The sequence below is a fragment of the Festucalex cinctus genome, chromosome 4, assembly GCF_051991245.1.
Source record: "Festucalex cinctus isolate MCC-2025b chromosome 4, RoL_Fcin_1.0, whole genome shotgun sequence".
Classification (NCBI taxonomy): Eukaryota; Metazoa; Chordata; class Actinopteri; order Syngnathiformes; family Syngnathidae; genus Festucalex; species Festucalex cinctus.
This window is the reverse complement of record NC_135414.1, coordinates 10,457,989-10,602,167: the sequence shown is the minus strand read 5'-3', so window position 1 is coordinate 10,602,167 and position 144,179 is coordinate 10,457,989. Positions and strand designations below refer to the sequence as shown.

The 144,179-nt window shown below is 39.8% G+C and overlaps 1 protein-coding gene and 1 long non-coding RNA gene across 2 annotated transcripts; one reads left to right on the top strand and one right to left on the bottom strand.

Annotated features, from left to right (window-relative positions):
- Window positions 1-94,874: 94,874 nt before the first annotated feature.
- Window positions 94,875-99,622, bottom strand: LOC144017488 (uncharacterized). The gene is made up of 8 exons (XR_013283194.1): window positions 98,714-99,622; window positions 97,962-98,103; window positions 97,759-97,836; window positions 97,614-97,684; window positions 97,448-97,499; window positions 97,271-97,333; window positions 96,655-96,834; window positions 94,875-95,177 (listed from the first exon to the last, which is right to left on the bottom strand). It is a non-coding gene; the product is annotated as an uncharacterized LOC144017488 (long non-coding RNA).
- A 5,787-nt stretch (window positions 99,623-105,409) lies between these two features.
- On the top strand, window positions 105,410-113,231 carry chst1 (carbohydrate (keratan sulfate Gal-6) sulfotransferase 1). The gene is made up of 2 exons (XM_077519398.1): window positions 105,410-105,702; window positions 108,010-113,231. The coding sequence occupies exon 2, from the start codon at window positions 108,056-108,058 to the stop codon at window positions 109,331-109,333; it is 1,278 nt and encodes a 425-aa protein (XP_077375524.1). The 5' UTR covers window positions 105,410-105,702; window positions 108,010-108,055; the 3' UTR covers window positions 109,334-113,231.
- Window positions 113,232-144,179: the final 30,948 nt, after the last annotated feature.

The window sequence follows — 144,179 nt, the reverse complement described above, 5'->3', positions numbered from 1 at the left end:
GTGCACTTCCTTATGACACAATTTTGTCACCCCACGTTTTTGTTGACCACGTTCCCGAGTTTGATTTTGATTCTGACTTAGAGGATGAATGTGAAGTGAGTGAGCACACCAAGTTTGGTTTGAGTGCGAGTGAAAGCTTTTATAGTTTTTTGTTTGCACGTTCCCTGTCAAAGTCACTTACACCCCTTCCTAGTCTTGTTTCGTCTGTTGATGCACCCCTTAACTTAGTCCCTGGTGTGTCTCGAGCTCCCCGGTCCCTTGGTCAACAGGCTGGTGTGACTACAGCCCCAGCTTCCCGCAGACAGAGGAGGAGGCAGAGGCGACCCAAGCCGCAGCCTGTGCCGCTGCCGCCGCAGCCCCTGGCCGCTTCGCCCGTGCCGCTGCCGCCGCAGCCCCTGGCCGCTTCGCCCGTGCCGCTGCCGCCGCAGCCCCTGGCCGCTTCGCCCGTGCCGCTGCCGCCGCAGCCCCTGGCCGCTTCGCCTGTGCCGCTGCCGCCGCAGCCCCTGGCCGCTTCGCCTGTGCCGCTGCCGCCGCAGCCCCTGGCCGCTTCGCCTGTGCCGCTGCCGCCGCAGCCCCTGGCCGCTTCGCCTGTGCCGCTGCCGCCGCAGCCCCTGGCCGCTTCGCCTGTGCCGCTGCCGCCGCAGCCCCTGGCCGCTTCGCCTGGGCCGCCGCCTCCTGTTCCTCGTCAGGCGGCGCATGGATTGCGGCCGCCACCTCCTGTTCCTCGTCAGGCGGCGCATGGATTGCGGCCGCCACCTCCTGTTCCTCGTCAGGCGGCGCATGGATTGCGGCCGCCACCTCCTGTTCCTCGTCAGGCGGCGCATGGATTGCGGCCGCCGCCTCCTGTTCCTCGTCAGGCGGCGCATGGATTGCGGCCGCCGCCTCCTGTTCCTCGTCCGGCGGCGCATGGATTGCGGCCGCCGCCTCCTGTTCCTCGTCCGGCGGCGCATGGATTGCGGCCGCCGCCTCCTGTTCCTCGTCCGGCGGCGCATGGATTGCGGCCGCCGCCTCCTGTTCCTCGTCCGGCGGCGCATGGATTGCGGCCGCCGCCTCCTGTTCCTCGTCCGGCGGCGCATGGATTGCGGCCGCCGCCTCCTGCTCCTCGACCGGCGGCGCCTGGCCAGCGGCCGCCTTCGCTTGCACTAGTTCCGGCGGCGCCCGGCCAGCGGCCGCCATCGCCTGCACCAGTTCCGGCGGCGCCCGGCCAGCGGCCGCCATCGCCTGCACCAGTTCCGGCGGCGCCCGGCCAGCGGCCGCCATCGCCTGCACCAGTTCCGGCGGCGCCCGGCCAGCGGCCGCCATCGCCTGCACCAGTTCCGGCGGCGCCCGGCCAGCGGCCGCCATCGCCTGCACCAGTTCCGGCGGCGCCCGGTCAGCGGCCGCCATCGCCTGCACCAGTTCTGGCCGCGCCCGGCCAGCGGCCGCCATCGCCTGCACCAGTTCCGGCGGCGCCCGGCCAGCGGCCGCCATCGCCTGCACCAGTTCAGGCGGCGCCCGGCCAGCGGCCGCCATCGCCTGCACCAGTTCCGGCGGCGCCCGGCCAGCGGCCGCCTTCGCATGCACCAGTTCCGGCGGCGCCCGGCCAGCGGCCGCCTCCGCCAGCGTCAACCCTGGCGGCGCACGACTTGAGGCCGTCGCCTCCAGCTCCTCGTCTGGCGGCGACCATCCCGCCGCCACCTCTGCTACTCGTTGGGCGTCAGGGACGCCCTCCTGACCGGCCCCGCCGGGCCCTCCTCGTCGGGCGTCGAGGACGCCCTCCTGACCGGCCCCGCCGGGCCCTCCACGTCGGGCGTCGAGGACGCCCTCCTGACCGGCCCCGCCGGGCCCTCCTCGTCGGGCGTCGGGGACGCCCTCCTGACCGGCCCCGCCGGGCCCTCCTCGTCTGGCGTCGGGGACGCCCTCCTGACCGGCCCCGCCGGGCCCTCCTCGTCGGGCGTCGAGGACGCCCTCCTGACCGGCCCCGCCGGGCCCTCCTCGTCGGGCGTCGGGGACGCCCTCCTGACCGGCCCCGACGGGCACTCCTCGTCTGGCGTCGGGGACGCCCTCCTGACCGGCCCCGCCGGGCACTCCTCGTCTGGCGTCCGGGACGCCCACCGGACCGGCCCCGCCGGGCACTCCCCGTCTGGCGTCCGGGACGCCCACCGGACCGGCCCCGCCGGGCACTCCCCGTCTGGCGTCCGGGACGCCCACCGGACCGGCCCCGCCGGGCACTCCCCGTCTGGCGTCCGGGACGCCCACCTGACTGGCCCCTCTGGGCACTCCTCGTCTGGCGTCCGGGACGCCCACCTGACTGGCCCTCTGGGCACTCCTCGTCTGGCCACCTCTAGGCTTTTGGCATTTTGTTTGTTTTTTTTTGGACTGCCCTTGATAGTGGGCCATGCACCCTCCCGCCTGTTTTGTTGTTTTTGGACCTTATGGGACATCTGGGAGCTGTCCCTTGAAGGGGGGGTACTGTCATGTTTTGGTTCTGTTTAGGGTGGGTTTTTGCTTTGTTTTTTGTTGGGTTTTGAGTTTGTCATGTTTATGTTCTGTTTTTCTTGTCTTCCATAGTCTCGTTAAGCCTCACTGATGTCCACCTGTGTTTGCCTGCCCTTCCTCATGTGTCAACCAATCAGCATCCCCTTCCACTTGTGTCTTGCCCAGCTGTGTCTCATCGTGCTCAATTAGTGTGTGTACTTAGTTTTCGGTTTTCGCTTCAGTTCTTGTCGGTTCATTGTTCTTGTTGCCCCACGTCCGTGCTCCCAGAGTTAAGTCTGCTCGTGCATTGTTTTTCCCTTCGGTGTTTTGTTATTCTTTGTTACCAAGCCCTGTTTGCAACTTTAGTTTTGTTTGATTAAATTTACTCCGTTTTCGCACCTCTGCCTCCCTGACTTGTCCGCTTCCTGAATTTGGGTCCACCACCACACTTTTGAGCCCTGACATAGAGTGATTAGAGTGATCAGAGGCAGGGGGGCGGTGGGCAGAGGCAGGGGGTGTGAACGTTGAGCTCGTGTGGGTTGAGCCATGGGAGGCGCCCATTTTGAATTGTTTGTTTACAAACAGGAACGGTTCGTTTACTAACCCCGGGTTTACACCGGTTGCGTGTGCGGTGCGGCTGCGGTGCGGTGCGTCTTGACTGCGTGCTCCGGACGCGTCAATTTTTTGGCCAATCCACACCGGCTTCGCACAGCTGTGGTCCGGCAGCTCCGTCGCCGACCACTTCCCGCCGTGTCTTGCGTGACCGCGCGCGATCATGTGGCATTAAAAACAACGGCAAACACACAGAAAGTCTGTGCTCAACAGAGAAGCAGATAGAGAGGTGGACTTTTATTATTTTGTGGCTTTCTACCTCCAATATAAACCTCTCCTCGTCCATGTTCGCTGGTGTCTAAACCGTGAATGAGCACCTCGCACGTTAACTCCAGGCCCGTCTACGCCCACATCACGTTTTGCTAGCATGATTGCGAAATAGGAGCTGGCGAGTGTTTTATCTTGAAAGGTAACCGGAAATTTATTTTGAAACTGCGTCGGTCTTCCTGTCTCGCTTGATGTGTTTTGTGCTAGCTTGCCATTTGCCGGAGGCCTACCGCTGCGGCGTCCGGCAAAAATAGAAAATAGGTCTATCCTTGCGGAAGGGCTGCTGCACGCCGCAGCTGAGACGCAGTCGACACGCAACGCACCCGCAAGCGGTGTGAACTGCACCATTCGAATGAATGGAATCTAATTGCTTGCATCGCCGGAACGCACCGCAACCGCACCGCAACCGCATCCGGTGTAAACCCGGGGTAACAGAAACTGTCAAACCTACTGACAGGCCCTTTAACAATACACTTGTTAAGCGGTTGTCAGCAAAAATGAAAACATGGTCAGAGAAAGGACATGAACTGTATTTGTGAAAGTATGTATAGTGTCTCACAGTGTCTAACTAATGGTCTCTTGAAAGAGTGTTCAAAACCTGTAAAACGGTTATTTAAAACACGATACATCTTGAGATCTTCAAGTTTCACCTCTGTGTCAGGTAAGTCACAGCGAGTAAGTAAATGAATGCAGAGCTGCAGAGTCAAGCAAAACAACAAAATGAAAGGGTGAAAGAGGGCTTCCTCAACAGAGGGCAGGAGTGCTGAGGGTGAGGGATGGTCACACTTGGCTTGAAACACGAGGGATGACACATGCTTCTTGTGGCTGTCCAATAAACAAACTGTAAACTAAGGAGTTATGATTGGATTGAAGTTAGATTGTGGATTTGTGTAGTCGAAGGTGATATCTACAAGCACCATATTAAAAATGAAGACATGCAAACAAAAACACCCATCCACAGCCATGAGTAGACACAAATCACAGTAAAAATATGGCTTGTGCCCAATGCTAATTAAAGTTCCTGGAGAAATTCCAGAATGTCAAAACCATTTTCCAGCCACAATTGATTTATGGCTCAAATCCGGGGGGTAATATTTTTTTCTTTTTTTTTTTTTTTCTTTTTTGAAGGTGGAACAAATACTGTTATGTAACCTCAACCCATGATAAGATGGAATCTAAAAAGAGCCGACATTTCCAAAGCAGGTGGGTTAATTTGTTGCAAACAATGATCATCCCCTCGTGGCATTCATCCTGCAATATCGTTTGTTTACTACTATAAACTAGCTTCGGATCGGGGTGAGAAAGAATACACAAACAGGATTTTCTTCTTTTATATTTAAAGACAGTAAAAACGCCTCCGAGGTGCAGCTAGGATAGCCAGGTCACACAATGTTGTTCTGGCCACTGGAGCTCTAAATTAAAGCGCATGGTGGAACACTGGGGGAGAAGCTTATTTCATGGGCTAGAAGCACACACTTGCCGGACTTCCTGCAGACTGGGATTCCTGGTGTGTGTGTGTGCGTGTGTGTGTGTGTGGGAAGGGGGGTGGGGTGTTCATTCTTATTTGGAGTCAGCCCAATGAATTTTGTGATTTCTTTTTTCAAGACTTATTTTATTTCCAATAGTGGTTGGTGTGTGTGTCACAGGCATTGTGCATAAAGTCTTGAGTAGGACAGTTAACCTAATGTTGTTTGGGCTGAGTTTGGGTATCATCAAATAATAAATATATCTAAAAAAAAAAATCTAAAAAAAAATCTAAAATATATATACAGTATATATATATATATAAAATAACCCCCTCACGTCTTTATGTACGTGTGCGTGCGTGTTGGCATTTGACTGATGTAGATAAAATGCATGCTTCTAAACAGTGATTTGTTTCATTTCATTTGTTGTAATCTGTTAATGTCACAGCATCACCAATTTGGCCACAGAAAGTAAACTGCATTATAGAATGCCTAAAAGGAGGTCTATTTTGCAACGCAGTTGATGGAGGTGCAGGCAGGCACGTTGGCACCTGTGTGGTGGACGTTATCGTATTCCATTCATAAATTTAACAACACTGTGGGACAATCCTTCTGAATCTTTTTAGAAATTGTCCTAATTTTAATGCAGCATACCCTTGCGGTGCAATAGAATTGTAAGGAGTGTATGTGGGGGATTTCCCTACCACATCATAGGTGCAAGGTGGTTTTGGAATTGCCCATTTCATATCATCCACAAGGGGAAAACTAGAAGTGTATCTGCTGATGTCATGCACGGAGCCCAGCGATTCTGTTTCTGTAATGTCAAGCTTGGTAGTGGTGTGCAATACTGCAAATGTTGGTACCGATCCATTACCAAGTAAATACAAGGTCAGTATTGCCGATATTGATATTGATATTTTTTGAAAATTATGGTATATAATTATTTTTTATTGAATTGCTGATTCACAATCAAATTTCAACGTTTGAGTGTTTTTGTGTTTTTTCCTTTTTAAACAAAGAACAAAATTAGAACAAAGTTTATTGATCAATAGAAAATACTTTATCCATGTTTCCTCCCCTGGACAATAAATCAAATTGATTCGATACATCGTCATTTTAAAAACGGAATCGTTGAAAATTTGCTAAATCGCGAAACCAAGTTTTGTCTTCTTGATTATTAAAAGCTGTGGTTCTTATATTCTCTTACATGTAAATGTTTTTGTGAGTTGTAATTTTGCACAAGTGGCAGAATGCTGGATGGATAGTTTACAAGTAGTGTTTACAATAGCAATGCCAACTATTTAATTGCGTCATGTAAGGACAAACTATGAATTTTAAGTTGATGTTAAAACTGACTTAGAATCAGTATACATTATTCTTGTCTGACCATTATGCACAGGAATTATTTATGAATAAATGAAACTTTTAGAAAATGTTTTTCTGGGTTTATTAAATTTAAATCAATTAAAATTGGAATTGTCCTGAATATCTGTGAAAAAAACATAATCAAGATTTTATTTTATTTTTTGTCCATATCCCCTAGCCCTAATTCCAGCCATCACATTTTTTTTTTAATGTTCTTACACAAAGTGCACAAAGTGATCATAGGACAATAAATTTAAACAAATACTTTGTCTTAATACTGTTCATAAACGACAAATCCAAAAATAACTAAAAATTATGCCTTCATCACTACTTTTTCAATCTAAATAAAGACCTTAAAGATTATCAAGCAACAACAAATATAAAACATAAAACAACATACCACAACAAATATTTTTCAAGTACAATATTGTGTGTGTTCAGGCGATCTACTACAAAAATCTTTCACTTTGCATCACTATCCTACAGTACATTTTGACCAACCCTGAAAGGCCGACAAAGCAGACATTGTGTACATGTTCTAACGTAGCTATATTATTCAGTCATCCTTTCCATGGAAACAATCTATTGTCCATGATGCAGTGAATAAATACATAGTGTATCAAGATGGAATTGAAATCTTATAACCTAATACAAAATAAAACCTCTGTGTATCTATTACAAAAACTCTTGAATAAAACATGACAAGAAGTGTGTAGGTTGGAAAACCAGGAGACTTGCACATCAAATGTCTTCAGCAATCCCTTGACATCAATACGTTACGCATCTTTTAATTTCATAGAAACAATTACGGAAAGTTTGTTTTGAAAGATAAATACACCTGAGTAAACACCAAACAAATTTCGATTTGCATGACTGTTTATTCAAATGTAATAGTAATACATTATGCATGAAGGTGTGCAAACAATAACCATCACTGGGAAGTGGGCTGTACTAAATAAGCTACCCTTTGATCATTCCATGAAGGAATCAAGTTTACAAGGAAATCAAGAAAGAATAATGGAACAAACAGCTGTGTTATTAAAAACAATCCCTCTCTGATGGTTTTCAAAATTAATTCGGTATTGTAAACAAGCAATTAAACAGTGTTGATAGTACAAATTACAAAATACAACTTTAAATGTTATTACACCACGGCGGAAATAATAACCATGATGACATTGTGTGCAGAATTAACTCTTTTTCAGTTTTCAAATTGCTCTGCTTGGTTTTCAGTGCATCTTTCTTCCTTATATCTCGAGAACATTTCCATACAGATTTGTTCTCCTCCAACAGCTTATGTGGGTAATGTAGATAATGATGTAAGATTGGAGCTTATTCATGTGAATTAAAAAAAACAAAAAACTGTCTTCACAGTAGAGCTCTGTCTTTTTTTGCTGTTCACTGTCGTTGTGCCATTGTGATTGATGCATACACATTGTAATAAACTAACTAAAAATATCTGTGATCCCAGCAGAATTAAAAAAACACTTCATAACTTCTTGACTATCTTTAATAATTTGCTGTTTCAATTTATATTCATGAATTTCTCCTGTTCTGTCATGTGTCTTGCATCTTGTTCATCCTTAGTTTCATCTGTTTGTCATTGACCTTCATCTCCCTGAATCAATTCATCTGTGGCTTTGGCTGGTTGTGTCATTACAGCAGACTCAATGCGTTGGAACCCAGCTTTGGTTCAGGAAGGGCAACTAAGTGCCACCTTGATTAATTTTCAAAGAATAAAAACTAAAAAAAATAAATACAAATTACAAACCCAAAATATTATTCAAAGAAGGCTGATAAACATTTGTTTTATGTTTTTCAAAAATGGAAAATCCCCAAAATATTAAAAAAATTACTGAAATAAAATCCCCAAATCCTTAGGTTCACATTGTAATCGTCAATCCATCGTCATTTCTCAGCAAAATGGCCGTCCAACAATGTTTCCGTCATTCGTCAGCAAAATGGACCCACTTCCGGCAATGCTTAGTCCGTCAATTTCTCTAAGTTTCTTGTCATTCATTCACTGCCTTTGACAAGTATACTTGTCAATTGTATTTTTTAGAGCGGTGCTAAATGGGGGCGAATCTGATTATGCTCCACTATAAATATCAAACTTGGAAACAACTTTACTGATGCCCAACGACCGGTAGATGACATCATTGCCCCATTTTATACGAAATAAAAACTGTCACGCCGCCACCGGCGTGACGGCCCATGCTTTTATTTTGTTATCCATGTTTCCTGTCATGCTTTGAAAATCCTAACTCTCCTCTCACCCCAGGTCACTTACCCTTCCTGCCGCTCCATAATTACCGGTCCCCGCCCATGATTACAAACACCTGCCACCAATCAAGACTCTCAATAAAAGCCATCTGCATTCTACCCTCAGTGCCGAAGTGTCAAAGTCAGTGCATGGAAGCGTCCCACAGTCCTCATGACCTCGTTCACGTTGCCTTGTATTTTTGCCTTGTTTTTGTGCCTTTTCCTCCCCAGTGGAGCGCCTTTAATTATCCCTTTTGCCTTGTGCCCTTTTTCCTCCCTAGCGGAGCGCTTTCTGTTGTCCCCAGTACCTTTTGCCTGTTTTTTCCTCCCTAGTGGAGCGCTTTTTGTTCTCCACTTTTTTGATTCCCCGTTCTCCTCTCAGTTTGAGAGGAGACAGCTGTTGGCCGGTAATAAACCTGTTGCCTTGGTGGCCCACCTTACTCCTGCGTCTGAGTCCTACCTTACCTCGTCTTGTCAAACACAGTTTCAGAGTCCATGGGAGAAATGGCGGTATTTTGGGAAACCTACATTTTTCTACTGTCAATTATAAAAGAACGGGACGGGGCAAAAAGTAGGGAGTCTATTCTGTCATTTGGTAGATTCGGTTTATATATAATTATTGAACGTAATATCACGTGAGTATTGAAAATTTTGAAATTTTCTAAAATGGCTGGCAGTGAATGAGTTAATCGTCAACAATACAGGTGTCCCTCATTGACAGATTGACGGACCTTCCGTCAATATCGATGGAATTGCCACCTCTGGCAATATCACCATTCACCACTAGATGGCAGACTTGGTTTACACCGGGCAGAGCCGTATCTCGAGAGTCATACGTAACACATAATATATGTAAATAAGAGATCTGATGACATGTATTTGTGGAGAATCCCAGAGTATTTTGACGTAGTGGAGACGTTGAAATCGCACTTTGTCATACATCAGGTTAGGAAATGGTGTCCCTATCTCATTCCCCAGTAACACTGATGAAAAATTGTGGCCCCCTCCAGCATTTAAGTTGCCCAGCCCTGCTTTAGTTCAATCTCTGCAGACTTTGTTGTGTGCGTTTTTCTCTTGCTCTAGCTTCCCCCCTCCATCTCCATCGCATTAGTGCAGCAAGCCTGCTACACATGCTGACAAATTCAATCAGCTGGTTTTATAGGTGCAGCCATGCAAAGCACATGCACACAGTGAGATCAAAATTGATATGCCTGATTTTTTTTGATATAGTCATCAGTAGCGAATGGTCAATAGAGGGTGCAAGGACACCGCCCCACCGCTGCTAAGTCAACTTGAAAAGGACAAAAATGAAAATAAAATAGAATACATGTATTCCAGATTATATGTATATATCTGTTTTTAGATCAGTATGATAAATAGTACAGTTATTGATGAGTAATATTGTCTCTGGTTGTCTCATTTTATTATGTAATTTCCAGTTTATGATGCAGAGACATCGATGTAGACTTCTGATAAAAAGTGCACTATTATTTTTTGCTGTGGTGTGTTGCTTTAAATTTTATGCAAATTCAATCTGTCAGAGCTGTCACTGTTGTAATGACCGATCAGTTTCAAACTTCTAAACTTCAAACTTCTATTGAAGTCTAATAATGGCTTTCTGTACATAGATATAATAGATTCACAGATCTCACCTGCATCATCTAATGTCAATTAAAACTCAGCATTTTCAACAGCTCTTTAACTTTTCAATCATCTACTTAAAAAAATTCCAGTTTTGACAACTCTCCATCCAATTAAAAATGTAAAAAATATATGTAAATATATCAAGCTATTTGAAATTGTATTAATATTAGTCCTGTTGGTTGAGCCTGCTATCAATCTAAAAGGCTTTTGTGATTTACATCACAATGTAAACCCTTTCATCATAAACTATATTTGCCAATATTCTTTTGGCACCCTTAGGACTGTCTTTGAATCACATGGAATTTCAAATGCATCTGCTGTAGCTACTGGAGGCATTCCATGTGAAGAAGTGAGATTCTTGGATTTGCAAGTGGATTGGATAGTGTCAACATGTATTAGAGTGAGGGTAATTGGGATTGAGTGCTAATAGACTCTTGGACAAATTGGAAAAATACACTCCAGCTGTTAAGGCATAGAGAAGTCCTTCAGAGATAAGACATACCCTGTGCATACCCATACACGTAGACGATGAGAAATCTACCGCTGATTAAGGTTACCTCAATTTAAAATACTCAATAAATCAACAATCAATTAATAGAGTCAGATCTGACCTTTAGTCTGTGACTTTTGTGGTGCTCGGTTTTATCAAGCTCATTAAATGATACAAGCAACTTAAGAGGCCTAATTAAAAAAAACAAACAAAAAAAAAAAAAACATCGTGTTGATATTTTTTTAAATATAATTAAAGATGTATCTCTTTACTGGCACCATGGCCTAGCCAATGTGTCTTGTCTCCGAATACCACTGCATGTTGCATATTGCTGGCGTGGAGTCAAAACCTCCTATGCCACAATTTGGTAAATGTATTATTATTCTATATTTTTTTTTCACATTGATCTGTCCGCACGTGTGGGTGTTATTTATTCATTTATTTATTTATTTTCCAATTACTGACTAATCTAAACTGTTGAAAATAATCTTACTGATTATGCAGTGTTAATATTTAAATTAGAACAATTAATTATGATCTGTAATTAAATCTACTTTGTAATCTCACCTAAAAACTTTGACACTTTGACTTTTAAACCCCATGTTGAGAACCTCGTGAAGAAACCCAAACTAAAACTGGGTTTCTTATTTCGGAATAAATGTTGTTTTTCTTTTGAGGTCAAAAAGCGTCTTGTCACTGCAACTTTTTTATCTGTTTTAGATTATGGGGATGTGTTGTATATGAATGCTTCAGCTCAGTGTTTGAGTAAGATTGACTCTGTATATCATGCTGCTTTGAGGTTTGTTACAAATTGTAGAGCCTTGACCCATCACTGTGAACTGTACTCTCGAGTGGGATGGCCTCCTTTGTCCACCAGGAGGTTGACTCACTGGTACATTTTTATTTACAAGGCTATGCTTGGACTGCTGCCCTCTTATATTTGTAATTTAATCACATTGAAAAGTGTTGATTCTTATGCTTTGCGTTCCAATGATCTTTTGTTGCTCTCTGTTCCATTTGCCCGCACTGAGCTGGGGAAAAAGGCTTTTGTTTTCTCTGCCCCTTCTGCATGGAACATGTTGCAAAAGGACTGGAAACTAACGGAACTTGTTTCATTGAACGATTTTAGATCCAGATTAAGAGCACTTGAGACGGCCTCATTGATTTGTAACTGTTTTATATAATTTTTATGTGATTGTAAGTGAAACTTTTATTTGTAACTGTAATGAAAACTGTTTTGCTGCCTCTTGGCCAGGACTCCCTTGAAAAAGAGGTTCTTAATCTCAACGGGACTATCCTGGTTAAATAAAGGTTAAATAAAAAAATAAAAAATAAAAAATGCTGATATATATATATATATATATATATATATATATATATATATATATATATATATATATATATATATATATATATATATATATATATATATATATATATATATATATATCAGCATTTTTTTTTTTACCAAAAAATGCTGATATATATATATATATATATATATATATATATATCAGCATTTTTTTTTTTTTACCAAAAAATGCTGATATATATATATATATATATATATATATATATATATCAGCATTTTTTTTTCGGTGAGATTAAAAAGTAGATTTAATTACAGATCATAATTAATTGTTCTAATTTAAATATTAACACTGCATAATCAGTAAGATTATTTTCAACAGTTTAGATTAGTCAGTAATTGGAAAATAAATAAATAAATGAATAAATAACACCCACACGTGCGGACAGATCAATGTGAAAAAAAAATATATAATAATAATGTGTGTGTGTGTGTGTGTATACTTTGTTGTCCTAATGTAAGAGGAGACTAAACTTTCTTTCTTTTGGTAGGTTCCATGTTTTTATAGCAATAGAAGAACACAATATTCTGTGGGTCTTGCAAAATCAGTCACAATCCAGTAAAACAGCCAGGAGCGAAGGGATTGCTTCAGTGAAAATGGCTGGGAGTAAATGTTAATGGTGCTGTTTGAATGGTTGAACAAACATGCCATTTTTAGGGTTTTCTGAAAAATGTTGATGTTAGAGGCATGAGTATTCCAATCCGGGTTGGGTGTGGGAAGAGTACCTAAGAGCAGCCACAGGTAAAAGGCAGGTTAGTATGAGAAAACATTGAAAAGGAGAGTGTTGTTTCGAGGTAAGGTAAGGTAAGGTAAATGCTGCAAAATTACATTCATATAGCCAAAAATAAACAGTAAATTACATTTGTACATTAATTTCTCAAGTACCGTTAACAAAATCCCAAAGGGAAGAACTTATCAATACTCTCGCCTTTAATAATTTAGCCCCGAGGCTGGTTTAATATCAGGGCTCAGTACCCAACCCTATCTGTAGCTGCTGATCTTACTGTGAAGGAAGAAAAATAAATCAATAAAACAGTCTATAATAATTAGTGATGGGATAGAAAATCTTTTTCACAGTTGAATGAAGATGATTTTTATTGAGTGCATTTCAGGCAGAGGTATTTTTACATTCGGCGAATGGGTTATGTATTTAGTGCTCTCTGTCTCTCAGAAGGCTTATGCTAAATTATTCCAGTGAATACCTGGTGGAAATGTGTTGCATGACCCATGAAAAGAACCCATTACATTTATGGTTGGATCTGTTTAACAATGAATACTATTCAACGCTTACAAGGAGCTCAGTGCTTGTCTGGCCACATTGTTCTTGAAATAATTCATTTTTGATTACGGTCTCTTGCTAAATATACTCTATGCACCATGGTAACCCCCTTTCTTCCCATTTACACAGTTCATTTTACTCATTTCAATAACCTACACACATTTGTAATAAATCTGTAAATGAATCTATTCAGAGGGAACCGACAATGTGAATATATATATCATGAATTTTGAAAACAGTCAAACGTGCCAGTAGGGCTGTGGGCAGCGTGTGATTCACCTTAGTTGTCATGTGAATGATCTGGGGGTGGGGGGGCAAAGTAAAGTACCTTTCCAGGGTCATAAATTGGCCTCATTGCATGTGTGAATTTATTTAAAGGTTCATTGTGGAGTTTAAAATGATAATGTTAAAGATTTTTCTTCATCATGCATGCGCCACCAATGCTCAGATGAGTACAAAGAGTTCTGACTTTTTAACTGAGACTGCGTCTTTCAGCTTGTATCTTCCCCTCAAACCAGGGGCGTGCAGTGACCTTTGGAGGGGCAGGTGCTCAAAGTAAAAAATGATGCACATGATAATGTGCATGCACTGTCCACTCACTTGGGGTTCAAACTTCGAACCCATGACAGCCATCCCATGCATGTGAAAAGTACAAAAAAAAACATGAAACTATAGTGTTTACATGATTAGCAGATAGCATCAATTCGATATCTGCCTTGTTGAGTTGTAGATCTGACTTTAGGAAGAGGGTTGATTAGAATTGTGACTCGGCGGTACAAATTCCGACATTTTCTGTGTACCTTAAATGCATCAGTAGTTGTAGCAGATGCAAAAGGAATGTTCGTTTTACCAGAGATTTTTACTGTGGCGAAAGTGGATGGGAAGAATCGTGGTCTGTATGAAACTGAGGGGAACGTGTCCTCAGTGCCAACTGCACCCAAATGTCAAAGATGTCATTGTACTTGCTAGGCTGATAACTTACTATCACGACTAGTACGTTTCAATTTAAGCTAGGCTAGCACGATGTGATCATATCTACAAAATCTATCAACTAAATGTTTTGCGTGAATTTTATGCACTCTATGACCTTGGCTTTAGTTTACTGTGAGTGAGACTAAAACAAAAACGGAGTGACCAACTTACCGACGGCAGGTGGTCGCGAGCGACCTGGGTTCGAATGAGAGTATGACGTAGTAGAAGCACATCATGTTCGAGGATCTTGTGACCAAAGATATCATAATAATCATTTCATTTATGTAAATCATGTTGTTGACTTTGAGTTTTAAAAGGCAACAAAAATAGTTAACACACCAAAAAAAAAGAATAATAATAATATTTGTGATAAATATAATGTATGGGTTTAAAACAAAACATCCAAGAAACAGGCGCTTTAAACTGTTTAGTTGTTAGATCCAGACACCTGAGCACTGATGCAAGGAAATGCAATTTAATTAATACTATGACTCTCCACAACAATTTAATCATTCTATCAAACAAAATGGAAAAGCAATCAGGAGCACTGATAACTGCCATTTATCAACTATATTATACAAAACATAATCAGCAAAACTCTAGTAATTGGATTTTAGCAGAGGTGATTTAATGGATTTGTCCAGCTAAGCAAAGCTAGATTGAAATGTAGGATGTGTGTGTTTTGTCACTGTGTGCACACAATGAACTGCTTAATGATAAATTTCTATTTCTCTGCTCATAATCGAAATTTAAACCCATTTGTTCATGACAGGAGGAGCACTTCATAGGCTAATGATGGGAATTTGGCAGTATTTTATTCGATTGGAAATCATTTCTTCCATTAAAATACTGCTCCATACATCACTTTATAAGCTTAACATTCTGCAACACAATAGCAAAATGTAATATATATATATATATATATATATATATATATATATATATATATATATATATATATATATATATATATATATATATAGGCAAATATAGTTTATGATGAAAGGGTTTACATTGTGATGTAAATCACATAAGCCTTTTAGATTGATGGCAGGCTCAACCAACAGGACTAATATTAATACAATTTCAAATAGCTTGATACATATATATACATATATACATATATATATATATATATATATATATATATATATATATATATATATATATATATATATATATTTTTTTTTTTTTTTTTTTTTTCTTTCAGTTCTGAATTCCCGACGGCTTCTAGGAAATTCTGGTCCACCATCCGGCATCTCAAAAGTAGGAAGCAGTGCCCCATTAACACTGTGTATAGTGGGCATGGAGTGCTGCTGACCTCGACTCGGAATATTGTGAGTCGGTGGGGAGGCTACTTGGAAGATCTCCTCAATTCCACCCACACGTCTTCCCTTGAGGAAGCAGAGGCTGGGGACTCTGAGGTGGACTCTGGGGTAAAAGTCCATTTTGTATGCTTTGCATACAAACCACATTTTACACCACAGTATCTACTGTTATCATTATACAGCAGTTGATCACGACCTGCTCACCTTATCTCTAATTGTGTCTTGCAATTCAAATTACACCAGCGGAGATTAAACACAGTATGTCCTGTTCAGTCATGTTTTATTCCAACAATACAGTGATAAAACAGTTTTTCTTTAAAGGAGTTCGGTTAGTTATTTGTCATTTATTGAGATCTTTGTTTTTGTTTAGGGAAGGTAGGGTTGAATCAGAGTGTTTTTCTTTTTATGTTGGCCTTTTCTCCCTGTGACGCAAATACAATAAAACTGCTCTTTATTAACTGGATTAATTGACATCGCTGGCCTTTCTGGGAGTGTGACGATTATGGGAGCACCTACACACGTTGTGTCCAAGGTTCCCAGAGACTGCGACATAACAAGGAAATGATGCAACAAGGGTATGGCACTATTTGACTGCCTCAGTATTTTCGTGATGTGATGAAGGTTGAACATGCAGAAAAGAAATTCTCAAAAAATGAATTACATTCACTGCCATTCATCCGTCCATTATCTGCTTGGTCAATTTAAGGGATCCACCAACTTTTAAGTCCAACCACAGTTACCACAGAGCAAAGATAAGGGGATGAAGTCAAATCTCAAGTCAAGGTTTTTAAAGGTTTATTTTTCTATGGCAGCATGACAGTTTCATTGAAAGAAACTCTTACACAAAATATGATATAGCCTCTCATCTTTCGATAGGCTGAGGGTGATGTATTGTGATCGACGAATACTATTGCTGTTCCCTCATGGAGCGTTTACTCATTTTTATAACTTCCTGTCCATAGCCCATGCCTGCTTAGGAAGTTGCTTCTGTGACCCACTGTAATTTATGAAGCCAAACCTTAAGGACACAGATATTTAATAGTCACTACAAATCCAGCAGAGCCCAAGGGTACCGGGCCGGACCAAAAAATAAGACAATGCTGTTGAGTAAAGGTGCAACACAAAGTGTCTGTACGCTTATTTCAGTTATTTTCCCATGGCATAATAAAATGGAACCAGCAATAATGTACTTCAGGAAACAACAAATGTAAGCTGTTGCCTTTGAAAGAGTCAGCAGCTTTTCAAACAAGATTTTGGTTCCTTCAAGCTTAAAAGGATCCCACACCCAGACTGTTACTGAAATTTATACATTTTAATAAATTAATAAAATACTTATCTTTAACAAGATGATCACTTGCAATGATTTATATACTGTCCTAGTGGTTAGAACCAGTGTAGTTGAGGGAAGGTGTCTTTGACCTGTTTCCTTTAATCAACATCCAACTTAATCCTATGCCCGCCCTTATGTTTATATCCCCCCCGTACAGCCGCCTCAATGCTCTACAATATTTAATTTGAGCTCCGTCCTATCCCCGTAATCCCCAAAGGAGTCATTCTGCTTCACTACCCTCCTGCTGGGATTCAGTGTTTTGTCAAGGACACTCCAGGCCATTAAATGTTTGCTTTCATTTGGATTATTTTTAGACCTTCCAATTGAAGGACAATCACTCTGCTTTGAACTACTGTATTGCTCTAATTCTATTCTACTGCAGTTTTGCGTCCCATTGGATTTGGCATGTAGTCTCTTGGATTATATACTCTCATTGTTATACAGAGGAGCGCCACAACCAGTCCTGTTGGATTACTGGTACCTTCTCCATCACCTCAAATGAGGGTGAAAAGCCACTGATTTATTCCAATCACTGTTACTGTAAATGTGTATATGCCCCTTTTCTCGTATTGGTCCTGAGAGAGGACAGTGCCATGCATGGTTAATGCTTCAATTCTGCGGATGCTTCTACTGTTTTTGAGAGAGGAATATAGGCCAAAGTCTGTTTTCATCTGTATTTTCTTTAAAAAGCATTTCCTTCTATTCTCCTCTAAAATTGGGATTAATTGCTCCTGTCATGCAACATTTAGAATGTTCCAGATAAATCCCAAGATGTTCACCCCGCACATTGCACAGCCAAGTGGAAATTTATTTTACGGTTCTCTTTTTGCACAGCTTGTCTTTTTTTCTGCTTCACTATATATGATACGGTATTATTATTATTATTATTATTATTATTATTATTATTATTATTATTATTATTATTATTATTATTATTGTTATTATTATTACTATCATCATCATCATCATTATTATTATTATTCAATTTTCCATCTTATTCCTGTTATTGTTATTATTATTATTATTATTATTATTATTATTGTTATAGGGGAAGTAAACCCCACTAAATTATTTACAGTACTATGTTTTATGCAGCTGTACTAGTTTAAACACGGCATTCTGAATAATATTGTGTTTGTGGAATATGAGATAAGCAGCAAGCCTATATCATTTTTATTATTATTATTATTATTATTATTATTACAGGGGGCAGCCATTTTGCCACTTCTTGTCTGCTGAAAAATCTCACAGTTGCTCAGGTAGCGATTAATCACAGCTCACCCCTTTTCTGATGATGATGAGCGGTGATTGGTAAAAACGTTTGGATTTTGTTGCTTTATTCATATTCCACAAACACAATATTAATCAGAATGGTGTGTTTAGATTAGTGAGGGCCCATACAACATATTATTGTAAAGAAAATGTTTCAGTTTACTTCCCCTTTAAAGAGTAGTGAAAATAAATACATTTAATGTAAATACAGGTTTTATAAATCAGAACCACAGTATACAATCCCAATAAAGTTCTACAGTGTGGTAATTGGGTTATTGTGCCACACTTCTTTCCAACATGTAATGTGGCACAAAATGACTGGCTTTGCACATTAATTAAGGCAAAGCCATTAAAGATTTATGCTGTTCCTTGTAAGAATGTAATTTATTGCTGTTGTTTTCGGGAGATGGTCTGAATGGGAACGTTATTGATGACAGAGCAAGGGGCTCTCTGAGGAAATGAATTCCGTGTTATTAGACGTGTCCTGCTGCAAAAACAAGTGGGTAAAAAACGAAAATTACTCTGAGGAAAGAATAGACCAATGTCAGACAATTCTACCAAATAGTGGCTGATTACGTGTCACGTGAGAAGCAGAACAAGGACCCAAAAACGTCAGTCTGCAGTCTGCCATAAAACCCGAAGTAGCCCACTGAGGAAATTAGTCTTACCACACATCAATCTCAGAACAGGCCTAACATAGACCATTTCCAAGACCAGTCACGAGGTGTGTATGTCCCAAGTTCTTGTGTGTGTTTGCCACTATGCCTCCGTGTACATTTGAAAGTGACAGTGCGGTAATGAGTGAGGATGTTGGTGAAGGGGTGAACTCTGATGCTCTGTCACTGTGAATCTTTTCAAAGTCTGATGAGCCTCCTCAGCCTCATGCCTCATCAGGCGAGTTGTCCACACCCCAAAGAACAAAAGGGAAGAGACATGTTGCAGAGTTGCATTACATAAAATGGACCGATGCACACACACACACACACACACACACACACCCACACACACACCCACACACACACATAAAAATAATAATAATAAAAATAATAATAATAATAATAATAATAATAATAATAATAATAATAATAATAATAATAATAATAATAATAATAATAATAATACACACTTTACAATCAAGGTCACATGACAACAACTGGAGCAGAGTAAATGTACTTTTCTTGTCCATACATCCTTTATTATCTCTCCCGTTCTGCCTTGGTGTGATCCTGCACCAGAAACTCATTTATATGTTACACCATCAAAAGTAAGATTGAACTTATTTGTTTTGCTTATACAAAATGAGATATCAAAGCAGAAACCAGGCACGCCAACCTCCAGAAATGGCATCATTTTGCAAAATCTACTGGTCACAGATGAGAACAAAGGACAAAAACATGCGCTTAAATGAAAGCAGACCTGCTGTTGTGAGTTATGAAAAATTTAGTTATTAGTTACTTGCTGCTGCCTGTTGTATATGTAACAGGGAGCAACATAAAATATCTTAGCCAACATGGCTAAACAGTATAAAAATCTCCTAGACGTTACACTGTAGATATATTCTATATATTCACTGTAGATATACACACGCACAAACATCAGCTGTTTGATAAAACGGATGACAGTAAATAATCTCGCAATCACACAGAGACACATATATTTTAGAATAGGCAGCTCCTCCTGGGAAGGAGGACTGGCTCTGATTTATAATTTGTTATATCAAATACTCACAGACGAGTTTACTGGATCATAATTTCATTTGGCTACAACAGGGGTGTCCAAACTTTTTCATTTGAGGACCACATACAGAAAATCAGAAGGAAGCAAGGGCCACATAATGTTATGAAGAGAAATTGTGTTTAGTCCTAAAAATTGTACTAATAATTTTTTTGTGCTTTTGCATATTTAGAAAAATGCTACAGTATATAAACCAATTTATTTGTAATATGGCAGTAGGGTTATTATAGTTTTGGAATTTTTCATTTTAGTTTTTATTTTGTTTTGAGGGGCGGCACGGTAGTCGAGTGGTTAGCATGTCTGCTTCCCAGTTCTGAGGTCTCCGGTTCGAGTCCAGGCTCGGACCTTCCTGGGTGGAGTTTGCATGTTCTCCCCGTGCCTGCGTGGGTCTTCTCCGGGTACTCCGGTCTCCTCCCACATTCCAAAGACATGCATGGCAGGTTAATTGGGCGCTCCGAATTGTCCCTAGGTGTGCGTGTGAGTGTGGATGGTTGTTCGTCTCTGTGTGCCCTGCGATTGGTTGGCAACCAGTCCAGAGTGTCCCCCGCCTACTGCCCAGAGCCAGCTGAGATAGGTGCCAGCAGCCCCCGCGACCCTTGTGAGGAATAAGCGGTCAAGAAAATGGATGGATGGATGGATTTTGTTTTGAGCTTTGTTTTTTTTAATTCAGTTAGTTTTAATTAGTTTTCAGGCTGGTTCTGTTAGTTTTCGTATTAGTTTTAGTTCTTGAATAAATGCGTAGTTTTAGTTTAGTTAGTTTCAGTATTAGTTTTAGTTTTTTTTATATGTATTAATTGTGCGCAATATTTAAAAAACACCATTGGTGTGACGTCATTATTCCAGTTTATATCAAAATAAATCTACTAAAAATCACATTTAAAATCATCGCCAAAGGTTCATGCATTAAATTAATTACCAAAGACTAAAACGAAGGACATATTTGCTGTAACTATAGTTAGTTTTATTTTAGTTAGTTTTGTAAACATAAAAGGTAGTTTCAGTTTTCTTTTTTTTAAAAAGCATCTTTGTTTTTATTTTATTTCGTTAACGAAATTGTTTTTTGAATTTTTGTTTTTTCGTTAGTTTAGTTAACTAAAGTAAACTTTAATCACACCTTGTTTTTCGACACCTTCCTTTCTTACTTTGACAATCTCCAAACATTTTTTTTTTTTTTTTTTTTTAACTGAGTCAAATGCCATTTTTAGCATATATCGCGGGCCACTGAAAAAGGGACAGCGGGCCGCAAATGGCCCCCGGGCCGTAGTTTGGACACCACTGGGCTACAATATCACCTACCAACACAAAAACGTGGGGTGTAGGAATTTCATTGCTGTTCCACTGGACCTCGCCTCGGAAATCCTAAATCCACACTTTGGGGTCTTTAACATTGACGTCACATATTTATGATTTGCTGTTGTCTTGCTACGTACACCGTTCAGATGTCTCTGCAATGTGCCCGTGCAACTAACACAAAACAGTAACACATGTATCACTTCAGGGAAGATGTGTATTTTGATTTGTAGGATTAGCTTGATGGCTAACAGCAAATTAAAATGTTAAAAGGAAAACCAAGTGGATGCAGTGTAGTGAAAAGGGGACTCAAGTGTCTGTTTTTACATCAAATACAATTAATATCATTTTAGATTGTTAGGCCCTATAATGCTAAAGATTCAGAAAAAGCAGCAAAAGTTCTGTGACGAATTGATATACACTTAGTTGTCATTCATGCAGAAAAGATTTTATGCACCATTGCGTACATCTGTCCAACTCCTGGAAGTATTAAAGCGACTATAAGGGTAACACCAGAGACTCTGAGTACAGAATTGTGATTCAAAGCTAATAATTTCCAGAATTCACAAAGTGCATGTCTTCAGGCGTTTTGCCATTCCTACTCAATGCACCAGATGTGTTGGGAGCACAGAAGCTCTGCCACATTTCCCCTTCCAGTGCCGAAATAAGATGACACAGACTTTGTCTGAAGATTCTTCTGAGATTTTAGGCTTATTTTCACAGCACTCAATGCAAATAGTCCTAATCGCTCCCTCACTATTGGTGAAATGCCTCTTCTTTGTCTTCCAATGTAAGCATCTACATGGACACATCACAACAGCCTGTTGAGACAAAACCAAACCTTTTCGTATTTCATTCTCTTTTCTGACCACTAAGGAATGGAAGTAACACTGTCAATAGTGACTCCGATTTCTAGACTCGGTATACAGCAATAGTATCCTTGGAGGTTTTCATGTCTTGTCTTAAAAATGAGAAATGCAGCATTCATAATATAAGTAAATTGCTGGTGTACATCCTATCCCTTACATTTGTCTATTTGTGTGAATTTCAGACATACTGTATAATATACAGTTGCAAAAATAAACTGACTTCTGTTTAAATTGGTTATTTTATGATCTGATATGGTCTGTTCTTCATAAACTAATAGCAAACCATTATTATACTGTTTTCATGTTTCTATTTGACACACCATTTAAACATTCACAGTGCACGTTGGAAAACGAATGTGAACCTTATGCTGATTACTTTTCCAAGAACTAATCAGAAACATGCATCAGTCTACCTGGTGTCCAATCAATGTGATGAAATTGGAGGTCCTGCCCTATGTAAAACACACACCAGTTGAGCTAACCACTTAAAAAGCATTGCCTGAAATGAACCAAAAGAAGATCACAAATATACAAGGAGTATCGACTTGCCTAATGCTTGAAAGGGCCAGTCAGTTTGAATGATGACGATGTTTTTCGCTAATTTACATTAAACGTGTACTTCCAGCTAACACTCATCAATTATGAAATGGAATTTCCTGCATCCTTTCAGTTATAATCCCTGTTTATTTGTTGAATGTTTCTGTGAATCCATTGTGTAGTTTCCAAATTACATAGTATTTTCATTGAGCAGTTGTGTTTTTCTCTTTTTCTTATTGTTGTAAACATTTATAAAAGTGGGTCACGATTTGCAGACAATAGGGAAATTCAGGTGTCAGGATGACAATACTCAAAACCCACGTAGTGAAATCTCTTGTAATGTTGTTTACGATTTGTCAAATGTTAATACTGTTTTATTGTGATCTTGTCATGTTTTGGTTTGGTGGGGGTGGGTTTTTGTTGTCTTTTGGTCGTTTGTCATGTGTTCCTTGTGTCTTCCCTTCCCAGTGTATCCACCAATCAGCTTCCCTTGCCACTTGTGTCTTGCCCAGCTGTGTCTAGTCATTGTCATTAGCCTGTGTGTATTTAGTCCCCTGTTTTCCGTTCGGTTCTTGTGGAGTCATTGTATCTGTTGTGCTTGTAGTATCTGTGTCCCTGTGTTCCATGCCATGCCATGCCATGCCATGCCATGCCATGCCATGCCATGCCATGCCATGCCATGCCATGCCTTGTCTTTGTTTTTTGTTGCCTCCTGCATTTGGGTCCTGCCACCAACACCCCACTTTCGTGACAGAATGACTCCACCACAACTGGACCCATGGCGGAATGGGAGCCCTGGGCGAAGGAGGGGCTTGAGGCCTGCGACCGAGCCATTGCCGGGCTGAAGGAGGTACTGGCTATGTTCCGTGGCGTCGGGAGTGACGGGTCAGACAGGCCTCAAGTCCCTGAACCTCGTCTGCTGCAACCTCTCGCTCCTGAACCTTGTCTGCTGCAGCCTCTCGCCCCTGAACCTCGTCTGCTGCAGCCTCTCGCTCCGGAACCTCGTCTGCTGCAACCTCTCGCCCCTGAACCTCGTCTGCTGCACCCTCTCGCTCCGGAACCTTGTCTGCCGCCGCAGCCCCCGGCCGCTTCGCCTGTGCCGCTGCCGCCGCAGCCCCCGGCCGCTTCGCCTGTGCCGCTGCCGCCGCAGCCCCCGGCCGCTTCGCCTGTGCCGCTGCCGCCGCAGCCCCCGGCCGCTTCGCCTGTGCCGCTGCCGCCGCAGCCCCCGGCCGCTTCGCCTGTGCCGCTGCCGCCGCAGCCCCCGGCCGCTTCGCCTGTGCCGCTGCCGCCGCAGCCCCCGGCCGCTTCGCCTGTGCCGCTGCCGCCGCAGCCCCCGGCCGCTTCGCCTGTGCCGCTGCCGCCGCAGCCCCCGGCCGCTTCGCCGCTGCCGCCGCAGCCCCCGGCCGCTTCGCCGCTGCCGCCGCAGCCCCCGGCCGCTTCGCCTGTGCCGCTGCCGCCGCAGCCCCCGGCCGCTTCGCCTGTGCCGCTGCCGCCGCAGCCCCCGGCCGCTTCGCCTGTGCCGCTGCCGCCGCAGCCCCCGGCCGCTTCGCCTGTGCCGCTGCCGCCGCAGCCCCCTGCCGCTTCGCCTGTGCCGCTGCCGCCGCAGCCCCCTGCCGCTTCGCCTGTGCCGCTGCCGCCGCAGCCCCCGGCCGCTTCGCCTGTGCCGCTGCCGCCGCAGCCCCCGGCCGCTTCGCCTGTGCCGCTGCCGCCGCAGCCCCCGGCCGCTTCGCCTGTGCCGCTGCCGCCGCAGCCCCCGGCCGCTTCGCCTGTGCCGCTGCCGCCGCAGCCCCCGGCCGCTTCGCCTGGGCCGCTGCCGCCGCAGCCCCTGGCCGCTTCGCCTGGGCCGCTACCTCCTGTTCCTCGTCAGGCGGCGCATGGATTGCGGCCGCCACCTCGTGTTCCTCGTCCGGCGGCGCCCGGCCAGCGGCCGCCATCGCCTGCACCTGTTCCGGCGGCGCTCGGCCAGAGGCCGCCATCGCCTGCACCAGTTCCGGCGGCGCCCGGCCAGCGGCCGCCTCCTGCTCCTCATCTGGCGGCGAACACCCCGCCGCCACCTCTGCTCCTTGTCGGGCGTCGAGGACGCCCTCCTGACTGGCCCCGCTGGGACTCTCTTGTCGGGCGTCGAGGACGCCCTCCTGAACTGCTTTTTGTCTGGGACGGATGGGTGGGCCGTGTGCCCTCCTCCGTGCCCCCTTCCGCCCGCCCTTGTTTTTGGACTTTTTATGTTGGACGTCTGGGAGACGTCCCTTGAGGGGGGGGTTATGTCATGTTTTGGTTTGGTGGGGGTGGGTTTTTGTTGTCTTTTGGTCGTTTGTCATGTGTTCCTTGTGTCTTCCCTTCCCAGTGTATCCACCAATCAGCTTCCCTTGCCACTTGTGTCTTGCCCAGCTGTGTCTAGTCATTGTCATTAGCCTGTGTATTTAGTCCCCTGTTTTCCGTTCGGTTCTTGTGGAGTCATTGTATCTGTTGTGCTTGTAGTATCTGTGTCCCTGTGTTCCATGCCATGCCATGCCTTGTCTTTGTTTTTTGTTGCCTCCTGCATTTGGGTCCTGCCACCAACACCCCACTTTCGTGACAGATCTATTCCTTGTGTCAGTGATCTTATGTTATTCTTTAATTTATCTTCTAATCTCTCTATATATTTTTTGCCCTATGTTTGCATAATTATGCCTTTTGTAAGTTTTTAGTTAACCGAATATATGTTGAACATATTAAATTCAATTGTCTGATTGGACCATGTATGCTTGTCATTAAATGATTTGAATATTATTTAAAATATAACCAACATCAATATCTGAAATCTCTACGTCCAATTCTTTGGAAACCACCTTTCAGCTCTGTGACATGAAATCCTTTTTTTTTTTTTTTTTTTTTTTTTTTTAATTATGCTGGTGAATGTTATCAATGACACTATGACAGCTGTGATGTAATTTCAGTTGGTTCAATCAATGGTTGTAGGATAGGATCTATGCCCTAAATTCAGACAAAACAGAAATAATTAACTATGAGCAATAAACAAGATTTTTCTTTTTCACTCATTAAATCAAACCTTTATTTATATAGCACTTTTTACACTTAAAAAAACAACACAAAGTGCTTCCCAAAACAAATAGTAAAATATCCAAAACAAACACATCCCTCCCGCCCACCGGCAGTCTCTGAACCTCTGGAACACCCAATATGTGTAATGTGTAAAAGTAGTTGCAGTTTAAAAAGATGAAAATGGCTGCTGGGACACATGGCTGAGCACAGAGTTGCGTGAAGAAGCACCATCATGGAGGGCCCTCAGCAACAGGAGCTCCGAGCAGATCAGTGACAAAGCCGCACAAAGACCGTCTTGCCGCAGGGCGGAGGAGTCGGCACCACAGGCGAAAGACTGACACCAAGATCCCACCACCACCACAGTGCGGGCTGCATCCATGCGGGTGGCTCACGTTGACATCGGAGCCCATCACAGCTGCTTTAGCCAGCGGCTTGCCCACTGAGAAAACACTGGCACAAATAAGAAATTAAATAGTAACTAGGACTACTACATAAAAGACTGTAGAAGTGGTAGAGTAAATAAATGCATAAACAAATCCATATATGAGCATAGCACAATACTAAATAATATAAAATAAACAGTGTAAAATAATTTAGAGGTTCAAACTGGGGAAACGTGTGCAATTAAACCCAGATAACCTGAAAATAAATAAAATGTCAAATGAGTTAAACAGGAATGAAAAATAAATACGGACAATAATTAGTTATAAATCAAACCAATCACAATAAGTTAAAAATGAAACTAAAAAGATGTGTTTTGAGCTTCCTTTTTCAAAATGTTAGCAGCTGACATCCTCTGTCAAACTATTCCACGGATGAGTGTACCGGAGAACATAAAGGATTGTGAGGGTTGATATGATAAAGAAAGATCTGCTAGATAAGAGTGACCAATACCATGAAGCATTTCATAAATTAATAAAAGATCCTTAAAAATGATCTTGATAAACACAGGGAGATAATACATGGCCTCTAAACCAGTGTAATTTTCTCTCTCTTTCTGGTCTTTGTGAGCAGATGAGCTGTTGAATTTTGCTGTGGTTGTAAGGTACACATAGTTCTTTTAGAAAGACCAGAAAGGAGAACATTACTGCATTTAATGTGACTGGAGATAAGTGTACATTAGCACCTTTGTGTTTTCTTGAAAGAGAAATGGGCAGTCTGGCAATGTTTTCACCATGCTAACATGCGGGCAGAAATAGAGCAGATAGTTGCTGGGGGAAAAAAAAAAAAAAAGTTCTCTCTCTGACTTTTAGAACCAATAACTAAAACATTAGTTCGGCCTATGTCCTTGTTGAGCTGAAGGAAATTCTGTCATTCAAGACTTGATTTCAAAAATTAAATTAAAAAGTCTATCAGTCATGCTGTGGTCATCAGGAGAAAAGGTGTTATCAGCCACCTTGAGAGTCTCTCGCTCTAAAAATTAATAATCAAGCTAAAACCCGAGGGTAACATTGGACTCGGGACCTGAATCTTAACAGCCACATTAAATCAATAAAATAGCAACTTTTTTTTTAACCATCTAAAAACACGACTAAAATCAAATGAGTAGTGCCTAAACCTGACTTGGAGACTAATCCTAGGCTCTGTAACACAAGCAGCCATGGTACACATGCTGCTGCTTAAGTCCTCATTAGCCCAGTGCCCAGGTTTCTGCACAGACTTCCAGTTGCTCACAGAAAAGACTTCAAAACAGCTCTGCTTGTGTACTCTAGTGCAGGTGTGTCCAAATCCGATCCTCAAGGGGCAATATCCTGCATGTTTTAGATTTTTCGCTCCTCCAACACACCTGATTTAAATGATCAGCTCATCAGCAAGTGCTGTAGAAGACTGATCACGATCCTGGATCATCTGTACCATGTTGGCCATTACGCTAAGTGATATACATGCTTACCAAATGAATCACATCAGAAAATGCATTATAATTTCACTGAAATTATTAAATGCATGGCATGTGTTAGCTTTTAGCATTAGATGACAACTTTCAATATAAACACGCCATAAGCAACAGTAACATTATTATTATTATAATAAAGCATTCCAAATGCATTCAATTGTTAGCTTTCCGCATTCACACGCAATTTCTCCAGAAATCGCACTTTGTTTAGTTTAGTTTATATAGGTATTTTTAAATGTATAATTTCTTGCAGGACATGGGGCTCATGCATGTCTGACATTTGGAACATTTGCAAAACAACTCCCCACTTTAATATATTCTGTATTTAATATTCTGCATGTAATCATCTTTTATTCATATACTAATCATCCACAAGATCTCCAAAATATGCCATCACCTTGTTTTCTTCTTCTTCTGACATTCCTTGCAGACACAAATGACTCTGGGTGCTGAAAATGTGCCATCAGAGCATCACTCATCATCATTCAAAAAACATATGGCCAAGGGGAACCATTCAATCACGCCATTCAAGTGTCACCTTGTCCGTTTCAGAAGATAGATGACTACTGTCTCAGGAACGTTCATTTTACCTCGGCCTTCTGGACAGGAAGAAAGGCCAATTTTTGGTCATTTGTGTCACATTGTATATTCTGATGATTAGAGGACGTATGTCACGATTTAAATTTTTCCGCACCAACAATAATTAGTTTGTATGGATTAGAAATGACTGCCTTGGGTCCAATAACCGCTTCCATGAATATAGAGAATTCTGTAGTTTTCTCTGAGATATTTATAGACTGTTGTAGCACTACTCTTTTAAATATTTTTTACTGCATAGCTGAGTGACCTAATTAGGTTGAAAGCTTTTCATTTGTTCATATTAACAGACAACTGTGACACATCATACATGTGCCACTTTTTGCCTTTGCCTGTTGAGAGAGCACACTACTTATAAAGAACTGGGTCATATTGTTTGGTCTCCAGCTTGCATGTTGTCAAAAAAAAAAAAAAACTAACAAACTAACACACTGCAAGTTCGCAAGAATTGAGCCATAGTTTAGCTTAAAGTAAATCCATCGGGTACCAAAAAATTGTTGTTAACACATGAAATATGTCGCTACCTCAATGTCACTTCAAAACCTGGGAAAGTGTTTTCCGCCATAAAATCAGCGAGAGCCCTTATGACTGTACCCCCCTCTTTTTATCTCTCTCTCTCCCGCTTCAGAACAGTAAAGTGCCTGTAACCCATCGGTCCCACAACAGGGCTTGTGTGCTGTCATCTTCTCTAAATGCCTTTCATGGCCAGTGATGGGAACTCCCTCTGATCCATGTGCCGCCTAAATCATTAAGGGACTCGGTGGCTCAAGCTTCTGTCAGCGATCATTCCCAATTAGGGCTCCATTTGGTATGGCACCTACATTTAGTACTCAAGGGGACAGTAATATCGTGAAACTACTGAGGTCTGGAGAGATACGTACTAGGATAGGCCTTCACACAGTAACCACTTCATCATAAGAGATGGGTAGCAGATTTCAGGAATAAATGTCATGTTGTTTATAGGGTACTGTGGCCATTGGATGCAATAAGATGTACATGAAATGTTTATGTGGGATATCGTCCTTTTTAGGAGAATCTTGTTCTCCTTTTGAGCATGTGATTTAAATTTATACCTAATGTATGTGTTGCTGTATAAAAATGTTTTTTCCCCCCTTATATTCATTAAGTCAAGTCATCTTGATTTATATAGAACTTTTTCCCCAAAGGTAACATGGATATATTTGTAGCAAGCAACATCACAGTTTTCATGAGGTAAATGTCTCCATAGGAAATATTACTCATGATATGCAATATTAGAGCCACACTTAGTTAAATTCAGGGTCAGGATATGGACTCATTCATTCATATTTGCATAAAATTCTATTCCATATGTACCGTTGAGAACGTTTAGGGAAAACTAAGTATGAAGTATCATTTGGGGTGCCTGTGAGTTGACTTTAATGCACAATTAAAAGTTATGGTGCCCTGTGGTTGTAATACTTTTGTTTGTTCACTTGGTAAGATTAGCTCCATTGTTTCCTCATGGGGGAGCCTCCACACTGGGAGGGATGGCTGGTCTTCTCCTGCGGGCAGGCGGTTGTCCCGGGGGACCCTTGGCCCCGGGGAGATGTGGCTGTCTTCAGTCTGTATGGAGGGGGCTGCGGTTCGTGTGGGCTGGTGGTCTCTGGGATGGCATTCCTCCCTGTGGTGGTTGGCCATCATCCCTCTCAGTGTGGATGAACTCCTCCAGGGTGGCTTTCCTCACAGGGTTCTTCTGTGCCCCGCCATGCTGTGGTTTGCGTGTATGTCTGTGGGTACGATCATGGGGATATAGGGGGGAGGGATGGCTTTTTGTTTTTATTGTATTATGGATGTTTTAATTGTTCAGCACTTTGAGCTGCATTTGAATGTATGAAAGGTGCTATATAAATAAAGTTTGATTTGATTTGGTAAGAGTAGCGTTAAAGGCTATTTTCTAAGGCTGGGAATATTTGACTGTCTCACGATTCGATTAGATTACGATTTTTTGGTCGACGATTCGATTGCGAATCGATTTTTGATTCAAACGATTTTCGATTCAAAATTTATTGCTTGACAAATGATTTCTGCTTCAATTTACAGATATGCACAACATTGTCATGATCTACTCCAGTCTGCTTTGCAAGACAAAATGACAAATAGAGACTAAAGTGTCTTTTTTTTTTTTTTTTTTTTTTTTTTTTTTTTACATTTATTAATTTTGTATTGTAAGTGCCCTTTTCCACAAAAACAGCATGTGGGCTACAACTGCCTTTTCCCCTTCTTCTTCATTTCGAATTTAAATAAAATCGATTTTTGCATATTAATATCGATTTGATTCATAATCTTCTTTTATGAATCGATTTTTTTGGCACACCCCTACTATTTTCTATTAAGAATTAAAATGTTAATTTTTTTACTTTATTGGATTCTTTTCAATTGACAATTCGACTTAACAAACACATTAAAATGCAAAAAACAAGCTCCCTAATTAAACATAGTGGTTTAAGGCTGCGTTGAAGATAGGTTTTAAATGAAGGGATGTGGAAAAAAAATAACTGTAGATCGTTATTACCTAATCTGACAAAAGTGTCCCAGGAATTGCATCCAAATCAGGATTTTAACATTGCAATTACATTTAATCACAAATGTAATCTTCTGCTATGGTTTCTCTGAGATTAGAGTGGATTATATTGGATTAAGACCATTGACCTGATTTACTCACTGGCTTCCTGGTAAATCTGACCTTCAGGGGTTGGATTTGGAGGTTTAGAGAAACTGGCATGCAGTGAGAGCCAAGTACCTGTCAGTTGGATCACTTGTGAGAATGCAAACTAGTTCATGGTGATACATGTTGTCATATCTGATGACACTTAATCATGATCCAGTTGCCTTGTGAATGTATGTATACCATTTGATGGTTTTAAAGATTTGGGAGAGAATGAAAAGTGCCCAAAGTATTGAATTCAAGAGTTTAGTGCAATTCTGCAAAAATCTTGTATATTTGTAACATTTCATGTATAATTGACATTTAGTGGATGACATAATTTCTCCTGTGACCTCTATATCTCAACAGAACATTTATTATGAGTTTACAAGCAAACCTTATCATGATCAACTCCAAATTTTACTAAGGAAACATATATAATAGAGACCAAAACATAATCTCATACAGTTCAGATTTTCCTCACCACTTTGGACAGTTTACCCTTTCTGTAGAGCGTTTATGACCTCTAACAGCAGAATTTTAATTACGCTGCAGGTTTTTAATAATATGTATTTAGAGGTTACATTTAACAAGATGCCCAATTAATTTAGAATACTAATTGGGCAGTGATGAAGAACCACAGAGGAAGCACAAACAGATGGCTATGACAAGGAAAAAATTTGACACTGCCTAAAATTAGTTGCCTTGTGTAAATAGGTTGGACTTTTTTCATTCAGTTTCAAGCCTTTTCTCTGCAAATGAGTTCAGCTGTTGACAATGGGTTTCTTATTTTGATGCTTGGACCACACAATGTGTAAAGATGAGCTAAACAGTTCTATTGTGCATTACTAATTATAATAATAATTGGTCAACATTCACAAGGCTGAAGCTTATTAAAACACAATTTAACTGACAACATTGTTGTGCATAGTATAATGCAAAATAATTTTCTGTGTGAATAAATACACTTTCCTAAGGAGGTGAGGAGAGTGGTCCTCATATATAGCAAGAACATAAAGAACACACCACAGTATGCTATTCAGAAGTAAAGTCAAGTTATCCATATGAAGAATTGCAGTCCCAAACACATTAAGATCCTTGAATGAAATACTTTTGGCTGAATCTTGTTCAATCTTGACATTTGTGTCATCAAACTCTGCTTCCCTTCACGGAAATCGTGAGTTGGCTAGAAAAGATCATTGAAATATGTCTTTCGCCGACAAATTATTCCCCCAGTTTAGGTCAGCACGCTCAAACTCGCAACACATTTGCCTAAAACAAAATAATTTGAGTCATTTTTCTTTAATGGCAAAGAGACCCACACTCATCAATTTTCATGTTTGCCTCACAGGCAACAGGACTTCCCTGCATCGACTGTTGTCTCACTTCTTTTCCGGCATGGTATTTTATTAAGCGACTGAGAGAGGAGCCGCAGTGGTAGGAACAGAGAATGATGCATTATTCATACAGATTCGATGCAGCTCTTGTGTAAATGGTATCCTGCCGTAGGAAATTGGGAAAGACGGGAGATGGGGAGGGCACTGTCCACTTCTCCTGCGGGGCCTGAGCATCTGTCAATGTAAAGCCCACAGCCAGTTCACCAAACATGAAGCATGTGTGAGGTTTGATCTGTATGTCTCTGATGGGCTGCCAAGATTCCGGGCTAAAGGGACAGCAAGTCAGTCATGCATTATCGCCCTCCTCACTCTGCTCAGCCACAACATCTGCCCTTCTTTCAATTCTTAAAGTAATTATGGACTCATAGTAGATATGCATGTACATACAAATGCACATCCAGATATGTACATGCCGTTTAATAACCTGTAAGGCCGTTTTGGTTCCCTTGCCTGCGGCAATCAAGACAGGATTTTCCCAAGCTAAACCATTTTTTAGCTATAACACTGGATTATCATCATGCAAACACAGCTCCCTCATAATAAATGAATCCAATTTAAGTGCTTAACTGACCATCACTTAAATGTTCCGTTAGCATTGCCTCCCTTTTAGCTCAATTCCGTGCCAGTAGTTTTACTGTCAACGTCTGATGCAATTCCACCATGACGTGAGGAATTCGTTCATTCTCCGAACCGCTTATCCTCACTTGTGCTCTGCCATATGCTGGAGCCTATTCCTGCTATCTTTGGGCAAGAGGCAGAATACACCCTTAAATGTATTCTTGCAGTTAAGCAAAATTATTTTACTCTGTGTTATTTGTGCAATCAGGAAGCCATGGCATTTGCCTGAACACCAAAGTGGTCCATTAAGTTGATTGACACCTCTGATTTTAGTGTGCATTTCTCCAAATTATTCATACTTCAACAATAAAGAATTACTGCCAGGAGAATCAGTGTTGTCTCTGCAAGACACATTCATATTGCAGTGATAGAAAGAAGCATGATCTTCAAACTCAGTGTTCATTTAAAGCCCAATTTATGACTGTAAAATCTTAAAATGTATGCTCTTTCTGTGGCTGCACTCAGCTGAAGTAGCTTTGACGTAGTTAAGCAACATTGGTCGTTTTATTGCAGCCTAATGGACGCCAGACACCGGCGGAGACGTTGCCCACTCTCAATTCATTTCCTATCGAAGCAGGGCGACAAGGCGAAAATCGCCTTTCCCCCTCCCCTTGGGCGACGGGACATACGTGCATGTGAAATTTTGCGTTGGTACACGTAGACCTGAGACGCGATACAAGGAAGTTAAAAAATGTTCAACTTTTGTTGCTGTCGCCGGTGGCTACAACCAATCAGCGAAGGTTTCATTGATGAGCCAATGAACCAGGGCATGCTACATAGTGGGCTATCCTATCCAGAAAAAAATGAGCAGCTAATTCTAGCAGTGCCTGACTATTATTTTGTATGATACTTCACACAATGATTTCCGTGACGTCAACAAAAAGCCCCCTATGGGAGCTTGTTGGTACAGGGTTAATTTGTCCGGTAAGTTTTCTTTTCCATTTTTGTACCAGTTAATAATATTTAATGAGTTTGACCTGGGAGGCGATGAGTTACGTATTTTGCTGTCGTTTGTCGCCTCAAGAACCGTGTGTTTGGTGCCATCTTAAGGTTAAACACTGAGATAAACACAATTTGGCTCTTTTTACGCTCATTACACGAGAAGTTACAGACTATGTCACCTGTGAATTGTGACGTTGTCGCCCCAGCCACCCACCGGCTCCTTAAACTCCTTCTTAGCCAGTTGCTGCTGTCAAGCAAATCCAGACCACGCCCAACCCTCTTCCCATTCGCTGCCCAACAGTCCTCCAGGCAACACCTGCTTTGAGCTCCGATTTCAAATCTTAGTGAGGGGTGGAGCCAGAGTCTGATTTCCTGTTAGGTTACCCTGTACCTATATAATGTAGCTACATATTCCTGGTGGGTATCTTCGGGCTGGCATTGGCTGCTTGTGCTTGTGCTCCCCGCTTGAGGCACAATCTCCAATAAACTTCTTTTTTTTTTTTTTTTTTTAATTGGTAATTAATTTTATCTAAGTAGCTATTTTTTGTGTTAAGAAATACTTGAGTTGAGTTCTTATCATTAAGACAATAAGAATATTAAGAAAACAATGTTCAGACAGAGAACGGATAAATGGATTGTGTAATTTTGTTTAATATATGATCTGCAAATGTATGGAAGAGCAACAGCCCATTACTAATATATATATATATATATATATATATATATATATATATATATACATATATATATATATATATATTGTTAGTTGTGGAGGCCTGCGTGGTGAAACAGTATATAATATTGTCTATGCTAATGCGAGCCAGTGGGTCTTGCTCAGGCCACCATTCAAGAATAATGACTGAATGTGGCAATGTCGGATCATCAAAAATATGGAGCAAAGCAAAGTACTGTCTGTACGGCTGTACGGTAATAACAATAATTCTCCCCCACATTCTCATCCTTTTCATGTGCCCGCTCTCAAGACCGAGGTCTGGTTACAGGTCTGGATAAGCTACATTTAATGTAGAATACGTAGGCTTGTAACTTAGCTCTCTACATTTCCAACCAGCTTGCCTAACACTGCCTCTCCTACCCCCACCACCTTGACAACTTCAGCGAGCAATCAAGTATGTGCCGTTATCGTACCCGACCACACCTGTTGCACCAAATTGGAGATGTGCCTGTCGCTGCATGTCCGTCCATTGTGAATCACCATACGGCATCAGCTTGCACCAAAACACCCCCATCCTCTGCTCGACATTAACAATAAACTCAGACCCTGCCAACAAATTCCAGCAATAAAAGCTCCTTTTAATTCAACACCTGTTTCTGTGTCTGCTTGGGGTTTAGTTAGTTGGCTCATTACAAAGGCACTAAAACATGATAGCCATGGACTTGCATACTAAGAAACACAGAAGCAGCCCAATAAACCCAAAAACCACAAACCAACACAACCACTGGCAGATAACATTAAAGTCAGACAACGAAAATTAATGACTACCTGCAGAGATACGTGAGAGTTGGTGGGGTGAGGGTTTTATGTTCCAAAATCACAAATCATAAGCTTATGTTATGGAGATGTAGAGTTGGTATGGTTTTGACCACCTGTTTAAGATCTAATTCTAAAGGGAAAGGCATCATAAAAAGTTAGACTTTAATATAATGTAGATATTGTAACTGAATTTCATATTTAGGTCATATTTAAATTGCAAACAAATATGACAGTGGCTAATTAAGCTATTCAATGTTAAATTTGTTTTGAAGATGCCCTGTTATGTAATATTTTATTAAATAAAAACAATATGGTCTATTTTTAATTGATTTGCAAAAAATATCTACAAATTCAAACTTCACAACCAAAATACTATAATATTTATATTGTGTTTAACTGTGATGACTCAGCAGCCATTGTAATTGTAGTGTCATGAGTATTACATAAAACATTTTTGTTCCTGTCTGCACAAGTTTGACTATAAAATTGACATATTTATGATATACACAGTACAGTTACATGAATAAAAAAATTACATATTATTATAATTATTATTATTATTATTATTATTATTATTATTATTATTATTATTATTATTATTATTATTATTGTTATTGTTGTTGTTGTTGTTGTTGTTGTTGTTGTTGTTGTTATTCCAAAGACATTTCGTGAAGACATACTGTAATAAAATCTATTGTCCATCATTATATTAGATTTAGACAAGCTAGTTATGGCCCAATGAAACCAACAAAGGTTGATTTTTATTTTTTATTTTTATCCATAATTCTAAAAGGTATATTTCGTGCAAACACAACATTGCTCATCACAAAAGAAAACACCATACCAACGTTTACCAAGCATTGTGGTGGCAGCATCATGCTTCAGTGTTGTTGTTGTTTTTTTTCCTCAGTTGGAATTGGGGCCTTTGGCAAGGTGAAAGCTGTTACAAACAGAAATAACAATCGGTGTTGTTAGTCCACAACATTAAGGCTTCTGTTTAGAAAGAAATAATAAATGTCAGGAACATCTGAAATTTATTTGGGGTTAATCGGAGGTGCCTTAAATGGTGGTAGGTGAATGGTGGTCCCCATTTAATTAAAATGAGTTTGAATGTTGATAAGAGAGTGTATTTTTTGTACTTCATCTTTGGAAAATATTAAACTTGTTCTTCAATTGAGTTGAACAGGTCAGAAGCCACATTAATGGTTGAAAAAGTGTTGAAATGGTTTGTCTTGGTCATTTTTTTATATCACAAAAATGTGGCATTTGAATAGGGGTGTGTCAACATTTTATAACAGTTATATCATTCAACTGATGTTTTGTCACACAAATACATATACTTTAGCCATTTAGTCTTGATATTTGGTGTTTTAATATCTCAAGCTGAAATGAAGTGATCAGCCCACGGCTTAATTAACAGAAAGAAAAAAAAAGCCGTATACAGCAGACTGCATGAGCACAGTTGGTCACTGTATGAGTGTAGCTGTCAGGGGTGATAATAACACATCTAACGGGATTATCCTTCTAACTTTTCCGTGGGGAGCTGACCCTGTCCATGACAGCCATCTTTGATAAAAACTGCCACAGCAAGTTAAAGCTCAGCTTGGAATGCGATTACCCTGAGAGCAAATACCAGTCAGTAAACACATTCAGTGTGGCTGTAACACTTGTGCACTCATACTGTGTACGACAAATAAACAGCATATATGCACAGGATACTGTCACTACAAAATGTATATTATATTATATTATATTATATTATATTATATTATATTATATTATATTATATATATGTTATTTTATACACACATCTGTCCGCCCATCCGTCCATCCATCCATCCATCCATCCATCCATCCATCAATCCATCCATCCATCCATCCATCAATCCATCCAATCATTATATCCAATTCATTTGTATGTCCAAAGCAAATAGCAAGGTAATATAAACGTTGCTTTAGTGAAATTATGGCCAGCAGTAATAATTTTTGCTCTCATTAAAGAGTTTGTCGGTAGCTTGCCGCTTGGCCTGATTCATTCTGCAAGGCGACAGTACATTTGGTTACATCATCAAACCCACTCACTCCTTTATAACTTACAAATAACCTTCTGAGTAACATGCACATTAGCGAGTTAATGTTTTTCCAGAAAATTAGGAAGCAAAGAAAAAGAAAACAACAAAATGAGTGTGACAATGAGAGAAGAAATGTTTGATAAAATGGGAAGGAAAGGGACCATTTCAACTGGATAAAATATGTTGGGGTTTTTTTTCATTTACTGGTTGGATATTTCTATATAAGGATGACCGGAAATGGCAACAGGTTTGTTTCATGTTGTAAGTTCTGACAACCTCAAGTTTATTCTGTTTTCTATGTTTATATATTGTTGCATCCCAAGTTAAAACTGAATTTAAAGAGTGTGAAATGAAAACAACAACAACAAAAAGAAGGCTGTGTGCCACCAAATCTAAGAATAAAATGTGATTATGCTTTCCCGGAATTCTTTGAAGCCTGGTTTCCCATTGATTTCCTCCAGAGATTAGTTACCAGTAATAATTAAACCAGCTCACATTTGGCTCCAACATCAACTTGCAAGTGATTATTGTAAAGAACAAAAGCATTAGCACTACAAATGCACTACAAATCAGGACCATTATGGTCAATTATGGTTGCTGCTATTGATTGTATGACTCATCAATCTATAATTAATTGACTGAACTCAATATTATGACATCTGGCAATCAATTAGAGAGCACCTTTGAAGTAATGATTTCATAAAATAAATATGAGCTCATGAAGGGAGAATAACTTGAATATACAATAGTTCTCTTGGCGAGGCAGGTTTTGACAGCTGGGGTATTACCATATTACCAGACATTTTATTTATAGGGTAAATGACGGATAATTCCTTAATTCAAACATTAGCATTTCTTTCTTTATAAATACAGAGGGAGAGCGAGATACTGAACATTTCAGTTTAATTTGGTACCACTTTACAATAAGATTCAGGATTTGTAAGTAGTTTAATGTTAATAATTAGTTAATGACTTCTTCCTTCAACGCTGTCATGTGATATAGTAAGTACTGTATTTACTGAGTGTTTTACAGGGCTACTTTTGACTTTCACTTAAGTCATATTATTCTAAAGTAACAGTACTATTACTTGGGTGCCATTGCCATTGTAGTCTACCCACACTGCAAAAACACGTCTGCTTAATATGAGATAAAATACACTTGTTCTTAGTGTAAATTTACTAGAAATAAGTGAAATTGTCTGCCAGTGCAGTAAGATAATTTTACGTACTTAGATTTCTTGAAATAAGAAAAATGTGTAGCTCTATATTAACCTTAAAATGAGCTTAAAACACTTATTCTAAGCAACAAATCAAGGAAATTAAATCTAAAAATAAGCTGTATGCACTTTTTCTAAGTAACAAAACAAGCAATTAAATCTTAAAATAAACCATAAACACGTTATTTGTACTTTAAGTTGACTGTCAAGCAGAGAGATGGCACCATTTTTAACTCCATTTGGCTTGACTCAGCCTGGGATCGTACCCACAACCTTATCACAACCACAACCAATCATCTTAAAACAAGATTAATAATCTTATAAATTGTGCTCTTGTACAGTAAATAATTCTCATAACAATATCAATAAGACTTTATGGCTTGATGTATAAGTCTTTAAGTCTAGGTTAGAAAGCTTAGATTTGCAGTACACCTGTTGTGTATGCTATCCATTCCTTCATTGTATTCCGCAGCCTCAACACTGACAAGCAAAGTGGGTCTCTTTTATAACGGATAACAGTGCAAGGTCAAGTGTGCAAATTGGACAGGTATAAGATTTCAATCTCAAGACGAGCCTTTGAGTCTTCCCTCCTAACCTTTTGTCAACATTGTGCTCAAGCCTTCTTCATTTACTTCATTTGTATAGTGAAGCTCTGTGTTGACATGGCCCACAGGAAAACTCAGTGAGCTTGCATTAGTGTGGGGAAATGCTGAATTTAGAGGATATACTCAGACCATCGATGAAGTTTCAAGAAACTCACCCGTGGCAAACAAACTTGTCAAGGTACTCCACAGGGGAATATTCTCTGCCTGAGAAGCGAGTTTTACGTTTCCATCAGTACTTCTAAAGATTAAAATAACTTGACAGAACCAAATCCTTTTCTAACGTTGTCGTGACAGTTTAAGCATCCTGAAGGGAGAAAGGCTACCCTTCTATCTACTTCACTGCATTCGTGAAATTTGGGTGCATTCCACTTTGATTCAGACAGAACCCAAGCTTGTCTGGAGAGTTATTTAGTCCTTAGTGAAGAGGGTACATAAGGTCAAACTGTCATCATATTTGTATTCAATGTGTTAGTTTAAAGGTAATAATATGAATTGATATGTATTTTTCATGTGTTGTGATTTGATGGTGGTGGGAGGTTGAACATTAGTTCTCTGCTGATGATTGTGTTTACACCAAACATACCTTTTGGAATTATGGCTAAAAAGTTCATTTTGTGTTGAAGTATAATTAGTTTTTAAAAGCAAAATAAGAAAAACTTAATATTGAGTTGCAAACTTTTGAGGCAGTCACTGCAGTCATAATTTCTGCATCTTGGTATGCATCGACTGTATGTAGTGATTCATAGAAAAGAAAAACCAGGGTTACTTGGTACTCTTTCCTAATTCAGTATTTAATACCTTTTCACATTTTTCGGAATGCTGTGCAGCAATGTACATATCAGTATTTTTCAGTAAGGATTTTTTTAATTGTCAATTGACCTTTCAATTATTCTCTCTGTCACGGTATAGCTTCTACAAGGCTGAGCTATTGGCTACCCTGAGATGGGATTGAGTCACATGTGAAGGTCTCTTATCAGTCTCAACTCTTAACCATGAATTCTCAAGCAATAAAAGTAGTTTTTGTGTGAGTTTTGCAGTTCAGTGGTAATTAAATATTTTCATTATATTTTAAACCAAGTTTATTCAATGCACTGTATTTGAATGAAATAGAGCCCCTTAAAGAACATTTCTACCTCCTTAAATTGTTAACTCAACATTTAAAACCATGTTTAGCCTTATTTAGCATTCTTGTTAGTATCCTCTTATTGTGGCAATGAAAAAATGGATGAGTGACTTGAGACTTAATGCCTGAACTTCTGCAACCCTGCACTTTGTGTCAGACCAACTATTAAGTAAAGAACAGTCTGTCCATTATTGTTGATGAACAAATTTTGTGCATGTGTAGTTTTTATAGCCAGAAAGAATAACTTTCACCAATTCCAGGCCGACATGCCCATATCTAAATCAACCATAAAGGTGATATTTATTTATTTATTTATTTATTTATTTATTTATTTATTTATTTATTATTAGCATATGAATGTTTGTCAGTTTTACAACTTGTTCCCATTTATGAGTCAAAATTACTCCAGATGAGATTTCTAAAGTGTTTTAGATTTCATGAATTTTGTTGACATGAACATTATTCTTACATTTATTGTGCATGGCCTCTGACTGGATAAAGTAACACCCGACACATTACTGACCAGCTTTTTAATGATTGTTTATGCCATCACAGGAACTTGTCATGTCACACCATCATTTGGTCTTTCTCAAGTTTGCAGTAATAACTTAATCGTATTTACTCATTGCGTCATTTTTTTTTTAAATTTGTCCAAACATTTTCACTCCATTTTACGTTTCATATCTTGCTTACTTATCCTCTTAAGATTTTTCCTGCCTTGCCATAGAGAATATGTTAAAGGAAAAAGAACCCAAAACAAAACGGTGGCCCACTAGCCAACGTTTGAATATCAGTGTATTACATTTCCCAAAAAATAAAACATAGCCCCATTGTTATTAAGATGTAGGCACATTTGGAGGCCCTGAAAATTTAAACTGCTTCAATAGTTTTAATGTCTCACGTTCCTCAGTTTTCATGTCTGTCACAGCCAATTACATACAAGGAATTCTAATAAGAAGACTTTTTTTTTCTGTTGAATTTCTGTTAAAATATACATGGACCAAATGTAAGTAGGGTTAAAGAGAACCATAACAGGTCATTAAAAAATAATGAAGGCAGAAAAATGTGCCAGTTGAAAAGCTGACTGGTTGAGAAGTTACATCACCATATCTGAGCCACAATTCTTGTTCCACTGTAATAGCTCTACTAATATAAAGAAAAAGATAAAATAAGATCACAAAGGTCATTGAATAATGAATAAATGAATACGGAAAACCCGACTGAATTTATAATTAAAGAGAAATGACTGAGATCAACCTGTGAGAAGGAAGATCATCTTGAGGAAGGAGTAGCGATAACATTCAGCATTTAAGCATTCAACGTCAAGTTTCTGAGGTTCTCTGCATTTTGTTGTTTTTGCTTTCATACATATTGATCTGTTGATGGTGGGTCTGTATTTGAAAAACGGAATCCACAAAATGAACAAATGGACAGATGAAGACAAGAAAATCAAACTATACTTGTTTTCTCTGGACCCTTGTACTGTTAGTTTATTATTATTATTAATAATAATAATAATAATAATAATAATAATAATAATGTTCAAACAGGTGAATAAAATTGTTATGTTTGAAATATCAGTCTGGATAATTTAACTAAAATGATGTTCAAGAAGTATCATCACTACATGAAGAAGAGATGACTAAGTAAGAGAAAATAGTCTAAAAATATATCAAGTACATTGAAGCTGTGGGTATTAGTCATGGAGATGACTTGGTAATTGGAGCTCTCAGACACTTGAGGTAATTGCCCCAATCTGACTTTAGCAGAGCTAATTTGCCAGATAATTTGATGAGGGCAGAATGAATTGCATATACTCCCTCAGGTCAGCAGTTCAGTGGGTTAATGACTATGATGACTGTGACCTTGTGAACATACGAGTAAAGGGAGCAAATGTACACGGCTGCGGTAAGCCAGAGAGGAAAAGTAAAGTTAGCTTGACAAGAACTTTTGATCATGCATATGAAATGTGGAACAACAACCACATTCTTAATTTATCACTAAATGGAGATTATTTGTAACAAAAGGGAAATATCAAAATGAAAAAAAAAAAAAAAAAAAAAAAAAAAAGAGGTCAAACCACTGAACTCCTATGACACTCAGGTATATTATGTAACGTCTGCTTTTGGTGTTATGTGCCGTGAGGCAAAGCAAGGCCAGGACCCAGGATGCAGAGTGAGAGACAAAGTCCACAGTTTATTGTTCACAAAAGTATCAACAGAAAATCACCTTGCTCAGGGAAAAAGTTCTAGAAAACAAAGTAGCAACCAAAAATCACCTTGTTCAGGGATGAAGAAACACTAAAGCGCAAAGTAGCAACATAAAACACTAGGGACCAAAGTAGCAACAGAAAGAGCCGTCTTAATAGACCGGTAGAACGAGAAACAAAAAACCACTACAAGCCGGAGACCAGGGACTAGAACACAACAAGGGTGTGGCAGGAGGAGACAAGCAAACGTAGCAGGTATGGCAAGGGAATGTTCCGGCACAGAACCAAAGGAGGGGCTGGTTAAATAGGTTGTTGGCTCATCAGGCTGATGAGCCTCAGGTGTGGGAGCAGGCCTCTGCCTGCGAGGTTGGCGCCGCCTCCTGCCACACTCTGGAACTGCTAGAGAGACAACAGAACCATCACAGTACCCCCCCCCTAAGGAACGCCACCCGGCGTTCGACCAGGCTTATCAGGGTTACGGGCATAGAACTCACGCAGCAGTTGCGGGTCCAAAATGAGGGCACGTGAGATCCAGGAGCGGTCCTCCGGGCCGTACCCCTCCCAGTCGACGAGATACTGGAACCCCCTGCCCCGCCTGCGGACATCAAGGATGCGATTCACGGTGTATGCAGGGTGTCCATCAACGATCCGGGGAGGAGGTGGCGGTGGGGCGGGTGGCTGGAGGGGGCTATCCACGACCGGTTTCAGAAGAGACACGTGGAAAACGGGGTGGATCCTGAGGGATGACGGGAGCCGAAGTCGGACAGCATTCGGGTTGATGATCTTGTCAATGGGAAAAGGGCCAATGAAGCGTGGAGCCATTTTGCGGGAGTCCACTTGAAGGGGCAGGTCACGTGCGGAAAGCCAGACACGCTGTCCCACTTGGTAGTCGGGGGCTGGGGTTCTCCTCCGGTCAGCCAGGCGTCGGTTGCGCTCCGCTGTCCTGGACAGCGCTGCTCGAGCCTCCCTCCAGACTCGTCTGGCACGGCGGAAGTGGGCATGGATGGACGGGACGGCAACCTCGGACTCCTGGCTGGGAAACAGAGGGGGTTGGTAGCCCGAGGTCACCTTAAATGGGGACATGCCTGTGGCAGTGCTGATCAGTGTGTTATGCGCGTATTCCACCCATGGGAGGTGCACGGACCAGGAGGCAGGAAGGCGTGAGGCTACGCAGCGCAGAGCTGTTTCCAGGTCTTGGTTTGCACGCTCCGTCTGACCGTTGGTTTGGGGGTGGTAGCCGGAGGAGAGACTGGGAGAGATCCCCAGTGCCCGACAGAAAGCCTTCCAGACTTGAGAGGTGAATTGTGGACCCCTGTCCGACACGATGTCTGTGGGGATTCCGTGGAGCCTGAATACGTGTTGGACCAATAGGTTAGCAGTCTCCAAGGCGGTGGGGAGTTTTGGGAGGGGGACATAATGAACTGACTTGGAGAATCTGTCGACGATGGTAAGGATTGTGTCATTGCCCTCGGATGGGGGAAGTCCCGTGACGAAATCCACCGCGATATGCGACCATGGCCGAGAGGGGATGGGCAAGGGGCGTAATAGGCCTGCCGGGGCTTGATGAGAAGGTTTATTGCGGGCGCAAACTGAGCATGACGCAACAAAAGCTCGAACATCGGCAGCCATGGTTGGCCACCAGAAGCGCTGTTGGATCAGGGAGAGTGTCCGGTGGATCCCAGGGTGGCAAGCGATTCTTGAGGTATGCCCCCAGAGGAGCACAGGAGTCCTGGCGGCAGGTGGTACGAACAGTTTCCCTGGAGGACATTCATTTGGAACTGGTTGGTTGTCAAGTGCCTCCTGAACTTTCTTCTCCACTCGCCACCGCATCGCCCCGACCACACACTCAGGGGAGAGGATCGTGCTTGAGTCCCTCTCTTCCTCTCCAGAGGCGAACTGCCGGGAGAGGGCGTCAGGTTTCAGGTTTCGGGAGCCGGGGCGGTAGGTGAGGGTGAAGTTGAAGCGTCCGAGGAAGAGAGCCCAACGAGCTTGACGAGAGTTCAGTCGTTTGGCGGTGCGAAGATAGGACAAGTTCTTGTGGTCCGTCCAAACAATGAAGGGATGAGTTGCACCCTCCAGCCAATGCCGCCATTCTTGGAGGGCTAGGACCACTGCCAGGAGTTCGCGGTTGCCTACATCATAGTTGCGCTCCGCCGGGGAAAGCCGGCGGGAGAAGTAAGCACAGGGGTGTAGTTTTAGATCCGCAGGCAGGCGCTGAGAGAGGACGGCCCCCACTCCTGAATCTGACGCATCCACCTCTACCACAAACTGCTGCTCGGGATCTGGGTGGGCGAGAACAGGGGCATTAACAAAGAGTTCTTTCAGACGGTTAAAAGCACATTGAGCATCAGCAGACCACACGAAGCGAAGTTTGTTTGAGGTCAAACACGTGAGAGGAGCAGCTATACTACTATAGTTTCGGATAAATCTCCTATAGAAGTTAGCGAACCCAAGGAAACGTTGCAGCTGCTTCCGATTGGTAGGCAGAGGCCAATTTTTAACCGCTTCGATTTTAGAGGGATCGGCCCTGAGCCGCCCCTTTTCTATCACATAGCCCAGGAAATTAACAGTGGAAACATGAAATTCACATTTCTCAACTTTAACATACAGTTTGTTTTCTAGTAACCTCCGCAGGACATCTCTTACGTGCCCCACATGCTCTTCATGTGATCGAGAAAAGATGAGAATATCGTCTAGATATGCAAAAACATTCTTATCGAGCAGGTCTCTGAGTACATCATTCACAAATGACTGGAATGTTGCTGGAGCGTTTGTGAGCCCAAAGGGCATGACCAAATACTCAAAATGTCCCAAATGGGTATTGAAGGCAGTTTTCCACTCGTCGCCGTCGCGTATCCTTACCAGGTGGTAGGCGTTTCGGAGGTCCAATTTGGTGAACACCATTGCATTGTGGAGAGGGCTGAATGCAGCGTCCAGGAGCGGCAGAGGGTACTTGTTTTTAACTGTGATGGTGTTTAAGCCAGTGTAGTCAATGCAAGGACGCAGAGTTTTATCCTTCTTTTCCACAAAGAAAAACCCTGCGCCTAATGGAGATGAAGACGGTCTTATAAGTCCTGCAGCTAATGAGTCGGTGATGTATTTTTCCATTGCTTCCCGTTCGGGTTTGGTTAAGTTGTATAGTCTGTGTGTTGGGAGTGGAGCCCCAGGGAGCAGTTCTATAACACAGTCATAGGGTCTATGTGGGGGAAGGGAGCACGCCAAGTCCTTTCTGAAAACTGCCTTTAAATCGTGGTATTCACTGGGGACGTTACTTAGGTCAATATCTTTTGAGTAGTGGGGAGAGTTAGGACCCCTGGCAGGTAGGGCTGACTTTAGACAGTGGGCATGGCAATAGTTGCTCCAGTTCCGAATTGTGCCTGTGGACCAGTCTATGTGGGGGTTATGCAGCTTCAACCAGGGAATCCCTAGAATTGCGGTGTTGAGGGGGGAGGAAATCACATAGAACTCAATTACTTCATGATGGTTACTAGAGAGTGTCAGTTTAATGGGTGCGGTTCTGTGTGTAACCCTTTCTAGAAGCCTCCCGTCGACTGCAAGAACTTTCTTGGGGGAGGTCAGTGGAGTCAGGGAAAGATTGTTGTTTTTAACATAGTCAATGTCTATGAAGTTGTCATCGGCTCCGGAGTCTATCAGCACCTGGACAGGTAACGAGCAGAGTGTCGTGTGAATCATACCTGGTACCTGTATTTGGGAGGACGAGGGGGAAGATATTCGGCTCACCAGTGCCTCCCTTCCTACTGGTGAGCCCCAGCTTTTGGCAACTCGGGGCAGCTTGCCAAGAAGTGGCCCCCCTGGCCGCAGTACAGGCACAGTCGGCTCCTCATGCGTCGCTGTCGTTCGACAGGGGTGAGTCGAGCCCTGCCCAACTCCATGGGCTCGTCGCGAGGTGTCGTGCTGGAATGGAGTTCAGGAGCGGTGCTCGGAGATGAGGCGGTGGAGTTCCCCATGACGGTTGAGCTGGACGGTGAGAAAGTTGACGAGCGACGAGCCATGTCCATCTTCCTCTCCCGCCGTCTCTCCCTGAGCCGATTGTCCATCCGTGTTGCTAATGTAATAAGGTCATTTAGTGAGTTACATTCATCCCTTAAAGCCAACTCATCTTTTATCTCCCCAGCGAGCCCCTTTTGAAAAATTGTTTGTAGCTCAGAGTCCCCCCATCCGCTACTGGCTGCCAGAACCTGGAAAGTTAATGCATATTGAGAGACAGAGTGGCTACCTTGACGCAGATCCAGCAACTGGCCAACTGCTTCCTTGCCTCGCACCGGGTGATCAAAAATGCGTTTCATTTCTCCGGTAAACTGTTCATAATCATTTAGCACTGCCGATCCTTGTTCTGTGATTGCCAAGGCCCAAGCGGCCGCTTGTCCTGATAACAGACTCATAATGAAAGCGATTTTTGACTGGGCAGTAGCATAAGTACTGGGTTGCTGGTTAAACACTAATCTACATTGTAGCAAAAACTGAGCACATGTGCCTAAGTCTCCAGAATACCTAGCAGGAATCGGAATAAATGGCTCTCTGGGAGAAGACGGCTGGGAGGCTGGAGGGGTTGCCGCCGATGGAGAGGGCGAGCAACCAGAGGAGCTGGACGACGGCAGTTGGTGACTCATGGCTGCCATCTGCTTGTTCAGCTGGTCCACACTGGTGGTGAGTTGCTGTAGATGGTCCATCACTTGTTGCAGGGTTGATTGGTGTTGTCCAACAAGTGCTCCTTGTGCCGAAAGCGCACTCCTTAAGCGCTCTGACTCTGCTGGGTCCATTATGGCCGGAACATTCTGTTATGTGCCGTGAGGCAAAGCAAGGCCAGGACCCAGGATGCAGAGTGAGAGACAAAGTCCACAGTTTATTGTTCACAAAAGTATCAACAGAAAATCACCTTGCTCAGGGAAAAAGTTCTAGAAAACAAAGTAGCAACCAAAAATCACCTTGTTCAGGGATGAAGAAACACTAAAGCGCAAAGTAGCAACATAAAACACTAGGGACCAAAGTAGCAACAGAAAGAGCCGTCTTAATAGACCGGTAGAACGAGAAACAAAAAACCACTACAAGCCGGAGACCAGGGACTAGAACACAACAAGGGTGTGGCAGGAGGAGACAAGCAAACGTAGCAGGTATGGCAAGGGAATGTTCCGGCACAGAACCAAAGGAGGGGCTGGTTAAATAGGTTGTTGGCTCATCAGGCTGATGAGCCTCAGGTGTGGGAGCAGGCCTCTGCCTGCGAGGTTGGCGCCGCCTCCTGCCACACTCTGGAACTGCTAGAGAGACAACAGAACCATCACATTTGGCCTGACAGTTGTAGCTGCAAAATGTAATATTTGAAATGTTTTTTCAAACGTGTCCATGTTTTCTTTCCGAATGACCATTAACCACAATGAGATTCCCAAAAGTACGAAGCTTTCCCTCATTAGCGTGATGTCATCAGTAGGCGCCAATCTTCATCATTGGCAGTCATGGCAGCCAATATTTTGTGTTTACACTCAAACCAGGATAAACCTCCCATTGTTGTTTAAGTTTAATAAATACTGTTTATGTAGAATTAACTGCCCATGTGACTCATTTCAAATATCTTTTGATTGAAGGTGGGGGGAAAAAAAATTCTAAATGATTTGACAAAAAGCATTTTTTAAGTAGTGAAAAAGTTACTTTGCCTGTAATGTTACTTTCATTATGAAGTAATTACTAACTTAGTTACTTTTTAAAGCAAGTAATTAGTAAGTATAAATAATTATTTTATAAAGTAAAACTGGGCTATATTATGCTGCTTGAGTGTTGTTGCCTTGAGTTATTCATGAGAACCTGCATGGTGAAATACACTTTACCATGTAATGTATCCTTTATTTAAAAGATGACAAATTTGACTAGAATGTTGAACCACATGCATTAATTCTGTCTTTTGCATTACTACATTACAATTTTATTAATTGCATCATTATAACAGAAGGCCTATTAATTTCAAATCCATCATAAATTCTTTTTTTTTATATTTGTTTTACTTGTTTTAAATGTCATGACTGTTCATGCAATAATGTCAACAACAAACAATCCTGTTCGATTACGCACAGATCATTGGCATATTTCAATATGTGAAGCAAATATACATATATATGTGATTTCCTGCGCCAACGGTGGTGTTGGCTGGCTATCTCTGGCTGTGAGGAATATTGGCTCTCCCTCCCACTTTATCATTGTGAGGCAGCTCCGACAGAAACCCTGACACAGTGAGCTCTTCGAGAAGTGAAGTGTGGACAGCTTGTGCACAATTAGAATTAATGCAGGGCTGTTCAGTAAGGAAATGAGCCATCACAACACAGAACAGCTCTTCATTTCAATTTTATGCTTCACTCGTTGAATTTTAGGTAATAATGGATAGGCAAGGATGATGATCATTATTACTTGTGATGACAGATAAGTTGGGATTTCTTTATGTTCCTATTGGCAGAGCAATTGCTCATGTATTTGCAAGCAACACTGCATTTTTTTTTCTTTTTTTTTTATTTAACAGCTTCATATTTTTGGTAGATGATTAATTACTGTCATTGCCACGGTGACCTCAGCTTGTCTTCTTAGCAGCCTATGAGTGATAGTTAAAATATATTAACGTTATTTCTGCATTATATATGCAGGCTCACATTTTGTTTTTGTAACCTTGTACATGACACGCATAAATATTAGTATGTATTTTAGGGCACATCAGACTCTAACATGCTATAAGCGACCGTGGCTCTTTGCTTGTTGTAATTAATTTCCAGTGACCGCATGTCAACCAGCAGAAGGCCCAGGAGCGTTCATTTGTTGGCTGAAGTCCTTCACTGAGCATGGAGGCCGCTTCTCAAGGCTATCACAATCGACACAAGGAAATTGTGTCCAGATCTTGTGATAAACTGGTAGAGAAGCAGTGAAATGTTGCAGTGCCTCAATAGCCAGCAATTGCTGTCTTACATTATAATTAATCTGTAATTACCTATCTCAAGAATGCGTGACGTTTGTGTGCTAATTACAGTGTTAGATTTTAAAGAGGGGAAAATGGTATAAATATGTGCAATGGTCACCACCAAGTCCTATGAGATATGATTTGATTGTTATTGGGACTATTATTGTTCCTTTATTCCTCTTTAATGTACATTTTGTCAAATATGCTATTCTTTTTATTATTACTGTACTGACGCTTCTAACACAAGCCATTAAAGACAGATTGATTTGGATGACTTTCAATTTCCTAATACGTTTGGAATAAGCATATGGCGCCTGGCCGGTCACCAGCTAGCTAGCTAGTAACATAAAAGAGTGCGTCTTCTGTTAGTCCCTTTTCAGATTTCCCAGAAGGCTTCCAATGCATGACACCAATCACAGATGATCCTAATAAAAGTTGCCTTTTAGTGTGTTTTTTTTCCTCTTCCAATTTCACGTTCAACGGAAACATAGTAAGCAAGAAAGCCAAAATGCAGTTTCCTTAGTTGCTTTACCGACATGAAAAATGAACCTTATGTTATTTTGGTGAGCCATCACTATATTTTATGTTGATATGGTACCTTATGTTGAGGGCAAAAACAAGCAGGGATGAAAATGGTAAAAACACTTTTTACAATGGGACATGCCCTTCACTTCTCCGGGAGACAACTCAGGAAGAAATAAATGACTCGACTGCCACTAGACTTTATGATAAATCTGTGCTGGACTGAGGAGGAACAACAGGGCAATAAGAACAGTTTCGAATGAGACTTAAAACAATGGAATTGAGAGAGGCCTTTGAGATAAATGTCACAGTCCACCGTCTCTGGTCATGATATAGATTCAGTATGAGAATAGGAAGCTCAAGAAAACACACTGAGGGTCATCTACTTTTTCTTGCTGAGACAAGTCGAGTTTACCATATTGCACTATGATACAGTGGACTTTCAAGCAGACAAAGGGCGCTTTCGATTACAGACCAAATTTGGCTAGGGGGGGCTATGCCTTCGTCTTAAAAAGTGAAGTGGTAGCATTGAACTATTAACTCATTCACTGCCAATGACAACTATAGATGTCAAAAATCCAAGCAAACGGCCAGTGTTAATTTTGGAAAAAAAAAAAAAAAAAGAAAAGAGAAAATTTTAAATTAAAATTTTAATTAAAAAAAAAAAGAAATTTAGTTTTAGTTATAGTCTTCTGACTAAATTTAATTAAAGCCTTAGTCATAACTTAGTCACCTAATTGTATTTGAGTTTTAATACAACTTTAGTTGACAAAAATAAGGAGCAATTGACTTCTGGAGGTCGAGACCCAGTTTGTGGTCTCAGTAAGACCAAGACCAATCACTATGCACGATGGTAGCACTTAGAAATTAAATTGTTTCCATCGTTGTTATTAATAACAATGAGGATTAATAACTATGAATGAAAACAATGAATAACTAAAACAAAATTCAAATTTCTTGTCAAAATTTGCACTGGCTGTTTGCTTGGATTTTTGACGTCTATAGTCGTCATTGGCAGTGAATGAGTTAAATATATCTATTACACAAGCACTTTATCACGCATTTTAAAATGAGGTTATTTTTCCTCCAGATGGCGCGCCAGTAGTTTGAAACATGCAGTGACCGGAAACTCACACTGCCTATTTTTTATTTTTTATTTTTTTTTACCGGGAATGCCAGATGTGTTGCTCTACATATGATTGATTGACCATGGAATGAAGTAAATCACAACTGTAAGTACCTCTGTAGCCAAGGTTTTAATTATGGATGTCATCACACAGTGACTGCATATCCTATAAGCTTCACTGATCAAAACAAATGGATCTGAGAAATACAGGCAAGTATGGCCAATTAGTACATGCTAACTTTTATATCTGTTCATTCTGTTTCCTTGTTGAGGGGATTCAGAGGACAATTGTTTACTTCCAAATTTACCTGAAAGATGTCTAGTTGTAAACTGTGCTATCAAGAAGCACTTATCTGATCTGGTATGGTAGAGGGAACATTTATATCATTAAAAAATAAAAATAAATCTAGGGTCCACTCCAATTTGTATGAGTACGGGGCACATGTTGCTGCCTCACCCTATCAAATGCCCCTAATTACCTAAAGACAACAATCAGTTTAGAAAAAGAATAGACCGATGGTTGAATGGATATGTGTTGATAGGAAAATCCAAAAGTTTGTGCAAACTATTTTTGCACAAATGGGGTTTGCTGATGTTGTACCATAATTGGCCAATATCCACTTGTCATTTAAATGTATTCTTCAAATTCCAGTTCCAGAAATATGGAAATAAACATCTCCCTCCCTTGTACCAAATGCCTGGAATGTGCAGCCAAGCAGACTCAATTAGGACCCATTACATTCTTACAGGGCCAGACATCCTTATAAAGAGCCACTGTGAGCTATTTCTGGTTAAATAAGGATAAATAAAATACAAAATTGCCGGATTAACAGCATCCCGCTGGTATGATGGTCTATTTATGTAGCTGCTGCAGATGGCATCAATACGCCAACACACCCTGTGGTGGGAAATGCGAGCATGATCAGGCTTCATCGTACTGCAGCGAGTTGAACTGAACTGTACTGCTTGGTGGAAATGTGACTTTTCACCTCTGTCAGCTTGTGTAATGCATGAGTGATTTAAACAATGTGATAGTGCCTGGAAAAACACAGTACTTTATATTGGTTTTTGTCACGCCGCCACCTGCGTGACAGGCCTTTATTGTCATAGTCATGTTTCCTGTTTTATTTTGAATTTCTGATTCCCTTCGCACCCCAGGTCACTTGCCCTTCCTGCAGTTCACTAATTACCGGTCCCCGCCCATGATCATGTCCACCTGCCACCAATCAACCAAGACAATAAAAGCCACCTGCATTCTCCCCTCCGTTGCCGAAGTGTCACACATATCTCAGTGCATGGAAGCGTCCTCTCAGTCCTCGTACCACCGTCCTTGTTTGATGTCTAGCCTTGCCTTGTCTTGCGCCTTTAGTTTGCCCTGTTTTTCCTCCCTTGTGGAGCGCCTTTTGTTGTCCCTGTTTTTGAGTGCCCTTTTTTGTATCTCCCGTTTGGAGCTCTTTTTGTTCAGCCTTTTTTCCCTCCTTGCGAGGCGATTTGAGTTTCATTGGATTAAAGCTGCAGCCTTTGTGGCCTACCTTTATCCTGCGTCTGAGTCCTACCTCTCCTCGTCGTGTCAGTACACTTCGGCCAGCATGGACCCAGCGGGAGTGTCCAAATTGGAGACCTGGCAGAGGCTTGAAGACATCGCCCGAGTCATTGCAGAGATAAAAGAGTTGATGGCTTTGGACCGTGGCGACTGGGGTGAAGGGTCGGACTGGCCTCAGAACCCCGAACCTCGTCTGCTGCAGCCTCTCGCCCCTGAACCTCGTCTGCTGCAGCCTCTCGCCCCTGAACCTCGTTTGCTGCAGCCTCTCGCTCCGGAACCTTGTCTACTGCCGCCGCAGCCCCTGGCCGCTTCGCCTGTGCCGCTGCCGCCGCAGCCCCCGGCCGCTTCGCCTGTGCCGCTGCCGCCGCAGCCCCCGGCCGCTTCGCCTGTGCCGCTGCCGCCGCAGCCCCCGGCCGCTTCGCCTGTGCCGCTGCCGCCGCAGCCCCCGGCCGCTTCGCCTGTGCCGCTGCCGCCGCAGCCCCCGGCCGCTTCGCCTGTGCCGCTGCCGCCGCAGCCCCCGGCCGCTTCGCCTGTGCCGCTGCCGCCGCAGCCCCCGGCCGCTTCGCCTGTGCCGCTGCCGCCGCAGCCCCCGGCCGCTTCGCCTGTGCCGCTGCCGCCGCAGCCCCCGGCCGCTTCGCCTGTGCCGCTGCCGCCGCAGCCCCCGGCCGCTTCGCCTGTGCCGCTGCCGCCGCAGCCCCTGGCCGCTTCGCCTGGGCCGCTGCCGCCGCAGCCCCTGGCCGCTTCGCCTGTGCCGCTGCCGCCGCAGCCCCTGGCCGCTTCGCCTGTGCCGCTGCCGCCGCAGCCCCTGGCCGCTTCGCCTGGGCCGCTGCCGCCGCAGCCCCTGGCCGCTTCGCCTGGGCCACTGTCGCCGCAGTCCCTGGCCGCTTCGCCTGGGCCGCTGCCGCCGCAGTCCCTGGCCGCTTCGCCTGGGCCGCTACTTCCTGTTCCTCGTCAGGCGGCGCATGGATTGCGGCCGCCACCTCCTGTTCCTCGTCAGGCGGCGCATGGATTGCGGTCGCCACCTCCTGTTCCTCGTCAGGCGGCGCATGGATTGCGGTCGCCACCTCCTGTTCCTCGTCAGGCGGCGCATGGATTGCGGTCGCCACCTCCTGTTCCTCGTCAGGCGGCGCATGGATTGCGGCCGCCACCTCCGGTTCCTCGACCGGTGGCGCCCAGCCAGCGGCCGCCTCCTCTTGCACCAGTTTCGGCGGCGCCCGGCCAGCGGCCGCCATCACCTGCACCAGTTCCGGCGGCGCCCGGCCAGCGGCCGCCTCCTGCTCCTCATCTGGCGGCGAACACCCCGCCGCCACCTCTGCTCCTTGTCGGGCGTCGAGGACGCCCTCCTGAACTGCTTTTTGTCTGTACGGATGGGTGGGCCGTGTTCCCACCTCCGTGCCCCCTTCCGCCCGCCCTTGTTTTTGGACTCTTTGGGTCGGATGGCCGTCAGGAGCCGGCCATTGAGGGGGGGGGGTACTGTCACGCCGCCACCTGCGTGACAGGCCTTTATTGTCATAGTCATGTTTCCTGTTTTATTTTGAATTTCTGATTCCCTTCGCACCCCAGGTCACTTGCCCTTCCTGCAGTTCACTAATTACCGGTCCCCGCCCATGATCATGTCCACCTGCCACCAATCAACCAAGACAATAAAAGCCACCTGCATTCTCCCCTCCGTTGCCGAAGTGTCACACATATCTCAGTGCATGGAAGCGTCCTCTCAGTCCTCGTACCACCGTCCTTGTTTGATGTCTAGCCTTGCCTTGTCTTGCGCCTTTAGTTTGCCCTGTTTTTCCTCCCTGGTGGAGCGCCTTTTGTTGTCCCTGTTTTTGAGTGCCCTTTTTTGTATCTCCCGTTTGGAGCTCTTTTTGTTCAGCCTTTTTTCCCTCCTTGCGAGGCGATTTGAGTTTCATTGGATTAAAGCTGCAGCCTTGTTGGCCAACTTACACTCTGCGTCTGAGTCCTACCTCCTCGCTCCGTGTCAGTTTTGATGTATATTTGTAAAATAGACTTCAATCTTCTTTTATTAGGTCCAATATATGTTGCATACACATTCCAGCTAATGCAAAAACATATTCCCTCAACAATAGTTGCTGATAATGAACTCTGCCTGGAAAGGAAAGGCAATAAAGCGTTCAATATTTGAAAGCAGTAGGCTTCGATCGGCGTCCGATTTCATTGACAATGAAGCCTAAAGCATTTATACAAAACATATTTCTCCTCTGGCCCTACCTATTTTGAGGCCTGGAGCATGGATGCTAGGAAATAAATCGTGGAGCTTTCTCTGCCATCATCTTTACAATGGAGTGAAACATCACACCACATGAGTCATGAGTCAGAGTGGAAATATCAATATTGTCAAGTGCAAATCATATGGAGGACGTAATCCCTGGTCTAGGTAGTGTGGCACTCTTACGATTAAATAAAACATGATTTATGCTTGTTATTGCCTCCCAGAAACATCTGAAGAACTGCAGTGGAACAAATTCATGTGGAATTGTTTTATTAGTTTATTACTATTTAGTGTACCAGGTGAACACACCTTAGCCTGCTACACATTGACAATGTTAATAAATACTAGCAAGTTGCATCTAAAACACGATTGGTTGTAAATCCACGCCAAAAAAATGGAGGCACTTTTAGCTGAAGGTGAAGGTATGAGTTTGAGTAACTATGGACAAAGGGATCTTTTTATTACTCCGCTGACTGTGCAGAATAATGAAAGTGAATAAAGCAGAAAATGGTACGTCGTAAAAGGTGACCATTTCTAATTCAGTCGTACATTGTGAATGCATCGTTGCACCTTCTCTGCGATATTAAACCGATCTTTTAACACAAGAGAGCTTCTTATTCTGAGACAGTGAGCAAATGAACCACTGTGCAGTGTGCTGTGTTTGCAAGCAATGTAGATCCGATGTCGTACATTATTGTTGCACTTGTACAATGGATCACTAAAGAAATGTTTATAATGTATAAAATAACTCATAAAAGAGAAATCAAGGGTATAAATTTAATTTATAGTGTGTATTTATGTGACGACAAAGCCAACAGTTTCTGTAGTCCAAAAATAAAATAAGGCATTTTATCACATGCAGAATGGCATCCATTAGTAATGGGGGACCTAGTAAAATGCTGCTGCCTCTTGTTTTAAACTTGAAATGTGTCAGAGATTTTTGGAATGCAGTTAAATGTTTTGATGGGTGTTAAGTATGCAAGAGTTCATTAAAAGTTTGTGCTGCAAGTTTGCACCACATCAGCAGAGTGATTCTTCCCGTAGGGCAGTGGTGTCAAAGTCCAGTCTTTGAGGGCCTGAGCCCTGCATGTTTTAGAGGTTTCCCACATTCAACAGAGCTGACTCATATTTAAGATCATCAGCAATTAAGCTCTGCGGGAACCTGATAAGGATCTTGATTATTGAATCAGGTGTGTTGGAGTAGAGAAACCTCAAAAAACATGCAAGACTCAGGCCGTCGAGGCTCGAGGACCGGATCTTGACACGTGTGTTGCAGGCGTACTGATGAGGGTCGATGGAGTTTCTGATCTGCGCCATGACCAGCTTGTCAAACTTGACCAAACTTCATTCAGACCTGTCACTGGGAGCGGAGACATCATCTGTACATTTTGAGATAAAATCCAGGACGGATGAAGGATACTCCTCCAGGTCCACGCATCCTTCCTGAGTAGCTGCTTCTGTGAACGTTTGACAAAGCACTGAAAACAGAGGCAGCATCACTGGGCCACACCTTGACACTCCTGACTGTGGGTTTTGACCGTTTCCCCATTTCATAACATGCTGTAGTCAGCATGAGAAGCTGAGCTGGGGAAGGGCTCTGCATGCCCCATGTATGTTTGTATATAAACAGTTCAGCTCTGGCTACTTCAACTGGGGACACGGAGTGACTAGAGCATCAGGCAGTACAGATGGAAATAGTTTGAGCATTAGTTACTGGTTGGTTGAAAATATAGGCTGCGTAATGGGAGGAGAGAGTGCTCCACTTCTCCAAACACACACGCTCTCAAACTCATGTTCGAGTATCAGCATGAATTTCCGAAACCGTAGATACAGAGTCCATCCCTGCTACCTCTCCCAACAGAAATCACGGTCTACTCAAAACAGCTGTGGTCCATTGATCGCAAAAGCTGATAATATCCAGTGTATGATAAACATGAGTATTAATGATGATTATTGCCAACATGCATTCACATAGCTTAACTGATTATTTGAAATTGAGTGATTGTCTTGTTTATTCTCCATGTGGTGGCATGGCTCAGTGATAGAGTGGCCGTCTCCCATCCGTGAGGTTGGTGTAAACGTGTTTGTGAATGGGTGAATGTGAGGCAGTGTAAAGTGTTTTGGGCACCACATGATGCAGTTAAGTTGACTTGCAACTAATGCTGAAAATATTGTATTGTTTATTTTTCTAAGGAAGGCAATGGTAAAGGGACTGCTTTTTATATAGCACTTTAAGTTAGTCTTTTGATGACTTTGAAAACAAGGGACATTGACTTGGGACATGACTTAAGACATGAACACCTCAATTACTGTATTTTCCGCACTATACGGCCCACAGCATCATAAGGAGCACCGCATTATAAGGCGCACCTTCAATGAATGACATATTTCAAAACTTTTTCCATATATAAGGCGCACCGCATTATAAGGCGCACCTTCAATGAATGACATATTTTAAAACTTTTTCCATATATAAGGCGCTACAGTAGAGGCTGGGGTTACGTTATGCATCCATTAGATGGTGCTGCGCTGAAGGGAATGTCAACTAAACAGTCAGATAGGTCAGTCAAACTTTATTAATAGATTACAAACCAGCTTTCTGACAACTCCATTCACTCCCATTTTCAACTCCATTTTATTATTTCCTCTGAGGTAAAGTATTAGTATTAGCTAGTGATCCAAGATGGCGGAATCTTCTGCACATGCGCGTCACCGATCGTGCAGGGTCACCGATCGCATCTTGACAGCGAGACCTGTTGCGGCTCAATATTGATCCATATATAAGGCGCACTGGATGATAAGGCGCATGGTAAACTTTTGAAAAAATTGCAGGCTCTTAGGTGCGCCTTATAGTGCGGAAAATGCGGTAGTTCATTTTCTATGTTCATTGTAAATATAAATTAATTATGGTATGCGAGTACACCTTGTGAATGGCACTGTCATTATTAAACCCAATTGCTTCAGGCATTAACACTCAGACCATGCGAAAATAGGCTTTGTAACGGCCATTTTACGATCAAGTGAAGAAAGCAGTGTTGTTTTTAAATTGGGGTATGTTTTAGTTAAGATCTACATGGTATAAATATGGTTTAAAAGGGAATTAATTAAATTAATTAATAAAAACTAGACTGTCCAAATTGAAGCATTAGCCCCTTCTCAAGTTTTATTATTATTATTATTATTTTTATGAGTTTTTCCTTTCCCTTTTGTGGTTCGATCAAGGGATGTCGTTTGTATTTGTCAATTGTGGGCGTGTGACACCATTTGAGATTCGTGTGTGATTAAGGGCCATATAAATAAACTTGACTTGACTTAAGCATTGAAAACTTGACTTAACTTAACTTGACTTAATTTAATTGACTTAGTTTTATTTACTTACTGTGGCGCCTTCTATAACCTCTACTCACTGTGTGCAGCCAAACAGAGCAGACTCACTGGTACAAAGATGGGCAAGCAAAGACTACAGGTTGCCCCTTGTTGGAGATATAGCTAAAGTAATTTGTGCATTTTGCAAAACCTAATTGAATTCAAATAACATCATAGTTGTAGGTGGGGCGTATTATCTCATAGCAAAACATCCTGCTCAAGTAACCTCCACGGGGCCTCACAAATCAACGCTGGAGTGTGGTGCTCGTAGCCACAGCTAAACCTGTAAGCAAGCAGTTCTGAGAATTATTTCTATGAGAAGACAATAAAGAGGATGCCTGAAAAGCTAAGTCAGTCGTCATTGTTTTGTTCAAAGGGTATATTTTACAGGAGAAAAACAGTATTGAATTTTGAATCACAGCAAAATCAGTGGCCAACCATTATAAAATAAATAAAATAGCTGACATACCTGCACACTGCATGACAGTTTAGTTGGTTTCAACTGCATTGCTTGGTGTGAAGCAGGCTTGATTTCAGACTTGCACACATATGACTTGTTCTCATCTCTGGTTAAGAGTTTTAAATACTTCACTATAAGACTTTGCCTCTCTCATTGTTTATAGCACCAGAGCCAATAGCACAACACAATTTAATAATACATGACTAAGCAACTCACCATGGCTTTATATTTCTTTAATTGCACCAAGTTTCATATTATAACATTTCGCACTTTAAGGATCAATAGGGGTATTCCAACATGAAATTTGATCATTTTAATTTGGAATAACTCGATGAAACAGTTTCTCATTAATTAGCATTTCACTGGAGTGGTTTGACAAGTGAGCCTTTCTTTGCCTAAAAGGAATTTGAAGTATGTTGTGATGATTAAAATACACTCCGGCTGGTGCATATAAAGCAGACAGATGTGCAACACTTGATATTCTGTACAACAGATAAGTAGCCCTAACACACAGCCTGTTCCTTAAAAATATGGCTCTCTCACATAGTCTGGCCTTGTTTTAGAAAATATGACTATAAACAAATGTATGTTTATGGGTCTTATGGATGTGCGATAATGTAAACCTAGGTTATGTAAGTGGTCAATTAGCAGGAAAGTCAAAAAATACACAGTACATAATTACTTTTTTTCTCAGTGTGTCAGTCTCAGTGTTGAGGCAATAAAAAAAAGCAACAATCAATGCTTTTTTGTTAATATTTGAAGAAACATGTTGAACCTGGGTGCTATCAACATTGCGCCAAGTTGCATTACAATGACATGAGTGTGCCGCACTGAGATTGCTCTCTGAGTATAAGAGCTATAAATGTCATAATGACACACTGTTCGACATTTGGTTGCAATTTTGGGGCAAAAACCTATACAGGAGAGACAGTGACGTCAGGATGCAAAAACATTCATTATTCAATAGTTGACGGTCAAAAAAAAAATGCAAAAATAAAATATGCTAATTGACCCCTGCCTCAGCCTCTGTAAAATAAATAAATAAATTAATTAAAAAAAAAAACGCAGATTGGTAGTTCTTTTTAGTTTTTAGTGTATGAAGGAGCTGAACCAGGGGTAAAATATGTATTTTGATTTGACAAAATAACTTTAAAGTAGCTGAGCAAGCAACCTTATGATCCTTCTCATCCCTTCCATGGAAATGTCTTACAACTATTTTCTTCAAAGAAAATTGAAAATTTCCAGTTGCGGGAAAGTTTTTCCATTCCGTTTTCCTTGACTACAGTAGCCCATTAAAAATACTAATCTCAAAAAAATCTCTGTGTTATCATGCATTTTAGAATTACAAATAGGCTAATACACTATAGTTGCATGTTCCATCCATCCATCCATCCATCCATCCATCCATCCTCTTAACCGCTTGCTCCTCACAAGGGTCGTGGGGGGTGCTGGAGCCTATCCCAGCTGGCTTCAGGCAGTAGGCAGTGTACACCCTGAACTGGTTGCCGGCCAATTGCAGGGCACACAAAGAAGAACAACCCCATCCACACACACAAGCCACCTAGGGACAATTGGGAGCGCCCAATCAACCTGCCATGCATGTCTTTGAAATGTGGGAGGAGACCGGAGTACCTGGAGAAGACCCACGCAGGCACGGGGAGAACATGAAAACTCCACCCAGGAAGGCCGGAGCCTGGACTCGATGTTGCGTCCTCAGTACTGGGAGGCGGACGTGCTAACCAGTCATCCACCGTGCCGCCCCAGTTGCATGTTAAAAAAAAACAAGAATTTTGCAATTGATTAAAATGTTGATTATTATGTCATGCCTTACTTTACTGGGAAGCAGAACTACAGATTATAATTTCAGAACATGCCAAGAGTGGGCATTAGTTGACATCAGTCTCAGTTTAATCCTTCATGCACATCATTTTCATTCACAAAGAAGTGGAATTTTATGGAAAAGGATCGCACATTTATTTTCAAGCTTTCAATTAACTACTAACAAATAATAACTTTTATTTTAAATACTTTTTTTTTTTTTTTTGCTAATTGAAAGTGGTGACACCTTATATCTGTTCCAAATGGTCATTTATTTGGTTCGTTCGGCGTAATGTTTGACAATTTGAAGTGCTGTCTTTATTTCAACTTCCGTCATATAACCTGGCCTGGGTGTACACATAGATCTGACAGGGTTCAGTGGCTGATGTGCAGGGAAAATAAATCATTTTTTTCTTTTTTTATTGAAAAATATTTGGGGTTTGTAAATCATAAGGTATAACATGATACAAAATTAGTTATGGCCCACCCTGCAGTATAAAACTCATTAAGTGAATAACCTGCTCATCTGGTTTCATCCTCTATAGCTGTAAAATGTTATGCAGCTTTGCACTTCTGCATTCTGGGTTTTAAAATTGTATTATCAACTTAGTCTTAATGTAGTCACAGTCGTTTGATCACTTTAGGGTTTCTCCCAACATGATTACGATGTACGTTTTGTTTTGTTTTTTCACTTATTATTAATCATTATATTGTGTGGTGTACGAGGTGCAGGTCACTGCATCAAGTAGTCAATGAGAAGCAATGGATGCTCCAGTTAGTCCGTTTTCAGTGAGGGGCAAGCACCCATGCAGGGAGAGGAGGCACCAATCTGATAAACGTGCATTCCTGTGAAAATGTCTGTCATGCATCGGCTTCCCACCTTGACTATTAGGTCAACTCAGGTAGCACAGTCAAAATAAAAAGTATGGTTCATTTTCACATTATTAATAACAGGAAAGCCACAAAAAAAAGAAATTAAAATAATAATAATAATAATAATAATACAAAAATTCACATCTAGCCATTTTTATGTCGCCTTTTATATACGTGAATGTCTCCCATGACTGCAACAACCATGCTTTTAAGTCCTACTTTCTAAAAGTTTTATTTTTATTTATTGGAAATTTTAGGCCAAAATAGTTAAGAAATTCAATAGATGACTACAATAATTTGATGGCAGTCCAATGCTAATGTAATCTGAACACATTTTCTTAACTTGTTTGGGGAAAATCCTAATCAGTGATAACCACTTCAAATATGCTGCAACTTTGTTGATTCCCATATAGCAACCATGTGAGTTGAACAATTTGTGTTGCCCTTTAAACTCTGCACTTACAAGTGCACAAATGTTGCTAACTACTCATTGATTAAACCTACTGCATTCCGGTCTTTATAATAATGGGGGAAAAAAAAAGAAATGGTAAAGACGTTTAATTGTTGTGACACTTTCACAAATTCACATACCAATATGTCAGAAATAACACCATCTGCTGTGCATGTATTTTATTGTTTTACGTTGTGTGAATGCAAAACAGCTGCCACATCCTGGCACTTCAGATCATCAGATCATAGAGCCTTCTGGTGCATTGCAACAACATAATGAAGCTCCACCCCACAGTTTTGACGGAAAATGCATATTAAGCAATAGGTTTAAAAAAAAAATCCCATTTTTCAAAAAATTATACTATCATCGGAAAATATGTTATAAATCACGCAGTTTCATTTGGGACTCATAATGGCCAAGACATTTTGTCATTGAAACTGTGAGTAATATTACCTTATTTTTTTTTTTTTTTTTTTTTTTTTTAACTAAGAGACAATTGTTAGCTTTTGTATAATAACTGGCAAGAATTCAGAAACTCAAATCAATAAAATGAATACATTCTCTAAAGGAAATTGAGAGGGGTATGACTTTGCCATTATTAGGTAAATTATATGAAAATGGCCCATGAGCATACAGAATATTCCTTATTCTGTAAAATATTCTGTAATCTTATTCGATGCAAATGCAGATGCTAAGTAACTGCGAACAATCTAAATCAAATGCTGCTTTACGTCATAATGATATTCAAGCATACTTGGAGCCTTTTATTAGTCAGGATAGTGGACAGAAACATCCATGACGGGTATGGGTAGGAAATTCCAAGGTCAAGATGGAAGACACCTAAAAAGATCTGTGGTTATATCAAATGTATTCCAGATCCAGACTTATCAGCAGATCAAAAAAAAAAAAAAAATATTCACCACCCACGTCAGCCTATGGGCAAATATTTTTTCTCTATATGTATGGAAATTCAAAAGTTTGTATATTTCTTAGATATGGCAATTTAGTGCTGAATAAAAAATAGACTGAAAGGGAAGATAAAAAATATTGTCTTTCATATGATAACATCTGTTTTCCCTTTTGCATTATCATTCATCATATGCACCATAAGTATTTACCAACTGCCAAAAGAAAGTAGAAGAATTGTAAACAGATGTACCATAGTTGAGGAAGTAGTCATGGCAACAAGTGTAGTTTAACATGCAGCTTCCTTATGCCACAACAAGGATTGACATCATCAAAACACACAATAACCAACCAGGGTTTTACTGCAACTTAAACTCAATGTGTTTTTTTTTTTCCCCTTCTTCTTCATGGTGCAGTTTTTGCCTGCCGTGTATTCACTAACTAGAAAAGTCTGTTTGTAAGCAAATACCCTATAGACAATTTTCTTGTGAGGTCACACACCTCTGGACACGCACAGCCCCTGTCACGCCTACATTGTTGAAGGTTGATGCATCATTTTATTTGGTGAGTGTTTAGATCTATTAGTTTGATAGTTAACATTAAAAAAAAAAAAAAAAAGTAAATTAATGTGTGCTGTGTCCCTCAAGGGAGAGGGACAAAGTCTCATTTCACCTTTTATGGGCACTAGTTTTGGATTCAGGGTGATAAGACTGAACATTTATCAAGAAAAAAAAAAAAAAAAAAAAAGCACAACTTACCCTGCCATCAGAAATGTTGACGAGGAGGAACATGATGACCCCAGACTTTGTCCCATCCAAGCACAACCTAGACATTCCAGCACCCATTGTGCATTTAGCCAAACAAACTTGAAAGTGGCTCATAAATACATTGATAATACTTTTACTACCTATGTTGACCTGATGACCTTTTGTGACCTTTCTCATCTTAATGGTGATTATTGAATGCCCATCAAAAGAAGTTTGAAGGTTGCCAACCTGATTTCCTCAAAAGTAGTTTATGCTTCTGAAAATGTTGGTTCACAATGTTATGTGATGATGGTAGTGTTTCTTTGCATTTGTGTTTTCCATTAGGACACATAACCATATATGGTAACTTCATTGAACAAGATTGGAGTGGAGTTGAGTGTTGCAAAATTAAATGTCATGTTATGCACTGCAACCACTGCTGTATAGTATACTATTTGTCCATAATAATTGCTTATTTATGTTATCAGAAAAAAAAGTAAAAAAATAAATAAAAAATACATAAAGTTTGCATTTGTAAAGTTGACATTAGTACTGATATTATTATCATTGCCTTAGCAAACCACTTAAATTGTGCCTATTCAGACAATGAATGAAGCAACCCCCAGTGCAATTGTGCGCCACCAAAGCAGTCAGTAATTGGACTACGTGAGAAGAAAGGGCCTCATGAAACTTCAGTGTCAGTGTATTTTCACTGTCATCAGCCTATTCCACTTGAGTACCTGTCAGAAATTGCTTTGCAGCATTAGCAGTGCTTCTCAATATACACTCAAATCACATGAAAGTCGTTCTTAATCCATGGCTATTACCATTTCGCAACCTCCACAAGTCCCTTTAGATTGACTACACCAGAAGCTATATCTCCTTCCTCCCAAAGCTCAATGGCACGTCGACAGTAGTCAGTAAGCAGACTAGCAGCTCTCAAAGAACTGACTAACATTGTGGAACTCAACTGGTGACCAAAAGTCCAAGTTGTTACAGATGAGCTAACTTACCGAGTAAAATAAAATGAAACATTCTATAGGTGTTAATGAATAATTCCTCTGTAAAATCTCACACGTTTACCACTCATTGCTCGTCATGGCAAAATACAGCTCAATCACTGCCTCTGGACTTGCCCTATATTGATTTTGCGACCTCAGATGATTCATGATGTTCAAAAGCAATCGCTGTTTCAGTTAAAGATTTATGAGTTGCTTTAAATGGATGGACCAGTCTAAGAAACGTTGCAAGGGGTATTAAACTTTAATGTATTATTTTGCCACTGAGAACCTCAAGTGAAAATGTCATGGAGAATCTTCTAAAATAGTGTTTAACTTCATGTGATTAGATCTCCTAAATACAAGATCCTATACAAGATTTTCTCCATAGATGTACATACATGTACATATTTATTTACAGGTGCATCTCAGTACATTGGAAAAATTTAGAAAAAATAATAATTTTATGGGATTTGGGATATGATTTATTAAATTACATTAAATCTACAAATATATTTTGTTTATTGTCACTGCCATTCAGAATAGTACAATGTAAATTTAAAACTTGATACAGTATTTAGATTATTGGTGATTGAGGATCATAAAAATACTAGAGCTGCATTTCAATACATTTTAAAATCGTGGAAAACAATTAATTTCACACACACACATATATATATATATATATATATATATATATATATATATATATATATATATATATATATATATATATATATATATATATATATATATATATATAATTTTTTTTATTATTATTATTTTATTTATTTATTTATTTATTTATTTATTTATTTATTTATTTTTTACAGTATTTTAACCCAATCTGTTCTATTTAAAGACAAATGTAGGATTTTCAAGGTCTCCCCGACCTTGTGGGGATTTTCAAAAATATTTTCAATATATGTAGATCTGTTAGCCTTTGTATCTTCAATGAAGATACACAAAGTGTACAAGGTGGGTCACCGTGTACAGAGAACAAAATCTATTTTCTTCTTTGACTTTTGTATGGTCAATCATTCATGTGAAGTCAATACTTGGTTGGAGCACATTTTTGCACCAATTAAAGTATCAATATGGTGTGGCTTTGTCACTGCTGAGGGTTTATAGCCCAGGAAAGACACTTCTTATGATGTCTGTTTGGTTGTCTATGAACAGTAGCGCTGGTCCACTCCTAATACAGTTCCACCACATCCCTGAATGGGTTTTGCTTCATAATCCTCTCAAGCATGTGGTTATCTATGTTGCGTTGCACACTTACAGTATACCTTCCACTCAACTTTATATAAAGAACAGGTTTTTATTTGTTTGTTTGTTTGTTTTTAGCTCAAAATTTTTTAGGGAAAGATCACACCTTTATATTGGCAACTGAGCTTCACTATTTTTTTATACTTGTGTTTTTCCAGACTTTTTTTGTCATTTAATTTTGATTGTACATGTGGACCTACTACTTTTCAGAGTTTTTGACTGTGACATTCATTGAAAATGGTGCCTTAATGGGAAGCAATTTTGCAACAGCCTCATTTTTGTTGAACACAAAGGTTTAGCATTGTCGGACTGTCCGCAGTGGTATGGCTAAAGGAGCTTTGATGCGAGAGGTGTCGTCAACGTGGAGTCGAGTGCATCCCTGAAGAAGATGAGTTACAGTTGCTTGTTTACTTTCAAACTTCGCTTGCAGCAAATGAGTGATGTCACCCATGCTCTGATAGTGACATCTATGAACCTGACGCACTTATACACTAATGCTAATTTGAGAGCTTGCTGTTCTCTCCTTTATAACAGCTTAAAAAAATTGCAAGAGGGAATAAAACACTGCACTTCCTGTATACGAAATATTATTGATTATACTTTCTATATGATTGTACCATTATTGTTGTTGTATTATTTTATGTACAGTGCTTTGGTAGAGCTGCAGCTCTTGTAGAAGCACTGTATGAATAGATTTGATTTGAGTGTTCTAGACAATTGTCAAGTCAGCATTCTTCCTCATGATTATGAAGGCTATTGAACTTGACTTAGCGTTCATTGGTAGACTTAGGAAACCTTTGCATGTGTTTTAAGAAAATAGATTGTAGAGAGTGTAACACCAGTGGTTTACAATACTGAACTTTTCCCAAATATTCAAAACTTTATGAGATGCAGAATTTTGTTTTTATTCTTAGCTGAAATATTGTAAAATAAATGTGTAAAATATTTCCTTCTGTTTAATTACTCTGTAGAATGTACCATCTCTTGCTTTTTGACTTGATCTACTGAAATAGTTTTCCACGATTTTAAAATGTATTGAAATGCAGCTCTAGTATTTTTATAATCCTCAATCACCAATAATCTAAATACTGCATCAAGTTTTAAATTTCCATTGTAACATACTGAATGGCAATGACAATAAACAAGAATAAGAAGAAAATAGATTTGTAGATTTAATGTAATTTAATAAATCATTTCCCAAATTCCAAAATATATATATATATATATTTTTTTTTTTTTTTTTTAACATTTTTCCAATGTACTGAGTGCACCTGTAAATAAATATGTAGATTATCTATGGAGAAAAAAAAATAAAAAAATACAGTCATCCATCAGAATTGCTCGGTCTCACCTCCCTCTGACTTACCTCACTAATTGGTTTCACGGTGATCTACATTGGCTGCCTCGCTAGTCATAAAAGGAGAGCTGCAATCACTGCTTGGAGACTGAAGGAACAAATTGCAGTAGACGTCCCAATGGTGTGATACGCTCTCTTGGAAATAATAACAAGAAATAATTCTATCACAGTGAAGTGTATTTTGTGATTAAACTGAAGATGTTTTAATTCTTTGAATGAATGGCTAGAGGGATATTTTCAACTAACCTTAAATCAGCTGAAGCCAAGTAATTGGAGCCTGAAAATGTCCATTGTGGCGTGTATTATGTATCAGCATATACAGACAGTAACAACAGCTGCTCCAAATATTCCCAATCCACATTTTATACTTATGAATAAAACAGAAAAAGTTATGACTTATATTATATTATATATATATATATATATATATATATATATATATATATATATATATATATATATATATATATATATATATATATATATATATATATATATATATATATATATAATGGGTTTGTGGGGGCAAAAGGTGTCAACGCATTCCATATACTGTATGTGTGGATGGCAAGTAAACCTAAATAACAAGGATACTGGCATATTGTTAAACAATGCCCAACAATTACCACAACAAAACAGGAAGTAGCCTTTCATAGAGGGAATATTTGTTGGCCCTATTTTCTTTTTTATTACCAGATTTATTTATTTTTTTAACGTTTAGAAGGGCAAAAAAAAAACATTTCTCATTTCATCCCCTTTCGTAAGATAGTAGAATTATTATTATTTTGCATGGATTCCCACATCTTGGCCTTCCAGAAACGGACTAGGACATGCAGAGTGAACAGTCACAGAACTGCAGCGTTGTAATGAGAGGGGGGTGTCAAAAGTGGGAGAAGCTCATCCTGACGGTCTGTCACAGAGGATATTCTCAAGGTCTGATCAGGCTCCGCTCTGCAGGCAAGACGCATAAAGGGACACACGCATTAAAACTTTCCACGAGGCACTTTGAGCTGTGTGCAAAACAAAAGCACGCACACCATTTCTGAGTAAGTAGCTCGTAGACTGGAGCTCAGGCAATCCTGCAGGCCAAGCGTGTCGCTGAGTCCATCATTTGTCATTCTGTGATGCTGCTGACAAGGTCACTCTCTTCAAAGAATCTTCTAAGCTCGAGAAGGACGATCTTCTCTGGGAAAAAAAAAAGATGCACCATTTAATTAAATCCCATATATTGCAATCACCCTTTACAAACGAATAGTCATTTGCTTCAAAATTTAAAATGAAAATTGGTAATTACCAAAATCACTACTATGTTTCTGTAAAGGTAAATGATACTTATAATATTCCTGCTTTATATATATATATATATATATATATATATATATATATATATATATATATATATATATATATATATATATATATATATATATATATATATACAGTATCTTATTTAACCCAACTTACTTTGAGCAAGAGGCGTGGGCTGGTCAACAATCAGAATTCTTTCTTACCATGAATTTTCTGTGCTGTTTTACCCTAAAAAAGATGAAATAGTGAAGCATAAACAGCACATTGCCAATATCTGAGATTTTGTCGAACATTGGGTTTTGCAGTGAGATAATTTGCAGTGAGATTTTTTTTTTTCTATAACCCGTTGTCTGGACGTCCAACCGGTGGAAAAAAATCATTGTTTATGGAAACTTCCTGTATTATATTATTTGTTAACAATTAGTTCTGTTGCTGGTCCTGGGACTGAATATTTCATCACTTTTAGTGACTCGCCTCATGTTGCCCATTTCTGCAATTTAGTGGTGATTGTCTGCTATGGTCTATTTTGAAGTAAAGCTTTGTAGCAAAGCTAAATTTCTGCTCTGTCATCACAGTACTGTAACAGTCTGGAAAAAGTAATGCAATCGATTGTTACAAAAAAAAAAAAAAAATGTCATTTTAGAAGTAAAGGCATTACTGACAGAGTCAGCAGCAGTCGCAGTAGCTCCCACTTACTTTCACTTTTATTTCTTTTCCATTATTTTGTCTCCAACTGACAGACTTTTTGCTATGTTTTGGTCCAACATGTATTGTCAGGGAAAGAAGACACTATCAGACTCAGCAAATAATGCATCCCAGAGAAGATATGGAGCGCGATGAGAGTGTTCCATTGATTATTATTAGGATTGTTAAATCATTTGCCAAAAGACTGTTAGATGACAGCAGTTGTTTTCTTATAATCCACCTTGAGCTCCAGCAGCCAATGCAAGTGACAATTTCTGCATCACTTGCATATTCCTCTCTGTCATCTACTACCTACCTCACACAACAAGGAGGAAATTAAACCCTGGACCTTCTCTGTTCCAATGTAAAAGGAGCATAATACGACTCCTTTTGTCTGTCATCTAGGAAATCTGATGACAACTTCATACATGAAGTTAGTCACACATATGGCGCTTTTCCACCAGATCAGTTCCACGCCAGAGCAGCAATGGCTTTTATTTCCGTGTATTAATCATTTTAACACTTTTACTGCCACACGTTATCAAAGAAAAATTTTGATATGACAGAGGCTTTGATCATTGACAAAAAGAGATACAACGCTTCCATCGGCTGGCCATAGTTTAGAGTGTTTTAGATTCCACAACCCATTGACCAGGCAGCGCTGCACTTAGACATTGCACTCAGAAAAGATTTTAAAAAAGTTGTTGACGTTATTTTACGTTTATGGCAATATATGTCGTGATTTTACTGATCGTTATTAAATGTTTTTGGCGGTCAAAGTGTTAAGCAATGATGTCAGTTCCAGAGTTCAAGCCAACAAAATTATGGCTCTGGGAGATCTAATTAGTAGTTTTAAAAGACCAGAAACCGCTGAACCACCGATCCCGACTCCAGCCTTGGCCGGGGCTGGATTGAGACTGGCTCCCCCGGAGCGATACTCGGGAGACCAAGGACATTGTCAGGCATTCCTGACCGAATGCGACATACACTTCGATCTCTCACCACAGACCGTTCCCGCGTGGCCTTCATGATATCCCACCTGACGGGAGGAGCCAGAGACTGGGCCACCGCGGAATGGGCACGGCACTCCCCGACTTGCTCAACCGCAGCCGGGTTTAGCAGGGCTCTTCGCCTCGTGTTTGATCCAACCAACATGGATCGGGAAAAAACTCGAGAGCTTAGCAACCTCAGGCAAGGCCGAGAATCGGTGAATGACTACGCTATCCGATTCCGAACTCTAGCAGCCAAGAGTGGCTGGAACGACACAGCCCTCTTTGACCACTTTTTAAAGGGGCTCTCCACCGCTATGCAAGAACTCTTACTGCCCGTGGACTTACCTAGCGACTTGGACTCATTGATCTCGCTGGCCATCCGCACCGATCACCGAAGGCGAGATCTCAAGCAGACCAGCGGACACCATTGGAGGCCCGGCTCTGGATTCTTCCGGTACCCCGCAGCAAGGGAGTCTCCACAAGGGGCACCTCCCCAGTCGTCCACCGCGGGGAGGTCCAGCGAGAGTGACGAGGAGCCGATGCAGCTTGACCGCGCCCGACTGACTCACCATGAACGCCAGCGACGTCGTCAAGAGGGGCGGTGTTACTACTGTGGAGAACAAGGCCATTTGGTGGTGGCTTGTCCCACCAAGAGAGGCTCTCCGGTGAGTTCCGAGACTCACAAGCAAGTCACGAATCGAAGACTCACGCAAGTCAAGATTTCTTGCCATGCCATTTCCACAGACTTACTAGCTCTCATCGACTCCGGAGCGGACAAGAGCCTCATGGATTGGGGTCTGGTGGAGAAATTGCAGGCAGGCACAGAGCCACTTTCCACCCATATGAGGGCCAGGGCGCTCAATGGAAAGGACTTGTTCATTATCACGCACATCACAGAGCCTCTCGAGGTCCATATTGGACAGCACCGAGAACACATTCGCTTCCATGTCTTCCGTTCCCCATCACACACACTGGTCCTGGGACATCCCTGGTTGCAGTTGCACAACCCCCGCATTGACTGGCGGTCGGGGCGAGTCCTGGACTGGGGAAAGGACTGTGAACACCATGGGTTGGAGCGGCCAGCGGCAGAGGCACCTCCCGCTGCCATCCGCCAGGTGACTCTCGAAACTGACCAGGACTACCTGGACCTGAACACCGTTCCCAATTGCTATCATCCTCTCAGAGAAGTGTTCAGTAAGACCAAGGCCATGTCACTTCCCCCACATCGATCCTATGACTGTGCGATTGAGCTGATTCCAGGATCTACCATTCCCAAAGGGAGATTGTACTCGGTTTCGGGTCCCGAACGCAAGGCCCTAAACGAGTACATAGACACTTCTTTGAAAGCCGGACTTATCCGGCCATAGTCATCGCCAGCTGGAGCTGGGTTTTTCTTTGTGGGCAAAAAGGATGGCTCTTTACGCCCTTGTATTGACTACAGCCCCCTGAATGAAATCACAGTCAAGAATCGATATCCTCTGCCCTTGATGTCCTCAGTATTCGACCAGCTACAGCAAGCCAAGGTATTCACCAAATTGGATCTCCGCAACGCCTATCATCTCGTCCGTATTCGTACAGGTGATGAGTGGAAGACCGGCTTCAATACTCCCAGAGGCCACTACAAATATCTGGTCATGCCATTTGGACTCACCAATGCACCGGCTGTTTTCCAGGCCATGATCAACGATGTGCTCAAAGACTTCATCGACCATTTTGTATATGTGTATCTCGACGACATTTTGATCTACTCACCGGACTTAAAAACCCACCAGCAACATGTCACCCAGGTCTTGAAACGTCTGCTAGAACACCAGCTCTACGTAAAGGCTGAGAAAAGGCTTTTCCATGCAGATACCGTCTCATTCCTGGGATTCGTCGTATCTCCTGGCAAGGTCGAGATGGAGTTAGAGAAGGTCAGCGCGGTCAGAGACTGGCCCACACCTGAATCCAGAAAAAAGGTGCAACAGTTCCTGGGCTTCGCCAACTTTTACCGGCGCTTCATCCGCAACTTCAGCTCCATCGCAGCTCCACTCCATGCCTTGACCTCTCCACAGCAACGCTTCGCCTGGACCCCAGAAGCCAACACCGCATTCAATGAACTCAAGAAACGTTTCACAGAGGCCCCGATACTCAGAGTTCCCGATCCTACCCGCCAGTTCGTGGTCGAGGTAGATGCCTCCAATCTGGGTGTCGGGGTACTATCCCAAAGAAGCCAGGAGGATGGAAAGGTGCACCCCTGCGCGTTCTTGTCCCAGAAGCTCTCCAAGGCCGAGCGCAATTACAGCGTTGGAGACCGGGAACTACTGGCTGTCAAGGTCGCCCTTGAAGAGTGGAGGCACTGGCTGGAGGGCGCGGAACACCCCTTCATCATTTGGACCGATCACCGCAATTTGGAGTACCTTCGTCAAGCCAAGAGACTGAACCCACGACAGGCCAGGTGGTCGTTATTTTTTAACAGATTTTCATTTTCTTTGACTTACAGACCCGGAAGCAAAAACCTCAAAGCAGATGCTCTTTCCCGAATTCATGACCCTGATACCACAGTAACCGAACCAGAACCCATCCTGCCTAAAGACTGCGTAGTAGGAGCAATGTCCTGGCAGATTGAAGAGGAGGTCAAGGAGGCGCTCCAAGACACGATCACTCCGAAGGAGTGCCCACCACGGCGGCTTTTCGTTCCGGAGGCCCTAAGAGCACAGGTGATCAATTGGGCACACACCTCTCACCTGTCTTGCCACCCAGGTACTCGCAGGACCCTATTCGCCGTCGCCCGAAGATTCTGGTGGCCTTCTATGGAGTCCTCGGTGCAGAAATATGTCAAGGCCTGCCCAGTTTGTGCCAGAAATAAAGCATCAAATCCAGTGTTGCCGGTAACGCGTTACTTAGTAACGCAAAAAAGTTGCTTTCTAAAGTAACTAATAGTCTAACGCGTTACTTTATTCTACAAAGTAGTCTGATTAAAGTTACTGTCCAGAGAATCAATGCGTTACTCCACATTTTCATGAAGAAGGCAAACTATCTCACTGTTGTAACAGTCACAAACAACTACTGCTAACTACGAAGATGAGGCAGAAGTCATTGATCACCACACTGAATTCAGCCATGGTCTGGTCATGAATGGTTTGCACATTCAAAACAAAAGTGATGATACTTTTACTACTAGTTTTATTAACCAACAGGCACACAACACAACCAAAAAAGTGTGCATTATGGACCATAAAAGTGGTAAAAAAAATAATTTATTTCCATCCTCAACTGGTCCGTGAAGCATTATGGGATGAGGTCGTCTCCGCCCTCTCGCCAGGGGGAGTGACGTCAGACAAGTTACGTTTTCAGTAGGGGTGGAACAAAAAAACGATTCGACCGAACCATCGTTCGTCAAGGGGAGCTAAACGACCGTATCGGTTGCGAGTGAGGCTTTATGGTTTTTATAACAATAGCAAGAGTTCTGCGCCGTGCTCTACTTGTTTTGTTTACATTTCAGTAGCATCACCATTCAAGCTACTTCCGTGTTTCCGTGCTCGCGACACGGCGCACGCGCGCGCAACGAGTGACAACATACAAATGGAGACAGTTAGCAGAAGCCGGTGCCATACATCTCGGTATTTCCCATGGCTATCGAGTCCTCTCGGTGCACTTGTATGTCCCGGGCCGGCGTTGGTACTGCGCGCGAGCCAAAAAGAATAACTCCCGTGACGATCCAATGCATGGATTCAAACGACACAGGTATGTCCCACAGCCAACACACCAGCTATGCTAAAAGCACACTGCAAGTATCTCATTTCTCAGTTTGTGGCTCCCTGTCAATGTCTACAACTAGCATGAGCAGCAGATAGGAGAACTGAGACGTGCCCGCGATTACGACAGCCCAAAAAACAAAATATAAACAGTAGTGATTCTGTGGTCATCATCGTGTCTCAGATTAAAAAAACAAAAAAAGATGTCATACATTAACCAAAAATGAAAGTGATGACAAAAGAAAAAACAATTGTTAAATACAAAAATTGTTGATTAAAAAGGGAAATGAACTTTTGGAAATATTTTTGCATATATTAAGTGGTTAAAATGTGTTTGATAGATTTATTGTTCCATAAGGTGGCTTCATATTTCTTTTGGCTGGACGGTAGGTTTATTTCATGTCTTAAATTTATGTTTCTGAAATACTTCACAATGTGCAAATATTCTGTTTAATTGTGTTGGTGTCTGTCTAAAGGTTAAATATTTATATTTAACATTAAATTATCAACCTTTTGTTTTGATCTGATCCTTATTTTGAAGAGAAAAAACAAACAAACCAAAAAACAATTATAACTGTCAATAACTACTAATAAATATTTAAACTGATACATGTGTACACACTGGAATAGCGGAACAAACAAACAATAGAGGAATTTAAGGGATTTTCATTTTCAACCTGGATAGATTTTTATTTTTTGTTTTATAAAAAGTATTTACGTTACAAGAAGTCAAGAGAGACTGCCTATTTTGTTTTTCATTAAAAAAAAAACTTTATTTTCATGTTAAAAATGCACTTTCAATAAAGTATTTGGAACTCCGTTTCTACTGCATTATTTTTATGTTGAGATGGTGTTATCGGCAGCTGCTGAAAGTAATAAAAAAGTAACTTTTAATCTAACTTAGTTACTTTTAAAATCAAGTAATCAGTAACGCAATTTAGTTACTTTTAAACCCAAGTAATCAGTAAAGTAACTAAGTTACTTTTTCAAGGTAACTGTGGCAACACTGATCAAATCAACCCCGGATGGGTCTCCTCCAACCACTGCCGATCCCCTCAAGACCCTGGGCTGAAATCTCAATGGATTTTGTTACTGGACTTCCCACTTCACATGGTAAAACTACAATACTCACCGTTGTCGACCGCTTCTCAAAAATGGTCCGCTTTATTCCATTACCCAAGCTACCCTCAGCCAAAAGAACAGCCGAAGTTATGATCGACCAAGTGTTCAGGATCCATGGATTCCCGCGACAAATAGTGTCGGACCCAGTAATAAACATAGTGTTAAAGCAAGGAGTGGCCCCTGTTCTTTTTGAGTGGGTTAAGGATTTAGGATTAAAGTTTCGCATTACATCAACAGCATGTTCCACTGAAGTCTCCCCACACCGGAAGGTTGGGTACATTAATAGGTCAAATGCGGAAGTGCTTTGTGCATATAGTCCATAATTCAACCATGAAGACATATTTAATTGCCATCTCCATGAAATGACTTCATCAAGGGGAGGATTTTGCATTTCTCCAGTTTTTCTTCTCCTTGACTGTGAGAGCTAACAATTAAAAAGAGTGAGGACCCAGAAGATTGCAATTAAATACATTAGATATATCCACAGACTCTCGTCATAGTAATGTGACTTTTTAACATAATTAGATTTTCAGTGCTGACCTACATCTTTAAAAGAATGTAGCCAAACAGCACATTTCACTGACAGAACTGTCCCCAGTGTTTGTAATTGTTTGTAGATGTATCTACTTGTGTGAAGCACATTGATTTGCCTTGAGTATGAAAAGTGCTATTTAAATAAAGCTGCCCTGCCTTGCCTTCAAAACCTCCCTCACCCACTTTGCATTGAAGATGAGTAATGACACACGGCACACAACCTTCGATTTAATGAGGCAAGTATAGAGAACCTTGTAATATGTAATATTTTGAGCAGATGAATGTCAATAAAGATATTTTTCCAATAAATTGAGTTTGGTGAATGAATGCAGGCCAAAGGCCACGAGTGAATTGCTGTAATGATGTTGACAGTTTTGTGAAAATATATTTACTACACGATCATTATAAACTGAACATTCTTTTTTTTCCATCAGTGATGCTGATATGCTTGTGAGTGCAAATGTTGGCATGTGATGCTCATCTAGGATTGGCTGCCATCTCCAACTGCTCCTCAATGATTTCCGGTCCTCTTCTGAATTGAATTCATTGCTCATCACGAAGACTGGAAGCAAAGAACAATCTCCACTAGTCATCTGATACCTTTATTTAATAAAAGTAAACCAAAAAAAAAAAAGAAAAGAAGAAAAAACTTTCACCATGGCTTACTTATTAAACATTATCATCAATTTAGCTTTTTTAATTTTTAATTATTTTGTTATTTTAAACCATGTATTGTTCTCATTCTACATCCATATTGTTTCAAGAATATAATATACGTATTGTTGACATAAAGCAGCAGTTGATTTTGGGTCCCCAGTTAAGATTAACTTTTTTCAAGTAAATTAAATTTTAAAGAAACAATACCATCAGAAACATCAAACCAATTTATAACTTCTTGATCAAGCTGTATCAAGACCGATTCATTAGATAAGGTATCAATGGGCTTACATCTAAATCAAAACTGATTTGCTGATTCAAAATAGTTTCTGTGACAACTAATGAATATGCAATGTAAAGACATTAAATATAATGTGATTGCCATTACATGACAAAAAAATAATTTAGGACCACAAAGCAAACCAAAACACATTAACAGCCAATAACAGATTTCAATAACCAAAATTGCATGTAACATATGGGGAGTTCAAAGTGGAAAAGTACAAACAAGTGAACAGAAGCAGTACATAATACGTGATGAAAACACAGTAAAATGTACAAACAAAAGTAGATTTATCCACAAGGTCAACACAAGACAACATAAATACAGTCCAGTTATATCAGAACGGAATCTGTTCTACACAAAATAAAAAAAAAGATAGTAAACTACTCGCATCTCTAACAAAAGGTCCTTCCCCAACCAGAATACTCAAAAGTACCAAAAGCAGAAGACACTACTAGACCATGTACCATATTCAGGGAAGAGACAGGCAAACAAGCAATGCTGAATAATAATCTAACACTGTCCTTGGGTTGCAGCTGCACTTAAGTACCCTACTGATTATCATGGCAAACAGGTGTGCAGCAGGCGGTTCCATCCACCAGCCGTCACCCAGGTAACTATGGAAATAGGGGGGGTTGAGGGAAGCAGACCAACATTACATTTGAGGTTAAAATTAAAAGTCTAAGTTGAGAAAATGATCCAGTTTTATCTCTATACATACACTACAACAAACATTTACCTTTACAGCATTCTTGAAAGCTAGTGCCAATCACAACACATACACACACTGAATTAAATGTTTTTGCAACCCAAGACATTTCAATTTCATGAGCAAAATATACGTGTAGAGCAGACCATTCACAGTAACAGCCCAACTTCCATCGCCACGAGTTCCCGATTGAACTATTCAAAAGTAAAGAGAGAGGTAAAATATTTATATCCTTTTCCTTATCAGCCTGAGCCAGAAATTAGAAGCACGGATTCTCACATCAAGAATGATATCTCCAGGTTTGGCCAGTAGGTATTGTGTCGATGCTTTTCCCAGACTTTCTTTATTTCTGCAGTCGAGTTGGCCTGAAGCCTCCAATGACCCCGAGTCTATATCTGACAGTGCAGCTTTCACAGTTGCCAGAGATGGAAGCCGCGATAAAGAGAGAGTGGAAGAGAGAGCATCAATGAGGAAAATACGAACAAATTGTATTCCACTCTCACAGGAAGAGAAAACAGACGTACTTCTCTCAAATTCTCAAAATCAAAATCTCAGATTTACGGAATACAAAGTAGATTTCAATGACTCCAGTATTTTTCAACAGGTCGTTTGAAGGTAAAGTCACCTTGCTGCCATTGTGCAGCATGCAGAGCCAGCTTTACCGTATACAGTTAACCAAGGACACAAAATTTTGCATGAGTACGGTATGTTACTTGTTATTTTGTTATAATAACCAAATTTGAGTGCTCAAACACGAACATGTTATTTCCTATTTACTTTGTAGTGTCGTGAGAAGCCTGGGGTATTTCTTTGCTGACTGTCTGACTGTGTCAGCCTAAGTAAAGTGTGAATACTAGTCAATGTCAGAGTTGCCATAAGAGCATATAAACAGACCACCAGCTACATTTATATATATCCACTTCACAATTTAAAGTTTTATAACCTAACATTTTCAACACGTCTTTAAGGAAACCAGAATGCTCCTCACGACGCTAAGATTAGGACTATCACCTTTGATAACATTTAACCATCTGAATTTTTAATTATTTTACCGGAGTGGCCACTTTTATATCCTTTGTGAATGTTAATGATTTATTAGCTATAAACTTTTTTGTTGTTGTTGTCTGATTGCATCAGTGTCACTAGTCTTCTCTACTAGTGCTGCAGTGTTTGATTTGATGACAACTGGTATTTTCTGATCTACAGTGTGGTCGCTCAACCCATTTACTAATGTGCTATTGCAGTTGGTACCACCATTGGGAGATTGTTGAAAACGGTGCATTTTGGATTGCTTATTTTGTGACTCTTTCCAACATTTGAAGAAAAAGATGGTGAAATCTGGTCGTGGGTACCTCCCACTCAAAGCCAATGTCTTTGTGTCCTCCGACCATCTGTGTTGTGGGTACATTTTATATTGTGGGTGTGGTGCTCCCGTTGCACTTTCCAGCTTCCTCCAGATTGCGGTTCATTCATCTCACTTTGTCAGCCTGATCACTATCTCCTCATCAACCTTGTAGTATATCAACCTCTATTCCTCACTCACTCGTCACTAGATGATTGTTTCTGCATGGTAGATGAGATTTTGAGGTCACTTTGAATGGCGTAATCAATTATTACTTTTGTTTGCCACCAAGCAACTTTGAGATTGCCTATTTCTTGGCTTGTCTTTCAACCAGTAAAAAAGCAAAATGACATAGTTTACATAGCTTACAAGAATTAATTAATTAATTAATTAATTAATTAATTAATGAAAGATACGTATCATGATTTGAATCATATAGCCTGCAAAAAAAATGTGTGCAAAATATTGATTCTTGCACTTACAAATATTCCACTTGAACTGGTCCATCTTGGTCTATCTTATTGACTTGTAGCAATTAAACATTTAAAATTTTGTATGTTTTTAAATCTATTTAACCACCCAATGTACACATATTAAACTTAAAAAAAAAAAAACTTACCTTCAAACACAACCTTTTTAACACCATCTGCCCTAAACTGACATTGATTATTCACACCAGAGGAGGCTACTCTTTACAGTATTAGCAAGCGGAAAAAGCTTTTATTGTATTCAATGCAAATCTCTTATGAGACATAAAAGATGATGCAGCTGCACAGAAAATCTTGACACCGAACCAAGCGCAGACATAAAGGCCTTACAGGCTCTTTAGGATGGATCTGTACACATGTAAATGATACACTTTGAGTGGCTCCCCAGCACATCTTTACTGAGCTGAAAGGATTTCCCACAGGAACAAGTGGTTAAGGACAGAAAATGAGGTGGGAAAGGGGCGGGTGAGGGATGGACCCTTTAAAGAAGGAGGTTGGTGGGTGAAATGGGACCTTTCTTGAGTCTCGGTTATGTAAAAAGACTTCTGCATCGTGGTTTTACGCCTCTTTATAATCCCTCCCTCCTCTTCACCCGGCTCACACCCACCCTTTCTAAGTTCGTTTTCACCCCAGTTCCAAACTCTAAATAAAAGAGGCTTTGTGGGGTGGGGTGTCACATATTTATATTTATGCGAAAGTGTGGAACAAGAAACTGGTGGCAGCTATCAGACACCCGGATTAATTCTCTCAACCTCGACAGCAGCTGATACAAATCACTTTGTATGCATTGAACTTCCTCTATGGGGCTCTTAGTCAGTCCATCCCACAGGTAGGTGACAGACATTCCAGCCAATTGGGAATTAAATCAATCAGTTGTTGGACCAGGAATGTGAATGTATGTTTAGGACTTTTGTCTGTTCATATAAGTCAGGGGTGTCCAAACTTTTTCATTTGAGGGCCACATACAGAAAATCAGAAGGACGCAAGGGCCACATAATGTTATGAAGAGGAATTGTGTTTCGTCCTAAAAATTGTACTAATAATTTATTTGTGCTTTTGCAAATTTAGAAAAATGCTACAGTATGTAAACCAATTTATTTGTACTATGGAAGTAGGGTATGTTTATTGTTTAGTTTAGTTTAGTTTAGTTTAGTTTAGTTTAGTTTAGTTTAGTTTAGTTTAGTTTAGTTTAGTTTAGTTTATTTGAGCGGGTGCGGGTTATTATAGTTTTTGAATTTTACATTTTAGTTAGTTATTATTAGTTTTCAGGGTGGTTCTGTTAGTTTTTATTAGTTTAGTTCTTTAAAAAAAATGCTTACTTTTAGTTTAGTTTGTTAGTTTCAGTATTAGTATTACTGGTATTTTTTTTGTTTTGTTTTTTAAAATGTTCATTACTTGTGCTCAATATTTAAAAAGCACCATGGGAGCAACATCATCTGAAGGTGCTTTTCTATTGGCTGCTGCTAGATGACGTCACTTCTGTGTGACATACTTTCAAACGTCATTATTCCGGTTTATATCAAAATAAATCTACTAAAAATCACATTTAAAATCATCTCCAAAGGCTCATGCTTTAAATTAATTACCAAAGACTAAAACGAAGGACATGTTTCCTATAATTATAGTTAGTTTTAGCTAGTTTTGTAAACATAAAATGTAGTTCCAGTTAGTTTTCATTTTTAAAAAGGATTTTTGTTTTTATTTTATTTCGGTAACAATATTGTTTTTTGAATTTTAGATGTTTTTTTGTTTTTTGTTTTTTAGAATTTTTATTTTTTTCATTAGTTTTAAGTAACTAAAATAACCTTTAATGGCACCTGTTTTTCGATATCCTCCGTTCTTTCTTTGACCATCTCCAAGCATTTTTGTTTTGTTTATTTTATTTGAACTGAGTCAAATGACATTTTTAGCATATGTCGCGGGCCACTGAAAAATGGACGGCGGGCCGCAAATGGCCCCCGGGCCGTAGTTTGGACACCACTGATATAAGTGATGACAAAGTTTTTTTTTTCTGATTTGCCAATGCCAGAGAACCCAAAAACATGATAAAAATGGTTGCAATTAGGCTTTTCACGATCAAGATATTTCAGTGATCAGCAATCACTGAGTTTGGAAAAAGCGAAAACCGATCATCAATTCAAATAGAAGATGGAGTAGTATATTAATTTAAACAACTTTTATATTTAAGACATTAAAGCTGATCGCCAAGTTTGCATAAAATGTAAAATATTGGTTGATCCCGATCCAGCCAGTCAGATGATGCAAAGTTGTTACATTATACATCAGCCCATTCGTGCGTAGCATTCATAAGCATCTGCCACCCTTTATCCTCTCAAGCCCTCTCACACCCCTTTTGTTGTTCAAAATTTCTTTGCGACAAGAAAAAGGGTTTGAGAGGATAAAGAGGGTTCGAGAGACTGGGGCAACAGGCTTTGCAACATTTTGCAACACTGAAGGAAACCGGCAGAAAAAAACAACACTCGCTACATGAGCGGACACTCCCAAGCCTGCACCGCTCAGTGAGATACGGGCTTTAAAGATTGCTGTGATGTCAGGCAAATAAAGGATATTTTGAGCAAAGCATGACAAACTTTTTCAAATTTTGTTGAGGCACTGAGTACTGTTTTAAGGTTAAAAATGAAATAAAATCTCGCTTTAATGAAATTTTTGTTGTAATTTAGTGTCCTGAATTGGATTGGACATTTGAAGGGCTATTATATCTATTTAGAGAAAATGACAGAAACAAAAGAAAAGGTGAAACCCAAATGATGCCTTAAATATTGTAAATGTGCAATGACTCAGCCTTTCCTAATGCAGTGTAATTATGATTGTAGCTAGTATCACGTTATTGTCCTATGACTGCAGTACCGTTGACTGTACTGTATAACAATGTATGGCATTCCAGAGAGAATTAGGCATTTTGCGTATTTGGTATGAAAACCACTGCTACAAAACAAGGAACCTTATACTTATCCTTTTATCTTCCAATAAATCACCTCCGAACAACTCCAAACCTCTGCACTGCAATATCATTTGGAGCAGTTCACAAACAAAATTTAAAATGTATCTACTAACATAACAAAAACCTTAAATACATTGTACTGTAGATCAAATCAACTTCCTTTCTTTGCTCCTGGCTGTCAGTAGAAGATTATTATACAGTAAAATATTTGCATACATTTTTCTGCAGTTTACATTTGTTAATCATAAATAATAAAAGGAAATGGCCATAGTTGCATCTGTTATTCCTACAGTATAGCCAGGCCCATGTCGGTCAAAGTTGCATTCACAATTGAAGGTGAGCAAAAACTCACCCCATCCACCCCACATTTCCAAGAGTCTGTGTGATGCCAAGTGAGGCTATTGAAACACAGATTTGCGTGTTGATTACCATGGCAACAAGCACAAATTTGGGTCAATCCTAACAATATCTTAAGATAATCCTTCTAAAGTTGAAATTTACCATACATTATGCTCAATGTGTGTGCTTTAATTTAATTTAAGGGGTACAAGTGTCTATAAAATAATCAAAATAAGAACAAATGTTAAGCAAAGGTGTGTTTCTGTAAGGGGTGTTAATTAGTGGAATCATTTTGGTAATGACTTGAAAAGATGTAAGTCAATTGTTGAGTTAAAAAAAAAAATCAAAAGTAAAGTTCAAGAGGCGGCACGGTAGTCGAGTGGTTAGCATGTCCGCTTCCCAGTTCTGAGGTCTCCGGTTCGAGTCCAGGCTCGGACCTTCCTGGGTGGAGTTTGCATGTTCTCCCCGTGCCCGCGTGGGTCTTCTCCGGGTACTCCGGTCTCCTCCCACATTCCAAAGACATGCATGGCAGGTTAATTGGGCGCTCCGAATTGTCCCTAGGTGTGCGTGTGCGTGTGGATGGTTGTTCGTCTCTGTGTGCCCTGCGATTGGTTGGCAACCAGTCCAGAGTGTCCCCCGCCTACTGCCCAGAGCCAGCTGAGATAGGCGCCAGCAGCCCCTGCGACCCTTGTGAGGAGTAAGCGGTCAAGTGGATGGATGGATGGATGGTAAAGTTCAAGAGTATATTATTTAAATCAGACATGAACTAGTACAATTGCAGAAATTAAATTTTCTTTTCGATTCCATTATGAGGGTAATGAAAATTGTATATGCGAGTACGATGATGTATTATTACGGTGTACGCCTAAGAAATTCATGCACATACGCTATTGGCACTTGTACGTATGTTAAAGTGAAATTGTCCACATGAGAATGATTACACAGTTTCTTTTATTGTAATGTATTAATTTACTGTATAAGATACAATGAATAAGGGGTAGGATTAGATAAGTTTTTAACTTCTTCCTGCTCCCTTTGGACATGTAAACTATTACTGATGATTGTTATGAGGCTTTTTTTTTTCTTTTCCTTTCTTTCAATTTTTATTTGCTATTTGTTTATGTTTACATGTTCAATAAACTTCAAAACTTCAAACTACTTTATACATGCAAAACATCAAGACTAAAGTATCTTACATGTATTTGAACAAAGTTGCTGCACTTAAGCTTCTACTACTAGATCAGCTGTGTCCAAACTACGGCCCGGGGGCCATTTGCGGCCCGCCGTACATTTTTTGGCGGCCCGCGGCAAATACTAAAAATAATTTTTCAATGCTGTTTAAAAAAAAAAAAAGAGGGTGGATTGAACGTTTCTAGTTACACAAAGACACAAATTTGCAGCTAATAATTCAGTTTCAGAAATAAAAATAGTTTCATCCACTTGTTGCTTATGTCATGTTTTGGTTCCGTTTAGGGTGGGTTTTGCTTTGTTTTTGTTGGGTTTTTAGTTTGTCATGTTTATGTTCTGATTTCCTGGTCTTCCCTAGTCTCGTTAAGCCTTTCCATGTCCACCTGTGTTTGCCTGCCCTTCCTCATGTGCCAACCAATCAGCACCCCCTTCCACTTGTGTCTTGCCCAGCTGTGTCTCGTCGGGTGTAATTAGTGTGTGTACTTACTTTTCGGTTTTCGCTTCAGTTGTTGTCGGTTCATTATTCTTGTTTCCCCACGTTCATGTTGTCATAGTTTAGTCGGCTCCTGTATAGTTTTTTCTCGTCGGTATTTTGTTATTCCTTGTCACCAAACCTGTTTGCCACTATAGTTTTTTGTTGAATTAAATTTACTCCTTTTGAGCACCTCTGCCTCCCGGACTCGTCCGCCTCCTGCATTTGGGTCCACCACCACACTTCCTAGTTCCTGACAGAATGAACCGACCAAGAAAGGACCCAGCAGGGAGCATCCTCACCCGTTAAAGCATATTCACCCAGTTCACCACCTGGTGATTCCCTTTACAGTTATTTAAGTGATTCTGATTTTGAGCTCACAGACACCGAGTTAAACTATTCTGATTTGGACACCAGTGTTTGTTCACCAAGTAGTTCCCCCAGTGCACTTCCTTATGACACGATTTTGTCACCCCACGTTTTTGTAGACCACGTTCCCGAGTTTGATTTTGATTCAGATTCAGAGGATGAATGTGACGTGAGTGAGCACACTGATTTTGGTTGGAGTGCGAGTGATAGCTTTTATAGTTTTTTGTTTTCACGTTCCCCGTCACGGCAAGTAGAACCTGTTTCCGCGTCACCTTGTTCCCCGTTGTCTCAGGCACCCCGGTCAAAGTCATTCACACCCCTTCCTAGTCGCGTTTCGTCTGGTTATGCACCCCTTAACTTAGTCCCTAGTGTGTCTCGAGTTCCCCGGTCCCTTGGTCAGCAGGCTGACGACAGCCCCAGCTCCCCGCAAACAAAGGAGGAGGCAGAGGCGACCCAAGCCGCAGCCTGCGCCGCTGCCGCCGCAGCCCCTGGCCGCTGCGCCTGTGCCGCTGCCGCCACGGCCCCTGGCCGCTGCAGCCCCTGGCCGCTGCGCCTATGCCGCTGCCGCCGCAGCCCCTGGCCGCTTCGCCTGCGCCGCTGCCGCCGCAGCCCCTGGCCGCTGCGCCTGCGCCGCTGCCGCCGCAGCCCCTGGCCGCTGCGCCTGTGCCGCTGCCGCCGCAGCCCCTGGCCGCTGCGCCTGCGCCGCTGCCGCCGTAGCCCTTGGCCGCTTCGCCTGCGCCGCTGCCGCCGCAGTCCCTGGCCGCTTCGCCTGCGCCGCTGCCGCCGCAGCCCCTCCTGTTCCTTGTCCGGCGGCGCATGGATTGCGGCCGCCACCTCCTGTTCCTCGTCCGGCGGCGCATGGAATGCGGCCACCTTCACCTGCACAAGTTCCGGCGGCGCCCGGCCAGCGGGCCGCCTTCGCCTGCACCAGTTCCGGCGGCGCCCGGCCAGCGGCCGCCTTCGCCTGCACCAGTTCCGGCGGCGCCCGGCCAGCGGCCGCCTTCGCCTGCACCAGTTCCGGCGGCGCCCGGCCAGCGGCCGCCTTTGCCTGCACTAGTTCCGGCGCCGCCCGGCCAGCGGTCGCCTTCGCCTGCACCAGTTCCGGCGGCACCCGGTCAGCGGCCGCCTTCGCCTGCCCCAGTTCCGGCGGCGCCCGACCAGCGGCCGCCTTTGCTTGCACCAGTTCCGGCGGCGCCCGACCAGCGGCCGCCTCCACCAGCTTCTACCCTGGCGGCGCACGACTTGAGGCCGTCGCCTCCTGCTCCTCCTCGTCGGGCGTCGGGGACGCCCTCCTGACTGGCCCCTCTGGGCACTCCTCGTCTGGCCACCTCTAGTGTTGGCATTTTGTTTTGTTTTTTGGACTGCTCCTGGTAATGGGCCGTGCACCCTCCCGCCTGTTTTTTGTTATCTGTGGGACATCTGGGAGCTGTCCCTTGAAGGGGGGGTACTGTCATGTTTTGGTTCCGTTTAGGGTGGGTTTTGCTTTGTTTTTGTTGGGTTTTTAGTTTGTCATGTTTATGTTCTGATTTCCTGGTCTTCCCTAGTCTCGTTAACCCCGGGTTTTCACCGGATGCGGTTGCGGTGCGGTTGCGGTGCGGTCCGGCGACGCAAGCAATTAGATTCCATTCATTCGAATGGTGCAGTTTACACCGCTTGCGGGTGCGTTGCGTGTCGACTGCGGAAGGCCTGCGGCGTGCCGCAAGCCTTCCGCAAGGATAGACCTATTTTCTATTTTTGCCGGACGCCGCAGCGGTAGGCCTCCGGCAAATGGCAAGCTAGCACAAAACACATCGAGCGGGACAGGAAGACCGAGGCAGTTTCAAAATAAATTTCCGGTTACCTTTCAGAATAAAACACTCGCCAGCTCTTTTTCGCAAGTTTTTCAGCAAAACGTGACGTGGGCGTTGCCGGGCCATGTGCTCATTAACGGTTTAGACACCAGCGAACATGGACGAGGAGAGGTTTATATTGGAGGTGGAAAACCACAAAATAATATATGACACGGCACATCCTTTTTATAAGGACTGTAATGAATTGTGAGTTTGATGTTCGCGATTGCTTGTTGTGCCCGTCTCGCTTGCCGTACTGAGCGGCAGCCGGACGCGGAAGACAGAAATAAAGAGTGGACCCGCACTGACCCGACTCTCGTTATTAATATACTTTATAAGGACAACCAAAAAAAGGATGCTGCATGGAATCTCATAGCAGAAGAAGAAGAAAAGGTTAAATCAAAAGAAGTCCACCTCTCTTTCTGCTTCTCTGTTGACCACAGACTTTCTGTATGTTTGTCGTTGTGAAATGCCACATGATCGCGCGCGCGGTCCCGCGAGACACGTTGGAAAGTGGGCGGCGACGGAGCTGCCGGACCGCAGCTGTGCGGAGCCGGTGTGGATTGACAAAAAAATTGACCCGTCCGGAGCACGCAGTCAAGACGCACCGCACCGCAACCGCACCGCAACCGCATCCGGTGAAAACCCGGGGTAAGCCTTTCCATGTCCACCTGTGTTTGCCTGCCCTTCCTCATGTGCCAACCAATCAGCACCCCCTTCCACTTGTGTCTTGCCCAGCTGTGTCTCGTCGGGTGTAATTAGTGTGTGTACTTAGTTTTCGGTTTTCGGTTCAGTTCTTGTCGGTTCATTATTCTTGTTTCCCCACGTTCATGTTGTCATAGTTTAGTCGGCTCCTGTATAGTTTTTTCTCGTCGGTATTTTGTTATTCCTTGTCACCAAGCCTGTTTGCCACTTTAGTTTTTTGTTGAATTAAATTTACTCCTTTTGAGCACCTCTGACTCGTCCGCCTCCTGCATTTGGGTCCACCACCACACTTCCTAGTTCCTGACAGCTTAGTGTCAAGGTCCATTTTGTGAAAATATCACATTAAATTAATAGTTCTTAAGTGTGGTCAATTTATTACCAATTGTTCTTGTTGTGGTTCAGAATGTCAAGTTGGGATTCAGCTGCTGCTCAGTGGTGAGGTGTATCTATTATAGTGGCACACAGCGATCACTATTTCCCTTGTGGCTGTTTGCAGTTTTCAATAAGTAACTGTACATTATATCAACAATTTCATTTTTGCCATGTTTAATAAATAACTTAAAAAAATAAAATAAAATCAAAGTGGCCCTTGCAGCTTTCTTTTTTTTTCTGTATGTGGCCCTCAGAGGGAAAGGTTTGGACACCCCTGTACTAGATGGTCAGTATGATTTCATGTAGCTCAAAGAGTTGTAGCTCAGTAATTATGCAAGAAAAAAATGTGCTATTTTAATCACATAAAATAATCATATTATAGATTAAGTGCTTGGTCCATCTTTTTATTTACATTTACAAACAGTTGAGCCAGTGCCCAGGACAAAAAAAAAAAAAAAAAAAGAAACTCATGAGTTGCAGACCACTATTAGGGGGCTAATTTTCCAGTTCATCGTGATATAAAGGTTACTAAGAGCAAATTACTTTAATTTGCTTTATCTACATAATGACACCAAATCTCTGTCAGTATATAAAACAAAATTTACAAGGTTTGATTGGTATCCTGCTAGGCCAAAACAATTCAACTGAAAGGCTTTTCATTCCCTTTTAGCCTGTTAGATAAACACATCTCTAATCTAGCTTTTGGGACATCTGTCACATCTAAACGAATCATTCCACATGCGTTTGACATGCAGCAGTTAGAGCAGAAAAATTGGCACCTCTACTTACTTCCTCTGTCCCCATGAAATGAATTACAATTTGGTCCAAGCACACATGTTTTCAGGGGTTCTTTCATGCTTTGTTTTGATAAATGAACTAAATTAATTAGGACATATGTCCAGTGAAAAAAAAAAAAAAAGTTACTTCAAAGGAAAATATCAATTGGACTCGGATGTTGATTACCTTTCCTTAGTACAATTGGACAAAAAGATGACTGTATTAAAGAGGCTCCATCAGTAATTGGAAATATTTACGTCTAAGAAAAATTGCATCATGTTCAAAACATGTTTTGTCTGTGTGACGAATGAGAGAGTTGACCAAAGACGGATCAATATAAACAAAGTGATTGAAGTGGAAGAGGAAGCCCGAAAAACAAACGTCATGACATTGGGTCGATTATCACCCTGACGCATTTCCATTAGTACTGAAAGTTTGTGATCTGGACAAGGAGAGGGCTATCTAGGTTACATTCTGTGCCTGGTTCCACTGCTACCCAGTCTAGATTAGGGGAGACTAATAAGCAAAAGAAAGAAATTAGGGATTTAAAGTGTAATTACTATTTAAATGTGATAAAGAGAAATCGACTTTGGTACTTAAGAAGAGGATCGCCTTAGGAAGCAGACTTGTAAAATAGGTGCTCCTGATGTGAAGGATTTAGCTGAGGAGAAATATACCCATTTTTAGTTTCATGTCACACAAATTCACAAATTTGATTGGACTTTTCTGTTCAGATTTTGTACAGATTATAAGATTTAAAAATAAAAAATAAATGGAAAAATGCTTTATTTGTGCTTCAATGTGAAAATCCAGGTTCAACAGCAGCAAAATGGAGGACAGTCACACAGCACAAAAAATATATAATACATGTACATAAAATCTTTGTACAACTTTACAACATTAGGTAATTAGTCTGAACAGCAGCCATGTGAATGGCATCTGTATCTGAATAATACATACTATTATGCAAATGCCAATGGCAAATTGTACATAAAAATTACAGTATTCATAAGTGAATGTGAACAGCAGCATGAATAGTTATTAGCATTTTATGCAGCAAAAAAAAAATCTATACATTTATCAATAAATAATCTTCAGGCACCTGGGGGAAGCTCCAGCTGGAAGCTACTGCATCGTCTGCTGTCGTGAGTACTGATAACTTGAATCAAGGGTTGGTATCACCCTATACGATACCTGGTATCGGTACTCGCCCATCCCTAAAATCGGAAAATCGGTTTTGATTAAAAGATGGGATTGCAACGGTGTGAAAACTAATGAATTGGTCTCACACTTATAGTTTGAATTGGTCAAAAACTGATCACAAAGTGATAAATTGATATAAATTGGGTTGATGTTGCTGATGTGATGATTCATTGTCTCTTTGAATTTAATTTTTAATCGATTGGATTTGGACTTCTTTTACATTTTGCTATGTAATTCAGTAGGAAAAAAATATTGTTTAATTAAAAAAGTCTTGTTCATAAAGACATACCATGTTTAATTTTTATGAATCAGCTATTCTGTCTGTTTAAGCTTACATTCAGCAGATATCCAGCCACCAGCTGTACTGAATTTTTGGCATGCTAAATGATTAAGGGCACTGAGTAAGGATAACGAGAAGCCAGTACCATCTGAAGCTTATGTTAATCCTATGGTGGATGTGGAGTTTGGGCGGCATTAGCATTATTACTGTTGTCAGTGTTTTTTTTGGAAGGTTTCGATCTGTAAAAAACTGGAACAGCAGTGTTACTGGTGCACAGTTAAAGCCACTGCAAACTATTCCAATTCAAGCAACACCTGACAGCTAAAAAAACAAAAATGGTGTTTATAGTGGCAATGCAGGATTGTGGTTTCTGTAAGGACTTTGTTGCCTAGCAGGACATCTTTGTCAGTACTAATTATCGTTCAGTCTGGTCTCGGGTCACCTGTCATTGCTATTTTGTTACAGCCATGTGTATTTTATACCTGGGCTCTGCCTGTACTTTACTAAACAATTCCCAACTCACTTTTTCATGTGGGTGGCCAGATGTTCTACGGATTATGCCAGCCTGCCAGATGTTCCCAGGGCTTAACACAGTGACTTAACAATGGGCAATAACAATCCTGTAAATGCTTTTACGTTGCAACATTATTGCCAGCTTTTTTACAGTAGTTACAAACAACAAGAGAATTTTTTGCTGTAACTTTAAAATACACGTAATTAGTACAAGCAAAATGAAGCACTAAATCTTTACTCGGCACCTGCAGAAGCTTTCGTCATTAAGTGCAGACTCAAGCTCAAGCTGTTATATAACCAATTTGTAGCACTACACCAGTGGGAAGAGAGGTTTTGGCCACACCCTTTGCACCATTTTCCATCATTGATGCTGGTCTTCAGGAAATAACCTCAGCTCAGCATCATAATTTATATTACGCCATTCTAATTTCTAACCTCAACCATAAATCCTGGTTCTGACAGTAAAACAACAGTATTTATTTGCAGGGTCAGTTGGGTGATTACCTACACCCCAATAAGACATTATTCTGACAAAAATATAATTGCAGTATATGCTAATAAACATAAACCTTTGTCTGAGGGTTATGTGATTAAAGCCAACTCACACACAACAGTGTAACACTCTTAACGCTAGTCAAGTTGGATTTTATCCAAGCACATAATAAATGGTTTCGCTTTTATAATCATAATTGGTGAACTTTGGGTTCTTTCAGGCATAACTGATCACAGGCACTGACTTGCGTGGTGCAGTTGGCAAAAAGCGAAGGATCCAAATGCAGGGAAGCAGGGAGGCTAAACAGGAGCCAGAAATCTAAAAATAAATAAGTAAATAAAATAAATATGTGTATGTTTCTATATGTTTATGAGTATTTATTTTTATAAAACTAAAACAAGCAAACTGCTCTGCGATTGGCTGGTAACCAGTTCAGGGTGCACCCCGCCTACTGCCCAGAGCTGGCTGGGATAGGCTCCAGCACCCCCGCAACCCTTGTGAGGAATAAGTGGCTAAAATGGATGGATGGATAAAACAAGCAAACAGGATATGAAATCAAATGAAAACGCTAAATCAACAAGGGGAAAATGTACTGTATGTAATTACATTCAAGTTAGACTTACTTCGAATGGCAACGTAAGATGGTAAGTAGTTCCTGTACTCAAAAGACCAATATTCCTTGTCAGCACACACAGAACACAAACCTGCTCCAATCATTGGCGGTATCCCAGTATGTATTCATATGACCAAATATTCGGGTTAGAAAAGGAGTAACCTAGGGGTTTTATTTTGGTTTTAAAACCTCAAATATGAGCATATTTGAGGTTTTGCACATGGCCTTTCAAAACCTGGATATTCCCAATATTCAGGTTTTCAAAGGTGTACTGACAACATGTAAACTTGTCAGTGAAACACTGCAGGGAAATGACGTTGGTCTTCAGAGCATTGAGCATTGTGAAAAGTTTTTTCAGAATTATGTGTTTATCACTAACATTAGTTGTTGTTTATTATTCCCCAGTAGTCTTTGTATGTTTTACCTACCAGTTACGTGTTGTGCGTTCATTCTTTTCTAAGCCGACCCTCAGGGAGGTTGGTGTTTTGTTTATTTACCACCAGTCCGTTACTTGTTCCGCCTAACCACATTTGTTGGCTATGTTTGGTGTACAAATTCAAAATTCCAACCTCCAACTTCAGAACTGTGACGCGGCCACTTTGTCATAGTGCCACTATAATATATTCTGCGTAAATTGGAGTGGATGTGTTTGTATCTGTGTGTACGTGCATATTTCCCATAGGTAGTTTTGTAGGCTAGCCAGAAGTCACAACAAAAAATATTGAATGCCCGTGAGGAATAAAATGCTATGTGTGTGTGTTTTTTTTGGGGTGACTTCTTTGTATCTGCGTGCATGTGCATGTGTATGTTCTAAAGGTTATGTTATGTTATCTTGGACTCTGCTGTAAAGTCATATATCAAAGGTGTAAGCCCATACATATGGAAGACTGCGATATATTGCATGGTGTCTCTTTGATTAAAGAGCCGTCTGACAAAGCAGCCAGTACAGCAGAATGACAGACGAAGCTCTGTGGATTTACACTGCATAAAGCTCATCCTGAGGGACCAACGTCTAGTTGGAATTTCAAGCAGTAACCATTGCTGCTCGAGAGCTGAGAGAGGGGGGGCTTTTTCAGGTCACTTACATATTCAGTGAAGGGCAGGCAGATTGGGTACTTCTTGTTTGTGGTGAATACCAAATAGCTGCCCGGAACCCATTTTCTTCAACAGATCCGCTTGAGGGAAGAAAAACATGACAATCATATAATTACATGTGGCCAGTAGCTTTTATTCATTCTTTTTACTTTTGAACAATGTAATTACACACAGAGAGATTGCATCACCTGTATTGATTTATTTAATTTAATGGCTGTGGGATTGCAGAATCCAATTAAAAACAAAAACTATTTTAATTAACTACACCATGTTAATTGAATACGTTAGATATGCACCCACCAGATAATCTATTTGGAACACCTGCAATATCTATTGAAATTTGATATACAACTTAAAACATTCTGCATTGTACAGGGATCATTATGCTGATTGATACTGACAGAGCAGTATGAATCCAACAATGTGTTCATTATTGTACTTGTAGTTTGTTTTTGAACTGCACTTTAGTTTCTATACTTCTCATGTACGTGTAGTTATATAAAGCAACCGAAATGCAGAGTAACTTCCGAGTTAGAAAGCAGTCTGCTATGGGAAGGAAAAAAAAAAAAAGACCTTAAAAATATGGAATCAATCCATTGAGAGTCAGAGTTTCACCAACCCATTGATAGTTGTACAGGCATTTTTTACAGTCACATTTTAACATTCTTAACTGTCATACAAGGGTGAAATCAAATTAATCACTGTTAAATTGTCATCAATAAAACTGTCTTTGCAAACAAGTGACGATACAAAAAGCAGCTTACCATTTGACAGCCAATTAGTTAGCGGCTAACCTTAGCCCTCACCACCATGTTACTTTTGCTTACACATCGTCCTTGCAACCAGCGGTCAATTCACAAGATTGTGACTTTTTCAGCCAAAAAGGCCAGATAAGAGGCAAAACATGCTAGTTTAATCCGTTGACATACAAGGAGGTTCATGGCTGGTGAGGCATTGACATTTGAGTCAGATTATTATGAGCTAAATATAGCGTATTTGCCATTAAATAGACATAGACAAATAGACATTTTTTTTTTTTTAAAGCATGTTTTAAAACAACTATATCAGCATTCCTTTCATATTTAATATTTCCTGAAAATAATTATTTCTAGTGATTGAGAAAATTAATATTAGTTATTGCATGTTCTTAGTGATTCAATAAGCCATTCATTATATTACTAAGTTTTGTGCAAAAAAAAAAGCAACTTTTATAAACCGTTGCACCTCTAATACATATATATTTATTTATTTTATATTTATATATTTTTTTAACACGCTAATTTGTGCATAATTAAAGAAACTCGATCAGTGTTTCCCAACCCTGGTCCTCGGGGCACAATATCCAGCCTGTTTTCCATGTCTCCCGATTCCAACGCAGGTGAGGATCGTTATCAGGCTTCTCCAGAACTTGCTAATGAGCTGTAATTGGAATCACCTGCATTGCAAGTGTGCCCTGAGGACCAGAGTTGAAAAATACTGATCCAGATTAACGTATTAAACTGACAGCGTGTGTGTATGTGTGTACATATATATATATATATATATATATATATATATATATATATATATATATATATATATATATATACGGATCGAATCGTCAGGTACTAGGCACACCTATATATATATATATACACACATTAGGGGTGTGCCTAGTACCTGACGATTCGATCCGTATCACGATTCATAGATCCCGATTCGATTCGATACCGATTAATCTCGATATGAATTTACAAGTTACATTGTTACGATTTTTTTTTTTGACTCAATTTAGAAAATACCATTCAGTAAACATGTACATGTACACTGTAAGATTTGTACGAAAATGTATTATTTATTGATCTCAAACTTCAGTGTTGTAACTGTGAGACACTGTATTTAACAAACAGGTTGTACCCAGATAGCAAAATGTGGTTGAATCAACGTTGAAATATAGTTCGGCTTAAGTGTTGAATCTACGTTGAGATCTAAAGTTTAAATTATACAGAAAGCGCAAGGTTGATAAAATGTTGAGTCAACGTTTGCTTTCCAACCATATATCACTCAATATCAATGTCGTTTCAACCATAATCTAAATGAGAATCTACATGCATCTTTGGTTGATTTTACATTGAATTCTAACGTTTAAATTAAACAGAAAGCGCAGGGTTGATAAAATGTTGAGTCAACGTTTGCTTTTCAACCATAAATCACACAATATCAATGTCGTTTCAACCATCATCTAAATCAGAATCTACATGTATCTTTGGTTGATTTTACATTGAATTCTAACATTTAAATTATACAGAAAGTGCAAGGTTGATAAAATGTTGAGTCAACGTTTGCTTTGTAACCATATATCACACAATATCAATGTCGTTTCAACTATCATCTAAATCAGAACCTACATGCATTTTTATAGTGAATTAATGTGAGGAATAAATGTTTTAAGTTAATCATCATTTACATTGGAATTTACATCTAAATGTACATTATTATTATTACTATTATCATGCACATTAATATAGAACAATTTTTTTAAACTAACAAAAAATATTGGGTTAGTCCACTAGAAAAAAAAAAGTTACCGTATGTTTTTCACCTAGTGTTTCTGCAGATGTCTTACAACTTACTTGGATGTATTATTAGCTTGTTGATTTCCTTAACCATACTTCCCCATATGTATGAAAATCTTAGGACAGAAAATATGTTTAATATTCAAACATTTATTAGAAATCAAAACACAGTACTTTGTAACTGAATTCTGGGGAGAATGGAGGCAAAGAAAATAACACCCGTTTGGCTTCTGCCTCAAATAATGTTTGTTTTTATTGTATTATTCTTTTTCTTGACAAAGGAATGAAATAAACATGAAATGAACTGTAGGAACATCAGTGTATAAAGCGGTAACCATTTCACTTTGACTGTACGTCAGTCCATAAAAAGACACACTAAATTTTGACTTGCGTTCGCAGTTGCGTCCAAGGCACTAGCATTGCTTGGGATGCCACCGTTACACTCATGAGCAAAACGCAGCCAATGCTTGACAGTAACACCAAAGTCCTGCTGAGTCAGTGTACGGTCAAGCTGTCGAGCAGCAACTGAAAGACAAGATTACAAAAGAGAAGAGAGTTAGTATCCAATACAATTTATTGTTTTAGAAAAAAAGCTGTTCTGTTGTTACAGTAACTATCAGTAAGTATTAAGTAACACTTTTTTGTTGAATTTGACAATGTTGGTAAATACATGCGATGTCAATATAAAAACCACTGTAGATTTATTTTAGTTAACTCATTCACTCCCAAAGACGTATTTATACGTTTTTTTAGGTTTTTGTTTGCTAGAGTTTTTGTATGAAGGCTTTGATGCAGTTTCTGACCTGAAGTGGAAGCTTAAAGCGATGGTAGTTATTACAAAAAAAAGTTTCATTCATGAAACAGATGAAGCACACTTTTTTTTTTTTTTTGTAATAACTACTATCGCTTTAAGCTTCCACTTCAGGTCAGAAACTGCATCAAAGCCTTCATACAAAAACTCTAGCAAACAAAAACCTAAAAAACGTATACGTTTTTGGGAGTGAATGAGTTAATTAGGACAATTACAGAATGTTGAATGTGCAATGTAACTAGCTACTAGCATGAAAGTGTGTCGTGTATAGTTAGGTACATTGTTTATTTTATTTTCTAGTTTTACTACGACTTAAAGAGGGTAATGGTCAGAGGCCATTGTTCAAATTAATAGCACAAAAGGAAAATGAAGTCTGGTTATTTGGAACGTCGTTAACTCGCTGTCTAGCTGGTGAAATTTAGAAGCTTCGGAGCGAGGACAGCATAAAGATGAAAAGGTAAGGGGAGTAGCGGTGAAGAAAAAAAAAATACTGATTTTTACTGAGCTAAAGAAAATAATGTTGACATAATTTATTAGAAATGATTGACTTGTTTTGATAGCCACTGCTGTTGCAGGCAAACCTCGTGTTCCAATAAAATATTTTGCAAATATATCGAGTTGCGTATGCCTAAGCCAGGTCATGCTGCACCTCCACAAATAATGGTGCGACTAAATCCTGTGCTGTGCGAGCAACCAAAAATGTTACTCGCACCAGTGCTAGTAGTGGAAAAGTTAGTGTAGAGCCCTGGCCTGATGGAGTCCATCTTGACTGCAATATATTAATGAAAAGACAAAGATACATATACTAATTGCTGTTTTTGTGAAGTATCAATGATGTGTTTTTTTTTTTTTTTCATTGATTTCGGAATTGACCATTCTCTAATTAATAGATAAATAATGTCTATGTGGAGCCGCACTTTTAAAATGTGTCTTTTCTTAGTGTTTTTTTTTTTAAAGCTTTTTCTGGGAATTTTCAGTCATTCAAAAATATTTTTGGACAATTCAAAACAATTTTTCAGTTATACAAAAATGTTTTCGGAGAGTCAAACCCTTATTACGAGGTTTCGGGTATTGGAAGGATTCTGACTCCATACCCCAGGTGGAGTGATTTTACACAACAAAAGAAAGCAGCTCAGAACATTCTGCTCAACTCTGTCTTGTAATAAGTAGTTTACATAGGCGATAACTCACCAAACATACAGTCTTGCATCACTGTCTCCTTGAATGCCTTCTTGCCAATGCAACACTTGTCTTGCTTCCCTGCCCAGTTGTATTCATTTAACAGCCCAGGGCATTTGTCATCACAGTTGCCATCATCCGTCTGATTAGGTTGTCCGAATTGGTGCCTTCAACGACAGCCAGGTGATTAATCTATGAGAGACGACATTATTATTATTATTAATTTAATTTTTGCACTCAACTTTTGTTGATAGAATTCTCCCGATGCCTGAAGATTTTACTTTTAAGTAAATTACATAACCTTTACTAAATTTTGCAATATTCATATACATCACCCCCTCTCCACCCCCCAGATGACTAACTAAATAACTAAATGACTAAAACTGAAAATAAAAATAATACATTTGTATTTCATTTTTGAATTGTATATTTTTCATCCGTTTTTACTTTCACTTTTAGTAATTTATTTATTTATTTATTTAGTCATTTATTTATTTTGAATTTTGGCAGTTTTGGTCCTCCATAATTATGCCTTACAAATTGGTAAAAAAAATTAAAATAAAATAAAAAAAGTGTGCTAAGATTTATGATGATTTGGTTCTACAACAGTGACCTTTGAAAAACTTACCAACTACGAATACAGTATTTCCCTTTCTTCCGGTTGGTCCCCAAGCACCGCAAAAAGGGTTGCCTGAAACAAACAGAAGACCCTGTTCAACATTTTTTTTCACAATGTGATTGTGTTCTTTCATAATCATAGTAGTTATTATTACTCACAACTTAAATTAACAATGGGTCTAGGTACCTGTTGTAGAGCTGTAATTGTGTTTGTAGTCTTGAAAAAGTGAGTTGTGCACCTAAACAATATCAACAACACAGCATGTAAGTTTCAAACTTACTGTACAAGTCAGCAATGTGTTACCTCAATAATATCATCACAATCATGTAGTACAGTGCGCAGAATCATTTACCTGTCTTGCGCTACTCCTCAGAATGGATTTTGTGGACAGAACATTTTGAAGAAACACTCAGAGCCTGAAACCTGAGCACAACCGATATTTCTATTAATTATTATGTTATCTTATATTATGAATTCTGAAAACATACCAACATTACCTTAAAAAAATTTGCACTTTGCCCTCTTCCTCCTTATAGGTAAGACAGACCTCTGCATGTTCTCCTTCCCCATTAAACCTGTGCCAAGTTATATTCTCTGTCACTAATTTCAACATTTGGATGTGGTGAAAGGTAGTTCACCTAAGCTTTCTTCAGATTCTTAGAAATGAATATTTTGAGTGTTTGTTCACTTGTTTACTTACCAAAGAGGTTCACCAAGCTCTGGCCAAGGTACAACATGCCTTCTTAGTTTGAATAAGTAGTAAATTACTAATTAGCCATCTGGTTTCGAAGACGCTGGCACCACCTGTACGCCATGTGACTCGTCAAAACAGCACAAGTAACCTGTACATCAACAGACAACAAATGATATTAAAAGCAACAAAGTACAACATTTACACCTTTGTTTTATTACAGTGTGAAAAAAATGTGTTCATTATAGGCTCAATAATTAGTAATTACTAAAAAAATACTTTTACTTCCCTCAACAAATAAATATCCTGAAGCATGATTCGACTAGATTTCGTGATGAATTAAGTTATATACAGAAGTTAAACAAATTACAGATAAACCTTACATTACTATACAAGTGGACTTAATTTACTTTAAAAACTAAACCTAAAAGAAAACGCTATTCAATGTTCTATCTTCAACTGTTAAACCAGCCTGTTAAAAACGACTGAAAAAAAGATACATTCTTCATGTAAACGCTCCTGTAGCGCTTCAGTGTAGTTCGTTAGCTTACTAGCATATCAGCAACATAGCACACAGATAGGCTTGTAGTAACTCTCATTGTTAAGAGGCCGTCGGAATTAGCAACTTAGCTTCAACGTTTAGGATCATTCGAAACAATTTCTTCACTAAAACCACCTCTAAAGACCAATATGCTTAGCGACCCAACTGACAATGGACATGGTGATACATATTTGTTTTATTTAATGTAACTTTTACCGACCTGAAACACAGAACGTCGACGTTTGGATTCCCGCTCTTAGCACGGCTGTCGGCAATTTGAAATTCTTCTTCTTCTACGCTGTGTATGACTGTGTGTGTCAGTCTGGTTAGTAGCATGTCCCGCCATCTAGTGGCGTACTGTGGAACAGCGATCCAATAACGTTAGAAAGTACAGTAGATATTTAAATCAACTCGATGAAATTAAAATTGTATGAGATATATAATAGATTTTTAAAACATAACCTGGGAAATGTGTGTAACGCATAAGTCATTCCTCTTTTGTATTTTTTTAATATAATATTATGCACACAATGTACATATCACACAGCACTATAAAAAATACATAATTCAAGCTCTGCATATTTTACAATACAAGCTGAATATTATCCCAGAACAATGTAATATTTGGTGCTAGTGATAATTTGGTACCTTTTTATATGATTATACTCGCAGAGTTGCGTCTCAATAAAATAGCTTCATTACAATATTGCCCCCTAAAAGCTTTACCTCTGAATCAGATTTCCACTAAATGTAAATAATTATCTCTTTCATATGAATATTCATAGTTGTTTTTATTTTAGAATTGTTAGACTTAAAGTTTATGCGTTGCAGGTTGAAACAAAACTGGTCAGATAAAATGAGATTTTCTCTGATCAGCCAGTGAGTGCACCTAACTAAATATTATGGCATTGAAACTATTAACGGGAAAATTTAGATAACCACACACGCACGCACGCACACACCAATGTCTGTGAAGTCAATTCAGTAGTTGTGTCAATATGAAGCCATAAAATATCAAATGTAAAACATAGGAAAATTAAATACTTACCCTTGAATCGCTACAAAGAAATGGTGAACGCACGTTCGAAGAACTTCTCTCTGGAAGCTTCATGAAAGTTCGTTCACAGAATTCACACACAAACTTCGATTGTTTGACCAGAAACATATTGAAATGTCTGTGTGATGATGTATTAAAATTCTTCTTAACATCTGTTATGCAAATAAGTATGTGTAAAAAAATGTGTGTAGAAAAAATAAATAAATCTGAAACTGCATTTAAGAGTGGGACAAGACTGGCAATACATATGTGGCCCAGAGTTGTAAATTGATAGCTGGGCCAGATGCGTCACACAGCAACTGGCCCACATCCTGTTTGCCAGAGTCAAGCCAGTGCCACCTTTGCTGCTCCTGGGCCATGTTCGGCCCACATGCCTTATGCCAGTGTCGACTGAATGCCACCTGTGCCGGACTTATGCCGGATGTGGGCACATATTTTTGATGACTGGGCTGAAATGCACAAACTAGAAACTCTAACGTGTACAGTTTATTTGGTGGAAATGCCAGGTGTTTCGAGTACATTCAAATAATTTACAAGTTTTGCAAATACAGTGTTCCCTCGTTTTCCGCTGGGGTTAGGTACCAAAAAATACCCGCAATAAATGAAATCCGCAAAGTAGTTAGCTTTATGTTTTATATTTATTATAAATGTTTAAAGACTCTAACACCCCCCACCCATCAACCTGTCCCCAAAATACTTCCCCTCCCCCTCTCCTAGTCAATTTCTCAGCTGAAGGGAAAAAAAAAACAAGAAGGGCAAACATAGATTCAACGTTAATTAAACATTGACCTTTCAAACGTTTTAATTCAACCAAAATACAACGTTGATTCAATGTTATCTTTTAAACACAAACTTCAATGTTAACATAATGCTGTTGAATCAATGTTGATTGACCAATCAATCTTCAACCGTAACCAAAAATCATCCATTTTAACCCTAATTCAACGTTGAATAAACATCTTTTGCTATCTGGGTAACCTTTTTCATGTTAGAACAGCATTGAAATAAAATATTAAGGCTTAATGTTCCATTAATATAACATTCTTCCATGCTTAAGCTGTGAAAGTTAGACGTTTTGTTGAATATTTTTTCATCAAAAATGGATGTTAAAAAATCGATTCGGCAACGATTCGAGAATTGCGTGCTGTAGTATCGCGATATATTGCAGAATCGATTTTTAACACCCCTAATACATATATATATATATATATATATATATATATATATATATATATATATATATATATATATATATATATATATATATATGTGTGTGTGTGGGGGGGGGGGGTGAGAGAGAGAGAGAGTGAGAGAGAGAGAGAGAGAGAGAGAGAGAGAGAGAGTGAGAGAGAGAGAGAGAGAGAGAGAGAGAGAGAGAGAGAGAGAGAGAGAGAGAGAGAGAGATAGAGAGAGAGAGAGAGAGAAGTGCAATGGTTTATACATGTTGTCTTCCATGTGTTCTCCAGCCAGCCCTGCTTGCGGAGGTTACTTGTACTGAGTTCTGCATTCAGACGGCTCAAGGTTCTTAGGTGGGTTTCTCCGTCAAGTGTTTTCTTCAAGGCCATCTGAATGCAGCCGTACTCTCTGTTGTTACTTAAAGACTCTCCCAGCTTTCCCAACTACTGTGTCTTGTTTGCATTCTGGGTCTAATTCTAGACCTCTCATAACAATAAAGCCCAGACCAGAGAACTCAAATAAAAAAATAACTATTTATATGTTTGTTTGTTTGTTTGTTTGTTTGTTTGTTTGTTTGTTTGTTTGTTTGTTTATGTATTAATTACTTACATTATTTATTTATGTATTTATTTATTTATTTATTTACAGTATTTATTTACTCACTCTGCCTCCCCTGCCTGCAAGTCCCAGGTTAATCGTTGGATGTTGGCTGAAAATAAATTCCACTGGGGTAAACTAAAGTCTGACTATCCAGTATTTAGGTGATATCAAGAAATATTTACCAGTTACGATGGTATGAGATATACATCCAAGTATGACATTGCATCGTTTATATTCAGTCCATAAAAAAGGTGTCTTGAACACTGCCATGTCGCTAAATTACGAAGAATGCTATTTATTACATTCAATACTGCAGTATATACTGTAAGTCACCTACTTACAACTGGATAATTCTTAGCATTAAAAAAAATGTAAAAAGGCAAACACAAAAGCAAGCTTTAAATCCAATCACCCCACATTTGAAACAAATGACCTACACAATAATCTTGGGAAAGGCTATCATGCCGCAGCAGATGCTCGGCTTCCTTGTGCAAGCATGTCCCCTGACATGGCTCCCACAAGCTGGGTTCATTGACATCAATGCTCTGGGGACTGCCGTGGAATCAGAGCTTGAGCTGCTGATTCTTTGTCCTCCTCCTGGCACCATTCTAAACACACGCAGGGGCTGTTTTTTTCTACAAGGCTCCCCTGGCAACGTGAGGTACTATTCAGCGAAGGTTAAATCAAATGAATGTGACTTAATGGGACTATAATTGCATGAAAGGTTCTCTACATAAGAAGAGTATGTAAGAAAAGCCTTTTGAAAATAAGCTGGACCACTTCACATTCGCGAAAGCTTATGGAAATGACCATTGATCAAATACAAGTGAGCCATTTGATCTTAATGTCCTCTAAATACACAAATTAACAAGGTTTAAATGCTCTAAAGTGTATCATAGTTTGTGCCTAGTATTTTTCGCCCCAATATTTTATTGATAATTGTCAAGCTTTTCAATGACAAACAATGCCTTATTAGTAAGCGTTATGAAATGAACATTTGAATTATTTTATCATCAATTGGTAACACACAGGGTTGTATACATGTATACAATATAATTTGCCACGAACAATACATATGGAATACACAAACTGACATATTTAGGAGTCTATCTCAGAGACCATTTTCAGAGAAAGCTACCTGGTGTTGGATATCCTGTTCTTTAATAAAATATCAAACCACACCGATTGGAAAGTTTATCACAGGATTTACTGCTTGCACTTTCCTTTCATTAAAATTTGCTTTGTTTTATGGCTGTAATTAACACTAATCTGACATTGATTTTTTAGGCAGTTATGTCGACACTAAGAAGTTAATAACTACTAATTTTTAGGAATTCTTGCCTCACGACTTGACAAAACAATGCTGCGCAGTTAAACTCTTTAAAATGGATCCTACAAAATAAATTCAAAATAAACGATGGCATGATAAAAATGCTGAAATGCAAAATTCAAGACAAGTTAGCAGTTTCCGTCATTATCACGACTGCATCGTTCTCACTTATTGTCACCCTCTTAAAATAAATGCCTCACTTATTTTATTTATTTTTTATTTTTTGTCTAAATCATCTCCTCATGATGCAAATGGTTAATTTTTTGTGTTTTCTGAAAAATCTGAAAAAATGACTTAGGCGATTGTTTTAATAAGACGTTATACATCTAGACTTAAGGGTCTTACACATCCTTGGAGAAAATCACCGAAAGTGTTGCCTTTTTAACTCCTTTTTTTCATGTCAGTGTTGTATTGAATATAATAATAAGCGGTACCATAGCAGAGGTCTTTTTGAATGTAGTTTCCCAAAGTTGGCTTGTGTTGTTCTTTATAAGCCAACAGCTAACACTGAATCAAGTAATCTTTATTTACATAAACCTCTGCTGGCTGTAGCCAATAGTGTTTTACATGTTTTACATGATAAATCAACAATGATATTTAGTGTGTATTTCTTATTTAAAAAAAAAAAAAAAAAAAAAAAAAACAATATGTCATCCCCATTTTTCTGTTGGTCACATATAGGTCTTTAGCTTTAGCAAGCCTGCTATGTTTTTGTGTTGACATGACACCATGTTGATAAAACAATTCTGCATACCCTTTGAATGCACTCTAAGATAATCCTAAAGTGAGGACCAAGACACACGGTGAAGCTGCCTTTAGCCACTATGGTCCTCACCTATGGAATAACCTGCCGGAGGGCATCAGCTCTGCAGAGACTATTGATTGTTTTTAAGAGGAGGCTCGAGACTCACTTTTTTTTAGTTTGGCATTTGATTGATCTCTTTTCTTTTTAACCTCTTTTATTTATTTAGCTGTTTTAATTGATATTGTCTTTTAGCTTTGTTTTTGCCTTTTATTTATTTATTTATTTATTTATTTATTTATTTATTTATTTATTTATTTATTTATTCCCTAGTGTTAAACTGTTTTGTTTTAGTGTTTAAATATTTTTATTTGGTAGTTACTAAGTTTTTAGCTCCAGTGTTTTCTCATGGGGGAGCCTCCACTTTGGGGGGGATGCCCGTTCTTCTCCTGCGGACGGGCGGTTGTCTCGGGGGCCCCTTGGCCCCGGGAAGCTGTGGCTTGCTTCAGTCTGTTTGGAGCGGGCTGCGGTCACTGTGGGCCGGCGGTCTCTGGGATGGCATTCCTCCCTCTGTCATCCCTCTCAATGTGGATGAACTCCTCCTTTCCTCACAGGGTTCTTCTGTGCCCCGCCATGTTGTGGTTTGCGTGTGTGTCTGTGGGTACAATCATGGGGATTTGGGGGGGAGGAATGGTGTTTTCTTTTTATTGTATTATGCTCGAGTTGTGACCAGAGTTCGAAGCAAACATGGTGAAACTGCATTTAGGTATTATGCTGTACACAGATGGAATAGGCTGCCAACAGACGTGAAGTCAGCCCCGAGTGTAAATGTTTTTAAATCCAGGTTAAAAACTTTTTCTTTCTCATACTTTTGATTAAGGACTTTTAAACGGCTTTAATTAAAAAAAAATTCCCTTCCTTTTTAATTATTATTTTTATTATTATTTTAAACTTCCTTATGCTATATGTTTTAAAGTTTGCTGAGTAATGTTTTATGTCATTGCATGTTCTCTTAGTAAATATTGTAACCTACTTTTATTTACTCTTCTTCCTCTGAATGTTAACTACTGTATTTGTTGATGCTTATGTGTTGTCTTTCCTTGTGTAAAGCACATTGAGTTGCCTTGTGTATGAAATGTGCTATACAAATAAACTTGCCTTGCCTTGCCTTGGGTTCATTGGGTTCTTTTAATTGTTCAGCACTTTGAGTTGCATTTGAATGTATGAAAGGTGCTATATAAATATTGAGTTGCCTTGTGTATGAAATGTGCTATACAAATAAACTTGCCTTGCCTTGCCTTGGGTTCATTGGGTTCTTTTAATTGTTCAGCACTTTGAGTTGCATTTGAATGTATGAAAGGTGCTATATAAATATAGTTTGTTTGATTGATTGATTGATTGATTGATTGATTGATTGATTGATTGATTGATTGATTGATTGTGAGATTTTTAATCCAAACAATTTTTGTACTTTACAGCTGCTGTTTTTTTTTCTTTTTCTTTTGTTTGACTCAATGTTTCTTGCTCATTTCATTTATTGTTTGACCACCCATCTCAAAATGACTAGCTGCAATACAGATGCCCTGGAGATTGAGTTTTGAAGGATCACAATCCTCGTTGCACGATATGACAAGTTTACTTCAAAGTCAAAAGTGACTGTGTCTTATTATTACTTTGTCATAAAAATTGAAATAAAAAAATAAACATTACAATAGCAATGAAATATTTACAGCTACATTTCAAAAGGGCTGATGGGATGACGTGGACTAAATGTCATTGGGTGGATGGATGGAACGAGGCAAGGGAGAGAGTAGGCTACTGTGATATCGCAGGAGAGGACAGAGCATGATGATGATGATGATGATGATGATGATGATGATGATGATGATGATGATGATGATGATGGCAGAGAGAGAGAGAGAGAGAGAGAGAGAGAGAGAGAGAGAGAGAGAGAGAGAGAGAAGCAGGTGGAAAGAGGAGGGGTCTGGGTGGTCCAGACAATCAGTCCTTGTGTACCTCACACACACGCATTATTAAAAAGAAGACTATAGCTGCCTCTCCGCTCCGCCTCACCCCCTTACTGCGCGATCATAACAGCATCGCCGCTCCACTTTTCCTGCGCTTCTCTCTCTACATGAACCGGACCGAACTGTTCTGACTGAGCATGCTTTGAACGATACATAATATCAGAGCAGAGGATCAGCCCTCCACTCGAGAAGGGGGCGCGCGTATGGAAACATTTGTGAGCACTAAAGGGAAACAGCGAGCACGGAGCATCATGAGAACACTCCTGTTACCAACAAGGTGAGACAAATGGATGAAAACGGCCGTTGTTCGTGTTATGGGTGAAGGATTTGACTGCAAGCACGCACATTTCAACGCAATGTTTTTGAGCACTTGCTGGTTGGGTGGGATGCATTCGTTTGTGCAGTGCTGCCTTATCGCAGCATTACTGAGCATGACTCCATCTCATATCAGCTCATCAGCAAGCTCAACCTGTTCACTGCGGTCTACATACACTACAGTAGGCTATATGTGAGCTTTATGTGGTGGAAATCTCACTCTGGGTTTAAAATCAGCTCCCGTGTAAATTCCTCTCAGTGGAAGGCATCAGTAATGTAAGCTCACAGCCTATCCATTCTCTCAATTTATCCCAGGGAAAAGCAAGCTCATTTCATTATTTCAAAGCAGCGTATATTTAACTTGCGCTGAAAGAATTTGAAGTGATGCCAAATGTATTCTCTGTTGGAGCTGACAAATGTAATGCTGTCAGATGTGGGGATGATGAGAGGCTTTATTTATTGTACATCATCAAAGCTTCCTGCATGAAGGCACACGCTTGTGATTCACTGTTTTGGAAATGATTTTTTTTTTTTCTTCACTTGGAGCAACCTTTCCCCTTGACGTGACATTGTTTGTGTAGCATTACTCTCGTTTTTTTTATGGGTAATATGAGGTTGGTTTGTACTCTTCAATCAGGCCATCATAGTACTTAATGCATAGATGTTGGAGTTGGCGGAAAGTGAGGATACATATCAACTAACTAACAATAATGTTAGCTTATAGTTGATTTTCATGTTATGAAATGTTACAAAAAAAAACACTATTTTAACACACACAATCAGTCTCTTTTGAGTAGATCATTACTATTTAAATAGGATTTTTGTCCTCAGTAGGAGGATCTCTTTTTTTTTTTCCAAGTCTTTTCACATTTAGTCTTGTACTGAAGGCTTCATTGTCCTCCACCCCCACTTGATCTACGGGTGTGAAATAAAGTGTGTAATGTGAGGATTGCCAATCTTTTAATCTCCACCTTAAAAAAGTAAAAGTGGTGCTATTGCTTCATCTGTCCATTTTTTAAATTCAAATGTATAAAAATAAAATTATACATGTATTTTAAAACTATGGTAAACTACATACATGGTAAATTTCGTAGAGTAAATTTCACTCTGAAAAAGACTATATTTGGTCCCAGTCTAAACAGAGTAAACTTTATACACAGTAAAGAGTAAAATATTATATATGACTAAAAATAAATAAATAAATAAATAAATCACTCAGGGGTTCAGGAACAATCTCACAACATTCAGCATGTGGGACAGCCACTCTATCACTTGAGCTACGCAATGCCTACGGTTGATAATATTGCTGGTGTGTCCAAAAGGAGACCAAAAAATGGTCAGATGTATGAGGCTTCCACCTGACATCAGCGATATACTGACACACAAGAGGACCGGCATGACTCAGCGGGTTGATTGCCCATCTCCCAACCTGAAGGTTCAATGATCGTTCCAGTGATTTTTTGTTTTTGTTTGTTTTTTGTTTTTTTTCCCCAATTGTAACATTTACTCTAGTTTAGATTGGGACCGAATATATTATTTTTAGAGAAAAATGCACGCTACGAAATTGACTGTGTACAATTAAATGTATCGTATCGGGCCGAGATCAGACCTTTTTTTTCAAGATATCGGTACTCGCAATTGTGATCTTAAAATTCAATTTTAAGATCTGAAACTAGAAATCAGAAGAAAAAAAAATTGACATTCATTTCATGCGATTTTAATAAAATCACCTTCGGACTCATAGATGATTGCAGTGGAGATGACATATTTGCGTGTCTAAACCAAAAAACGCATAATTTGGATGATGTCAACACTCACATTTCATGATTGGATCCCAGCCAATCAATCATAATAACAATCAAAGTTGATTTGCATGATGCTCATGTTAAAAATGTTACATATGAGCTGTAAGGTAACATGTAACATGTTACAGCCATATTATCCTGGCATCCACTATAACAAATAAAAACACGAGACAACCCCAATTTTTCTTTCCATGTTGTTCTTATGTGTGAAAAGAGTCAAAATCAGTAAAAAATAATTAATTTAAAAAAATGCAATATTGTGAGAAAGGCTGCAGGTTAATAATTTACATTATTTTTTGAGGTGGGGAGTTGTATATATCAAAAGTATACAGGTCGTATCAGTACTTGGCTGACTGACGTGACTATTCAAGAGTTGAATACTCGTACTGGTGTCGGTCTGAAAAAAAAAAAATGTAATTGAACAACTAAGTGTAATTTCTTACTCCTTTGTAAATTGTTTGCAGGGAGAACCTGACATGGATCCCCGAGTCTAAATGAAGTGGTTCCGCCATGCAATGTTCCTGGAAGGCAGTGATCGTGCTGGCCTTGGCCTCCATCGCCATCCAGTACACGGCCATCCGTACGCTCACCTCCAAGCCTTTCCAGTTGTGCACATTGCCCAGCCCACAGAACTGCGGTCTGGGGGATCAGGAGACCGAACCCCCCTTTGAACGAGGAGCAGGAGGCTGTGAAGATTACCCTTACTTTTACATGAACGCATCCCGCAAAACCCATATCCTGGTTTTGGCCACCACCCGTAGCGGCTCCTCCTTTGTTGGGCAACTTTTCAACCAACACCAAGAGGTTTTTTACCTGTTTGAGCCTCTTTATCATGTCCAGACCACACTGATCCCCCGCCTGTCCCACAGCCACAACACTGCAGACCGCCGTGTGATGCTGGGGGCTAGCCGAGACCTCTTGAGAAGCCTGTATGGTTGCGACCTGTATTTCCTTGAGAGCTACATCAAACCAACTCCCACAAACCACACCACAGACAAACTTTTCCGCCGTGGCGCGAGCCGAGCGTTGTGCCAGCAACCTGTATGTGACGCCTTCGGCCCCGCCGACGTTAATGTGGAAGAGGGGGACTGCGTTAAGAAATGTACACTTCTCAACATGACCTTGGCAACTGAAGCCTGTCGGGAGAAACGGCATGTGGCCATCAAGATTGTCCGTGTGCCAGAGATTGGGGACTTGCGCGCCTTGTTGGAGGACCCCAGACTGAATATTAAAGTGATCCAACTTGTCAGAGACCCTCGTGGTATCCTATCATCCCGGATCGAGACGTTCAGGGATACATACAGGCTGTGGCGTATATGGAGGGCCACAGGACGAAAGCCCTATAATCTGGACTTGAGTCAGCTCACTGTTGTCTGTGAAGACTACCGAAGCTCGGTTTCAACTGGTCTCAGCCATCCATATTGGTTGAAAGGGAAATATATGTTGGTTCGTTATGAAGATTTGGCAAAGAACCCACTCCACAAGACGAAGGAGATCTATGACTATCTGGGGCTGCCCATGGATAAAAATGTGGAAGACTGGATACACGCGAACACTCGCGGCAGCAATGAGCCATCGGCGAAACACAAATTCGGTACAGTACGAGACTCCGCGGCAAATGCGGAGAGTTGGCGCTTGAAACTCTCTTATGACATGGTAGAATACACTCAGGCCGTGTGTCAAAAGGTTCTCCACCAACTCGGATACAAGGCAGTGAGGTCAGTCGAGGAACTGAAAAATATGTCGATCTCACTGGTGCAAGACAAAACCTTTGTACCCTTTTTGTAACAAAGAGAGCTCCCTGGTGACTATTTTTATATATTTATAATTGTTGCCTTATCATGTCGTTGGTTGGTTGTTGCTTTCATTTTGTCGAGTCAAATTTGCACTAAATGAGAATTTGAATGCACGAAGGGACTATGGATGATCCCCAAATGTTATGAACAGCACACTTAAAACACTGAATAATCAAACAAGCTAGTTTACAAATGTATCAGTTCTGGTTTCCCATTAACAGGACATTGTCTTCATTCACTTTGTGTATGCAAGTAAAAAGGTTGCCCTTCAAAAAAAATGTGTTGGTAAATGGAAAGGGTTATTGTTGCTTTTACAAGGAATGACAAAACTGTGCAATAAATAGTGAATGTTGCAGTCAACTTTGCAGTGTTTCTATCCATGTAATAATAATTGAAAAAAACAACAACAACGAGATATTTACTGGCATGCAGTGCTGGGAAAGAAGAATTTGTAGTTTCTGGGTTGACGGACATGAAAACCAATTGAGGTCATGTGTTTCATGAAAGGATTTACGACCGTCTGTGACAAACAAACATACTAATGAAAGCTAATTCTGAAATCTCTACTCACTGCATATTTAGAGATTAAGTCACATTTTTCAAGATGATTATAGCGTTTGGTGTTATTTAAAAAGGCTTTAATTCAAATTAAGGCAGAATCTGATTAAGCACAAGCACTGTTTATTTAAGTTTATGATTTTGTATTTGGAGAGCCTGCGTCAAACATTTAGTCGCCTTTGTCTTAAGTGTGAAGATTGTTTTGCCCTCTAGTGGTGAACTAATAGAATGCAATGACCTAAGTTCGAAGTGCGTGCATTTTGAAGCACTACGGTACCACACTTTTCAGGCATACCACCAATTACTACGTCTGCATAGTATTTCTCCTTCGGGTATCCGTAGCAGAAGATGGCGGCAAAACATGTCAGCCTCCTGTAAGGTATGGAGCGACTTATATAATTAGAAATTACTAAATCTATTATTATATTTATTATATATATTTAGAACATTTTTCTGCACATTATTGAAATTAATAAGTGTTTTTTTTAAATTAATATTGAAAAAAAAAAGCAAAACTAATTCTACACACTGTTCCTTTAAGTAAAAAGCGAAATGTCAACTTATCAGATAAATAGCCAATAAATTCCTTGTTTCTGTGTTTCTAGAGTAATATATACTTTGTAGACTTAGTATCATCTCATATAGTTACGGTATACTAATACAACTCATGTGTAGCCCTTTGAAAAATATTTTTACCCCCAAGACAATCAGTGGCCTTATACAAGACAGCATTGCCTCACATCTAAAATGTATTACAGACTAATGGCCCCCATTTGAGATAAACAAACCCTTTATCATTTTAGTGGCAATGGGGATGCTGTTGAAGCATGCAACGTTACAGAGGAAAAGGTCAAGGACTGAGTGCAATGCATAAAGTCATGCCGTATATGCCAAGTTATGTAAAACAATCCAGAATTCCTCTCATGACATAATCCCAATATGGGTGTGTTTATTTTTTAATATAAATTTGTTACTTAACGGACTGTAATTATCAATTTTGTGTGAGTTTTGACACAATCATCATATACCATACAATCAAACCCATAAATTGAAGATCATTCCTATTCTCATATTGAACACTTATAATGTAAAAAAAAAAAAAAAAAAATGTTCAACTTTTATTCAATATCTGATTTTCAAGTTTCATTTACATCACAGACAACTACATAGTTAGGTTTGATGACACCCATTAATTTAGATGCAGTGACTGATAGTTTCCTCACAAAACAAGCCATGTGAATGAATGCTCATCAGTATTGGTGGCCCAATGTCCATTGAGATGCAGAGCACAAACCTTTTGATCCTCCTCAGCGTCAAGACTGGAGGCAAGTGCTCTATTCCCTCTGTTTTTCTATCGTCCACCGATTTCTTGCTGCAGACCTCTCATGGGATTCATCCTTTACTTCAGTGCTCACTTTTGGTTTTTCATTTGACTCTACCAACGAAATGACTGTTTTTGGACTACTGAATTTATTTTGTAATGCTTGGATTATGTTATTATTGCTTTATCTACTTCCACCAAATGTACTCAGTGTTTGAGCTCTTAATTGAGAAGAGGCTTAACTATATATATATTTATTTTTGCATTTCATCTCCCAATTCAGTTCTTTCTCAGCCAGCCAACGCCTTGCTAGCCCCAGTGTCCTACCATGCTGTGACTCCTCCTGTCTTGTGCACAGGCGATGACATCGTTCATGGGCTGCTGCTTTTCTGTTATCCTTTATCCTACACACAGGATAATGATACATATTGGAAAAATACAGCACAAAGTATGTCCGTGCCTTTCCAACATCAGCAATGCTGTGAAGCATAACACACACGGACACACTGGTTGATACCAGCATCTCTTTTGTTGCTGTAGTCCTGTACTTTTCTTATACATCCCTGCTATGAGGATTAAATAATTCACAAGCCACTGATAGAAACTCAGACATAACCTCGCCTTTCCCCCTCATAATGTGACCTTATTAATTTGACCTTGTGTATGACAAGAAAAAAAGAAAAGAAAATGCTTCCTTGTACCTACTGAGCTGAGCTGACAGACTGTGCTTGGAGCATAAAACTAGTTGACAGTGAGCAAATGGTGCAGCAAATACATTGTGAGATAATGTGCTCAAATAAATGTGTTCTTGTACAGGATCTTGTCATGACAATTTTTGATGATGTTCAGCTGTCAAAAAAAGACTTTGATTTGTAAAGGTCATATGAGCGTGTGTGGGAAAAGTGAAGGTGTTTCAAATTTTATTGTACTCAAAGGTTAAAGGAATTAAATTAAATGACTTCTGTTGTTGCAGTTAAATATGTTAATTTGAATTATTAAAAAAAATAAATTGGAAAAAAAATGTGATTCACTTTTCCTTCTTATGATTTTTTTTTGTTTGTGTGTTTTTTTTCTTCTTTTTTCATATTTACATTTGGAAGATGGTAGCTTAAGAAGTTGTGTTTGTAAGAAAGAAACTACAACAAAAATGGGCCATGCCTAAATACACAGACACAAATATTTAATACCCGATTTTTTTTTACATGACAATTTCACATTTACTTTTTAAAGATAATTTTAACACAAATCTACCATATAAACCTTATATGATACATATTCATTAGTCTAATACAGCATATTTATTTGAAATGCATCATCCTCAGTTTTATGTATAGTATTAATAAAGTAATTACTCGAAATAAATAATAATGAGAGTATTTAAAATATGTAAAGTATAATTGAATTGCATAATAATCAGTTTATCAGTACTCAATAAATACACTGCTATTTGAAAAACACTTATGTCCATTTAGCCCACCCCCATTTTTTACATTTTTATGTTTTGGGGATGAAACTGAATGTGGACATCCCAAAAATGTAAAATAATAATAATAATAATAATAATAATAAATTAAATAAAATAAAATAAAGTAATTAGCCTCTACTTTATTAATACTAACTCGGATGCATAAACCTGAGCATTGTGCATTTCAAATAAATTGGCTTTATTAGACTAATGAGTTTTATTTGTTAGGTTTGTGTTATAATTATCTTTTTCTGTGTTTCTGTAAAGCCCTTTGTGACAGCTCAGGCTGTTTGAAAGCGCTATATAAATAAACTTGAGTTGAGTTGAGTTGAGTTGAGTTGAGTTAAAAAAAAATAAAAATAAAAAAGGTAAATGGGAATTTATGTAAAAAAAAAAAAATACATAAATATTTAATTTAGGCTTGAAATATTTGAGTGTTTTGTGAGTGTCACTTGCCATTTATGTCACCCCTCAGTATCTGACTGTTGATTGTTAAAGTGTGTACTTGTATGGTGACTCAATAAAAACATACTACTACTACTACTACTACTACTACTACTAAAAACAGGACATTCAAATCTATTCATATGCAAATTATGATGATGAATGATGATCATTTTGTTCTGCAGGTTTACCAAGTTGCTGGGAAAATTGCAGTCGCGGGATGGGTGAGCTGGGATTTACCCAGTGGCATGAGCAGCTTAAATGAAGCTGTGAGAGAGGCATAACAATCATGTCATTTGTAATAGATCCAGGAAATCATAGTCGTTTTAATGGCCAGAGCTGCTTTAAGATCACCATTTTGAAAGTAAAATATGCCCTCTAATATGCATAATAACTATAACTATTATCCTTCTCGGAGCATCTCATCCGAAATGACATTGTAACTTGAATTTATACCACTCCTTATTACCACATTCCAACATGATCTGTTCAAATATATATTGGCAATGTCATTAGATACTGTATAATACATGTTCAAGGCTTGTTAAAATGAAGGCGGGCATGGATAACATCATTTGCATTATGAGCACTGACTGTGACTGCTTATTTCAACCATAAAAGGAAAAAAAAGAGCAAAACGCTTGACTACAAGACTGATTTACTAACATAAATATGAATCTAATGAAGGTTTATTGACGTCAGGCCGAAACCTCTATTCTGCAGGAGTATTTATAGACATCAAGAAGGCTTTTGATACAATTACCCATCATATATTAATAAATAAACTAGAACGATATGGTATTAGGGGAATCGTGCTTGAGTGGATAAAAAGTTATTTCAGTAGGAGATAGCAGTTTGTTAAGTTGGGTGATTATTCCTCATCATGTTTGGATATTGTTTGTGGTGTCCCCCAGGGGTTAGTACTAGGTCCAAAACTCTTTATTTTGTATATAAATGATATGCATGAGTTTCTAAGATACAACATTCTGTGTTATTTGCTGATGATACCAATATTTTTTTACTCAGGGGATAATATGTTACAATTACAGGAAGAAATAACAAAAGAAACGAACAAATTAAAAATATGGTTTCATAGCAATAAATTATCATTAAATTTAGGGAAAACAAAAATAATGTTATTTTGGAAATTGTGGAAATTGTACGACAAATACACAGGTGAAGATTATAGTAGATGGGGTAGAAAATGAGAGGGTTCGTAAAATCACGTTTTTGGGGGTAATTATTGATGATAAAATTAGCTGGAAACCACATATTAAATATATAAAGAGTAAAATTTCGAGAAATATTGCAATAATAAATAAAGCGAAGAGGGTGTTAGACAGTAAATCCCTCCACATACTGTATTGTTCGTTAGTCTCTCCTTATTTGCAGTACCTTGCTGAAGTTTGGGGCAATAATTACAAAACCTCACTACATTCAATAAATATCCTACAGAAAAGAGCATTAAGGATTATTCACAAAGCTGGGTATTAGGATCATACAAACATATTATTTCTAAAGTCTCAATTACTTAAATTTCATGACATGGTACAGTATCAAACAACGCAAATAATGTTTAAAGCAAAATATAATTTACTACCACAGAATATTCAACAGTTGTTTAATAAGAACTCCAATGATGGTTACAATTACGGAGACATTGTGACTTTTTAAAGAACCTAGGTTTCGTACAACAAGAAGGTTGATGAACGGATTTAGTGGGGAGTTGAAGCGTTGTACGAATATGAGACAATTTAAAATACTATATAAACATGGGATTTTTAAGAAATATGAGGATGAGGGAGGAGGGCTCACTTATTAGGTGTGTTAGTTCTATTTGTTGGTTTGCTTGTTTGTTGGCTGTTTATTTGCTGCTTGTTTGTTTGCTATTTCCTTCTTTGTTTTGGTTAGTTTTATGGTTTTCTTTATGGATGTTTTAATATGTAAATAGGTTGAAGCAGTAGATTTAAAGGTGGATCTGTTTATGTGGTAAATTAGGTTATGGGTGTGTGTTTATATGTATTATATGTATGTAAGAGGACGGAAGTTATGTCATTTACTTAAGGAGAAGGGGTGGGAGTAAATAAGTTTTACTTCTTCTCACTCCTTTTCAAATATACAATTGTTTTCTTTGACTTTCTTATCTTCTTGATTATTGTCATTTTATTTATGTATTAAAATAATGTTGATATATTCGAAATAAACATTTCAAACAAACAAGCAAAAAAAATCTCATAAGTGCTAATTAGGTAAATTCCATATTTAAAACAAACAAAAAAAAATCTATACTATTGGTCAGTCCACACGTGTAGGTGTTGTTTTGACAAATTATTTACTAATAAGAAGTTTTGAAAATGCCTTGCTATTTTTGAGGATGCAATGTTAATGGTTGAACAAACATCGTTTTTTGGGGGGGAGGTCTTCTGAAAAGTGTTGATTTTGGAGGTAAGGTGTCGGCCCGACGACAGCGATATTTAAGTAGAAACAGCTTCTCGCAGTCGGGCATCACGTCACTCGTGACATGTTTGGCACAGTTTTCACACCAGATGGAATTTCTGACACAATCACCCTTTTCCATGGGTGAGCCATCCACATTAATTGTGATTTAAACATTAACTCCTGCATCCAAAGTCAGAAGTGTTTCAGTACACAAGAATGGCAACCAGCGTTGGCTCTTCAGTCCGCCCAAAGCGTCTTCAAGCCAATCTGTTGGGTCAAAATAATTAACGTAACCTTGGATAAAAGCAGCCCAATCGGCTCAAAATCTACAGCTACTCAGCAAGTGGGTCAGGAAAACATACATCCAGCTAGCTAGCATTTTTTAGTATGTGAATAGTTTTTTTTTTTTTCTTAAGATCAAATGAACTATATAACAACATGTTTACGCAAAGTTCACAGCGTCATGAAACCATTTTACATTTGATGTTGCGAAATTCATTTAATGATGATTTAGCAACCCAATCTAACTTTCATACTCGTTTAGTGACATTAGTTTTCCTGTCGATCAAAAATTCAATGTTGGATACGACTATGTTGAATAAGTAACTAAGTAAGTAGAACTGTTGTGGGTTTGAACGCGATAACTTATGACTTCCTCTAATTGCCGCTAAAACAAGGTGCACAGTTTTCATGGCGGAAACAGATACTGACTAACTGGAGAATGCAGGAAGTGTACAAAGAATGTTTATAAGGAACTGCAAGAAGCTTGCTGATGATGTAAGCGATCACAGATCACCGCTGTGAAGTGGGCACTTGGAGACCGCAGCGTGGTCTGCCAAATCCTCAAACAAACTCAACGAGACTTGTACCGGCACAAAAATCAGGAGAGGCCAGTTTTCATGCCCGAACGCACGTACACTGTGCACTGAGCCCCAAGAATCTGTTCTCCTTTACAAGGAAAGTGCATTGACACATAATGATTGTGGACATGTTTGATGGACACTAATTGAGATGTGTTAATAACACGCAATTTAAAAAGTAAAATCACCACTTTCATTATTCCGTTTGAGATGTGTCAATTTGACAGTACGTTTGGGAGAACTTAACATTACATTTAATGGTCCAACCTGTCATGATGTGAACATAGACGGTTTTTATTGGACATGTATAATTTATATATTTACATGTTACATCATGCAAGATACAAGAGCCGATTTTAATAGATGCAAAAAATGATACTCTGTCTTTTCAAAGCATGAGCGACTGGCAAGCACGGGTCACTCACTCTTATTCACCCAATTACACGCAATCACATTAAGGAACCATTGATGGTTAATGCCCATGTGGAAATGAGTACAGTATATAGGTGCATAAGAGAGGCTACAGTATGGGTGTGAATGGTTACATGCGTACGCAGGATCACATGGGCGAGTCAGTGGTGCTCACATCACTGTGGTCAGCTGCTACTCAAATTCTCCCCTCGGCTGGCCTAAAAAGCTAAAATGAGATTAGTGGACACACGCACAGGCAGACAAGTATGAGCAGCCATGAGCAAGTAGTGACCCTCTGAGAAGTCACAAAATAGAAGAATCATGCAAATGTGTTATATATTGCAATGTCACATTTTGTAATAAACTTGAACAAGGTAATAAAAAACATTTTTGTACGGTGTGTGAGCATTAAGGTCGATAGTCTGTGCTCTGTAAAATAGGCCTACTGTGGCTTTGAGAAACGCTATTATTATTTATTTATTTATTTGGATGAGGTTGACAGAACAGTAAAAAAATGCATTTAGCTTTGGATGATCTTTTGAAATTATGTAATTGTCATGTTGCAACTCATGGTTTGCGGATTAAATGACTATCCAATGAACTATCAAGGGCAGAGTCTGATTTTATTGACTCAAACATTGCTACCCAAACCTTCTCCCATTCAAAAATAACTAAATAAAGCAACGTTACCTTAATTATAGAATATTTCTGGCCCAAAAAAAATTATCTTCCACTCGAGTTACACTAGCAGTTGGACACATACTTAATGTCAGACATGGAATGGATTCATGTTTACATGCTCAATATTAGCCTCTATCAATACTGTTCTACTTGATATTTCTGTTTGAAAAGTACATACTGCCAAAGACAACTACTGTTTAGAAAATGGGTTTTATTTCACAACTCTAGTCTGTATAATATAGCTCCAACCTCGCACTAAAGCTCAACCCCCCAAGAGGAAACTGGTGTGCTTATGTGGTGAGTACAGTTTGCCATGAGCATAAATATAAACACAACAGCAAAAGCAGATGCTTTGAATCCCTAGAGGAGAAGTCATGTGATTCGCATCTGGTGTAGGGGAGCCATAAAAATATGTAATTCGTCCATTGTCAGAGAAGCGTTAAATTTTTTTGCATGAGTGCTTACGGGTAAATCTTCATTGTACAATTGGTTCTGCACTTCTTTGTGATGAGGATATTGGACTGGGTTATAAACAACACAGTTGTCAGATTGCATATTATTTCAAGTCCAATACAATCTTACAGTATCGCCCAAATTGCAAAAACACATTGGTGCTTATTTTGCAACCACTTCTATCAAGCACAAGAAAAAATAGCACTACTTTTTCTATGTTGCATTATTTAAGGCCGAGAAGTTAGCTCTCCCTCCTGCCTCTGCCATGTCCTCCCATCCTGTCAGTGCGGCGCGATGACTCAACTCTGACTGGGCTACACAACAGAGGTGTTGAGTTCTTGAAATGCAGTGATCGTGTCGGCCTGCAGGCAGTATCTGTTATGCACAACCGTAGCACTGTGTATGCCGTAAGGTAACACACATACGCACACACACGTTCGCCTCGGCACGATTGCACTTGCACAATTTCAGGAATACACACATTGGCTTGCGGCTCTGTGTGTCAGACTTACTCTTTGAGTCACAAACACAGATTACCTCATGTGCGGTTTAACATTTTATTCAACAAAATTACACTAAAATGATTTTCACTTTGCATCGCTGTAGCTTTCAAATTTACAGGTGCATTGTGGAGTTTAAAATGTTAATGTTAAGGATTTTTCTATGTGATGCATGCTCCACCAATGGCTAGATGAGTACAGAGAGCCCTGACTTTTTAACTGCGACTGTGCCTATCAGCTTGTATCTTCCCTTCATTCACTTTGTTGTGGGTTCTAATTAGGACAAACACTGACATACAAATGGCTATTACTGTACAAGAAGCCAGTTACATTTACCCATGTGTTAAACGTCCTTTGAGACTGATCCAAGGCTTTTCCTGCCCAAATGGGGGGGTAAAGAATTTTTTTTGTCATTGTGGGCTATTTAAATAAACTTGACTTGACTTTTCAGGTCACCACTGAATCAAAACATTTACGATAATACAGATATTATAATACAGATACTTTACTGTAATTCTGTTAGCCATAATGATGTAAGCTAAAAAAATAAATAAATAAATAAATAAATAAATAAATAAATAAATAAATAAAAAACATTGAAAAAAAACACTTAGCGTTAATGTAGGCCTATCTACCTCAGAGAGCATTCAAGTTTCTGAAAACATGTATTGAAGAAAAAAAAATCCCAATTTTGTTTTGTAAGGTACATTAAGTTAATTACGTTTATCACTACTGGTCCGTACTGGCACAGAAGCAGCCTGAGCAACAGTTGAACTTCAAATAACAGTTGAATATGGAACGACTTTTAAAATCATCAAAGTATGTGTCTTTCACTCAAATTTTGCCCTTGTTCTAGATAAGAAAAAAAGTAGGTCATTGTTGTGCTCCGTCGCGTTCTAGTTACTGTCATAATACTGTTGAAATGTTACAGAATAAAGACCAAGTTTTGAGTCATGGCCATATTGTGTTATGATTGTGTCATGTACATTTCACTCAAACAGGAAGAATCGCTAGTGGGTTTTATATGAAGCCATAAATATGTGCTCCTGTTGTCATTTTGATTTGGATGTTTTATGCATGACTTCTAAGCAATCAATGTTGTGAAAACTCAAAATGAAAGAATCTTAAATTCTGATTTTGAAAAATACTAATCTCTGAATATGTTTGAATGGTGGTTTCTTAATTCGTGTGTTGTCTTTATTATTACCTCATCATGTTATATTGATGTACAAGTATAGATTCATATACAACATCTACAGTATTGCTAATAATCTCTCTATTTTGTATAGCTGCTTACATTTATGGAGTGGGGGCATATGTATTTGTCATGCATGTGCTTAAGTCTAACGCAGATGATGACACGACGAGAGGAGGGAGGACTCAGACGCAGATATAAAGTTGGCCAACAAGGCTGCAGTTTTAATGACCGGAAACTCAAAACGCCTCTTAAAGAGGGAAAAAAGGCTGAACAAAAAAAGCTCCAAACTGGAGAGACAAAAAGGGCACTCAAAAACGGGGACAACAGAAAGCGCTCCACTAGGGAGGAAAACAAGGGGCAAACTAAGGGCGCAAGACAAGGCAAGGCAAGGCAAGGCAAGGCAAGGCAAGGCAAGGCAAGGCAAGGCAAGGCAAGGCAAGGCAAGGCAAGGCAAGGCAAGGCAAGGCAAGGCATAAAACAAGGGCTGTGGTTCAAGGGCTGTAAGGACGCTTCCATGCACTGAGATGTGACACTTCGGCAACTGCAGGTGGTGGCTGATGGCTTTTATGACCGGGGTGATTGGTAACAGGTGGCGACAATCATGGGTGTGGACCGGTGATTACTGTGCAGGAGGAAGGGCAAGTGACCTGAGGTGAGAGGGTGGTTAATGACTTCAAAATAAAACGGAAACATGACTATGAAAATAAAAGCATGGCCCGCCATCAGCGTGGCGGCGTGACAGATGATTTCAGATATGAGGCAGGGCACACCCGAGACTGGTGGCCAGCCACTTGCATGGCACTTATAGAAAATTATTATTTTTTTAAATGTAAATATGCACACACACGTTCACACCGAAGGGCAAATTAGACTGTTCAATTAAATACAATAAAATAAGGTATACATTTCATTTAGCTTTGTTCTGCTTGTAACAGATTAGATTGAAAGCAAGATACATTAACACTTTATGAAGTCGTGCTTGTATTCATAGAAGATCAACATATAATGTATTCATGAACTAAAGAACTGAGCAAGTACACCAGAGCAAGGACAATTTACAGTTTACTTGACGTGTACAGTGTACTGATACTGAAATAGCGTATAGGCAACAGTTGGCTGTTCTTTTATCCAGGTCACACTGCATATTCTTCAGATTAATGAAAATCCATGTATTGTTACCAGAAGTAAATCTTATCAAAAGGGGTCATTCACAATCTATCACTGAAATCCATCCATCCATTTTCTTAACCGCTTATTCCTCACAAGGGTCGCGGGGGGTGCTGGCGCCTATCTCAGCTGGCTCTGGGCAGTAGGCGGGGGACACCCTGGACTGGTTGCCAACCAATCGCAGGGCACACAGAGACGAACAACCATCCACACTCACACACACACCTGGGGACAATTCGGAGCGCCCAATTAACCTGCCATGCATGTCTTTGGAATGTGGGAGGAGATCGGAGTACCCGGAGAAGACCCACGCGGGCACGGGGAGAACATGCAAACTCCACCCAGGAAGGTCCGAGCCTGGACTCGAACCAGAGACCTCAGAACTGGGAAGCGGACGTGCTAACCACTCGACTAGGATAATATATGGATGCCAGAGTGACTTGATTAAACTGTTTTTTTTTTTGTTTAGTTTTTTTTTTTTTTTTAGAGCCCTGCGCTTAATCTGAAATCCCATTGTTGTGGCAGCTTGCTGTCCTGGTTCAGAGTAAGTCTGTTTTGCTTTGTAGCTACTGCTGTTAAATTGCCCTTCTTATTTTCTCCTTGCCTGTACCGTATATAGAAAGAAAAAAGAACACGACTGCCCCTAATAAGCAGCAGAGGAAAGTACTTCCTAGGGAGATGATGTTATTAATCCGATATCTAAGAGCCACAAAGGCATTACTGTCTTGGGATGGATCTGCAAAGCCCTGGGCCTCCGTCCATCTGTGTGTAGCTGAGCAGAAAATCTCATGTCATGCCATTTTGCTGTAAAATAATTGAAAATCCATATCTATAATTACAGTGAACACACGTTGTACCACAAGGACCAAAGTGTAGCTGATGGTGGGGACAAAATCAAACCTCTGTCATAGGAGCAAATTATCATTTCTGTTTCAGTCAGATGGGACAAAAAATAAAAAGCAGACAGATTACACTATGCTTGCATTGTGCCATCATCACCAACAAAAATAACATAAACTCGATGAGAAACTGCTATGCAGTTCTGAGTTGGCATTAGAGTATATTTCAGATGCACCCAGTGGGATTCTGTCAGTCATGTGTGTTGTTTGCTTGTTATTCACCACAGATGTCCACTGTTCTCACTTGAAATTGAAATGCTAAACTCATCTACATGCCTGTAATCAGAATTGTAAAATGAATTGTTGCATGTTTACTGCCAAACAAAGTGTTTGAGTGTCTTGCAAAACTGTTTGCCGTCTGACCACTCCATTTGGTGCGACCGAGCTGCACAAACAGAACAGCACAAAAATCAGCATAAATATCATGGATAAATGACATTTATAAATCGGAAGTAGTTTTGTCAAATTTCACCAAAACATGGCATCACTCGTGCAAAAAGGGCAAAACATGTTTTTCAGATTTCTGTCATAGTCCAACATCAGGTCTCATAATGACCAGAGGGAACTGACCGATGCATCATATGACTTTCATGATTCAGTGACCTCGTGGCAACATTTGTTTCTCAGCTTGAAAAGGCCCTTGACATCTGTGGTTTCCTTCATATGGAAGGCACTTTGACATACATTTTGTAGGTACCAATGGGGACATGAAGCAAGAGACCTAAAGTGCTACTGCCAACACTCTGCATGCAAACCTTTCTCCTTCCAGTCACCGTCTGCTGTCTAATGGCAAAGTGTCCACAATCTGAGTGCTTTCACAAACGGATGAATGCATAGCCTACCACCCCTCCAAAAAAAACATTTTGGAGCTTTTGTTTTATTTTTGCGATAAGGAACAAAAAGGAAAATGGTAACTTTCTTCAAAGAGATAAATATCTGGTTACAGCATTGGCATGTGTGGGTGCGCATGTGGGTGAGTGCATTCCTGTGTGCTAGTGTGCACGCGCCTCAAAAGATCAATAGAGCGCGTGTTTGTATTTTGCTCAGACAACTCCTTTGGCACAACCTGCCACATTGGCTTCCGGTGTCACTCCAAACTTGCAGGTACAACAGATAACACCAGCTATCAATTTGACTTAAAAACGTGTGGCACCCTCAATCCTTTTGTGTGTTCCATTTTACAGAAATATGACATTGTCTATAACAGGGATCGGCTGGAGGGGGACACAATTTTTCATCTGTGCTACCCACAAAAATACTTTAGAACAAAATACATTTTTCATAATGCATTTCTCAATCCATATATTAAAGATACATTCTCTGAGCCCTGCAACAGGTGGTTCGAAGCAAACAAGAAAGTAACCACTTACTGTATTTTTTTTTTAATTTTTTTTTAGTGCAAAGGGCTCTCGTGCATAAAAATGACCCATCAAGGACGGAGCAAAACTGCTTAGCTGCAAAGCAAAATTAAGTGCAAGATCTCATTTTGTATGTTTCGAAAAAAAATCAACTCACTCAGAATTTTATTTTTAAGATACTTATTTTGTCCTGCATATCATTCCAAATGCTCAAAAAATGTTGGAGTATATGGCCATATCAGTCCCAGAGTAAGTGCAACTGAAACATGTTGAAAACTAACAGTCAATGTATATTCATAGTTAAGCGCCAGCAAATATACATAGTCACAGATTTTTTATTTTTCATTTTCATTTTCCATAGCTACCAATGTTCATTTGGATGTCAAAACTCAAGCCCACAGATTTGTACACCTGAATACAATGTGGCAAATTTCCATTTTATCCATAAACAAAAGTGTATAATACCATGCCAACCACCCCCTCAATTTGGATTATTTTTTTTGTAGGCAAAAAAAAAAAAAAAAAGTTATTCTCAAGAAGAAAAAAAAATGACAATGTTTGGTTTTTAATTACACAAAACTTTGCTAATTATTGCAGTTAGCAGTCGTGGCAAAATGAACCGCCTAATTCAAAGAGCGTTTCCTAATCATTTTTTACTCACTCCTATACATAATATATTTAGCTAACCAAATTAATCCATATACATAGCTCTCGCTATGATACAATGGAGTGCTTCACCAACACAAACCACAACCACAATCATAACTAAATTGTTAATTGAATACAGTGTGGATTTATTACCTTTTTAAAGGCAGATTATTTGATAGAGTGTTTGTATTGGATAGCATTGTACAGTGCAAGTATTCATAATGATGACTGGTGGGTTCAAATGTCTTGCAATACTAAGTTATTTGTTGTAGCTGTTAGATCAGTTATTAAATTAACTCAAATTAAATTAAATTTCTATTTTAGGAGGGACACTCTCATGGCAGCGCCTTAAAAAATTTGCTTGTGTGTATGTTTTTCATCCCAAACTGTCAGAAGCAGACACTATGAGGATGGCAGGTTGGCCCGACGTCCATGAGTGGGGGCCGATGTTTACAGCCTGGCGTGATGCAGCCCAATTAGCATTTGCCAGAGAGAAACACAATTGGGAGATATCCTATACCTGCCCTGTTCTCTTCAAAGTCAGACACAGATAAACATTCTGCTTGGCCTCATGTAGTTGGAGTGTTTCAGCAGACTGATAACGGTGTCGGTGCGATTGACATGCATTCCAGTTCCCCAGACCTTAATCCAATAGAGCACTTCTGGGTAGGGTTGCCAACTGTCTGGTATTAGCCGGGACGCCCCGTCTTTTGGGCTAAATTGTTATGTCCCGTACGGGATCTCAAAAGTCCCGTAAAATAATCCTCAATTCTTACATGAAATGCAGCAAACGGAATCTTTGCCATTTTTAGACCACGGCTGCTCCCGTAGGTTGACAAGTGACAAGGAAGTTGCTCGTAGCCAATAAAATGAGTCGCTGGGTGTGACGTTATTTGGAGATCTTGCAAGGTAAAGAGAGGCAACTAGAGAGAGAGAGAGAGAGAGAGAGAGAGAGAGAGAGAGAGAGAGAGAGAGAGAGAGAGAGAGAGAGAGAGAGAGAGAGAGAGAGAGAGAGGGAGAGAGAGAGAGAGAGAGAGAGAGAGAGAGAGAGAGAGAGGCACTTCCTGGTTTCGTCACAGCTTCATGTCGCCTACTCTCTAAACGCCGATCTTAATACGTTGGCTGCGAACGTATCAGCGGGAGCAATACAAGATGTATTGTCGTACTATTTATGAATTTAGCTTGCTGGCAAGTTTCGCAATCAGCGCTTAACACAGCAAACCGCACTCTACAGGTCCTAGATCAGCTAAAATGGCAATGTCACAAAGCACGGCATTGTCACGTGCTTATACTGCATAAGTGGCTAGAAAATAATAATAATAATAATAATAATAATAATGATAATAATAATAATAATAATAATAATAATAATAATAATAATAATAATAATAATAATAATAATTAGGGATGGGCGAGTACCGATACCAGGTATCGGTATCGGGCCGATACCAGCCTTTTTTCAAGTACTCGAGTACTCGTGACGCAGACGAGTACAAGCGACCGATGGCAGAGGGGGAAGACGTTAAGTGAGTCCCCCTTGCCTGTAACTGGCGCTAGCTTGCAGCAGTTTTTCACCAAAACTTCACCGGTTTGGAAATACTTCAAAATTATGCATCTTAAACTAAAAGAGCATTTTTGTCTTTTATTTTGAGCGTTAAGACTATTGAAGAGTGACTGTGCTGTTTTTTTGTTTTGTTTTTTTGTCAAAATTAAAGGAAATATATTTGTTTAAAAATATCTTTTAGTGACTTTTTTTATTTGTCAAAATGTACTACTGGTATTGGCAGTTGGTATCGGTATCGGTGAGTACTGAGGGTCTGAGTATCGGTATGGGTATCGGTCTGAGAAAAAGTGGTATCGAACATCCCTGATAATATTAATAATAATAATAATAATAATAATAATAATAATAATAATAATAATAATAATAATAATAATGTGTACTGTTGTCCGGTTGGTTAGGAAGAGAGAATGGATAAACCTGTAAGAAAGAAAAGTCTCCTTGGAAAAAGTAAATTTGGTGAGTCACGCTCCTCTTTTGCATTTCTTTTTTTTTTTTGTACCTTTTTTTGTTTAGGTAAAGAGGCAAATTGTGGTTTCTTTGAGGTTTTGTATGAGGTTACATAATGATGGCCTGCAGTAAGGATTAAAGGGAATGTACAAAATTTGTGCATTTTGAATCTAATCAGAATATACATTGATTTCACACATCATGCTCACACCACCATGGCACCGTGCCGTGCACCTGTCCCTTATTTCGGGATGAGAAAGTTGGCAACCTTACTTCTGGGACATCATACCTGATTGTGTGCCTGCGAGGTGATTCACCAGGAGACCATCCTTTGTCTCTCCAGCATTCATCGACGACAGACTACAACAATTTTGTTGCACCTCAATTACGTTATAGGTAATTGAGCCCATCAAATGATGCCTTTAAACTGAAAAATGAGATTTCCATACATCGTTTTGAATAGTGCACCGGACATTAATACTAGTACAGTATTTTAAGTAATATTCACAATCTTCTAGATGTGTAGTATGGATGATCTTAAAATGGTAGCAAGTGAATTGTGGTCACTTCACATACTGTACAAACATACATTTTCCCACTAAACCATGAGGAAATGAGATGTTCTTGCAAAGTATACACATGCTTGAGTGCACCCCCTGACACCGCAAATCACTCATTGAAAGTGAATATCTCATATGCCCATCACGCTTTCCCCTGTGTAAAATATGTTAACAGTTTGAACATGAGGACTACCCTCGGGACAGTTCACCCTGCCAGGATAAAACATGTTCCAGGCAGATTCTGATGCTTCTGCTTTGCAGCAAAAGGGGAGCCGCAGAGCTGATTTTCATCAGTTTAATAGATTACTTATAAAAGTGAAACTCCAGTTTTATTGGCTGCATTGTGCTACTGTAATTTTGCACCTGTCATTTTTTCATGGAAAGGTATCATTATGCTATTCGCCATTATGCTGATTTTAGACTGCTAATGACATAGAATTACTGATGACATCCTATAAAAATCCTTTATTTAAATGATTCTCTTCTCGAACGTCTCCTTTGTTATATCATTTTCAGGGTTGTGATTCTTTCTTGACGCTTTTTTTAACAGCTGATTTTGCAACCTGCTGTGCTGAGCAGCAGTGGAGTTGTGAAATAAAAATAGCCTTGGATGTCAGCAGGGGTTTTTGATGCCCCCCATCCCTGAGAGCTACCGCAAACTCCTACACTCCTCTGTTACAATAGATGAATGAAGCCAAATCTAAAGCTGGTTCATAATAACAATTCAAGTCAGAACATGTACTGTACATTTTTATGGATGCTGAATGAACATATGGTGGCTCCCTTGACACATTAGTGTTTCTTTGAACATCTCAAATCAAAGAGATTACTTTAAATGGGCAATAGCATTCACTTCAGTGATATATGCAGGATTATGCATACATTAAAACCACAAACAGGGATAGCGGATCCTCTAGGTTTGATGCACATTACTGTATTCTAGTGTACCTTTATTACATACATTATTCCATTGTACAAACAATTCATAGATCTTTGCATTTGGGTTTGTTTTTCCATCTGTTTGTTAAAAACAGTCAAGTCAAAAATAACCCAAATTGGGTCCGAAAGGGAGTGACCAAACATTTTCAGTTACTCATTTAACCCAAAAGTTGGATTGGTCCTGTTATCACCCAGTTTGGGTTATTTTTGGCGAAGATGTTTTGAGTGTATGTGCAAAACCAAATTACAATGAAGTTGGGATGTTGTGGAAAATGTATTTAAAGGGGAAGTCAACACCCCAAAATATTCCTGACAATAATATGACTATTTTGGTTAATATTGCGTTAGTGAAGAGTGAAGCAGCAAAATCCAGTAGTTTTTATCAATATCAGTAGGTGGCCATTTTGCACTTGCTGTCGAGTGAAAATGACATCATAGTTGCTCAGGTCTCAGGTAAAAGCCAATCACAGCTGAGCTTTGTGAGCTGAGCTTTTGTGTCGAGGACCACAATGGAAATAAGCCTTCTGGCTTTATTGTGTTTTTATCCTCGGTGATACCTGAGTGATTGGAAGTTTGTGTTGTCTGTTATCACCAAATAAAAATCAATCAATCCATCAATCAATCAATCTTCACAAAACAAGTGAGCTGGTCGTTGCTTGAACCCTGAGCAACTGTGATGTCATCTTCAGTCGACAACAAGTGGCAAAATGGCCGCCCTGATATGGATAAAAACGTCTGGATTTTGCTGCATAAGTCATATTCCACAAATGTAATATTAATCAGAATGTCATGTTTAGATTAGTGAGGTCTCTTATAAGATATTATTGTCAAGAAATGTTTAAGGTTGAGTTCTACTTTAAAGAAGAGATGTGGTTGTTTCACAATTAAAAACAGATCCTAAGTACCAAAACATCTGTGATCTGCTTCCGTTAAAATGCAAGACCCAAGAATGAGAGTACTTGAGACATATTTTTGCTTTGCTAATTTTTGATGCATTGAGTGCCTGCATCATGCACATGATTTACGGCTCATAATATACCCCCTACCCATCTTCATCCCCGGAGTGGCCAATGCTGAGTACAGCTTTGTTAACCATGGCGACCGCTGGCAGAGCTTGGGCATTGCCACAAGCAAATTGTTCTCAAACAGTCCAGTCTAAAGGGAAAGGCATGCACCATAAAGATGATGTAAAAACATTATGTTTTCATTGGTGGAAACTGGAGTTCAGCAACAAGCCTCGGAAATATGCTTGCCAATTAGCTTGCAGATCCATGAAATTGGCGCATGCAGCAAAAACAAATTCCTCACAATCTGTGATATTAAAATTAAGAATGACTCTGAAATAAGAAGTGAACAAAATATTTACTTGATTTTGTAATTTCACACTTGAATGGGTGGTTGTATTTGTTTACTATTTGAGAATTTTAAATCAATTGTCCCCATGAATTGATTACCCTGACAGTAAGCTACTGTCCTGTTTTCCTTTCACTGAATACCAGCCGCTCCAAACATACTTCAATGGCCTGTTAACGAGCACCTCTATCACCTCATCCATGTAAACTCCCACCCATTAGCTGAGAACTCCCTGTGTTTTGATGGACAGCAGGCCAAGGCCAGCGCTCCCCCGTCCAAAGCCTGGATTAGTTTTTAATCCTTGAAGGTATTTCTTTTTTTCCCCCCTGCCACCACTTCTTTTCAGGAATCTGCTTTCGGTGTGACTTTTCAAGGGAAGTGAGTTGAACACAGATATGGGGAAGTCTTCACTGAAGTACATGCGTGTACAGGTAGTCCTCAATTTACGAACAGTATGGATTCAGAGAGGTTATTTGTAAATTGAATCACATAAAATTTTGTTTCACTGTTAAATTTTATGAAATTATGTTTTTAAATAAAATAATAAAAAAATATGTAAAATAATAATAATAATAATCATAATCATAATCATAATAATAATAAAACAATTATATACAGAATGTACCGTATTGTCTATACATTACATACATAAAAAAATATTATATTATTATTATTATTATTATTATTATTATTATTATTATTATTATTATTATTATTATTATAACAGTATTTTCAAGCTTATTAAGTACAGTAAATTAAATGAAAATTTTACACTATTATATAGGTACATTTTAAACTCGCTGGAGTAAGAATTATATGATTATTCAAAAAGAATATCTGTGTTCGGTGAATTTAGGAATACATGGCATTGAAGGAACAATTGTTTGTTTATTCATCAAGAATATCTGCATTTGGTGAAGGCAGAAATACATGACATCGAAACCAAAATTTCTTTGTTAGCCTTCCAGGATTATCCTAGTTGTGAACAAGAACAAGAAGATCCAAGTTGGCAGAACTCTTGTCAGAATTTATAACCCTTAGTTAAGTCAACAACCGTAGTCAAAAGTTGAGAAGACTCAAAAATCACTTGCATCATGTTGCCTTGATATTTTACATTTTCATACTTTTTTCTTTTTTACAGTGTGTCTACATAAATACCAACAGAAGGTCTAACCCGCCTCTGTGCAGAATTAGACTGCACTTTGCGCTAGGCTTGCGCGAGAGTACCATCTATAAACAGTTTCATTTACAAGTCAGTCTTTTCCACTGCATGAATATTTAATTTGACCTAATTGTGTCTTATAATTTATCTTAAGTAATTGCAGTTTGTTTATCCGTTGTTTACGTTGCATGCGTTTAATTGAACATGGTTGAGGTCATGCACGTAAAAATCAGCCACAATCTTCTGGTTCTTAATTTGGCTTATGCTCACAGTATCTGAACGTAAGCAATTTTAATCACATGCGAGCACTTCATATACTGTAAAAGTGGAGCCTTTTCTTTTCCCAAATGAGCTTCACAGCAGGCCTTGATTGACAGCCTTTGATGAGCATACAATAATTATGTTCATCACCGTATAACCATCTTACTAATTACTGTGTCATAATCACGGCCATCTAGGAATTCAACGCGAGTCCTCATTTGCACAGGGTAAAATAATCATGCTTGCCTGATGCAGCTTGAATTTCCAAGTCATTACACTCAAATATCCCTTTGTCTAAACGTAGTAACTGTTAAAATGGGACATGGTGCAAATGTCACAGAGTCTTGAGTGTTTATAAGGCTACATCTCCTTTGGCGCTTTCCTCGTTTCTCCTGTTAGAGTAGATTAGATTATACCATGAAAAGGCATCAGAATTACTGTTGGATTGCTGCATTGCATATGCTCCCCAAGGATGATGTTGGACTTGAAGGCTATGAGCGTGTGCGTGTTGATGTGGGTGTGGGAGAGTGTGCGTATGAGTGAGTGAGAGTGATACAGACTAAAGCTACTCAATATTCAAACATCCGTGGATAGTATGGGGTTCACATTGTTAACTTTTCTTGAAAAAGATGCACAATTCATATGTCTATTTTTTTTGTGTCTATAATTTACAGCCTGCTTGTAAATTCTCAGTTGTCTATACCACAGGTCCCGAACCTACTTGAAACTGAGAGCTACTTATTGAGTCCTGATTAATGCAAAGTGCTATCAATTTGATACATAGGCTAGTTTGGAAATAAGAAATGTGTTCAAATTACCTTTACAATGTTATTGTTTTTTATTAACTCATTCACTGCCTTTGACAAGTATACTTGTCAATTGTATTTTTTAGAGCGGTGCTAAATGGGGGCGAATCTGAGCATTCTCCACTGTAAATATCAAACTTGGAAACAACTTTACTGATGCCCAACCACCGGTAGATGACATCATTGCCCCATTTTATAGGAAATAAACACAGTTTCAGAGTCCATGGGAGAAATGGCTGTATTTTGGCAAACCTACATTTTTCTGCTGTCAATTATAAAAGAACGGGACGGGACAAAAAGTAGGGAGTCTATTCTGTTATTTGGTAGATTCGGTTTATATATAATTATTGAATGTAATATCACGTGAGTATTGGAAATGTAAAAAATTTCTATAATGACTGGCAGTGAAGGAGTTTTAATAACATAATATATAAAAGTAACTTAATTAATGATATTGTAACTAGAGATGTTTGATACCACTTTTTTGCAGCCCAATACCACTACAAATGCTCAACTCTGAAGTTGTCACAGCAACCGATACCAGGTACCAATACCAGTACATTTGATAGATAAAATGTCCCCATTAATGGCAATTTTCTATTCTTCTCATTTCTAATTTCAAGTTTCTGATTGTAAAACGGCCACAAGACAGTGTTACTGGTATCGGCCACCGTCGTGAGTATCTATACCACGAAATAAGTTCAAGTTTCAACCCGACACCGATACCTGGTAGTGTTATTGGTACTCCATCCCTAATTGTAACAAGATTTTCCAAATTACTGTACTGTATTGTGTTTTTATTTACATTTTAGACAATGTACCAACCTCATAGTGATTGAAGTTTGTAATTTTATATGAAAACACTGATTATGTTAATGATTTCTCACGATGAGGACACAGAAAAATCTCAATATACAATATTTTGCTTTTATACATCTCTTCCAGTGTTTACATTTTCAAATAATCACTTCTACAACTTTCTGAGAAAATCACAATATGTTTAGTGTGATACAGTCGAATAGATCAATGTTGAAAGTATACAAGGGTCTGTTATGACTCTAGGGACTTATTAACCACTGTAATCCATTCCAGAATGCGATTTATTGAGAAAATAATGTTTACAGTGAGTTCAAACTTACTCTGGGAGGATACAGAGTTTATTGTCATGGGAGCATTATTGGAGAGAACCCTGTTTCAACAAATGCATTGTTTATGATATAGCTTTTTTCAAACTATCTTTTTAAAAAAATAATTTAAAGTAACACTTTGTGCATTCACCTGTCCACTGACATACATAATGCAAACTATCTAATGGGGGAAAATAACAAACAAGGCTGTTGGTGTTAATAGTGTGTATGTCTTTAAAAAAACAAAAAAACACAAAAAAATTTGCTTCCAAGGGCCAATGTACAGTGCTTATGCTAGTGCACCATGTTGTCAAAGCACAGAAATCAATCAATTTACCCCAACTGTAGCTGTATAATAGCAGCTGACTGTATTTTAGTCAGCCTTCCTTGCCCTGTGACATCTTTGCAGAAACAGTCTCTCAGGATGTATGCAGTGCTCTTGGACATCCAAAGGCGAGCGCTCTTCTTTTCGAGACACTAGCAGGGATGCTTGTCCCAGACAAGCACAGCTCCCAGGATCACAGGCACACACACCACACCGCTACAATAGGATGGTGATTTACAACAGAGTTTGCTTCATAGAATAGCTTAGCCTTCAAGTTAGGAGGAGCAGTTCACACATCTGAAAAGAGCTTGGAGCAGAGCCACCACTCCTTCGTAATGAGAGGAGTCGGTTAAAGGTGGTTCCAGCATCTCATTAAGATTGCAGCTGGATGCTTTGGACTGGATCCAACCTGGGATAGACCCAGAAGGGAGGGAATATATACTGTAGCTCATTACATCTGGGAATGGCTCTTTGTCCCTCGTGAGGACCTGGAGGACATTGCTGCCACAAGGTTTACACGACTCAGTTTGCTGCCAGCATGACCAGACTACAGATATGTGACCCAAAAAATGGAGCATACACAGACACGTTTTGTTTTTTTAAAAGACACCTCAATTTTACTTGTTCACGGAAGGGATACGGCTCAAGAATCTATGATTTTCTGCCACCTAATGATGTTGTTGTAATTGTGGTAATAGTATTTATTTATTTTTTTTGGTTTACAGCCATTTCCTCATGTGGCAATCATCCTACTCTAGTTTCTCTCCTCTTTCCTCACTTTGCTTCCACCACTGCTAAGTGGGAGAATGGGGGAGACTTTTGTGGCAGATTGAACAGTGTCTATTTATAAAAATAAAAAAAATATAAAAATAATTTAAAAAATCATACCGGACAGCAACAAATGACACAGTATGAAAAAGGTATGAGGTGCAGATAAGTCACGGGTGAGGACAGAAGATAATTTGATTCCAACAAGACCTTTGATTCAAATGCCTTGCTAAAAATCTGCTCCCTCTGTGTATATAACACACAGCAAAATCATCAGTGTTAGATTAACATGGAGTGTTAAATCTAACACTAGAAAAGTGTTTAGATGTGTCCACACAATGAGTGTGTGTTTAAATCTTACTTTTTTCAAATTGTTGCTGTTTTCACACTTAACCTGTGTTACTCCAACACTGTATAGTGTTGAACACCTAAGACGAAAACACTGAGGAGTGTTGAAAGTTGTTATGTGCTGAGGTTGGATCCCAAAGCGCAGACACAAATAATAGTTTAACTCTTTATTCACATCGAGAGACGAGAAACGAGAGTTGAACAGAGGAACAGAGGTAATAATCCGACAAAACACACACGCAAATCAATGATTGGTTGTGGCTAGACGTGGGTAACAGGACTGACATGAATTATCTGATTGGCTGTTGACCAGTTAAAGAGATTAAAGATTCCTGACATCACATAGCTTCTGACATCACATAGCGTCTTACCAGTTGAAACTAGATGCTGTTTACATCAGTTAAAAACAGACACGACCTCACGGTCATGACCCAAACATAACCGTTGCATGACCCTAGTCATAACAGTAAGCATAACCCTTGCATGACCCTAGTCATGACAGTAAGCATAACCCTAGCATGACCCTAGTCATTACATTATAAGCATAACCCTTGCATGACCCTAGTCATGACAGTAAGTACTCTACACTAGTGTCAGTGTTGAACATATAATTCTGCCAAACCACATTTAACTCTGGTGTTAAAACACTTATGAGTGTATTGCAGTAGTGTCAGTGTTAAAAGTCTAACTCAAATTAGACTTTAGTAAATGGTACTTCTTTTGTTTAGTCCTCAAAGCACTTTACATTTTAACTACTGATGACACAGCATCTGGAGCAACTGGGGGTTCAGTATATTGCTCAAAGATACTTTGACATACTGGCCTGGGATCAAACCCACGTTTTCACTGTTGTGAGACGACCACTCTACCACAACTGGATGTATAGCTATTGAAATATCAACAGTGTGCTAGAAAATTTTGAAAGTTTTCTTCTTCACTGGAAATTAGGGTGTGGTCAATTTAACACTCAAGATAGTGGTATTCATGTTACACCCAACATCCACCCCAAGGAAATTAATTCTGTCAGTCTAACTTTTTATCCTAAGAGTTTTAAAATAACACTGCTTACTGCATATTTGATTTAAAATTGGTTACCATTCAATTTATCTGAGATGAGTGCATGGTTGAGTCTGAAATGTGGCATTTCTATCAAGTAAACCAATGTTGTGGTGCTCTTAGATGAATATGAAAATCAATGCATGCAGTATGTATTTTACTTTTACAACTATATGTGAATATTTTAGTGTGCTGCTGCATGCATGATTCCCCAGTGAGTTCTACTTGCCACCAGCAACGAGAGAAAGCGTTAAACCCATTCCTTTGCCTTGTGGGTGTTGTTTGTGAAGGGACTTCTTCAAAGAGTGAGGAGAGATACAGTAGATTCTGATGTTGTGGTTATCTACAGAATATATCACGCTCCCCTTATGTATTATCCACAAACCACTATGCAGCAAAATTCGGTGGATTCTTTCGCTCAACCTACGCCACATAAAATTGAGGGCAATACTGATTCAATTTTTTCAGTGTCAAATCTTGATTCCCTGTAATGTTATTTCTGCACATGGTGCAACATATTTCTTTTCCATTACAGTTTAACATATAAGGTGGTTGTTTCTCCGCTTTACAGTCAACAACACTAAAGCTGTAATTTACAAGTAGCAGGCCAGTATGCTATTACCAACAATTTGTATGAAATAATTTGACAGCATATAACTAATCTCAGGACTCTGTAATGTCTAATCAGATTATGTATTGCACAAAATATGATTTATTGTTACTACACAAGTGCATTCATTTTGATTCATGTCTGTCGTGTCAAAACAGTCGCGTAGAGTAATCGTACTCTGTCTACCGTGCTCTCTTTCATCAGCTTATCCCCAAACCAGAAGCCATTGGCTGAACAGCAAGGCGCCCACCCTGCCCAGAGCATACAATTATGTCTTCAAGTCAGGAGAGCAGCAGGTTCACAAAAATCAAGAGAGTCCTTGCAGAGAGGTATCAAAAAAGCTACGCACAAATACAGTACCTGCAGCGCATCCAGAATGACTTCTGGATGGAAAAATGACTTCTGGAAAAATTTCAGGAATGTGGCGGGGAATCAAAACACTCACCGGATTTGTCAGACTCGTCAAAGAGCATCTTACAACTTTTCTTGTTTTGACTGACAAATCAATGCGAGTGAGGGTAATCGTAGACTTTTGCTACTGCAGTCTGTACAAGTCGTACCCACTTGCCTTAATTCAGACACCATTGCTCTTGTCCCCAAGAAAAGCACAGTCAGTTGCCTTAACTCTTTGATCGCCAAAAATGTTTAATGACATATTCTAAAATCCTAATGAATGCTGCCAAAAACGTTAATTTACATTTATTACGTTGTTGTTTTTTCTCTCAATGAGCAGCGCAACGTCTTGTGCTGCGCTGCCTTGTCACTAAACAAAAAATATTAGTGTCAAAGTCACTGTTGTGCAAAAAAAAAAAATGTATTTTTTCACAAAAAGCTTGTTTTTCTCTTCATATTTTTGTATTTTCGCTTTTGTCACTCCAATGACCTAATTTCAAATGGTGATTACTAAAGAACGTAATAAGTTAGAAACATACTTTTTTTTTCTCATGAAAGAATGGAATCCAATCTATCATATGGCATCCATCATATTTATGTCAACATACCGCACAATATTCTGTTTGCTTTGAAAGATGAGTGAAAATGCTCCAAATCAGCTGGCCCCGTTGGGGTTTTTTTGGATAACGTTTGGCAGTCAAAGAGTTAAAGACGATCGCCCAGTTGCTCCAACTTCCACCATCACAAAATATTTCCAAAGGCTCACACTTCAGCTCTGCATTTACTATTGCTATAACACATTTGGGCCTTGGCAGCTTAATGTACATCTGGAGACCACATCTGTCACACTGTCCATAGTACTGGAACTGATTATGGTATTTTCATAAAAGTGGGCAATACCTATTGGTATTTGTCTTGTCTTTTTCCTGTTATTACCACCCTGGTCACCAGCCAATCACAGAGCTCATTTTGACAAACAACAAATTAGAGTCTTTGCATGTTCTGAGTTTGAAGTCCCAACTTTAGAAAAACTTCGTCACTGTGCTGGCAACACAAAGACACGATGAATTTAAAAAAAAAGAATAAAAATAAAAGACACTTCTTCCCGATTTTAAAGAATGTGAAGTAAATGAGTTTACACTCAAAAAATGAATTTCATATTTTTTTGTCAAAACAACTTTATTAACAGTAGACACAGTATTTAATGTTTGGGCAACTCAATATAGTGGTAATTATAATGTAACTGTGTGGGACTGACAAAAAACTAAAACACACAGTTTCATTTTTGACTGTATTACTATATAAGGGGTGTCAAAATTACATAAAGACAAATATATATATATTTAGTTATTAGTTATTAGTATTTAAATATTTTAATTAAGTACTTAATATTTTTTAGTTACTTTCCGTTTCCTTTAACGACATTATTTCGATTTTTTATTTATTTTATTTTATATTTATTTATTTATTTATTTATTTATTTATTTATTTATTTATTTATTTTACGCACGATTCGTGACCACCCCTTACTTGGAAAGCCTGTACTGGGGGAATTCAGGCACAACGAAGCAGACACATCCACGTCAAAATTTAGCTGTAATAAATTTTGTAATAATGCATATATTTGTGGAGACTGGGGTCATGTTGTATTTTACAATTTTAAAAATGTGAAGAAATTCATAAGTTACTTCATGTTAAAGATTAGATAGCTCTTAATATGAAAAGAAAAATGCAGTTGTCACCAATGTCTTATAACTGCAATTATGCCATCTAGTGGCAGAAAAATGACCTCAACACAAATCAATATCACACTTGCTTTTACAGTACAGGACAGCTTACAAATCAATATCACACTTGCTTTTTACAGTACAGTACATAATTTTAATTACTGGAGGGATGGATTATGACATTACTGTATCAGTGACTAAAAGATGCAGCCATGTTTCTATTAGGTTAACATTTTTTCCACTTTTATGTTAAGAGTATGAAAACTCAGGTTAAAAATATTGTACATTTTATTGTACATTTAGAACAGCTATTTGCGATTAATCGCGAGTTAACTAATGAAGTCATGCGATTAATTACGGTTAAAAATTTTAATTGCCTGACACCCCTAATTATTATTATTATTGTTGTTGTTGTTGTTGTTGTTATTATTATTATTATTATTGTTATTATTATTATTATTACCATTATTGTTTGGGTGTATGGTACACATGGACAAATGTGTTACCCCATGTTTCCACTATATTCTACCACATAAAAAAGGAAAAATAAAACAGCTTTTTCTTTTTTGTTAGCGATGCTTCGCTCTTGTCTTTTGATTGTTTCTTCAGTTCCACAATTTTCTATGATCCTCATGATTGCGCACTTTTTTCATTTTTCTGATCACTCCTCCTCTAGTTCTGTCTCTTTGTTCACTAAGCCTTTTCGAATGAGGGGGTGGGAATCCTCAAAGCATGAATCATTAAAAGATGTGAAGAGGAAAATAGATCACTGCAGATGCACCTGCAAAAATAACAGCGTGCGGGGAGAGGAGAAAGACTGGGACAGTGGAGAGGGGGAGGGTAGATGGCTTTTCTTCCTCACACGAGAGAATGAAGGGTTCTGACTTGTTTTTAACAGTAGGGTTTTTTTCTGTTCTGTTAATATACTGCAGATGAGGGATGGCTCACCACACTGTTGTTTTATCTGACTCCTGTTTGGATTTTTTCCAATATGTTCTCATGCATAAGCATTGCCAAATGCCATTGTTATTCATACTGACAGAGCGTATCTCCATGAAAGACATCAAAGGTACCACTATGTGTGAGTGTATAATGGGATCGTTGCAGGAGTAAATACGATTTTGGTTTTGTGCACACATCCTAACCTTGAAGCAAAGTGCTTTGCTTCTCTCTTTTTTTCTCCTCTACTACATGTGAAAAAATCGGGCTTGCTAAGTGGGTATTGTCAAGTGGTCTTCGGAAAACAAAACGCACTGCTAACTTGGCCGCATATCTCAGGCATAGGCATATAACCTGTTGAATGAACTAAATTCAATTATCTGAAATTTCACATTTGCATATTTGTGGTCTACACTAAGAATGCTTTCATCACATATTTCTAATAAAGCTTTTCATGTGAGCATGTGGACCTTTTGGGAGCAGAGGTTATATTAGCCGCCATGAGGCCACCTTTGCCTCCAACTGTAATGAGGAGACATCTGTGGACAGTAATTATTCCCCCCGCCTCTGTGGTGCATCAGATAATTGTTTTATACTTTGATGTGAATTATGTAGTCATTAGATTTAGTTGTAATTAGAACTGTGTTAAGCCCAGCTATAGGGACACAACTTATTGAAGAATTCCACCATTCAGCTTTAGTGCATTGACCTCATGTTCACCGCAATAATTTAAAAAAAAAAAAAAAAAAAAAAAAAAAGGACTGGTCAAGACAGTAGATTACAGTTCAGTCCGAGTACTGTTATTATTTATTCTCCCATATATTATCTGAACATTCATAAAAGTGTTTGAATTTCAGCATGAGGCCTTAACTTTGCAGTTTAAATGAATGATTCCAATGTACTATCGCCGAGTACAATTAAATATTTGAATAACAGAGATGGTGACTTGAAAACGGGATTGACAACACACACAAATTTTAGACTTTAGCCAGATCAAAAGATTATCATCTACAGAGTGACGACAAATTAAAGGTCAACATGTTGTTTGCAAACATTGATTTGCTGTTCAATTGGCTTCACAAATGGGAGCTATAAGGTGAGAACACAAACACTTGCATCTTGGTAAATGTGAACACATTGTATGCAAAGGTAAAGGCAAAAATGTTTGTTTTTTTTAAACATAAAAAGTCAAGCCAACATACTCGTGATAGTCTATTTGCCTTCAACAAGAAGAGTACCGTATTTTCCGCACTAAAAGGCGCACCTAAAAGCCTTCAATTTTTTCAAAAGCTGACCATGTGCCTTATAATCCAGTGCGCCTTATATATGGATCAATATTGAGCCGCAACAGGTCTTGCTGCCAAGACGCTATCGTGACCCTGCACGATCGGTGACGTTCATGCGCAGAAGATCGCGCCATCTTGGATCGCTAGCTAATACTAATACTTTACCTCAGAGAAAATAATAAAACAGCTGTTTATTCATTTTAGGATTGAATGGAGTTGTCAGAAAGCTGGTTTGTAATCTATTAATAAAGTTTGACTGACCTATCTGACTGTTTTGTTGACATTCCCTTTAGCACAGCACCATCTAATAGATGCATAACGTAACCGCAGCCTCTACTGTAGCGCCTTATATATGGAAAAAGTTTTAAAATATGGCATTCATTGAAGGCGCGCCTTATAGTGCGGTGCGCCTTATAGTGCAGTGCGCCTTATATATGGGAAACGTTCGCAAATATGCCATACGTTGACGGTGCGCCTTATAATGCGGTGCGCCTTATAGTGCGGAAAATACGGTATATTTATTGTACATTGTTACATTATACATTTATTAGACAGTATTAAATATAATTCTATATCTTAGGGATATTTTTTTTCTCCCTTTTTCCGAGACCGATACCAGGACGTTTACTCAACTCATGAGTAGTCACTGATACCAAGTACCGATACCACTAGTACCGTATTTTCCGTACTATAAGGCGCACCTAAGCGCCTTCAATTTTTTCAAAAGCTGACCATGCGCCTTATAATCCAGTGTGCCTTATATATGGATCAATATTGAGCCGCAACAGGTCTCGCTGCCAAGACGCTATCGTGACCCTGCACGATCGGTGACGTTCATGCGCAGAAGATCGCGCCATCTTGGATCGCTAGCTAATACTAATACTTTACCTCAGAGAAAATAATAAAACAGCTGTTTATTCATTTTAGGAGTGAATGGAGTTGTCAGAAAGCTGGTTTGTAATCTATTAATAAAGTTTGACTGACCTATCTGACTGTTTTGTTGACATTCCCTTTAGCACAGCACCATCTAACAGATGCATAACGTAACCGCAGCCTCTACTGTAGCGCCTTATATATGGAAAAAGTTTTAAAATATGGCATTCATTGAAGGCGCGCCTTATAGTGCGGTGCGCCTTATAGTGCAGTGCGCCTTATATATGGGAAAAGTTCGCAAATATGCCAGACGTTGACGGTGCGCCTTATAATGAGGTGCGCCTTGTAGTGCGGAAAATACGGTATATTTATTGTACATTGTTACATTATACATTTATTAGACAGTATTAAATATAATTCTATATCTTAGGGATATTTTTTTTCTCCCTTTTTCCGAGACCGATACCAGGACGTTTACTCAACTCATGAGTAGTCACTGATACCAAGTACCGATACCACTAGTACCGTATTTTCCGTACTATAAGGCGCACCTAAGCGCCTTCAATTTTTTCAAAAGCTGACCATGCGCCTTATAATCCAGTGTGCCTTATATATGGATCAATATTGAGCCGCAACAGGTCTCGCTGTCAAGACGCTATCGGTGACCCTGCACAATTGGTGACACGCATGCGCAGAAGATCCCGCCATCTTGGATCGCTAGCTAATACTAATACTTTACCTCAGAGAAAATAATAAAACAGCTGTTTATTCATTTTGGGAAAGAAAGAAAGCTGGTTTGTAATTGTCACGCCGCCACCGGCGTGACGGCCCATGCTTTTATTTTTCATAGTCATGTTTCCTGTTTTATTTTGATATTTTGATTCCCTTCTCACCCCAGGTCACTTGCCCTTCCTGCCGCTCCCTAATTACCGGTTCCCTCCCATGATTATCACCACCTGTCACCAATCAACCCAGACAATAAAAGCCACCTGCATTCTCCCCTCAGTGCCGAAGTGTCACACATCTCAGTGCATGGAAGCGTCCCACAGTCCTCGAGTCCTTGTTCCCGTTGCCTTGTTGTTTTGCCTTGTTTTTGTGCCTTTTCCTCCCCAGCGGAGCGCCCTTAGTTACCCCTTGTGCCTTGAACCTTTTTTCCTCCCTAGCAGAGCGCTTTTAGTTCTCCACCTTTTGATTCCCCTTTCTCCTCTCAGGTTGAGAGGAGACAGCTGTTGGCCGGAAATAAACCTGTTGCCTTTGTGGCCTACCTTTATCCTGCGTCTGAGTCCTACCTTTCCTCGTCGTGTCAGTAATCTATTAATAAAATTTGACTGACCTATCTGACTGTTTTGTTGACATTCCCTTTAGCGCAACACCATCTAATGGATGCATAACGTAACCTCAGCCTCTACTGTAGCGCCTTATATATGGAAAAAGTTTCAAAATATGTCATTCATTGAAGGTGCGCCTTATAATGTGGTGCGCCTTATAGTGTGGAAAATACGGTACTTTTGATACATAAAATCCCCCCCCCCCTTTTTTTATACCTATATATCTCAATAAAATTGCATAAAAGTAATGGCAATTCTCTGTTCTTCTGATTTCTAGTTCCTGATCGTAAAATAGCCTAAAGAGGGCAGCCAATCCTGATATCTGTTGCTGTCGTGAGTGCCGATGTATACCTTGAAAAAAGACCAGATATCTGAGAATCAAACCCCGGGTGAAACATGCTACCCACTATCACACCGTGCAGCCCTTTTTTTTTCCTTTCTTTCATAATGTCTTGAGTTTCTCCTGAATAGTAAGAAACCCTTTTAAAAGGTGTGCACACTCAGCAAAACTTCCCAAGTAAGAAAGTGTCTAAAGTATGAGAAGCAAGCAGAATGAAAGGCCTTATCAGATGATGACACCAGCTTTGAGAAGTATTTAAAGTCATGAATATACAATACATTGGCCTTGTACTTTGTCTCTATAGGGTAGTGACACGAAGGTTACAGTTGTGATCAAACTGATAAAAAATTTCAGTGGGCCGCTTCCTGCGTACGCTCCACTTTGTGCTGACTGTTTCATCAGATAAAGTCTATTAAGTATAAGACATACTGTGTCAGCATCTTAAAGATGATGTTTTGCTTGTTTCCTTTCAACAAGGCCGAACACATTTTCTATATTCAGAAAGCGGTGATTAAATGCAGTGTTCTGTTTCTTTAGACAACTGAATTGCTATTCTAAGTAAGTACTCAATAAAGTCCATGTTCATTTCAGCCATGTTCCTGTTTATTTTCTTTTGTGTGTCATTCGGTGCAAACGAAATCTTATGCAGAAGACTTGCTGCCGGTTTGATGAACCATTTTCTTTTGGAACGGTTTAGTCCGTGCCATGCTTAGCCAGTCCTCTCACTAGAAAACGTGTCTGAGGTCATTTAGTTGGAGCTCATCTGCCTCTTGGTAGTTATGATCTTTTCGCAAGAGAGCCGTGCATGTATCGATTGTCGTAAAAATGGCCTCTAGACTCGAACGTGGCGCGGAACCAGCAGCACATATCACTGCTCTGTATTGATCGCATTTGCTGCTCTACACAGCCTTTCGATGCTTGTTTATTCAGAGTCTCTAGTGTGTTGACAGAGGACAGCAGTAACTGGCCGGACGCACTTGATGAGCATGTAAAACCTGATTGTGAGAACCCACAAGTCCCTCGGGTGATTCAATGCTATTCACTCTCTGTTGCAGAGAATTAGCAGGGAGGGATTGTAAACGTGATGCCAAAAAAATGTTTGTGCAAAGCCTATTAAATCAAAAATAAACAATGCGCTGGTGCATCACAGTCAAACATGTATTTGCTGATGTGTTTAACACATAAGATTGATATTTCTTTAAGCACCTGCTGTATTTTTTTAGCATCTTGTCAAATAAACAAGGAAAACGTAAAACTGACAATGGTTGTTTCTGTTTTCTTGCTCATAAGGGGGCAGTCAGACATTGTGTGCTAATCAGGGCACAATGTTCACATCGTCTTTTGTCATGAATTCATTATCTTGATTTATCCTCACTGACAACAGCAGCACATACAACAGCCCAACCCCAGAAGATTCAATTCAACAACATATGTTGTTAGTTTACAAATGTAATCATAAATACACTTCAGTTTTGAACACATAGAAAATTGTTCTGATTGAGGTTTTGTAAGCAAGCATGTAGAATTACCTTATTGAATTATTGTTTTTTGTTTAGATTCTAATTTGTTTTCTCTTCTCGGCCTAAGGCACACATCAATTTCTCTCTTTCTCTAAGTAGGCCAAATTTGCATGTGCTTTGACATGAGCTCTGGTGTTTAACACCATCACCCGAGAGGGATTATCTGACCCGCACTCTATTCTCTTTCACTCTCAAAATTTCTCATTTAAAGACATGTCACACCATGGCAAGTATAGCTATTGGAGTTGACGCCACAGCTGCCAAGTATTCGGACATTCAATTAATCTTTCAGTGTCATCACCAAAGTGATTGAACTTGGTGGGTTGGGGGTCAGTTTGGCTTTCCTAATTAGGTTGGGTTTAACTTTTAACAGTCTGAAGTAAGATGTTAAAAATATATGACAGGGACGGTGCATAAGAACTTCTGATGTGATGCAGTTGTCACTTGTTGTAAAACAACTTTTCATCATTGATGTGTGAGTCAGTCCATGTGTACTGTATTTAAATACTGAGAAAACAGGAAAATACGAACATCTGTCATCAAGATCCCACTCTTGATAATTTAAACTTTTTAATTACTTAAATTACAGAAGCACTTAGTGGTGTAATTCTGGTTGGTTTAGGCATTTAAGCGAAACACCATTCGATGTTCTCTGTCCACTTGAGTTCTCCGAATTAGTGTTAAAATCACCACGCACAGTTTTT

Coding starts and splice junctions, on each gene's coding strand:
- chst1 (XM_077519398.1), top strand. CDS start 108,056: ATGCAATGTTCCTGGAAGGCAGTGATCGTGCTGGCCTTGGCCTCCATC.